This window comes from Pogona vitticeps, chromosome 2 (genome assembly GCF_051106095.1).
Source record: "Pogona vitticeps strain Pit_001003342236 chromosome 2, PviZW2.1, whole genome shotgun sequence".
In the NCBI taxonomy this organism is placed as follows: Eukaryota; Metazoa; Chordata; class Lepidosauria; order Squamata; family Agamidae; genus Pogona; species Pogona vitticeps.
The window spans coordinates 181477809-181606944 of NC_135784.1; the positions used below are offsets into that span (position 1 = coordinate 181477809).

Consider the following 129136-nt stretch of genomic DNA (forward strand, 5'->3'; position numbering starts at 1 on the left):
CTGGGAGAAAGGGCACGTGCCTGTAAATCCAGACATGCAGCCCTCCTGCTCCTGCAAGCAGAAAAGGAGCACAAAAGGAAGAAGGCTTCTTATTAGAAGGTTTTCCTCTAGTGGTTTTCTATTTAAAGGCAGCTGTTTGTTTTTTCCAACATGGCAGAACGTCCAACTGGACAGCATCAGAAGGGAGGAGATGGAACAGGATAGCAACCACCATTGGTGCAGGCCAGACTGTGTGGCTTCTCATACACGCACAACATATTTGTGCGTGTATAAGTTTCCATTTAAGCCAGTCGTTACAAAAAAACACGATTTTAAAAGTTGGTGCCTGAATTGCCATGCCTTCCTCCTTTCTGCATTCTCGAGTTGCCTCCATCTACATAAAAAGTGTAGTGTCAGAGACATTAGTAACCCTGGGTTGATGCAGGATTCCCTCAGATTACGTATTTACAGTTTCAATTATTTATTTATTAAAATATTCATGTTATATTAGATGTTTTCCCAATACATATGCATACAGTCTAATCACACCTAACATCCCACAATAACCATCCCAGGATTTACAAAGCATATGAAAAGAAATGCCTACAGCTTTCTATTCAGTTGATGTGTCAAATCCAAAATTTGCCCTTCATGTAAATTGTTATTGAAAAGTTCAAGCAGGAGCTTGGGCATCCAGCTATGACACAGTGAATTATTTCTTTAGATTCATGACAGGCCTTGTATTACACCACTTACACCTTGTATCATAATTATTTTCTGATGGTACCTAGTGCAAATAACTTGGTCTTGAATTACACATACAAATCTCACAGTTTTAGCCTGAATATGCCACAGGTTTAAGCCACAGGTTTCATTGTTGCTTATCAGCATTATTATCCAGATGGTAACAGGTTTGCTGTTCATGTAATGGTTTCTAAAGTCATGCAGCCCTGCTTTTAGACTTTTTAAAAAGAAGATTTGTTCTTACATGCAATTTATAATGCAATCAGTCTTTTATTGTTTTCTGCTATCATCTGATGAAGTGGAATCATGCTCCCATGAAATCTGAGTATTTGACCCATCAGAGATCCTTGAGAGTGACAAGCCCATGTCTTCAGGCAACTGTGTCTTTTTGCTGCCAGAACTAAAGTTCCATCTCATAATGTTTCTGCCTTTTCCCACTTCTGCAATTTTGTACATCTCATTCTTGTACATTCCAAAACAAAAACCAGGGTAAAATTGATGAGGACTGATTACTTGTGGATCTGGATAAACATTTGAGGAAGCCTGAAATCACTTCTCCTATGTTGTTGGTAGTTTTAACAATAATGAGAAGGACATACAAACTACCTTTTTCCATGGTGAGAAAAGGGGATCATTGACTTATTTTTTTAAAACACATTGTTACATTTAAACTTATTAAAACTAAAAACAGTAAGCATTAAGTTGAGTACAATCATCCTGAAAATATATTTTACCAATATTTAATACATAAATAAAATGTATGTTATAAATTTTATTCCTGTTAATATTTCTTTGTTTCTAAAGATCCCTGAAACAGTAAGAACTAGAAACACAAAATTAGGTATGGATGTTACTGAAGGTCTACTAAAATTACCTCTGAAATAACTGGTTGGGTTACCTATCAGCTGGCCATGCTGGCTGGGGCTTTCTAGGAGTAGTCCTGTAACTCAGGGCCGGGCCGGGTCAAGCCACAGAGACAGACCTCGCACCCCACCCAGGCACACACTCACCCCTGCGCGCACCGCACCATTGTCTGAGCATGCACATAAGCACGCTCACACAAGCACTGTGCTGGTGCCTGTGCATGCGCACAAGTACACGTGCACCTGCACAAGTGCCACACCACTATTTGCGCATGTACACATGCTCGTTTGCGCATGAGCACCGGAGGGGTGCCCCGCCTTCCCCAGCCGGTCCGCAGGGTGAAAAAGATTGGGGACCCCTGCTGTAACTGAAATGGTCCAGGTAGAAACATAAAATTTTGTACGGAGACTACTGATTTTTCAAATTACCAAATAAGTTCTGTGTCCACTGGCCATGATGGTGGAAGTGTATTCAGGTAGTTAGAATCCTCTTACCAAAATACCTTTGGAATTCTGGGGGTTGTAGCTATGTTATCCAAACATTAAGAGCTAGAGGACAGGTTACTCACCTATTATTGTAGTTCTTTGAGTGGTCTTCCATTTATTCACACATATAGGTTGTGTGCCTGTGTGAACACCAACTCAGAAAGTTCCAGAGCCTCTAATTTAGATACATTTCCCACAGGCTCTACTGCAGATATGCAGCCCTCTTCCCTCAGTCCCAACCTGTCCTCCGCAAGACCATATGTAGTAAGACAGGAAGACAAGTAGGGAGGACGATGGGTTGCGTGAATACATGGAAGACCACTCAAAGAGCTACAATTACAGGTAACCTTTGTCATTGGGGTCTCCATGTATTCACACAAATGGGTGACTGGCAAGCTATGAACATTTGGAGGTGGTGGTGTTAAGCAAAAGAAGAAGACAAAATAGCCTTCCCAAAGGAGGCATCCTTTTGAGTTCTTAGGTCTAACCAATAATGTTTTATAAACGTCAGTGGTTTAGACCATGTAGATCAGTGGTGTCGAACTGTGGCCCTCCAGATGTTCTTGGCCTTCAACTCCCAGAAATCCTGGCCAGCAGAGGTGGTGGTGAAGGCTTCTGGGAGTTGAAGTCCAAGAACATCTGGAGGGCCACAGTTCGACACCACTGATGTAGATGCTTTACAAGTCTCCTGGATGTCAACTCCTCTCATGAATACAATGAAAGAGAAAATAACTCTAGTGGAATGACATTTAATGACATGTGGCAAGGGCATTTTTGCAATCTCATAGGCTAACTTTATTGTTTCCACTACCCATTTAGAAAAACGTTCAGAAGAGACTGGTTGCCCTTTCTTTGGACCACTGTAACATATAAACAACTTAGTGGTCTTCCTAAATTCTCTGATCCCGTATAAATAAAAGAGAGAGAGAAAGGCAACTAGGGAAAGAAAATAATAACTGAGGTAAGGTTCTTTTTACAAATATTTGCTTAGAAATGAAGTTCATGAGCAGCCTGATAGTGTTGTTGCCATGGCAAATAAGAAAGGTCTGAGGGCAGCGGGTTACACATGTGCAGTAAAGGAAGTGAGAAAAGCATTTAAATTAGAGGCTCTGGAACTTTCTAAGTTGGTGTTCGCACAGATGCAGGACCCATCTGTGTGAATACATGGAGATCACAACAAAGAACATGAAATTTTGCACTGATACTGCTGCAAGTTAATGTAATAGGATAGGCAGGGCTTGAAAAATGCACTTGTGTACTTGTCTGTGACAAGTGAAAAATGCTGCTCGACAAGTCACAGCTCCCTCCCTGCCCGCCTCCTTCCCCTCCACCTGTTTCTCTCTCTCTAATCCTGCAGTCCTCCCCTCCCATTGCAAAAGGAAAACTGCCCTCTTCTCCCAAGAAGAGAGTTCGAGCAGCACATAGAGATATAGCTCTGCAGGAGAATGTAGAGCAGTTCCATGCTGGAGAATATGGAGATTCCCTGCTCCCAATTTCAACCAAATGAGGACACATCCTGGGATGGGATGGAACTGGCTCTTTAAGAGGCTGGGCACTTTTGCTTTCAGTTTTATTTTTGCTGGAGACATTCAAAAGAAAGGCACTCAAAATACAGTACAAGCTTCATGAGCCCACAGGCACATAGGTGATAAAGCAACCCAAATCTGAGGGTATAAATCAGTGATTCCCAATCCCAATAAATTGCAAGGCTATAGTCCGATCATGCTGACTGGTGAGACATTTTAAAATTTTTCAAGCCCTGAGGATAGGTTACATCTTGATTGTCCCCTCAATCAAGGGAGGGATTATTCAAATTGTAATCCAAAGTGACATTTCTTGGATGACTCTGGGAGTTATCCCAATTTGCAAGACAGGCCAGGGAATTCTGGTAGACCAGAGAAGGCTATTTCTGTCCCATAAATACTGGAGTGTGGAAGAAAAAGAGTGAAGGCAGGACTCTGAAGAGGAATAAACCCCTGGGGTCAGGGTAGGATTCAGAGGTTTCTTATTGTGGTACATCTGAAGGAGTTCCAGGATGGAGAAAAAGAGACCCATGTGAAATAAATAATGGGGCAGGGAGGCGATGCAACAGGAGAGAGAGGGTAACTAATTCCTCCTTGAAGGTAACATCTGCAGGGGAGAAGATAATAATTGCATTCTGTAGTCTATTGAATAAGAACCTGGAAGTCAATTTTGGATGCTGCAGCACAGTATCTTTCTTTAGAGCTGCCATGACCACATCCAGGGTGGGGGTGAGGGCTGACGACATCCAACTGCTGGAACAAAAACTAGTATATATCCACCTAGATAAACGGGGTACTAAAGCGTAAAGTCCAAGCAAATTTGGGAGACCCGTCTGCAGATTTATGCTTTTTAGATTACAGCTTTCAGAATTCCCCAGGCAGCCTATCTTTAACGGGACAGTGTACTGCAAACTCTTTGACAGTCAGTTTGTGTGTCTTGGGGCTGATCTTTGGCATTGAACCAACTGGGTTAGATATGGTTCAAATTAATTCTTACACATAGGCTGATTTTTGGCAGACCATTCGGCCGAATGAAGTGAAGTCCTGCCTGCAGCTTCCCACCATTTCTCTATCTCATCGGTAACCTAATAGTTCTGGGGAAAATACAAGTGATCAGTTCCAGAGTCTCTGGCATCTCCCAAGCTGGATAAATTTGTATGACAATCAGAAAAACCAGAACCACCTGCTTTTGTTTACAAAGTGCCTCTCATTACATAAGCAGGGTTTCCCCACAAAGGAGTGCTAGGCTTTCTGGGGGACATGGAAGGCCTGGGGAGATTTTACAGAAAATTGCAGCTGCCTGACTTTACTCCAACACCACGAATCCGAGGAGAGTGCTATATTTCACTTGGGGGAAGGACTAAAGTACCATAATTGAAGAAATGGGAGAAACTAAAAATATTCCAAGCAAGTATCCCAAGAAAGCGGTGCCAGGAACTGGTTTGCAAGAGATGAAGAGGCCCTGTATTTGATGGTTTCCCAAGTTCCATATAGATTTTCTCCCCAGACTGAAAATCAAAATGCCTTCTTTCAGGTTTTGCTTCCATCAGGAAGACATTGAATGTAACATTTTGAGTTTTTTGTCCCATTCTTTTGCCTTACATTGCATCCACCACTGGAACGCAGCTGCCCAATCTTCTCTGAAATTGAATCCAGCCTCAGATTGAAAGAAATTCTGCATCTTTGAATTAAAGGCAAAGAACAGTTTTACTAGAGTGTATGCATGCAGCCCTGCTGCATCAGACCAGGGACCCCTTAACCAGAAGCAGGTAACCATGGCACCTACAAGAAGAGCAGGAAGGTCTCAGTTTTCGCTCCTCTCCACCCAGTGGAGCATCAAGAATAAGCACCTTAAAAAAAACTGAAATGTCATGGCTAATAGTGATAGACCTGTCCTCCATAAACTCATTAAACTCCTCTTAAAGCAGCCTGTGGGTGCAATCATAATCAACTTGTGGCAGCAAATTCCGCAAGACAATTGCATGCTAGCTTTTTTTAAATGCTTCTGTCTCTCTGGAATCTGCTAGCCATCAATTTCACTAAGTGACCTTTTGTCCTAATGTTACAAAAAAGGAGGGAGAAATGTCTGCTGGACATCCTGTTTGTAGTTGCAGTTGCACTGATTCCCAAAGATTATTTAGAAAAATGAGGGTATAACAAAAAGACTAGCGTGGCTACCTCTCTGAAAAGGAATAGGTTCCCATCCCCACTGACCCAATTCCTGGCTTAAGGAATAATCTCGGGACACTCTGCGGCTCTGCAAAGAGTGGGTTGAAGCTATCGCAAGAACTGAAGCCAAGCCATTAATCTCACTGCCCAGATGTCCCCTGCTAAAGCAGCCAGTCCTCTCGTTTCGACAATGCTTCCTGTGAGGCCATGACAGTGCCTTGTGCTTGGCAGGGGGGGGAGAGCTGGCAAGCCCTAGTCTTGAGACTAGAGAGACTGAGGGGAAAGGGCAGGCCTGCCAGGGAGTGTCAGTTTCTCTTCCAAGGGCAGAGAAAGGCTAGTGACAGAAGGCTGGATGCCAAATTTCAATCCATGTTAATTGGCTGCCTGGGACTGCGGTTGATGGAGCTATTCCCAGAGAGCTCTTTGAAGCCTTCCTGGAAGTGGCTAGCTTGGGAACAAAAAAGAAAAAAGGAAAGGGGAAAAAATGCAACTGGCAATATTTGTGTCGCTAGCCTTGTTAGCAGTGTATTGATCCATTACTTTTAAATCAGGGATTTCAGTACTTGAATTTATAGCCCTTATGAAGGACTGGCAGAAGAAGAGAGGCGAGCCTCAGCCATGGGCCAAGTGCCCCTGCCATCCCAAGCACACTGTTGGGTATACAATGCAACCCTTCCCTGATATTTCCGGACAGAGAAGTGTTTTCATAAGGGCAGCTGTGAACTCAACGGGGTCTCCTGGGCAGCAGGCAGGGCGTTTTACGCGGGCCCGGGGTCAGTCTATTTTATTTATTCTTCCTCACCGAGTCACACGTGCTCCTGGTCATTCGAGGGAGAGCGAGCGGGCTTTCCAGGGGCCGTTCTCGCTGTCAGGGGGAGTCAACCGGAGAACGCCCTTTATGGGGTTCGACCCCCGAAGGGGCGGGGAGGTGGCGTGCGGGGATCGGTGGTCTGGAGGGAGGAAAGAAAAGGCCATTTTTTTGGGGGGGGTTACCTATTTGGGGATGTCTGTGTGGGCGCGCTGGGGAGCGGGAAAGGGAGGGGAACGCTTGAGGAGGCGAGGAGACCTTCCGTCGCTTTGGGGGAAGGCAACCCGGAGCAGGCAGGGCGCAGCTGGTCTGCCCTTGGAAGAGTCGGGCCGTCTGGCGTCCCACCAGCCGGCCGGCCTCCCGGGGCGGAGGGAACATTATGCAATCACGCCCGCCCGCTCCTTCCCGCCTTTGATCGCGTGGAAAACAAGGCGCAAGAGACACAACATTGATCTCTCCCTCGCACGCCCCCCCCACCTCCCCCGCTCTTCCCATTTCCCCGCCGAAGTAGCAAAGACGGCGGCAAGTCCGTTCTGGTTGCTTTGGGGAGGGGGGGAAGAAGGGGGAGGGATTTTCCCAAGCGCTCTCTGGGCACCTGGGGGGGGAGCTTCGCTAGGGGCAAAAACAACAAAAAGAGGGGAAAGGAAAGCGGCCGAGCGGGGAGGGGTGCCGCCGCCCTCGACTCCCCCCCCTCCGCCCCGCTCTCCCGTCGGTCTGGCTCCCCTTCGCGGTCCTGGACACCCTCCACCCGCGGACCGGCGGCTCCAGCCCAGCAGCGGCGATGGTGAGCAGCGGCGGGCGAGCGAGCCTGGGCGAGCGGCGTCTTTTCCCGAGCCCGGCGGCGGAGCCCGTTGCCCGGCGCAGGACGGAGCCCGCCGGTAGGGGGCGGCGCGGGAGCCTCCGGGAAGGCGCTGAGCGCCGCGTCCCTTGGGGCTCCCGGGGCCACGCCGAGGGGCTGAGCGGGCGAGGAAGGGGGGAGGACGCCGCCGGGGAGGGGGGTAGTCCGCAGGCGGGCCACCCAGGTCGGAGGCGAGGGTGGGAAGGGCACCAGGGCGCTTTGAAGGCGGCTGAGTGCCGTCCCGTAGCGGACCCGTTACCCCCTTCTTCCCGAGATCAGGAGGATGGATTCCCCTCCCAGGCACGCTCCCTTCAACGTTAGGCTTGCTAAAGTGAGGACAGACCCTGTCGGGGGCAGTTCCGTCGGAAACCAGGATTAAAGGATGCCGAGTGTAAAGCGCGAACCTGCGGAGGTGCGCGGATAGACTGGAAACCAGCTGTCCCCACCGCGCTCCTGTGCTTTTTGCCTGGCCCGGCAGCGCAGGCAGAAATTTGACAGGTGCCTCCAGCTGCTTCTCTGGGCCGGAGAGGAGGTGGGTCGGTGGAACGACCTTCTCCTGCCGAGTCGCAGGCTGGCATGCAGAAGTTGAGCGGTGATGCCGTTCCCACCACGAGGTTGCCGTGGCGATCCTTTCTGCGTCCCTCCCGTCTTTTTTTGTTTGTTTGTTTGTTTGTTTTGTCTTTTGTCCCCTTAGCACGAAAAAGGCGGGATAGCGGCCGGGTGTCTTGACCTGGGAAGCCCTGGGAGCACCGCGGGCGGATTGCGGGGAGAGGCAGAAACAGAGTCCCGACGATTACTTTGCTTTTCCGAAACAGAGAATGTAAAACGAGCAAAAGAAAAGTGGTGATTCTAGAGCTAAAGGCCCCAGGAGACCGTCTGGCCTCTGTTTCTCGGACTTGGCGAATCCTTGCCAAGGGAGAGATTGTTTCAGGCAAAGTCCTTGGAGAAAGCTTGCTTCTTCCCCGAAGTGGGCCATCAGATAGAGGGCTGTGGCTGCCTCAGGCCACTGCTTTTGTTTTATTTTGATCCGTTTTTTTTGTGTGTTTTTTTTTTGAAGACATCAAACTGTGGTTCTTTTTTTAATTGCTATTTTTTATTCTTTGAAATATCTGTATACTTACTGTTTTTTCAGATTTTAAATATTGTCCTTTAATGATGTAAGACACCTTGGGCACTTTTTAAAGGGGGTAAAATATTTTAAATACATATTTATTGGATAGGCTCCAGATTGCAGTAATGACTACCTGAAGTCCCTTTTATTTCAAGGCAACTACTGGAAGCATGATTTCCCCAGCAACCAATACAGTGGCCAGCATATTACTGCTGATTTACACTAGCAGAAGGGAAATCATGCAATTCTTGGCGGCAAATTGCCACCCCTTAATGAGGTGCTGGTTGTGTCCTCCTGTGTGTGTTCTGGCTGTGCAACTGGCTGTGTGCCTAGAAATACATCCACCACCTCATTAACGAGCACCAACATGCTGCCAAGATTTATGTGATTTCCCTTCAGCAAGCACTGATCAGCAGTAGGATTCTGGCTGTTGTATTTTTAATTCCAGAGAGGAGAAAAGGTGCTTGTAGGCTTTCTTACCTGAGGTGCCAGGACAATTTGATTGGCCTCTGGTACTGTGCACCTTGAGGTGGGCTAGGCATTATTGCTTGACCTCTGGCAGCAAAATGTCCTAGGCTATTCTGTTAGCAATTAGGAAGGAACCAGTACATTCTTGTGGCTATCCGGAGTCTTTTTAAAAAAAAGTTGCCATATTCAGCCCAGAGGAGAGGATTGTGAAGCAAGGATGATCTGAGATTGTTTGCTACATCCTGCTTGATCTGAGATTTGACAAACCAGGATTCTTCCAGTGTAACTGAGGCCTGTTTGTTTCTTTGGGTTGCTTGCTTGCGCTGTCAGCCTGTGGTGAACATCACGGATAGGGTGGGTGTTGCTTTTGGACTCGAGAAAAGCTACCTGGTGTGCTGGCCGGGGTGGGGTGGGGGCTTCTGAAACCCAACCCCCTTAACTTTCTGACTCACTGGGGGGGGGGGAGCAGTGAGCGCTCAAGACAGCACCACCACCAGGGTAGATTCTTTGCTCTCTGAATTAGAAGGAAAGGTTGTCATTTAGGATTTTCCTCACCAGGCACCCTGAGCCAGTCCTGAGCAAAGCATGCTAAGATGGAGATAGGGACAGAGGTATCTAGGCAACCCCATGTTGGAAGCATTTCTTTGAATGTTTGCATCCATTGACTTATTTTCCCCTTCTCCCCCCCACCCATACATACACAGTACCACATCCTATCTGCCGCACCTTTTGGGTTTCTGCCTGAAGCCCAGCTTTGTATAGCTTGTTTGCAACCTCTGTCCCACCCACCAACTCCCAAGCAATGCCAGGCCAATAAAGGAATTGGCTCACACAGCCTATTGATGAGCAGCCCTCCGCTCCCTGGGCAACGCTAGTTGGCAACCTTTTACGAGGCCACACAGGCAACGGTCTCTGCATACTGCATAAACATTTGGATACAGGCTGACCTCTGTTTTGTTTTTCCTCACCCCCTGATGCCTCCCCAAATCTTTCTTTTGCTTCGCACTGCCTACAAGGGACAACCCATCCCTTCTTCCTTTCAGCCCCTCCCGCCCATCAGTGAAGCATTTCAGTACTGTTAAGGGGCTCTGTTTACCTTCCCAGTGGAGCTGATTTGTGGAGGGGAGCGAGAAGGGGAGGCTTCCTGCCCTACCTGGTGATGCAGACAGTTGAAGTATTGAGAGCAAAGCACACGCTGGGGGTGGCACAGAACCCCTATTGACCAGGCTCTGACGGCTGCCTCCCTGCAGCTGCGCATTGGCCGTCTTCTACTACTCCTGCTCGCCAGCCTTCCTTATGGATTCCTTCTCAAGAACCACGAGGATGATGACTTGTCTCTGGCAACGCCACAGCCCGTGGGAGACACCCCTGCCCGGAATGTGTCTGGCTGCCCATCCAATTGCACCTGCCCAGCAGAGGAAACGGTGGACTGCGGCGGTCTCGACTTACATGTTTTCCCCGGTAATCTCTCCGCAGGCATCCAGCATCTGTCACTGCAGGTGAGGAAGAAGAGAGGATGGACCGAGGGCTTGTCCCATCTGGGCGGGAGAGCCAGAGGAGAGCAGACCTGAAGGCAGGCAAGCCCTTTGCAGGGTGTTGCCTGTATTACCCCCTACCCCCAAATAACTTCTGATCCTTTGAGGCATCTTAAGAAGTGGTTCAGGGCTCTCCAAAGCAGTAGCCCTCTTCCGTTTGTTGTAGTGAAGGCATCAGAGAATCTTGTGGCACCCTAAGATTGCTGGACAGCTGGACCGCTTGATGGTTTAGGTATCTAGCAGTGGAGGTAGAGGTTGGGAGTTCGATTCCCCACTGTGCCTCCTTGACAGGACCTAGACCTGATGGTCCATAGGGTCCCTTTCCAGCTCCGCCATTCTAAGATCACATATTGAAGTTAACAAAGTTTATTTGGCATAAACGTTCAAGGATTGCAGCCCACGTCTTCAGACATTTTAGCATTTCTAAAGTTTTCCACTTTTCACCCCCAGTCCGTTGCATCTTTCTTTTTTATATTCTGCTGCTTCCATCACGGTCCTGTTGTAATTGTAGCTGTGTGCCATCCAGTTCCTTCTGACTTGCAGCAATGCTATGGTATCTGAGAGTTTTAAAAAATGGTTTTAAGATTGGCACCCCACACGGAGTTTCCATGGCTGAATGGGGATGTCAATCCAGGTCTCCCAAGCCTTGTCTGCCAGTTTGTCCACTCCACCCACACTTGTTCTTTCTGTACAGCTTGGGTCCACAAGCTCAAGGGCCACCTCTTCCCAATAGACATAGGGCTTTTTGGCTCTTAAGATCATCGGGGAGGCCTTCCTCTTCAGTCCCATTGTCAGTGCAGGAACGTTCGCTGTGGGCCAGAGAGAGGGCCTTCTCTGTGACTGCTCCCAGGTTATGGGAGGCTCTCCCTTGGGAGGTTAGCTTGGACCCTCCCTTTAATCCTTCCACCGACAGCTGAAGACCCACTTCTTCAAGCAGACTTATAACAATTATAACTGAGTCCCTGAATGCTGGGGTTTGTTTTTTTAAGTTAAGCTTGTTTTTAGAGTTTTCAATGTTTTTAATCATTTTTATTGTTTTCTGTTTATGTTTAATTTTGTTTCAATGTATATTTTACTGTGTTTTTAATTCTTTTTCTTTAACATTGTGACCGCCTTGCGTCCCCTTATTGAGAGCATGCCATCCATCCATCCATCCATCCATCCATCCATCCATCCATCCATCCATCCATCCATCCATCCATCCATCCATCCATACATACATACATACATACATACATACATACATACATACATTATGGCTGCTTTTAATACTACTTACCTTTCTGTAAAAGTTTGTATGTCAGCCTTCGATTCTGTGTTAGGAGTCAATTTAATAGGGAACAAAATACATATGTAAGTGTTGGTTTTTCTTCTGCAGAATAACCAGTTGCGTGAGCTGCCATACAATGAATTGTCTCGACTGTCCAGACTGAGAACCCTGAATCTCCACAACAACCACATCACCTCAGAGGGTGAGCAGAACCCAGGAAGCAGGCTATGCCCTGGCATTTGGAAGGTGTGCCAGCCCCTCCCTCCCTGACCCCCGCATTCACATGGGTTGGCCTAAGTTTCCTTGAATCTTTATGGGCAGATGACTGGGTGGAGGAGAAAGAAGCTAAGATCAGCTTTTGGGCTTTTGCTCACCCTGCTTGTACCGAATAAAAAGGGATGAATTCCTCAAATGACAATAGATGAACCTTCACTGCAGTTTGGAAGGAGTCCTTCTTGCTCCACATTAAACACCAGTTCATTGTCCAACCACTTTTTCACATACGGTCTTGGTCTTTGTCACTTGACTATTCAGGTGAGGGTCTCTTTCAATAACCACAGGAATAAATGTATTTTCTTCAATAATCTTCCCTTATTTTCTCCCTCCTCCCTCACTGCCACTAACCTTTAGTGGCCCCTATGTGTATCTGTTTCACCCTTCACTTACAACACCCCTCACATAGCCAACCCTACAGTATGCAGTTTTAGTAAAATAACAGTGTCCAAAGGATGTCTCTTATTCCTAGGTTTTACATTCATTGAGCACAATTCTTCACTCTCTTTCTATTGCTCCCTCAAATTCCTGGTTCTTTCATTAAAAGACATCTTCCACTGCAATCTCTCTGCCCCCAGATTTCTCCAAAAACCTAACCAACACTCCACTCCCCTAGTTTATCCCAGCCAGTCAGAGCAGTCTTTACCAACATGCCATGATCCTCATTACACCCTCTCTCACCATATCCTTAGCGAACCAATGCATTTCAAAGCCGTTCCACGGGTACATAATATATTTAAACATACCCAAGCATCACACTCCTCACCTCCGGTTCAGAAGTGCATTTGACTGAGCAGGAGACTGCAAGCCATCTGTGGCTGCTTCTTTGGCATTGGGAAGAAGGGATTAGTGGTAGATAGAAGCTCTGCATGTGGGGCAGGAAAGGGGGCCAAACAAGGGGCTTGGCAAGAATCCTCCAAAGCAGATTTTGTTCTGTAATGTATTCCATTTTAAAGGTCTCCCAGATGAAGCCTTTGAGTCTCTGCAGTCACTTCAGTACATCTACCTGGCAAACAACAAGGTGAGTGTGTTTAAGGTTGCAAAGAAGAGGCTGGGCTGGCTTTTCTTTGTTTTCAGAGGCTTTGAAAAGCAAATCACTGGACCAATTAAATTTTGACAGGGGTGGGGGGGCAGCTGTATTGTCCCGGCAGTGCAGGCAAAAAAGCAGTTCCCATCAGCCCCAGCCAGCCCAGGCAATGGTCCGGGAATGTGGAAGTTGCAGTACAGTGTGCCGTCTGGTGTCGGAAGGCGTTTAGAAGATGTTCCTTACTTAATAACTGATTCCTCCTATTCCCAGGAAAAGACAATAGATATCTTTACATCATTTAATTATCAAAACACATTCAGGGTCAACTATATATTTAAACCAAGGGATGGGAAACAAGGGACCTTTCAGATGTCATTGGGACAACCATTTCCATGGCATTCGTCGGGTTGATGGGAGTTGCATCCAACAAGAGCTAGAGGGCCATAAGCTGTCCACCTGGCTCAAGGCAGAGATGGGCCCTCCAGGTTTAGTTGAATTTCAAATCCCAGAAGCTCCAGCCAGCCTGGCTAGTGGTAAGGGATTCTGGGAAATGTAGTCTAAGACACCTCTAGCGCCAAAGGTTCACCACCTTGCCTTAAAAGGGAGGTCATTCCATTACTTCAAGTTATGCTTCTAAACAAATGGGGCTTATAGTTCACAGTTATTGTTGATACAGAACTGAGGGGGCAAGGCAGTCATTTTGCTTCAATTAATATAATAAGGCATTTGTAGCACAGGCACTATAGTAATTGAGACACGGGTAGGTGTGCAGAAGGTATTTTTTTCTGTTCAGAATAATTCCCAATCCACTGTATAAAGCCAGTGATATCTGTGCTGGCCCCTCACAGTGGTGAAAAACTGGCAAGGGATGACTCAAAGTTAAACAGGATGCCTGGCTTCATTTTGTATAGTTTTTTTTTCCTATTGACAATATCTGGAGAGCACCAATGTGTATCAGATTTATACAGGAAGAGGGTTTAATCAGATTAGTAATAGTTAAAGCATGACCAATCTGTTTGAAGTGATCTTAAATAAACATGTAAGAAGTGTATGAAATGTATAGAGAAGAACTGTGATCACTCAAAATATGAGTAACAGATGAGAAATACATTACATTTTTTCTTTTCATCCTTTCTCCATGGAGCACAGGGTGTCATCCCTAAAAGCTCCCTTCCCACCATCTCAGTTGTATGATCTCAACAGCCACCCTGAGAGGTGAAAACAGAGGATGAATCAGAGAATGGAAAAGTTACATTTACATCAGATTTTTGAATCAGAGGATGAAAAACTACATTTTTGGACCACAACTCATTGAAGCTCACATTAGCATGTGATTATGGTTATGGGATTCTGAAAAATGCTGCCTAAAAAAGTAACTTTCCCAGACTCTACTCTTGCCAGTTTCACATTCTCAGCTTTTCCTTGCTAATTTAACATAGAGTTAAGCTAGGCAACAAATTAAGGTTGCCTTCTGCAAACACCAATATAGGGAGATTTGGCTGTGTCCCCCTTCTGCCAGTCCAAGCATTGTTGAAGACCACGAAGAGGCATCAGAGCTCATGGCTGCTCCAGCTTTTCTTCAACTTGGCTTGCTCTACATTGGAAGATTGGCCCCAGGTTTTTAATGTTAGGTATGGAAGTCTCCTATGTTCAGATAAAGTAGGGTTGTACAACATTTCAGCTTCCTTGTTAGTTTGGGAATAGCTTAACCAGCTGTTTTTGGATTGTACCACTTCAGACTCCAGGCAAGGGTTCCCTTGGTGGAAGAAGACTCAACCACACTCTCCCCCCCAAACCAAAAACAAAACTTTCTATTAAAAAGTGGGCATATTATTGAAGTGGGAGTGAGCCCAGCCTTCTCTTTATATGCTGGTTTTCTAGGTATAGGATTTTGTTCGTTTTGTGTTTGTTGGTTGGTAAGGAGCATTCCATTTTGTGAATCCGGTACCTATAATTTGAGGTGGCATCAGAGTAACAGATTTGTTGCTTTGTCTGCTTTATGAAATGACTATTCTGTTATTATGTTTCTATTTCTAAATAGAAGATGTAGGGATAGCTGTGTTGGCCATCAGAAAAATTCTGAAATTTGTGTTGTGGTAATAATTTTAGTAAGTCATTCAAAATGATACATGTAACCTTTAAACCTTTTTACATTTCTTCATCAGGCACACGGCTTTAAAATCAATTCCTCTCCATCTTTCCTTCCTTGCCTACGTCTAGTAACCTCATAACGGATGTTTGCTTTTAAAAAGTATTAGCACAGTACATATTGTGGAAGCTTTCTGTATGGATAATGAGTGGCATTGTATAATTCAGCCACTAGATGGTATTGAACGTGGTTGTTTCCCAGGATGATCAGGAGCAGAAGCAGCTGTCCTATATTGAATCACGCCATTGATTCATCTAATGATAATAATTGTGTGTCATCAAGTCAATTTGGTGACTCTTGCCAGGGTTTCCAAGATACAAGTTACTCAGAAGTGGTTTACCATTGCCTTCTTCCCTGGGATGGTGGAGCTTGCCCAAGGCTACATGGGATGGCACTATTCTATTCTATTCTATTCTATTCTATTCTATTCTATTCTATTCTATTCTATTCTATTCTATTCTATTTATTTATTTATTTATTTATTTATTTATTTATTTATTTATTTAATATCCCGCCTATCTAATCAATTAAGACCACTCTAGGCGGCTACACCTAGGAGGCACAGTGGGGAATCAAACTCCCAACCAATACCAACTAGCAGCAGCTCTCTAAGATTTCAGATGGAATTCTTTTGCTAGCCCTGCCTGGAGATCTCCTGGTGTACTCCCATCTAGGTGTTAACCAGGCTCGACCCTGCTGAGCTCGTTCAAGATGGTATGGCACCAATTAGGCATTCTCTTCTGTTGCTGTTGTGCAGAGACACAATGGAATCCTTGTTTAGCTTCCTGCCTGCTGGGTCCAATTGATTTTCAGTGATACTTTTTCTAAATCTAGAGTTTGGTATTCTACCCTGTACAGAGGTTTACCATGAAAGCTATGGCCCACTCAGGTTCAATTAGCATAGTCACTTTTCTTGTTCATATTCAAGCAGAAGTTAGCAGAAAGCAGGCTGGTACGTAGGTATTGGAAGATCTCTGGACCCTTTCCGGCTACAAAGATTTTCAGCTTTCAGTTGCTGAACAAAAGTAACCACAAACTGACACACAAACTTTTTCTCCAAATTATACTGCTGAAATGAAGGTGAAGAGAAGCTTAGAGTAACCAGGAGTGGGGTTTTTTGGACAGAAGAATTTTGAGCTCCATTCAGCCCAGGTACTTAAAATAACTTCCAAATCCCAGAGTTCACATTCTTTAATTCAAAGTGTATGTTGTTGTTTTTGTTGCCCCAGGGATCTCACCATTATATTTTCACACACACATACACACACACACACACGAGCCTACCAGCTTGTAGTCTGCAGACCCATGAACTAAAGTATAATAGAATAATGAAAACCAGCTTCTAAAGACAACTTTTTTAAAACTCACAGTAAGTGCCCTTAAAATACACAGTTATGCATTTTCACCTTAAATCTAGCCCAGAGTGGGCAAATAGACTATATTGTCCACTTCCACAGGAAACCACGTTCCACCTGATGCATCCCAAAATGGCTTGCCAGTCCTTGTGCTGTAACATATTTGACAGCTTTTGTTTCTGAACAGAGAGGGAAAACTGAGGACAGCTTGACACTTCCTGTGTGGTTCTCCTTTCAGCTGACGGTGGCGCCACAGTTCCTCCCCAGCACCCTGCGCATTGTGGACCTTGCTGCCAACCGCCTGAGTCACATCTACCCACTCACCTTTGGGCAAAAGCCTGGCCTCAGGTAAGGCCAGAACAGAGGATGAATCCCCTCTGCAGATTTTCTGTGACAGCAAGTATGCTCGGAGGGCAGGGACCTGATCAGGGAGGAAAAGGCATTTTCCTCCCTTACCAGGGAAGGATACCAGCCCTGGGGACACCAGTTGGAATAAAGGATGTTCATTACTAGCTTTATTACAGAGGCCAGGATCACTGTTCTGGAGATAGAGGGAGAGAGACAGTCCACTTCCTACAAGGCCTCCAGCCTAAATTCATGTGGCAAGGAGGGGAGAAACCCTCCTTGTCACATGAAGAGTACTGTCCTCTGAAGATGCCGGCCACAGAGACTGCCGAAACTTTAGGAAAAACAACCTTCATAACACGGCCAAAGAGCCCAAAAAACTCACAACAACCAAAGAAGAAACCATTTGGAGCTGGTTTAGAGATACTGTGCTGGTGACTTTGCACTCCTAATTGATCCTCTGCCTCCCTCCTCCCTCTGCACAGGTCTGTTTATATGCACAACAACCTGGTGAACAACACAGGCCTACCCTTTGATGCCTTCAATGGCTCTGATGCTGTCACCACCCTCATCTTCTCCAGCAACCGGCTTACCTACGTGCCCCAGAATTTGCCCCGTGCCATCTTCCGCCTCCACCTACAGGTTGGCAACTGAGATTCTCCATCTGGATGGTAGAGAAACATGTTGCAAAAATGTAAAAAGCCCATAGGCCTGCAGTAAACTGGACAGCTGTAAAGCAATTAAATAAAGGCCAGGAGACTTTGTCTTTAGGAAAAAACAAAACAAAACAAAAAAACAAAAAAAAATCTATGACAAGTGGGCAACCTGTGTTCCCTCAGGTGGTGCTAGACTGTGAATCCCAGCAGTTCAAGCCAGTAGTATAGTCAGTTATGAGAGCTGATGGCCATTATACTATAACAACACCTGGGAGGGTCACAAGGTGCCCACCCTGGCGTAAATAACAGAATACAGCCAGGCAGGGACAACAGGAAGGCTGGGAACCTACATCAGAGGCTTTAGATCCAATTTTCAAAAGTTCTGTGGTAAATCCAATTTTCAAAAGTTCTGCAAGCTGGACAACTAGAATGTATTTACAAAGGCACTAAAGTGTATTTTAACTGAAAAGTTTTCATTTCTATTGGGGCCGTGCCATTTGGATTTTTTCGGGGTGGGGGAGTTGCAGTCCAAGAACACCTGAGTTTTCTGAGGTTGGGAAAAGCATGGTCTAGCATGCTGTTAAGCTCCACATTCCTACCAAGATTCCTCTGGCCTTAAACTACCCTGTTTCCCTGAAAATAAGACCTAATCTGAAAATAAGCCCTAGTATGATTTTTCAGGATGCTCATAATATAAGCCCTACCCCCAAAATAAGCCCCAGTTAAGTGAAACCCCGCCCTCCACCATTGGGCAGCTACCAGAAGAAGACGGCATGACTGTATTTGAATAAATGTAGATTGTTGTAACTAAAAAAATTAAAACATCCCCTGAAAATAAGCTCTAATGTGATTTTTGGAGCAAAAATTAATATAAGACCCTGTCATATCTTCGGGGAAACACAGTAGTTCTGGCCTCACCAGAATGTGACGCCTAAGTTGACAAGTTAATGGGAAGACTAATGGCCCCCTCCACTTTCTAGACTGGAGGGGAGCAAGACTGGAGAGGCTCGCCCTTGACCGTAAGGCTCCACTTTGCAGAATAACCACATCTCCCGTATCCCCAAAGGAGCCTTGAGCAGCCAGTGGCGCCTCCGAGAGCTCTACCTGCAGAGCAATAACCTGACCAACGATGGCCTTGATTCCTCCACCTTCAGGTAACTACAGGGAAAGGTGGGGCTCTCCTGGGGGGGGCTGGATCTGGGGGCCAGAGCTCAACAGGGGTTCATACGGACTGGGGGGGGAGAGAGTTAAAAGATCCCCCCCAAAACCCAGGATCTTGCTTCAGCAGCTTCCCTAATGGGCAGCGTTTGCCTCTCCACAGCAGACTGAAGAACCTGGAGTATCTGGATCTTTCTAACAATAACTTGACACAAGTGCCAGGTGGCCTCCCTGCGAATATTGTCATCCTACACCTGGGCCGAAACCACCTGAACACGTTGCCCTCTGAACGCCTGAGCCGCGTGCGGAGCCTGCAATACCTCCTCCTTCAGGGGAACACCTTGACCGCCACAGGGGTGCATCCCGAGGCCTTCTCCCGCCTGCGCTCCCTGCACACCCTCCACTTGTACAACAACCGCCTGGAACGCGTCCCGCCTGGACTCCCGCGGAGGGTCCGCTCCCTGATGCTGCTCCACAACCAGATTGCACAGATAGGGCTGCATGACTTTGCAGCCACCTACGCCTTGGTTGAGCTCAACCTCAGTTACAACCGGCTTTACAGTGCCCACATCCATCGCCTGGCCTTCCGCAAACTGAAGCGCCTGGAGATCCTGGACCTCTCGGGCAACCAGCTCACCCTTGTGCCCGCGGGGCTGCCCTCCAGCCTTCAGGTCCTCAATCTGCAGAAGAACCAGCTCAACTCCCTTTCTCCAGAACTGCTGGTCAACCTCACCGTGCTTAAGGAGCTGCACCTGGCGCACAACCGCCTGCGGATCAGCAGCATTTCCCCTGGCACTTGGCAGGAGTTGCACGGACTGAAGGTGAGGTTGAGGGAGGGCTAACAGGCTCCTTCCTTTGCATATTCGGCAAGCAGGTAACAAGGTGGGGAGAGAACAGAACGTAGAAACCATAACTCCCAGTGGACCTCCTGGCTTGGGGGTTTTGGGAAATGTAGTTCAAAAGGAATGTGTCTATGAAGTAGGCTGCCATCTACAAAAGCCTTCACCATATAAAACCTCTGGGTCTTTTATGGTGCCACAACACGGTTGCTGCAATTTGAAAAAGCAGTTTTTTCAAGCTCCAGGAAGAGAACACTAGAGTGAACTTGCTCCCACGGTGTGGGTGTGACAGAAAGGGTCCCATTCCTAAACTGGGAATGGAGGGAATATCCAGTGGAAACCAAGATTCATCTTACAGTACTTAAAAATGCCACTTGAATGTGTATTTTCTCACTCCCTTGATATTAGCCTTGCTCAAGTGAGAAAAGGTACATGTTTCAGTGTAAAATGCCATTGCAGCTGGAGATTAGTACCTCTCATGGGTCTAAACCAGTGGTGTCGAACTGTGGCCCTCCAGATGTTCTTGGACTTCAACTCCCAGAAGCCTTCACCACCACCTCTGCTGGCCAGGATTTCTGGGAGTTGAAGGCCAAGAACATCTGGAGGGCCACAGTTCGACACCACTGGTCTAAACCTATGTTATGAAAGGACATAGCCTACCAAATTGTTTTTCTGCACTGGCTCTTTTCTTGCTAAAGTCATGCCAGGCAGGCTCATTTCAGTGGGACTGTGGAGGGACAGCCTGATGGATGTCCTATTGTCATTATACTTCTGCCCCCTACCACTTCAGGGGCAGCCTCTGCCTAACCTGTCATGCCCAAATCTGGAAACCGAGGCAGCTGCCCCCTTCTTCTCAAATGTCTTCTGGGATTTGCTTTCCCAGCTCCTGGATCTGAGCTACAACGAGCTGTCCTACGTTCCACCAGATCTGCCGGAATCTCTAGAAAATCTCTACCTACAGCACAACAGGATTGTGGTCATTATGGCTGAAGCCTTCCTCACGACACCCAACATCCAAGTCATCACACTCAGGTGATGGAGGGCATAAGGGGCTGCACCTGGAGGTGGGGCAGATGCTATGATGTGCTCATAGAGGAGGTGGGGTTACAGGCAACCTGTGTGCATTGGGTTTTCCCTCTTCAAAAGACCTGTGAATGGATCTTATTGCTGTTGCCTGTATTTTAAAGATGAAATGTAGCAAATGCTACCCCAGTGCTCTTTGCAATAGGATTTTCTGGGCTTTGCACTTAAAAAAATTAGAGATCTGCCTGGAAGCAGTCCAGAATTTGCACCTAGAAACAACCAACGCTAGTTCTTGCATACATTACAAATACGAATGGAAGCAATTATTATTTTAACGACAAGGATGAGCCACCAAGCCAATTCTGACTTACAGTGACTTTCCCCAGGGTTTTCAAGGTACAGAGTGTGCCGGAGTGGTTTGCCCAACCTTTATTTTGGACAGGAGGTGCCTTGGGACTCTGCAGCAGGCGGGCTCTTCTCCCAGTGGCAAAATGGGGGACTGAACTTCTGACCCCTGGCTCGACAGCTAGCTATTTCAATTCATTAAGCTATCCGGACAGCAGTTACATTTTAGTTTACATCATTTATTCTGCAAGTTTGTGCCATTTATTCTATTCTAGTTTTATTATTCTCGAGAAGGGCCAAGACCTTATTATACAAGGCACTAAAACTCATCATCTGACCTGTGACAATCTGACTGCTTTTCCTAGGGAATTTACAGGAAGCAAAAGATAATTCATTTGAGGATACATACAGGAATATCACTATAATTACTGAACGCACATATTTGGTTTCTCCAGCCCATCTCAGGTAGCTTGACACAAGACACAAAGCTCTTCCATTTAAGGGCCAAACCACACGGGGAGCTCCTGTTTATGTAAATTGTACCCCAATTTGTTTTTTTGTTTTACAAACTGAAGTTGCCAAGCCTGTGAACTAAAGTGGCAGAGAAATTTAGGGGAAGGGATAGTGGCACTTCTTATCACCTTCTGCTTTTTCCTATTCAAGAACATATATATTTCAAGCATGTTTTATTATCCTCTGTCAGGTAATGTCCAAGTGGATGGCAATACATCCCACCTCTAATCTTCTGCCTCCATCTACGTGTAAGTCCTTGACCCATGGATTTGTCACTGCAATGTGTGTGTTTAGTCGTTTAGTCGTGTCCGACTCTTCGTGACCCCATGGACCAGAGCACGCCAGGCCCTCCTGTCTTCTACTGCCTCCCGGAGTTGTGTCAGGTTCATGTTGGTTGCTTCGCAGACACTGTCCAGCCATCTCATCCTCGGTCGTCCCCTTCTCCTCTTGCCATCACACCTTCCTAACATCAAGGTTTTTTCCAAGGACTCTTTTCTTCTCATGAGATGGCCAAAGTACTGGAGCCTCAGCTTCAGGATCTGTCCTTCAAGTGAGCATTCAGGGTTGATTTCCTTTAGAACTGATAGGTTTGTTCTCCTTGCAGTCCAGGGGATTCTCAAGAGCCTCCTCCAGCACCACAATTCAAAGGCATCAATTCTTCGGCGGTCTGCTTTCTTTATGGTCCAGCTCTCACTTCCATACATCATGACAGGAAAAACCATAGCTTTGACTATTCGGACTTTTGTTGGCAAGGTGATGTCTCTGCTTTTCAAGATGCTGTCAAGATTTGTCATCGCTTTCCTCCCAAGAAGAAGGCGCCTTTTAATTTCAGGGCTGCTGTCTCCATCTGCAGTGATCATGGAGCCCAGGAAGATAAAATTTGACACTGCCTCCATATCTTCCCCTTCTATTTCCCAGGAGGTGATGGGACCAGTGGCCATGATCTTAGTTTTTTTGATGTTGAGTTTCAGACCGTTTTTTGCACTCTCCTCTTTCACTCTCATTACAAGGTTCTTTAATTCCTCCTCACTTTCTGCCATCAGAGTGGTATCATCTGCATATCGGAGGTTGTTGATATTTCTTCCGGCAATCTTAATTCCGGCTTGGGTTTCTTCCAGTCCAGCCTTCCGCATGATGTATTCTGCATATAAGTTAAATAAGCAGGGGGACAATATACAGCCTTGTCGTACTCCTTTCCCAATTTTGAACCACTCAGTTGTTCCATGACCAGTTCTAACTGTTGCTTCCTGTCCCACATATAGGTTTCTCAGGAGACAGATAAAGTGGTCAGGCACTCCCATTTCTTTAAGAACTTGCCATAGTTTGCTGTGGTCCACACAGTCAAAGGCTTTCGCATAGTCAATGAAGCAGAAGTAGATATTTTTCTGGAACTCTCTGGCTTTCTCCATAATCCAGTGCAAGTTAGCAATTTGGTCTCGAGTTCCTCTGCCTCTTCGGAATCCAGCTTGTACTTCTGGGAGTTCTCGGTCCACATACTGCTGAAGCCTACCTTGGAGGATTTTGAGCATAACCTTGCTAGCATGCGAAATGAGTGCAATTGTACGGTAGTTGGAGCATTCTTTGGCACTGCCTTTCTTTGGGATTGGGATGTAGACTGATCTTTTCCAATCCTCTGGCCACTGTTGAGTTTTCCAAACTTGCTGGCATATTGAATGTAGCACCTTAACAGCATCATCTTTCAAGATTTTAAATAGTTCAACTGGAATGCCATCACCTCCACTGGCCTTGTTGTTAGCCAGGCTTTCTAAGGCCCACTTGACTTCACTCTCCAGGATGTCTGGCTCAAGGTCAGCAACTACATTGTCTGGGTTGTCCGGGATATCCAAATCTTTCTGATATAATTCCTCTGTGTATTCTTGCCACCTCGTCTTGACGTCTTCTGCTTCTGTTAGGTCCTTCCCATTTTTGTCTTTTATCATGTTCATCTTTGCGCAAAATGTTCCTCTAATATGTCCAATTTTCCTGAACAGATCTCTGGTCTTTCCTTTTCTGTTATCTTCCTCTATTTCTTTGCATTGTTCATTTAAGAAGGCCCTCTTGTCTCTCCTTGCTATTCTTTGGAAGTCTGCATTCAAGTTTCTGTAACTTTCCCTATCTCCCTTGCATTTTGCTTCCCTTCTCCTCTCTGCTGTTTCTAAGGCCTCGTTGGACAGCCACTTTGCTTTCTTGCATTTCCTTTTCTTTGGGATGGTTTTCGTTGCTGCCTCCTGGACAATGTTACGAGCCTCTATCCAGAGTTCTTCAGGCACTCTGTCCAACAAATCGAGTTCCTTAAATCTGTTCTTTACTTCCACTGTGTATTCATAAGGGATTTGGTTTAGATTATACCTGAGTGGCCCAGTGGTTTTTCCTAATCTCTTCAGTCTAAGCTTGAATTTTGCTATGAGAAGCTGATGATCAGAACCGCAGTCAGCTCCAGGTCTTGTTTTTGCTGACTGTATAGAGCTTCTCCATCTTTGGCTGCAGAGAATATAATCAATCTGATTTCGATGTTGTCACTGCAAAATGGGGCTTATTCTTAAGTCACGACCAAACCAAAACCAAGCTGTTCAACCAAATTTTCAGAACTGCATTTTCAGATCCACTAAGCTATAATCTAGTTTGGGAATCTACACAGAACAAGATCAATATCCAACAAGTATATACACATTTCAATGAATGGCCAACATTTGGTAAATGTTAACATTCACATGTGAATGTGGCAATTTTTGCAAGAAGTTGTGAAAAACATGGCTCTTCCATCAGGCTGTCCCTGAGCATTAAGTTTTTGAGATCTCAGCCTCCCTTTTGCCATCCTTTTTACCACCCTTTCATTATTTTTACCATCTTCATAGCCATCTGTTTTAATTTATCCTGCTGGTTATCATATTCATTTGAGTGTATGTATCATTTTATCTTTCTCATGTTTTGATATTGTGTTGTTTATCTTGTTGTTAGCCACCCAGAGTGGCCTGGTTGCCAGAGGGTGCAGGGTATAAATCCAATAAATAAAATTTTTTTAAAAAATTCCTGTCTCAAATCTGCGAGGTGCATGAGGAAAAAAAAAAACCCTCAGACACCTCTCAGATTTCAGACAGGAAAAAAAAATTCACAGAACTTTTGTTACCATACATGGCAAAATTCCTGGGTGTATTGACCCAGCCACAGAGTCAGACAATACAGTTTCACCAAGAAAACTGTGGAGGAAATGATACACATACCAAAAAGCTACTCCACTAAGGAAGAATTTTTTTATGACAGCATTTACTTCTGTCCTACTATCGTAGCACCATTGAGTGTCCTAACCTATGGCATTCTGGCATGGTTTGGGAGTAGCTCTATAGCGGACAAAAAAGCTCTACAGAGAACCATTAAAATTGCCCAGAATATCATTGGGCTCCAGCTACCAACCCTGGATGACATCTTCTCATCCCGCTGTCTGAGAAAGTCACACAGCATCCTGAGAGACTCTTCCCATCCTGCTTATAACTTTTTTGAACTGTTACCATCTGGCAGAAGATATAGAACAATTAAGACTCGGACCACACATTTTCTAAATAGTTTTTATCCCAGAGCTATAATTGCAATTAATAATGAGCTTAAAGACCACCAGTACTGAATAATTAGTTGGACTGTGTTACTTGGCCTGCGGTGTAGATGTTTGTATTTTTAGTGGGGGACTTTTAGTGGGTGGGGAGTGTTTGGGGAATTTTATGTGTGTGCATGTGTCTGGTCTCTGGGTGTCTGTGAATTTCATTGTATGGGTATACTGTGTAGATACTTACAATGACAATTTAAAAAATTATTATTAAATTATTAAGAATGGTCAAATAGTGGTTGAAATCCTGTTGCTTAGCATAATGAAATTAAGCCACATAAGAGTAGGCCCACTGGATCACTACGGATTTAGTGGGCAATTCCTTTAAGTAACGAAACCCTTACTGGCTTAAGTTCTATTGATTCAAATGGGTCTAACTCTAGTTGTGACTTTACACTAAAGTAGGTCACACCTAGACTAGACCCATTTGAATCAATGGAACTTGCAGAGGAGTTGACCCCGCACATCCCCACAGATTCAGTGGGTCTACTCTAGTGCAAATTACTATGCTAAACAATAGGATTCCAGCCAGGGAATTATTGTTTAGCTGACCTTCTAACTTGGAGATGACAGCTGTGGAAGGAAACCCATAAAATAATACCAGCAGTAAAAAGCACCAGCAGCTACCTCTGTCTGTAAGGAGATATAACATTGGGGATACTAGAAACCAGGATACCTAAACTGCTGGTAAAGTTAAACAAAGTGGCATGAAATTATAAATGTGATCCGAAAATGATTCCCAAGATGTTAAATACATAAGAACTGTTTGAGGAGGATCAATGCATGAATAGTCTACCTTTTTTTATATATAAAAAAGGGTCTTCAGCTATAACCAGATCTTGAATGTTTTGAAGGGCAAAGATTTCTCTGCAACTTTTTCTCTGCAACTTACCTTTGAACTCATAAGCAAGTTCAAACATATTTATGAGTAATATGGCCTTTCTCATCAGATTACTCATAAACATGCTCAATCTCACCCATAAACTCAAACATAGGTTGCAGAAAAAAAATAATGACACATCTTAGAAATCTTCTCCCTACAACAACTGTATTTTCAATATCACTAAAGATAGTCTACAATTTCTAAACTCTCTTTGAAAGTCAGAGACCGTCTGGTTCCAGAGTTCGATCAATCAGAAGGTAAGTAAATATTTGAGGATTTTTGTAAAAAAAAATAACCAAAATTATATAACTGGTGGTGGTAACAATCATTCAAGATTGTGTTAATTCAAGAGTGTCTTCATTTGGAAAACCACCTATAGAGCTTGACTTGATCATAGGTTTGGTTGGGTAGCCCCTGGGGGGGGGGGTCAGGCATTCTATTTCCCATTGAGGCTCCCAGCAGAAGAATCAGATCATACCGCCCAGACCCAGAACACTCCCCCCCAGAAGAAGGAAATGGTTAGCCACTTTGGAGGGAACCAGGGAAGAGGTCACTGTAAGTTGGAATCAATTTGTCAGCATATTATCATCACTGCTATTAATAAGTCATAATTTTCTCATACAAGACCGAATGTGTCATGTTGTTTTAAACTTACTAACGTTGCTTTGTACTATATTACTATTTCTTTTTAGCAAGAAAACATTAAAAAAAAAAAAAACCTGAGCCTACGGCAGTTCTACCCAAATGAAGAGTATATTATGCTCAAACTCTGATAGAGAAGTTTGCTCTCTTTTCAAAGCAGCATTTGATTTCAGGAAGACCTGAATATGCCAAATTTTTGCCCTGCTTAGCTCCTGCTGGTAAAAAAGTAGAAAGTCTGTTTTGAGAGAACTCTGAACTAAGGCATTATTTGCTAGGTCATCAATCTGGGCACTGACCAAATAAAAATGTTATTGCACTAAGATAAAACTAGCTAAGAAGTCCCCTAGGTGGCCAGGAGAGATTCTAAGGCTATGCCATCCAACAAACACTTTATTCTTAAGTAAATCCTCCCTAAGGATTATTTCCTAATAAATATGCAGAGAACTGTGTTGTGATATAATCAAGTTTCTGATTCTTTTGAACTACACCCATCACCTGGAGCGGCATCAAAGGTTCAGGACTTCAGTAAAAATAATTTTTTTTAAAAAGTAGACGACTCAGATGTCTGCAGATCGGCAGTTGCCCCATTTTACAAACAAATTGCTCTTTGTTTTCCAGAGCCAACCGTTTATTGGCAGCCAATGTGTCCGAAGCAGCCTTTGCAGACCTGAAATGGCTAGAAGTAGTGGATACAACAGGGAATCCGGAGCCCATCAACATCTCTCTGCTGCAAGCGAGACGCTGGATCCCCACTCAGACGGGCACCTAGGGAAGCAGCCCGGAGAAGGTGAAGCTTTGGAACCTTTAGGTTTCCACAAAGCAAATCATTCTAGTTCCCAGCATTTGTGAATGTCACAAGGTCAAGGCCAGACACCATAGCCAGCCCAAGGCATTTTGCTACCTGAGCAGGGCAGCAGACGGAAATCCTGACAGGCTTAAGTCCCACGAGCATTTCTCTTCCTCTCTGCTAGGCAGGCAACTAACAATGGGCTGCCATTTCATGACTTAAAATCTGCCCCATGCTAGGGCTGGCCTCAGTGATGACCTTGAAGTGGCTTTTGGACTCCAGCCGTTGGGACAGATTACCAAACGGAGCCCCTTCCAAACTCACTTTCCCACACAAAAAGAGACTTCATATATTTGGACAAATCTGTTACCAGTGCCGACATTGGGAAGTGTTTCGGGGTACCTTAATGATCTCTCTGTGGGAAACACCCTCTATTCCCTATCACAAACCATTCTTTACTACTCTAAAGCAGAGATGGGAAATCTCTTGAGGTCCAGAGGCTTCACATGTCCATCCTTAGATGTGCTGGGGGGGGGGGGGAGAACCACATATTCTCTGGTGTGTCACCCTCTCCCCACCACTTGTTCTTACAAAAATATGAAAAAGCTCCCATACACCTTCCACTAGCCAAATGTTTTTGAAAACATTAAAAATAGGGGGTGCTAGGAGGCCCCCTAAAAACATGTCAAATTCCTCCTCTGTAAATAAAAGGGATTTTTTTGTGCTAATAATTTTTAAAATAGGGGTGTGGCTGTTCTGTGGGACGTGAGAGATGGCAGGAGGCGGGTCTATCTGCAAAATAGGGTGAGGTTTGGAAGGCCTGCCGTTGTGGCACATGTGGGATCGTTGCTGCTAGAAAGATCCTCATTCTCTGTCCCAGATTCTTGCTTCTCTTCTCAATGCAATCTGACTGGGAATCATCTCATTCTTGCGCTGTTCTTCTCCCGGCACGTTAATTATCTGAAAGCCACATGATGTTTTCCAGCATCTCCCGAAGCATTCCAGTGGTAACTGAAGAAAGACGTCAGGGGGGTTAAGGGGATAGTTTTGAAAACTGGGAACTAGAGTTCAAAGATCTCTACTGATCTTGCTGCACTTCTGGTAACTCAGGAGGGGGGGACAATCTACTAGCGGACAATAGGCAGAATGAATGGTTGCAGTGGGAGGCAGGGAGACTATAGTTTTCTCCCTCAGTATTACAGAAAATACGGGTTTATCAATGGGGCCTCTGAGCTAGCCTTTTAAAAACATCTCAGGGGTTCACCATATCATTTTGCAGTCTGAAGCGGCTGCTTCAGCAAAAACATCTCTAGTCACGAAAGGGCAGAAAGCCACCACTATTGTTTTTTGGCAGTCTGGCTGCCAGGGAAGGGGGGGGGGAAGTATCAGATTTTCTGCCTTACGCACCAGAATAGCTTGGCTGACAAAGCATGTTGAGGTGGTGGCACACTGTTATTTGCTGCTGGGCCCAGGCAGCAAAATGGACTGGATCAGCCCAATCTTTCTCACTCAACGTGACTCAAGTCCACATTCCTTTGCTACCCCTTATTTAGGGATCCTATACCACTGCCTCAGAGAAAGGCAGACCCTGGGAAAGTGACCATGACATTCTGGGAGCTCTAGTCCAGAAAAGCTAACTTTTCTGATGTTCTAGATCAGGGGTCTCCAAACTTTTTACAGAGGACCACACTCCTGCCCCCGCACTCTCCCCCACATGCATGCGCACACACGCCTGCACTCTAGCCTGCACACACACACACACACCTCCCCCCGCATGGATTCCCCTCTCCACATGCATCCCTGCCCCCCCGCATGCCCACAGGCGGATGCCTGCACCACCGCCTCTCCGCCTTGCTCCTCCATGTATGCACACATGAGCTGAAGGCAACGGGACAAACAAAATGGCAACGCACACACCGAATGTGACCTGCGGGCCGTAGTTTGGAGACCCCCTGCTCTAGATGTAGGAAAGGATATATTTATGAGCCACACCTAAACCACCACAGCAAGACCTCTGGATACCAGGGAACCAAATAGACTTACTCTGGGAGCCTCTCCTGTGCTTGTGCCACATCCCAGTTTTTAGCAATATCAGGCCATGCTGATTGAGCTTCTTTCTTCTCCCTCAGATCATCCTCCTAGGCTTGCTCTGCAACCAAACCACTTCCCTTGGGCTTCTCAACCAAGATGGCCCCCGCCTGCCAGTCAGCCAAGATTGTTCCCTGCCGGCAGCTTTCTGAGGGATTTGACCAGCTCCTGAGTCTGCTCTCCCAGCTGCACGATGCAGACCCACTAGAGCATGCTCTATCTGCTTTCCAAGGGAATAAGTCTCACCTGAAAGCTTCCAGCAGGAAAGAGACAAGATATTCAGAACTGTTTTTTTTTAAAAAGAAAACTGCTTCAGTTATCGTTGCTACCGGACTGTCATCTCCAGCTGATTTGTGCCGAGTCTGGGCTTTGCCAACTGTATTAATGGAACCGAAGTGTCCAGAGGGACAGTGAAGGCGACTTACATGCAGCTATCCACCGCTTTCCTCATCTACCAAGGACATGGAGCACCTAGCAGAACCCTTGAACACCGTTCAGACACCCACAATCCTCCTAGAGTAGGTCTGGTAACGAGAATTACTGCCTAACCTATTAAAAAAAAGGGAACTTTGCTACTACTGTCCCTTAGAAGAAATGCTGTACGTATTTGTTTCCTGTGTGTCAAGCCACATGGTTCATCTATTCACAGCATCTGTTCCCCTGTACATCAGTGTTCTTCCTGTCAAGACAATACAAGCCTCAGATTGCTAGCAGTGACCAAGAGGGACACAAACCTGGATTTCTGTTGGTGCTTAAACTACCTCCAGGAATTAAGTCCTCCACCACCACCACTACCCACACACTTTGTACTGGCCTGGAAATCAGACAGCAGGAGTTTCTGGGACAGATGTTAATGTTAACCCGCAAACATGCTAGCAGAGAAAATCATTTTTAAAAAAGTTTCAAGCGTTTCCTCAATGTTTTGCCAAGAGCTGGTTTCCAAACAGGACTGATATTCTGCGGAAAAGGGCTCAAATTAGAAACTTTCATCATTAGCACTAAACTATTAAAACCTCACCACCACACACAAACAAAACCCAGTATAATCATTTGTAAAGGGTTTGTTCAGGGTTTTAAAATATATTTTGATCCATTCCTTTTTTTAAAAAAAAGTCTATTTTTTTAAAAAATATGAGATTTAGGAATGAATTCGGACAGAAACTCTGGTAAGACCTGTACTCTTCAGACACTATGTGGAACCAGCTAGCACAAAGGGGGAAAAGGATCAAATGCTCCGTCTAGACGAGCCCCCAGTTTCTTTACAAGAGAGAAGATGGAATGAATGGAGCCTAAGGTGCTCACAGTCACACAGAGCTACTGTGAAGTCTTTGAATGTTGCAGTTAGACAAAGGTTGGAATGGATGTCAGACGCCATGTTAAGAGATGAGAGACTAAATTTAAGCTCACTGCAAAAGCGTGGTTTTCTATGCAGAAATACCAGACACCTCACCTTAGCTAAAAACCATCAGGCTCACAAGAGGAGCAAGGAAGAAAAATCCAGACCATGACAGATTGCAGCAACACCAAAGAACTATTCTTCTGGACCAGTAATTACTCCTTAATGCATCAAACCAGTGCCTTCTGACAGTTCCTGCCTTATTTGTGAGTGTTAGGAGAAGATACACACTTCAACAAAGATCAGAAGGATTACTTGCAAGATTCTGCAGGAATGACATCTTGAGTCGACCCATGAACACAAAGCCAAACAGAAGGAGGTTTAACAACAAGCTTTTTTATTCGGGGTACAAGAATCAATATGTGTCTTTCTTTTAGCCAACCCCCATTATATATTTGTCACCCTAAAGATAAAATAAAGCCATAACACAAGTCAGATTCACAGCCTATGCTTTTAATAATTGGCTTTCAAGGCCTCTGGCTGAGCAACAACCTAGGAGGCAGGCACTTGTACAGAAATATGATTTCCCGAAAAACCCAAGAGAGGATTGTGAAAATAGCCAGGGAAGACAGGCAGTGCAGAACATGTTTCCCTTTTATCATCTCACTATCGAGAGACGAGGAGAAATTCAATTTTGGTTTCGAAAGGTACATCGGTGGGGACAGGGAAAATAGTCCCGGATCTGACCCACATTTAATCCATCCTGAGCAACAGCAACAACCCTGAGTTAATTTCTTACATTTAAAAATGCCAACTATAGGAAACAGGATTTCAATTAAGAGGATCTCCTTTCCAGCTGCCAGAAGGGAACCCGTTTCTGCAAGCCAACCCTTATAACAAACCCATAGGCTAAAGCAGAGATGGTCAATATACATGCCCGGCAGGAAGCCCCCAAAATTTCTGTAAGTGCTGATCCCCTTGTCAACATGTAATTCAGTGGTAGCCGACATAAACACATGTTTCCAGTGCATAACAAAGGTACTCTCTGTCTCCATCCATCTTGTGTCAAAGTGAAAGTAGGGGTGCTGAGTTCCCAACATGATGTCAAGTTTTGACCATAGGATGGCATGGAGTGGGCCCCAAACCTAGCAAAGTTACCCACCTCTGGATTACAGCACCACGCTTTCCCTGGAAAATAAACTGAGCAAAGAAAATAAACTGAGCAGCACATCACAGAAGGACAAACAGTTGACGGAGCTGAGAGACTTCCATTAACACAGGCATCTGATATTAATCCAGAAGCCAGATTCTTCCAAGAATTGGCAAGCAAGACTTTCACAGACACTGACCATGCATAAGCAATGAGCTCCTTAGCTCTCAGAGGAAGAAACATAAATAAGGTCAAATAAGCAGAGCCCAGAAAGGCATGTGCAAAGTGCCTGGTGCAAAGGATGAGAAGGGTAAAAGGAGTGTAAGAGGACTCATGAGCTCAATGCATACTACGGGCTGAGGGCTATAGTAGTGTTTTTAAAGGAGGTGAGTTCCTCAATAAGTCATCTCAGCTGGTATTTCCCACCTTTGGGTGCAAGACAACAATATACTAGGCCTGTCTACAGTACAAGTTAAAACAACTGTGGATCTGTTAAGCCAACAAAGCCATGGAAAAGGAATTTAGGGAACTATAGTTTCATCATGGGAGTAGGTATCCTCAGCATCCTGGCAAAACTATATAGGGGATAACCCACTGGAACTAAAACAGTTTCAAACTGGTTTAATTTGTAATGTGGACACCCCCAGTCCTTGAGCTTGATGAGCAGAGAAAGGGGTTCCCTTCTTTGTTCACCAATGCCCAGCAGCCTGGCTCAGCTGAGAAATAATCAAGCGGTTCATTAAGATCTCAGAGGAGGCCAGGCTTGGACAGAAGCTCAAGGCAAGGTGATTGTCCCAATCAGATTGTCTCTTCACCTGGCAAAATCTCATGGCTTGCCATAATGTTGAGGAACAATGGGGACCTCCACTCATTAGGTATACTGAAGGCTACAAAGAGCCCTCTGTCCAGAAGAGAGCCACCCTGCAGAACTCCTAGTTCATCAGCAAACAGTCACCCCACCCAGCCTGCTCTCCCCACCCTTCTCTACCAACAAAGAGGAGAAGAAAGCGCATGAGCAGGCAGCAGCTTGGCAGAGCGATTCTGGAGTTTCCTGGCACCTTCATCCACTTCTTCCTTCATTTGCGGAACTTCTGCAGCTGGAAGACAAAACAGGCAGCCTGCTCAGTGCTTCTATCACTGCTGGGCTTTCCAAATTGAAGGGAGACATAAGAATGGGTTTCTTCTGCACCTGCCAGAACATTGTGGGACCTTTTAGAGGTGGCAGGAGTCCCACCCACCAGACTCGGCATGTAAGCCTCAGTTTCCCTCAGTCTCATGTCCACTGCAAGATAGGCAAGAAAGGTAGAGGAAGTGGAAGGATTGAATGAGCTCAGAGATTACAAGTGGAAGAACCACAGTTATAGGCAAGCGCAAGCAACCTTGTTCTACTCTTTTTGGTCTTCATGACTCAAACTAATGGCTCATGGATGGAGGATGGATGGAGGATACCACTGGAGCAAGAAGGACAACAGGGCTCAAGATGCATTTCCTTTACATCTCACATGTAAGCTAACTGTGTCAGAGACAGCTGAGTCCATATAGTCATGGGATCCTCTGAAACAGGCTATCAATATAGCTGCAGACAAGACTCAATGACTACACCTAGACAGTGAACATCTGAAAATTCTCAAGTTGAGTCTGTGCAAGTTCCATGTACTCAGGGTTTTCCCCCTCAAACAGAGGGGGGAAACCCTGAGTACATGCTCGAGGCCTGATTCTCCAGGCTAAGAAAGGTATAGTAAGAGCAACCATATGGTCTCTTGTGTAGTCTTTGATTGTCAAGAGAACTGGTAAATTGGGAGCTTTCGAAACTGCTGAGCTGACACCAGCAGGAGGGGTGCCAACCACACTTGCCTGCACCACCAAGGTCACAACCGGGACGCCACTGCCATTGTCTTGTCCTCTCTACATGATCACTTTGAGTATAAGAGGAAATGGGGAGGAGAATGGGCCAATGAGCCAGAGAAACTAAGGGGAGACATATTACTGTGTGATACACAACATAGCAACCCATGTTGAGTAAGACAGTTTGCATGGAAGACCTCTGACAGTAAAGTGCATGCCCAGTGTTAAGATGGAGGATTTTAACCATGCATGTCTCCAAATTGTTATTACACCAGCTGGTGTTTTAGCAGCACAATCTGCAGAGTGGCAAGCAGTGGTGATTTGCTGACCAGATAACTTACTTCGCTCTGTTTGGAAAATGAGGCCTATATTTCTTTGATCTTTTGGCAGGTTGTTAAGAAGAGGGATAGCCTTTTCCCTCCTAATAGGTTTCCACATAGGTTTCAAAACTGAACATCTTGAACAGCGCAGCAAGTGAACAAAATATGTTTCCCCAATGCATCTACTTTTCTGCCTTCTTTCTCAGTTGGTACAGAATGAAGTTTGCTTGTAGATTTCCCTGGGCTGCCTCCACTGTAACTGAGTTGGAGCAGGGTATTTCAAGGCTCGCCGGCTAGCTCAGTGAGTTTTAGAATTTTAGGATGGGCAACCACTGAAACTGAGGGGATTGGTGCTGACCTTGCACCTGTCTGACCTCAGACAGCTGGTGTCAAAAAGACTGATACTGCAGTATCATGGAAAGCGCTGACAAAACAGCAACAGGCTGAAGGAGGAGGTTGAGATGCTCTGAAAAGAGTCAAGGAGGGAGGTGGTCATTTACCAATTGCAATGGGTTTAAAAGGCTAGTGCCTGGCCACAAAAAGAAAACTGCTTCTTCCCAAATCAAAGCCCTGAATCTGGTATCTTGGTTCTTTCTACTCCGTTGGCAAAACGGAACAGGGAATGACAGACACAGTGCTACGGGTTAGTGTTCCACCAAAACCCACAAGTGTAACTTAGAAGGTTTTCAAAGCCTCTGCATTGGGTGCTAAAGATTCCAGTAATGTGAGTCACACGGAGCACAAAGAAGAAGTGGCGAATTATTTCAGTTGAAACATTTATGGACTGCCTTCCCAACAGGTATCTAGGGTTGCTCACATAAAAATAAAATTAAAAATATCATTCCATCGTTGACAAAAAAAGTTTAGGAAGATGGCAAATCTCAAAGACGCATTAAAACCATCAATCTAATTAAAATTTAAAAGTCTGGACAAATTAAGTGTTAATTCTTGTCTGGCACCATAATGTAAGTGTGGAGGTCTCTCTAGAGTTGAGCTCACAGAAGACTCCTAGACCTTAGTATACAGCATATAAATAGGGGGACATTACATGGAGGTAGGCAGCTCTTGAAGTAATCTGGTCCTAAGGGCTGATAGGCTTTAAAGATCAAAACAAGCATGTGGCATTCAGCCCAGAAACAGATTAATGCCTTTCTCAGGACGCAGGCAGATGAGCTGCACATTTGAGGTTCAGCAATTCATGTCAAAATGCAGATGCTCACTGTGACTGTCTTTGCAACCATGTCCTTTGGAGAAATAACGAAAGCACAAGTAGCTGTGCTGAACTACATGTTTTTTTTTAAAGCAATGTATTTATTATACTGTAGGACTCAGCAACAGTGATCCTCCAGACTTTTTTTTTTGCCTACAAGACCCATCATCCTAATAACCATCATAGCAAATAGTGGAAGATTATGGAAGCTACAGTAAAAGATTATGTGGCCCTTTGGATGTCCAGTAACATCCGAAGGGCCATAACTCCCCATCTCCATCATATAAAGTACATGAATACACATGTATACATACATCATCTCAGGATGTATCTGGAGCTTCTTTTCTTTGAACTGTGGAAAAGTAATTTATCTCAGAGTCAAATAATTAGTTTCTCTAGACAGGACCACCCTATGCTACTGTGAGCATTGGGACTAAGGTCAAAGGAACAGGAGAACCCAGGCAAAGTGGCCTCCTTGTCCCTGCTGACCAAACAATCCTAGTCCCTTTGGTCTGGTGATTTTTGGCTCAGCTACATCCTTGAGATTAGAAAACTGGGCAACATACTGAACAACAATAATCTCTGTGCCTACAGAGGGAGATCTTAAGACAATGGAAGGGGGTGAAGGCAGCCTGCCTTAAGAGGCCAAGGAGAGAAGCTGGAAAGGTTCACCTTCATGCCACAGTCCCTTGGGGTCAAGTGGCACTGCCAGGCATCCTTCAAGGAAACGCTCATCCCCTACCCACCAAAGGGCAGAGAAGACAGAGAAAGACAGGGGCGACCTCAGGGAAAGTTCCTTTGGTGGCCAAGCATGGCTCAATCAACCTGCAGAAACAACGAAGAGCTGCAGAAACAGGCAGGTGTCCTTCAAGAAGCGCTTACCTCACACTCAACTAGATTGCGCTTGTAAAGGGCATCCTTCGCTGCTTCCTGCCAAATTAAAACAACAACAACAATGATGATGAAATACAACAAGTAGCAAATAAATAGGGGGAATCCAACTGTACTGGTCTGGGTGTAAGCTGCTTCCATCATTGGCCATTCTTTCAAGTCAGGAGGTATCAGGGCAGCCAATTTGCAACCATGGGGCTCAAGGGCTTTTAAAAAAGAGATCACTTTCCCCACTCAATGAGGAGGAGAGGTTTCAGCACCATACCCGCTTTCCTTCGCTGCCAAGCCGCCGTGCCGCTTCTGTGTACCATTGCTGGTACCGTTCCAGCTGTGTCAGATACTCTGTGGAGTGAAGACAAGGAACAGCTGTAGGGTCAAGGGGCTTCTCCTCTTCACCCCATTGGCAGTGTTTGTTACCATCCCACTGTAATGGAGGGAGGAAGCACAGGGAATGAAGTCTTCCTGTACAGGGATTTCATGATTGGGCACTCCCATCTAAGTACCTTTCTTGACTGCAGGGCCTCCATGCTGGAGTTGAGACTTCTGCCACTGGATCATCTGTATGATGTTCTGGTGCTGCTCTAACAGGTCACTTGGAGGTCGCTGGCCAGCCTGCTTGTATGCCAGCATCTGCCACCAAAAGAAAGAGGTTTGTATATTCCCAAAGGCAAGGACAAGATAGCAGAGAACTCCCCAGGTGGAAGCAGCAGACCTTTGGGGTCCTCGTTTTTCTTATTAACATAAAAGGGTAGTTTATTGTGGGGGTGTGTGGACTAAAATAGTTTAAACAAGGTGCACAGAAAGAGGATCTGGATCTGTTGATAGAGGGCTTTGTGATCTGCAATGCATTGCAAGAGTTCCTGACTTCCCAAATGTTTACAGCAGCAACAAGATAACTTCCCTCCCCACCCTAAATTATGCTTCCAAAATGAAGAATGCTCAGGACACCAAGGCTCAGTTTTGTGTGTCAGTACTCGGAGGTGCATTTAGTTATGTGGCTCAGAAAAAAAAACACCTGGAATTTGGATGTACTGAATTTTGTACATGCGTCTTGTATAGCATGTGAAGTTGTGTGTTGTCTTGTCACTAGAGGATACACGTGAGGCTATATCTCTTGCAAATCTTCTGCTGGTGGATACTGAGAATTTGAATAAGAAAATAAATATATAAATTGGGTCCCACTAGCTTCAAATTGGTGGTTTCCTAGCCTAAAGACAGCAACATTCAATGGCTTAGTGCCTTGTCTTTTGTTGCTACCGACATGAAGCAGGAATACCAAGTGGGGCAAAGACTTAGGTATGTTAGAAGACTCCTGTGTTTCAGATCAATATGACATCAGCCACATATACATTTCCTGAGATATTATTCTGTCCAAAGTTAGAGTGTCTTGTTTTTGCAAATGACCACAGCAATGGCAAATTCTTGGCACTCAGAAGCACTTCACCCAACGCATGATGCTTTTCTTTCCTGGAGAGTTTGGCCTAGAACATTTCAGTTTACCATTGACCCCTAATGTAAATTTAATTTAAACCAGTGGTTCTCAACCTTGGTTACTCAGGTGTTTTTGAACTGCAACTCCCAGAAACCCCAGCCAGCACAGCTGGTGGTGAAGGCTTCTGGGAGTTGCAGTCCAAAAACACCTAAATAAACCAAGGTTAAGAACCACTGATTTAAACCACAGCCCTTATATGCATAATCATGTTGTGACAGGGTGAGACTTCCTCTCAATTTCCAATGTATAAGCCCCTTCTTAAGGTCCCTGTCAAACCATAAAGAGACAATTTGCAGGATTCAGTTTTGCTGCTTCAGTTTCTATTGCCTCACTTTTTCTGGGATCAAGAAACACACCACGGATGCTCCAGAACCTCTTTGATAACTTGACTTCCCTCAATTGCTCCCTTTGTTGTCGACTGCATGGCAGAAGAATTGGTTTGCAAGCATTTGAGATGGGGGTCTGCCTTTTAGCTCCTGTTACACGAAAGCCCCAAGCACACTGAGTAAACCATAAACATAATAACCGGTGCTGCCACCACCAAGATCTCCGTCACTTACCTTCTTCTCCAACCTCTCCTGGTCAAAAGTTAACACGTTGAAGCTGTGCAGTGTGCAGACAGTTTTACTGCAGGGAAAAGAAAATGCAGCAGGATTAATCTCAAGGAGGGCAGGCAAACAACATACAGAATAAAAGAACAGATAACATGTATCCTCTACTTTTTGTGGGGAAACACACACCAAACATTCTGGAGACGCAGTGATCTAGAGAGTAACACAACCAATCCATTGGAGCCATTGCCTGAACAAATTGGCACCTGAACAAATGAGCCAAGATAGTTTCACACACGCTTCTTGCCCAGTCCTGCTGCTTATGTCTCTCTCAACATGGGAGACAGAAGGTTTCTGCTACCATGTAGTACAGAACTTGTCTGGGAAGGAGCAATGTAACGGATCTTAGGAAAGTCAAGAGACTATTGGACACCCTTTGGAGGAATCACTTTAAGCCATGTGTGTTGCATTTCACACCCTAGCGGAGGACTGGGGAACCTATGGCTCTCTAGAGGCTGAGAGAGTCCAGTTCATGTCAGGATGAGGGTGATGGGAGCGACAACTAATCAACACCTGAAGGGCCACATGTTCCTCAGCCATGCCTTAACCACCAGCACCCTTTTTTCTTTTGGGATGTCCCTCTTGATGCTCCAGCTGGTTTTTCATGGCTTTCTAACAGGCAGTCTAGGGTCCAAGCGCAGCCCTTTCTTCTCAGCCCAGAGGCCAGTCCCAGCCTCTCCCATTCAGGACCAAATTCTGGGCAGAGGGAACACTGCTGTGCTTCTTAAAATTCTGCCCAGCACTTTCTCCATCTTTTTGCTTACTAGAAATGTAAGCCTGTATCGGACCGATATTCCAGGCAGCTGAATTCTTTATTGGTTGAAGCTATTCAGACAACCCAGATGTTCATAAAGGGGTGATAAATCTCACACACACACCCCTTTGTGGCTCATCCCCCAACCACTTGCAGTGCAAAGGGGCCCTCCCTCTGTGCCCCCCCACCTGTCACTGAGAAGGCCTGGTTCTTACCTCTCAGGACTTCACAGCCACAGGGCTAGATGCAGACGATGCCTAACTGAGAAAATGCCAGACTATACAAAACAACAAACCAGCCGGTTTATTTGGGGCATCCTAAACTGTTAGCACAGAGGAGCCAAAACACCACCACTGGGATATTCAGCTTCACACTGCCCTAGAGTTGAGAGCTGTGCAAGCACACAGTCCTCTCCCACGCTACTTAGTGGGCAGAGATGGGCTTGGGGAGGGGGGAATTGCTTCAGACACCAGAAGGTGTGAGATAGCCTCTGGGTTATTCATTCCATATGAAGTTGTTCCTCCTCTTAGGAATTCAAATATTTTGCCCTCCTGACACTCAACGCTACAACCTTGTCCCCATACATGCATCCAGAGCTCCCTGCCCCCCCTCCCAACTAGTCGTCCTACATGCTGTACTTGTCCAGAGCAGGCAGGAGCAAGGGAGCCTCCGGGGCCTGAGAGAAGGAAGTCCACTCAGAGTTGGCTTGGCTAGAGCAGTGAGCAGATGGAAGTTCTGGAAGGAAATGGGAAGAGACCGTCAACAGCCACTGTAGAGCAAAAGGGCTGGACGCATGCTTCTAGACATTCCTTCCATCTTGTTCTCTTGTATGTTTGCAAAGGGAGTTGGGGAAAGGGAACCTTTTGGACTACGACTCCCAGCCTCCCCTACTCAGCACGGCCACTGCATCTCCTTAAAACAAGACCCCTGCATCGAGGTAAGAGCTGGTAGGATTTGGGAGAAAAGATATCAGACCAGCCTAGAAGACTTGTTTGTGGACTCTGGGGCACAAGATGCTGGATGGGCCACTGGTCTGATCCTGCTACGCTTTTCCTTTTGTTCTGCCTCAGCTTTGACCCCTTGTGTGGCTCCAAGCAAGCCTCTTGCCATACAGTCTCAGTCCCCTGTGGAGAAATGGCAACCAGAAGGGGAACGAGGCTCTGAGGTCTGAAGGCATCAAGCTTTCCCTATTCGGTCAACCAACTCTAGAATGTCCACCATTCGTACCGGCTGCTCGTGGCCACCAAAGAGCTAATGCAGCCATGAGGTATCTCAGTGGCACCAGAAGTACCTATTAGAAGAGATCCACAAGATGCAGCCCTGCCACAGTCATTCCTCTCCTGGGCAATTTGTTTGTTTTACATCCACGCAGAAACACATCACCTCACTAGATGAGGATGGTGCTGTGTGCTTGGTCACCATGACTGAAAACTTGTCAATGGGACTTTTCTTGAGAGCTTCCTTTCAGAAAGCCAGGGGAACACCATGTATCACCAAACAGTCAGGAGGCCACAGATAAGGAAAGAGAGGGATCTGATCTATGGGGAGCAACCCACCAGGAATGCCTCCTGCAAAACGTTTCATGTTGTGTCTTTCACGCCTCTCACCCCTTGCTTTACTCAGGCATTTATACCACTCCTATTAGAGGCAGCCTATAAATAAACAGTACTCCAACGGGATTTATACAGGATTTCCTGCTGGACTATGCACCCCCTATTTTTACGTAGACTCCACCTTTTCCCTCAAGGCAGCTTACAGTGTTAAAACAAACAATATAAAAACTGGAACAGCAGCCTCACCCTCCCCACCCTTTCAGACACCCAATTACTGAGCAAAAGCCATCTGAAGAGAAAAGTGCCTGCCTGCCTGCCTGCAGAAGGACAGCAAAGAGGGGCCGGCCAGGCCAGCCTGGAAACCAACGCTCTCATGGCTTTGCAAAAAGACGCCTGTGAGGGTGGTGGGGTGGAGAGAAAGACCACCCCTTCTTGATTTTAAAGACCAGGCAAGGCCGTAAAGGGAGATGTGGTCTTTCAAGTAGCTCGGACCTAAGTCACTGAAGGATTTACAAATCAAAACCAACACCCTGAATTGTGCCCAGAAAAGGACCGGCAACCAGCAGAACTGTTCCGATAGGGAGGTTATGTCCCCCCAATTAACAATCTCTGGCTGCAGCCTTTTGGACCGCTGAAGTTTCCGAATGCCTTCCAAAGGCAGCCCCAGATACAGCGTGTTACACGAAGCCAACCAAGATGTAACCTTGGCAAATTGTCCCACTTCTCCTGCCCTTCATGGCAGCCAAAAGCTCCCCTATCCTACAGCTTCTTCAGCCGAGGCCCTAGATCTTATGTTCACCTTACTGTGCTGAGGGTGATGTCAGAAAGGAGAAAGAACAGAGTGGCAAGAATAGGATTAGTCCCTTCCCCATTGATCTCCTGCGTGTGGAACTCCAACCTAAAAGTTCCCCCAAAAAGCCACAGAGATACATACACACCTACTGCCCACGTCCTTCCTTGGAGGTGTTGGTGCCTTGGGTTTAGGAAGTGCCACCTACGTGAAGAAAGCATAAGTTGTTAAGTCTCTGGGACTGAAGTGCTCTCACTTCCACTTAGATATGCCAAGGTATAGCCCACGGGCATCAACCCTGCCAGGACAGCCAAGGGTGCACCTTAGGGCTACATATGGTACATGTCACATAATTATGCGACAGAGCAGAAAAACCACAGTACTGCTCAGTTACTCATTCATTTTAAAAGGGGAAAGGAGGAACGTATTTCTAGTTCTAACAGGTTGTGTAGGCACACTCATGGCACAGGACTCATTCAGCATGGGCTTTTCAGGGACTGAAGCCAAGATCTGAAGAGAAAGGAGAGCTCTTGTTAGTCCTCAAGGTGCCGTACGTCTACCCTTCTGTAGTCACACCTGAAACTGAGTGAAACCGACTGTGATGAAATCTCAACCATCAAAAAACAAGTTTTCGGCATCCTGTGGAACTTTTTGCCCCTTGGCAGGGCCAACAGAATCAGAAAATATTTCACTCAGAACAGTAAACCTGTTGCCGAGTCAATAAAGGAAGATAAACACAGACATCTGACATATTTGTACGTAATCCACATTGTACTGGCACAGAAGTATAACATTGTCTTAAAGCATATTATATGCACAAGCCTGGGTACAGTGGCCAAACACCTGTTCAGCGCCAGTGATATTTAATATAAACTAATTGCAAGCTTCCTACCCCACCCTTCCAGGTTCTGAGGCTCCCCTAAGGGCTTCCTTTTGCCTCAGGACAGGGAGGAAGTCTTTAATAGTCAAACATCACTGCCAGATCACCACTGGTGGCTCTGAGCCTGCTGACAGTGATCCAAGTGGCGATTGCTGGCTGTTAAAGGCTCCCTACACCTCCAGCCCGAGGCTCCCAAAGGCTTTCCCAGGGCAAGAGGGGGTCCTTAGGAGGCTCAGAACTTGAAATGAGAGGACAGGAGGCAGCTTTCGATTAATTGAAATAAAATATTACTAGCACGGGATGGTGACTTCATCTGGCCTGCACTGCTTAACTTTGCACAAGAGATTTTTGCATCATATATACCTTTATGCCACACTACCCCTGCCCTCTTGGAAAGAAATCCAGCCTCACGAAGTCTTTGAAACCAGGAGGAACACTGGTTCTTAGCTAGGCTTCCGGGCCTGCTTCTTTTCCAAAGAAACTGGCGTGAAGTCTGGCCTCTGGCAGCACAAATGATACCCACTTCAGAAAGAGACACAGGAGCATGGAAGCCAACGGAGAGGAGGAAATTAGTATCCTCTAGATCAGGGTCCCCAACCTTGGCCTCCAGATGTTCTTAGACTTCAACTCCCAGAAATCCTGGCCAGCAGAGGTGGTGGTGAAGGTTTCTGGGAGTTGTAGTCCAAGAACATCTGGAGGCCCAAGGTTGGGGACCACTGATCTACATGACTATTAACTTTACAGATTCTATAAACACTTAGTAGTTCCAGCAGAATCCCAAGGCCATCGTTCTACACAGAGCCATGCTCACAAAAGCTTAGAGGGAGCACCAAGTTCAGTGAAAATGCCTCTCTCTCTCTCTCTCTCACTCTCTCTCTCTCTCTCACACACACACACACACACACACAAACACACACACACACACACACACACACACACACAGAGAACCACAGGGTTCCTACCGGAGGCACAGTTAGGGGGTCAATAACCAGCCACTTCTCTGTGGTCGTTTCCAGTTGCTGGGAAGTCAGGGGCTCTCGAAGGCGGACAATCACTTCCAATTTGCCTCCTGTAGGCCGCCGACCATCCAACAGCTAGGCAGGTGAGAGGGAGGTGGTTATAAACAGGGAATGGGTCAAATTTCTAAGCTGCATTTCATGCCTCAAACGCTGGATCAGCCCACTCAACCCACCCTATGGGTCTACAACACTGTGCATCACAGAAGAGTTCAGCCTATCTATCCTTCCACCCCCCAAAGTTGATGAAAGACTGTCCAGATCATGACCTGAAGCCCAGAGACCCTGCCCTCTCCACTTCCATTGGGGACAAGGACTGAGCAAAAGCTAGACCTACTTAAGGTCACCAGCGCAGGCCCATTCGACACTTACAATCAGGGACAGGCTGCTTTTCCAAACAATAGCATGAAGTGGCATACAGTTGTATCAGTTCAGTAACAAGGTTTGGAATCACAAAGACACCTTTATTGCTACTTTAGTTATGATCATGGAAGGCACCTTTTGGCTGCAACAAATTAATACAGCCACCTTCACCTCCGGAATTCAAAACCATATAACCTAAACCCAATATAAAGAAAGAACGAGAAGAGCAGAAGCAAAAGTCAGGGGCAGTTCACTTTCTAAATTGGGCTTGGCTAATGAAAAACTGCCTCGGCCAGTTAGAAGGAAACAACTTACAAAGGAGCGCCAGGCCCTTCCTTCATCCTGGGGAAAATATTTCATGGGGCCAAGGTGTCACAACAGATAGGGACCCACCCTGTGGCCTCTCAGATTTGACTAAGGCAAAGCCGAACTCCTTTCGATCACACGAAGCAGCGAAGAAACCTAAATGGCCATAGGCCCTTGACACAGCATCCATGGCCCAAGACCTTTAATGGACTGTTGCTATTCCTTCAGAGAGCCTTACAAAGGCACTGCCAGAACTTTGTTCAATTCCACGGAGCCCTCTCCCACCCCCCGCCACCCTCTTCAGTCCAGCTAGAAAGAGAAGCTCTCCAGATCTGAAAAGTCAGAACAAGGCCTACCTCCAAGATCTCCCGAATTTCGCAAGCTGTCTCCAGTGCCTCCAGCTTCAACTGCGCCACTCCCACTACTCGGTCAGTTTTGAACAGTCCCCTAAGGAGAAATGGCAGTAGGTATTAAAACAATGGCCTCACATGAAGTCCCATAGTTCGTTCCAGTCCTACTCCTGCCTTTCACTAAAATGATGACTGTTTTTTTTTAATTACACTATTTCATAGGCTTGATGTAGAAAAGCTATACCAATGTCCATACAAGCTGGGGGGGGGCAGGAGCATTCTATTTCTATCTTGGTTAGGTCCTGCATGGATGAAGATTTGGGCCACCAGTTGCTTTGCTCGGGGGGGGGGTTGTCACACTTCTCCCATCCCAGGTTTAGAGTAACACAACCTTTTCCCCCTCTCTTTGTGGCTAAGAGGTCTCTCCTTTCGCAGGGAACAGAAAAGGAGCTGGTGCCAAGATCTGGTTGCTCTTCAGAACCTGATGGTGACCAGTTTCCCCAGAGTTGCTCCCTGTCCTCCACTGGCAGATCTCTTCACCAGCTGAGTGGAAGTGGTCCCCAACTCTTGCCTCCTCAACAGACTCAGCACAGGGGGACTGAACCCTGTCCTTTGCTGTAGGTAGCACGAGGAAGTGTGTCTGAACAGGCCCACAGTCTTCGACCAGGGTCGATGCAAAAGGTGACAGGCTGTTTTCTCCAAGGAGAGGGGTTCCTAAAAGACTCTCCTAACCTGTCCTCAGTGCACATTCACTTTAAGAAACAGGCATTTCTGATTTAACCGCTCAGCAATTCTGTGTAGGAATTGGGCACTCTCTGGTTAATGGCACCAGATGATATGGTATGCTGTTTCCCTTTTAAGGCAAATGCTTAGATTACCTTTGAACAGCCAGTCTCTGGCTAATATCTATTAACTGAAGATAGCGGGTGGCCAAATAGGAATCTGAGAAACCTTCCCCACAAGCCTTGCGCCACTGGCACACAGATGTATCCCACTGGCTCCAGAGATGTATCTTGCTCACCCTTTATGGACAACCTCAAACTTGATGCCTTTTGTCTGGATGGCTCGCTTAAGCCCACGGTGGCCCCGATTAATAAAGAGCTTGAACTTCTCCTGGAATTCTGCCAGATGAAGAGAGCAAAACCAGAAGGTCAAATGGAGCAAGATGTATATCAGCAGCAATCATCAGTCCTGAATGGCTTTGATGGACTGGGCAGATTTGGAAAAGTTACTTTTTTGAGCATCAACTCCCAGATCCCTCCAGCCACCACAAGACGGTGGTTATGCATTAAGTATAGAGAGAAAATCACAGAATCATAGAAAAGTGAAGTTGGAAGGGACCTACAAGGCCATCAAGTCCAACCCCCTGCTTCAGCGGTCCTCAACGTTTTTGGAGGCGCAGACCGGCTGGGGGGAGCAAGAGCCATGTGCGGGGGGGGAGGGGGCACCCTCGCACTTAAGCAGTAGGTGTGCCACTCCTGTGGAGGCGTGACACACCCACAGCATGAACATGACATTCGTGAGATCCGTATCCATGGCCCAGTTCTGGCAAGCCCTTGGACCGGCACTGGGCTGTGGACCAGGGGTTGATGACCTATGCCCTGCTCAATGCAGGAATACAATCAAAGCATATCTGCCAGATGATTATCTAAGTTTTTCTTGAATGCCTCCAGCACTGGAGCACTCACCAACTCCCGAGGTAACTGATTCCATTGTCGTACTGCTCTAACAGTTAGGAGGTTTTTCCTGATATTCAACCAAAATCTGGATTCCTTTAACTTGAGCCCATTGTTGCATGTCCTGCACTCTGGGATAATTGAGAACAGATCCTGCCCCTCCTCTCTATGACAGCCTTTCAAATATTTGAAAAGTGCTGTCACCCCCTCAGTCTTCTTTTCTCAAGGCTAAACAAGCCCAGTTTTTTCAGCCTTTCATCATAAGGCTTGGTTTCCAGCTCCCTGACTATCCTTGTCGCCCTCCTCTGAACTTGTTCCAATTTGTTAGCATCCTTCTTGAAGTGTGGTGTCCAGAACTGGAAACAATACTCAAGGTGAGGCGTAACCAGTGCTGAATAGAGGGGGACTAGCACCTTGCGGGATTTGGAAACTATCCTTCTATTTAAAGCACCCATAACTGGAAAAAAAAGAGGTTACTTACCTGTAACTTTGGTTCTTTGAGTGGTACTCTGTGAATTCACACTAATGGGTTAATCTGCGCTTGCGCAGAAGGCCTCGGAACATTCTAGAGCTTAAAGTAACACTTTTGGCTCCGCCCCCCCAGGACCTCATGGTCCGCCCGCCCTAACAGCCATTCAGTTCCCCAAATTCCGCTGCTGCTCTAAAGGCGAGACAGCCGTGACGGAAAGTGGGGAGGACGGGCGGGCCGTGTGAATTCACAGAGTACCACTCGAAGAACCAAAGTTACAGGTAAGTAACCTCTTTTTCTTCTTCGTGGACTCTGTGAAATCACACTAATGGGTGACTAGCAAGCTTACCTCTGGAAGGAGGAGGGAAACGTCACGGCAGCACAGCCGACAGGACAGCCCGACCAAACCTCGCATCCTCCTTGGCTCGCAGGTCGAGTCTGTAATGGGATGCAAACGTGGAAGGCGTGGACCACGTGGCGGCTTTACAAACGTCCTGTAGTGGGACTCCACGGAGAAAGGCTGTGGAGGCCGCAACAGCCCGAGTAGAATGGGCGTGAACAGATGCCGGTAGAGGCTTCTTAGCCAGTTCATAGGCCAGACGGATGACCTGAACTATCCATCTGGATACAGTTTGCGGAGACACTTCCCGACCCCTATGGGGTTGCTGGTAAGAGACAAACAGGCGCTTGGAGAGACGGAACGAGGAAGTCCTTTGAACATAGAAGGCTAACGCCCGACGAACGTCGAGTAGATGGAGAGATTTCTCAACCGGAGAAGAAGGTTGGGGAAAAAAAGTTGGCAGGACTATAGGCTGCTTGACATGAAAATCCGTGGTGACTTTGGGCAGAAAGGACACGTCAGGGTACAAGACCACCTTGTCTCGGAAAAATTGCAAGAAAGGTGGGTCGGTCCTCAGGGCAGCCAATTCAGAGGCCCTTCTGGCCGATGTAATAGCCACCAAGAAAACCACTTTAAGGGTAAGGAGGCGTTCCGAAACCGTAGCAAGTGGCTCAAATGGTGGTTTTGAGAGACAGTTTAAGACCGTATGGAGGGACCACTGAGGAATAGGATTGATTGTAGGTGGACGAAGGCGTGCAACCCCTCGAAGAAATCATTTTATCTTCGCGTGTCTGAATAACAGAGCACTGTCCGTCTCTGGTGGTTGATGGGCTATGATGGCGGAAAGGTACACCTTCAGGGTGGAATGAGACAGGTTCATCTGGAAAAGGTAAGCCAGAAACTGTAAAACAGTATGGAGCGTAGTGGGCGACGCGGGCAGTTGACGAGAAGTGGTGAACTTCAGGAAAGCCTTCCACTTGCTCCCGTACAGGGTGTCAGTGGACGGTTTACGGCAATGGGAGAGGACGTGGGCTACCGTGGGACTATCCTCCAGGCGGTGAGGTGGAGTGACTGCACGTCCGGGTGGTAAGTTGTCCCTTCGTTCTGGGTCAGCAGATGCGGAAGGTAAGGTAGCCTGACGTACTCCGTCGCTCTCGAGATGAGCCTCGCGAACCACGGTTGGCGTGGCCAAAACGGAGCAATCAGAATGGTATTCGCATTGTCGTCGCAAATCTTCACCAGTGTTCTCAGTAGGAGAGGAAACGGTGGAAACATGTAGAGAAGGCGGTTGCTCCACGCCACCATCAGAGCATCGCCGTGCGAATTCGGGCCGTGACCGCCTCTGGAGAAGAAGATGGGGCATTTGGTGTTGAGGTGAGTGGCGAAGACATCCACCATGGGGGTTCCCCATCGCTCGCAGAGTGTTAGGAACACCTCCTGATCTAGCACCCATTCGTGCATGGTAACAGCAGTCCTGCTGAGCCGATCCGCAAGTATGTTGTCGTGAGTGGAAATGTATACAGCGGATGGAAAGACATGATGTTGGAGACACCACTCCCATAGCTGGACAGCAAGATACAGGAGCGAGAAAGAGTGGGTACCGCCCTGTTTGTTGACATACGCGACAGCCGTCGTGTTGTCCGAAACAACCTGAAGGGCTGTGCCCCTGATAATGGGCAGAAACGCCCGGCAGGCCTTGAAGATGGCGAGAAGTTCTCGATTGTTGATGTGGAGAGCAAGCTCCTTTGGAGACCATCGGTCGTGGACTTGCAGACCGCAACAATGGGCACCCCAGCCGATGTCGCTGGCATCCGTCGTGATGCGAGTTCGTAGGGCAATGGGAGCAAAAGGGCGTCCCATAAACAGATTGCCCGGGTTGAGCCACCACTTCAGCTGCTCCGACAACTCCTTGGACACCAAGAGTCTCTTTTTGGGGAAGTCCCAAAGGGGATTGAAGAGTGACAGGAGCCACACTTGCAGTGAACGAAGTTTCAGTCTCGCATGAGGGATGACCGAAGTGGTGGAGGCCATAAGGCCCAACAGCCTCTGAGCAGTGTGAGCGGTGACATGATGGAGAGGGCGGAATGTCTTGATGAGGACAGCCATCTTCCGCGCTCTCTCTAAAGGCAGGAATGCCCGGCCGGTCCGAGCGTCGAGAGTGGCGCCTATGTAGGAGGCAACAGGCGAGGGGACAAGGACAGACTTCTTGTAGTTTACCTGCAGTCCGAGAGTCTTGAGGAGGCGGAGTACGGTAAGTGTGTGACGCTCCGCCTGAAGCCTGGAGTGTGCAACCAGAAGCCAGTCGTCTATGTATGGAAAGACGGCTATGACCCGGGTTCTCAGGAAAGCTGCCACCGGGGCCATACACTTCGTAAAGACTCTGGGCGCGGTGGAAAGTCCAAAAGGCAGAGCGGAGAATTCGTAGCATCTTGACCCCAGCGAGAAACGCAAGAAGCGACGATGGTCGTGCCTTATATTTATGTGGAAATAGGCGTCGCTGAGGTCTATGACGACGAACCAGTCGCCCTGTCGCAAGAGGGGCAGAATCCTCTCCAAGGTTACCATCCGGAAACGGCGATAGACAATGAATTTGTTGAGGCGCCTGAGGTCCAAAATAGGACGGAAAGAGTCGTCCCTCTTTGTCACCAGAAAATATCTGGAGAAAAAACCAGGATTGGCAGGATTTGGAAACACCCTGGTTATTGCATGCTTTCGTAACAAGGTGGTGACTTCTTGCTTTAGAGGGTCGGATGGGGGGGGGTAAGAACTAGACGGGGGGGGAGGTGTCTCCAAAAATTCTATCGCGTAACCGCGAGCGATGATAGAAAGGACCCACTTGTCTGAAGTAATGATAAGCCAACTGGAGAGGAAGGGAGACAAGCGGGTGGCGCAGGAAGGAGAGGAAATGGCTGTAGAGCAGTCAAAGGCCCTGCTTGTTCTTGCGGTCGACCTTTTTGAAGGGAGCACATGTCTTGTGTCGTTGGTCATGTCTAGTGGTGTAGCCGGAAGAGGGGGAATACCTCTGTTTGTAGGGGTAGGATCTCCCTGGCTGTATAGCCGGGGAGAAGGATGGACGCTTCCATGAGTAGCGTTGTTTGTAGAACGGTTGAGCAGCATAGGATCTGGCAGCCTTTTTCGCTTCATGGAGACCCTTCAGGATCTCGTCCGTCTTGGGATCAAAAAGACCCGAGCCGTCAAAGGGGAGGTCAAGGATACGGGCCTTGGAGTCTTCAGGAATGGCAGCAGACTTAAGCCACGCCTGCCTCCTCATGGCAACACCCGTCATTAGATTACGGGATGCAGCATCCAAAATATGACGAACCGTGACCCGTTCCTGACGAATGAGTTGTGATGCCTCCTGATGAAGAGAGAGACCTCTAGGTTGCAGCTCATCAGGTGCAGCTTGTAAGGACGGTAAAGCCAAGTCCCATAAGTGTTGATGGTAAGCCGCCATAGCGGCGACATAGTTAGCAGCTCTCACGATTAGAGATGAGAAGGCATATGAACGCCGACCAAATATGTCCATTTTCCTCCCATCCTTGTTATTGGGGGATGCGGCTGATGCAGGCCGAAACTTAGACTGGGCGACGTCCACAATAAGGGAATTGGGGGCGGGATGTTTCACAAGGAAGTCCAGTTCAGATCCCTGAATCCGGTATAGGTTCTCAACCCGTCTGGACATTTGAGGGGTAGAACAAGGTTTGTCCCAAGGTTGTTTTAGGGTTCGCAGTAGCGAAGGGATGAACGCTAGACGCATGGGTAAGTTCTGATCCTCATCTATATCGCCGTATACCTTGTCGGGGACCGTTTCAGGCGGTCATTCGACAGGAAGTTCCAAAGCGGAGGCTATTCTGTGTATTAGTTGAGAATAGCTAGGAAAATCGGCCGCAGGAGAAACCGGGTTCTTGTCAATGATGGCAGAGTCCGGAGTGTTATCATTAGGAGCCGATGCGTCCGAAAATGAGCACTTGGAGGAGGAGTCGTCGGGATGATCAGAAGGGAGGGACGGGGGGAATGGGAGTTCCGGCATGGGAAAAACGGGGGCCGGTATCGATTTGCCTCTTCGTTTAGAGCGTTTCTTGCCCCTCGGTCCGGTATCGGTACCGTGTCCGGTACCGTGTCCTGTACCGTGCCCGGTATCGGGATCAGTATCGGTATCGAGGAGATCCAATTGAAAAGAGTCAGAGTCAGAGGAAACGTGGCATCGTTTCTTCTTGTGCGGTTTCGCCGGTACCGAATCGCGATGACGCTTCGGTTTAGGCGGCACCGCGTCGGTACCGAGTGGCGCGGTACCGACTCCGGTATCGGTGGTGGCACAACGTGGGATACCGGTCGGTATCGGATCTGGAGGCGGTACACAGCCATCGGCAGTGGTCCGTTGCTCTGTCTTCCGTAGGGAGGAAGGTCCTCCCGGTACCGATCGGGACCCTTTCGCTCCGATATCGTGAAGGGTCGGTACCGAGTGGACGTGTCGGCGTTTACCCCTGTCGGTATCGCGGGGTGACGGTACCGACAGTACCGAAGAATCGGAGGAGACCGATGAGGAGGACGAGGAGTCGGATGAGGAACTCCGCACAGCGAGGCTGTATAGAAGCTGCGGGTCATAGAGCTTTTGCATCTGCTTCCGCCATTTTCTTAAATAGCCCTTGGAAAGTTTGAGCGGAGCGGTTTTGTCCTCCGTAGCCTCATGCCTCTTAGGCTTCTTGGGGCGAGAATGTCGAGCCCCGCGGGGGGAGACCTTCGGTCCCGAGGGGCTCGGAGACCGGGAATCTCCAGAGGCTGTTTCCAAATGCTTTGTCTTGGCTCTCTTCTTCCTAGGGGATGGGAAGAAAGGTATGTCCGGCGTATCGGTCGGCGGTGGCAAGGATGGTGGAGAGGAATCTGCCGACGATGCCTGGGACGGAATCTCAATAGGAGATTGCGGAGTAAGAGCAGGCAGGGAGGGCGACGGTTGGAGTTGAGGAGTGGCCGCAGGAGACGGCGGGGGAGGAATGGCGGCCGTGGCCTGACTCTTAGGAGGCTTGGGTTTTTTAGAAGCCTTCTTGGTAGACGTAGTTGGCTTGCCATTAGCCCTAGTTTTAGGGCCAGGTGCAGGAGCTGAATCTGCAGGCGCAGAGGACGCCGCCATAGCAGGTGCGGTGAGGGATTTTTCCCAGAGCGCTGCCCGAAGACGTTGCTCTCTAAGTCTCAGGCCTTGCCGGGTAAAACGTTCACAGTGGCGACAAGTCTGGGGGATATGTGACTCCCCAAGACAAAATAAACAATAACGATGGCCGTCTGTAGAAGGGATCTTTTTAGAACAGGCGGCACAGCTTTTAAAAGTAACTTTAGGTGAAGAGGGTGCCTTGGAGGCCATAAAAGAAAAAAGGCGGGAAAGAAACAGTCCAAGAAACAAGGGGGAAAAAGGGGTAGGGGAGTGAGGGAAAACCCTCAGACACAGTCCAAAAACTCCCCTAATAATAAGATGAAGTAAAGTACTTCCCTTGGGCATGAAAAGCGGAGCCAAATCTCAGGAATCTTCCAGATCTTTCCAATATTTCACGGAGCTCTAGCTAGGAGACCTAACTGCAGCAGCGGAAAAAATGGAACTGAATGGCTGTTAGGGCGGGCGGACCATGAGGTCCTGGGGGGGCGGAGCCAAAAGTGTTACTTTAAGCTCTAGAATGTTCCGAGGCCTTCTGCGCAAGCGCAGATTAACCCATTAGTGTGATTTCACAGAGTCCACGAAGAAGAAACAAAGGATTCACAAAACCAGTACATTAAAAGATTAAATACAACCAACAAGTGTCAACAATATAGTACAGAAATGCATAAATAGGTTCAGTACATATAGCACCAAAGGAACCTGTGTCATATCAACAGTAAATTGATGGGATTTCCATAGTTATTCCTATTCCGGGGTTCTTCTTCAGCATCTAATAATTACAAACTGTAGAATAGACCCTATAAAGACCACTGGGTTTTCTATTCATACCACATATGGTACCGGAAGTCTGACAAATTAAGATATCTGTGTGAAGACTGCACACACCCATCCCCACTGGTAGTCTAAATACCCTGGGTGTATCCTCTGTGACATTATGACGCCCTCTGTTTACTAACCATTACGTACACCGGACGTCACCTTTTGTCCCTGCCCACAGCACCTATTTTCATGTTTTTGCTCTGGGGAGTCCTCTTTCCTGCTCATTGGTTTTTAGGCCTGGCTCTTAAGAAGGAGATTGTGCAGCAGTCACAGCATGCCTTATGCCAGGGTTCATGCCCCACAGATGTTCCCTGGATTATCTGGAGGCTAGCATAGGGCCAAGGCTTGTAACACCTGCTGTGCTGGACCATGTCTCCCAGAATCCCACTGACCACATGGGCTGGGCACTCCGGGACTTCCAGTTCAAGCACCCTGTTACCTTCCCAAGCATGGCTCTGAACCTAACAGCATATTTCCCTCCTTTGCTTTCACGTCTTCTGTACTGAATTCAAATCTGTATCTTCAGCTTTCTGAAGATAAAGATTTGAATAGTCATAAAAGCATCTTCCACACAGGGACAGCCTGGTGTCCTTGTGGTACGTCTTCTATGCTTCCCCAGCAGCAAGTGAAGATGGCACTCTTCCGCTCCTCACGTCATGACCTTTCCTTCTTCACTGCTTCCAGTGAAAGCCACATCTGAATACTGGCAACTACATCTCCTTCCACTACGGCACAGACAGTTAAGTGGATGAGAGACAGAAGGAAGGCCGAGAAAGACCTTCACTTCCTCTGAGATAACATAATTCTATCCATTCTATCCACTTCCTATCATTATCAGATGCTCTCTCTAGGATTCCTCCCTCTATTCCAGGACTGGAGCTGTTCCTGCTAAATTACATGGCATTAAATGTATGCAAGCATGAGTTATTTTTTTAAGTCACAGCAGAGGCCAGGAAGAGGAAAATGTTTAACCTTTTTCTCCCCAGTCATGTTCTAGATAAAATTCACTCTCATATACACTGCTATTAGAGAGGGAAAATGGTTTTCACTGGGATTACATCAGGAGAAGGAAAGGTTAAATATCCCCCCCTATGCACTGTAATCCAAACCTGTGACACCACAATTTTTTTTATAAAGCCTAACATGTTCCCAGACCCGACCTATTTCCAACCCCTTAGTGCAGTGGTCCCCAACCTTGGGCCTGCAGATGTTCTTGGACTACAACTCCCAGAAGCCTTCACCACCACCTCTCCTGGCCAGGATTTCTGGGAGTTGAAGTCCAAGAACATCTGGAGGCCCAAGGTTGGGGACCACTGCCTTAGTGTCTCCCATCATTCAGCTCAGGATTGGGGAAGGGAAATTAAAGCTCCTTCTCTGTCAAATAGCCAAAGGCATACATGTGGGCATTTACCAGGAGCGTTTGAATTTTTGATCACGGCGGTCTTGTCTTTTTGAGCTTCCTCCTACAAACACAGGAACATGAAAGAGGAATTAATACTTCAAGTTGAGACTTGTATTATGCAGTCCCTCTGCCTCGTTCACCAAATGTTATGGGGAGGAGATGGTCCAGACAACACTGCCTCTCGTTGTAACCCTCTTGTGCTGTCTCACTGCTTTTATTATCTTTTTTTTAAATTGAACCTGAAAATCCTTTAAGGACAGAAAGACAGCATAGCTGTGCAATGCCTCTTTTGAATGGTAGAGGGAGCAGCTGTCTTCCTGACAACACTCATGGGAAGTAGACATCTTTGACTGCTGACCAAAGTGTCTCAAAGAAGTATCATCATCATTCCCAGCTTCTCACACACACTACACTTTCATCTACACATATATGACTTTTGGTGACAGTAAATAGTTCTCTTTCAATGCATATAAATGGGAGGCACCAAGGAGGCCCTGCTCTCATTGTTTTCAAACAACAACATCAACATGTTGACTGAAGTCTTGTTGCTTAGTGTAAGAACATTCTTAACTTTCAGCCCATTTCTAGCCAGCAAACAAAGTTTCAGCCCTTTTCTCAGCATGCTCCAAAGGCAACCTGCCTGGAAAGTTTGGGCCTGGAGAATAGCCCTCTTCTATGCTCAGAGCATGCCCAGCCAACGGCTAAAATGGTGGGTGGTGATGGCTGTCGTTCAGGGAAAAAGGAAGACATGCAGCTGTTGCCTGGGTGAGAGTTAGGGGAGAGCAGGGAGACCTTTGGTCTGGCTGTCTTTTTTTGCATGTCTTCCTAATGGCCTTTGATTGTTTTGTGCCTCATCCACCCCCCACTGTTTATGTTTTGCTAATATTTCTTTCAGGAGTGTTTTATTTAGGTGCCCTTTTGGAGCTGGGTCCTCCAAGCGTTTTGTGAAATAGGCACATGATTCTAGTATTTGGGTCACAGACTTGACTTTTACCTCCTGCACATTTTCTTCATAAAATTTCAGTCTGCCTTCTGAAAAAAATGGGCGTTTTTGTCATCCTATATGAAGGACAGATCCTGAAACTGAGGCTCCAATACTTTGACCATCTCACGAGAGGAACCTCTGGAAAAGACCTTGATGTTGGGAAAGTGTGAAGGCAAGAGGAGAAGGGGATGTCAGAGGGTGAGATGGTTGGACAGTGTCATCGGAGCTACCAACATGAATCTGACCAAACTCCGTGAGGCAGTGGAAGACAGGAGGGCCTGGCATGCTCTGGTCCATGGGGTCACCAAAAGTTGGACACGACTAAACAACGATGATAAAGGCAAATGTACAGTTTGGTATTTGGGATCAAAATGCAAACTCTTGCTTGGACTCTGCTATTTGGGGGAAATTACTTAATCCTTTGATGAATGAATAGACAGGTCTCTGGGGTAGGTATCTGAGCTGGTGCCTCTGCCACTTTTTCAAAATATGTTCGCTTTCTTGTATCGTTTATTTATTTAAAAAAATTAATACCCTACTTTTCTGCTGAGGAGGACCCAATATTGGCTTACAGTATTGATATCACATTCCCAATGTGTCCATGGGCCCAGAAAAGATTGGGGATGCCCAGGGAAATTTCTAGCTGGTAGCTTTAATGATTAAAATGAAGCTGCTGTGACTTACTGCGTTGGGGTAGGGGAACTCAAAGCGTACAAAAGCATCAAGGTCACTAGGAGACATGCCTGAAAGATAAGAAAACAGAAACATGCCAACTAAGAGTCAGGAAACCTTTTAGACTTAAATCAACTGGCTCTGAAACAGCAAGAGAAAGCTGGTTTTGTACAAGCACATCCACTGTTGTAACTGTGGCATGCGCTGACCTCCAGCTGCAAACGTTACTGGCTGTCATGTGATGCTGAAGCCTCCAACCAGAACTCTGCTCAGATTGGCTTTGTGCCCCCAACTCTTCTAAAGCCTGCAAAAATCAACTCTTCCCCTCAGAAAGTCTGATGGACAGAAACACCATCACAAACCACTGTCGCCTCTGTTCTCCTGTGGAAGTGTCAGCAGCAAATTCCCTGGAGACGGCCTTAAAGTGAAAGCTGTTTAATGCAAACCACCTTTGGAACCAGTCCTTGCTTGGGTGAAAAAGAAGTCAGGAGAAAAGAATGCACTTCAGAAACTCAGGGATTCTCTTCCAAATCACAAAGAAGCCACAAAGAAGAGAGGAACAGATAGAATTCTGCAAATTGGGGGTGAGCAGGAAGGGACTGATAAGACAGTAGAGGGAGGGATCTCCTCCACAGCACTCCTATTCCAATTCCCGGGAAGTAACTGTTTTGGAGCTCGGAAACACTTGAGAAGCACACTTTATCCCTTCTTTTGGTGATCTGCCCAAACAAAAGCCATGGTAAAAATCTCGGGGAAAGTCCACTCTAGGCGGCCAGCTTCAAAGCACTTAGGAACGGCTGAGGACACGAAAAAAGGGCGCTCCTCTTTCACATATTATTCTTACCTGAGCTCATTGGGTAGGAGAATGTATGAACTGTGTATCAACGGAGGAACCAGCCCTTTCTTGTTTGTGTGGCAGTGGCAGCTACAGCAGCTAATCCTTGACCGCTCTATAAATGGACTTTCTCTCTATCTGCCTCCCAACACAAAAGCCTCACAGGCTCTCTGCTACTGCAATAACACATCTCTTTCTCCATCTCCCTTTCCAGGAACATTCTTTTCCAGACTGCAGACACACAAACAAAAGCAACTCTCAGTTACCAGCGACTTATTGACTTTGGACCACACTTGCAAAGGATTTGTACAGGAATCAGTAACAAACTGAAGGCTCTGGCAGGATTTCTACCTGTTACTGCAGTGACTGACAAGGAAGAGAGCTGCGCCAGCTAGATTCAAGTCACATCTTTAGGAGTCTGACTGCCCTCTTCTATTGTTGCCAACTGACTTGAGTTTTCATTTGGAAAAGCAATCAGGATGTAAACTAAATAAATCATGCAATGTAAATTTGTCAACTTAGCTACCCTTAAGGAGTACAGGGTTAAAACCCCGGGCTCAGGTTGTCTAACCCCCGAGAATAATCCCTTTCTTCTCATCCTCCAAATAAAAGATGGCATAACAATGCTTTGGTTTAACATTTTACTTGGAGCCTATGGCTTTTGCTCTCTACCATAACACACCGGGAGGCAATCAATAAAATTGCAGAATAGGACTGACAAAGAGAAGGAGGAAGAGGAGTAAAAGACATGTAGCATTTTACAGATAAGACAGATGGAAGAGATTTTACTGAAACATGGTGTGGGGGTAGCAAGAAAGGTGATGATGAGAAGGATCTAATTGAGTGGTGGAGAAATTATTTTTTTGCAGAAAAAAAACGAGAAATGCCTTCCTGGATCAAACCAAATGTTCCTCTAGTCCAGAATGTTGGCTCCAAGGGGATTTAGTCATATTTCACTAGGAAATGCACGAGGAGGAGGGTGAGACGACAACTCCCTTCCTCCCTGCTCTGTCCTGTGCCCTTAACTCTTCAGAGGTATACAGCCTTGAACACACATATTCCCCTGATATCAAGGTCGTTGAACCTTTCTCTCCTCCAGACTTGAACTACAATTACCATAATCCTTGACCACTGACCATGCTTGATGGGGCTGATGGAAGCTGAAAGTCTAAACATCTTGAAGGAATAAAAATCCCTTTCCCTGAATTACACAATTTATTTGTCAAGATAAATTCTACAAGCAAAGTGAAACACTAAACCAGTCTCTTGCAGCCCATGTAGGATCCAAATGTGTTCAACTACAACTCCCATCATTCCCATAGGTCATACCAACCGGAGACAGTGAAAATCTAGCATAAGAGAGAACATCAGGTTGGGGGAAACAGAATTAAAATCTTTCTTCTCGTACAGTAACAACTACTGATGGCTTTGGAATCTCATCACAGCAAACCCTCTTCCGCTCTCCCCCAGGTTCTGCCCCTACAGGATCACAATGATCACAATGAGCATAGATCCTTCGTTTGCAGAAACGGAAACCACAGCATATTCTTTCTACCTGGGGGAGCAGGCAGGTTGACACCTCGCACTATAGAAAGGACCATGTCGTTACTATTCAGTTCTGGAAAGATCCTAAAAGAAAAGAAAAGGGTGTGTGAGCGAGAAATCAGTGCCTGTGAAACAAAACCAACCCATGTCACAAGATAATTATCTGATGCAGCCACCAGATGCTGAAAGGTAGACCAGAGGGCTTGAGCTGCTCCATAACACGGGCAGGTGATATCTGGGAGCCTACTGACAGTTCTAAAGAGTCAAGGACATTTGTTCAGAGACATTCAGAACAGTGCATGCAAAGCCCAAAGAGAAATAGGAGACACGCAATCTCTCTCACACCCATGAGTTTGCACGCTCAGTTTGAAAACAGTGTTCATTTTCCTGCAAGTCAAGCTGTACACAATGCATTTCAGGGTAATCTGCCCTGAGTCTCCTTCCACCCACACACTGACAGTCCACCTCCACCAGCTGACCCACACCATTCTCGAAAGGACATTCTTAGGCAGAAATTGCCATTTTCCCCCCATAAAGATTTTTTTTTCCTGGCTGAGAGGGAGAGGGGTTCCTAGACCACAAAAATGGCAGAAGGGTGGGAGGTGGGTGCAATATGGCCATGAGAGTCTCACCTTCACCCTAGACTATGCCAAGCATGGCGTGCTTTCATCAACGATGTGGCTGCTGGCTCAAGCCGAATGCAACCTGAGCTGCTCTTCCTCTGTGCAGCAGGCACCATGAACCTTTGAAAGATATTTTCCTAAACCTTTGTTTGGATTCTTTTTTTATAAACACCACTTTGCCTTAATTTGGATTTTTGAACTTCTTGGGATGGTGGCAGCAAGGCAAGCAAGGAAAGGAGGCATGGCTTCTAATTACTGTGAATCGGAAAGAAATCACTGCCCCCCGCCCCCCCCCGTGAAGCCTGACACACCTTCTTCTGAGCAATGACTAGGAAAGAGGACAGAATAACCATTTGGCCCTTTAAAGAGGGAGAAAAATGGCAAGCTGATGCCTCACTCACTTGACCACGTTGAACGTCCGCTGCTCGTAATGATATTTGGGCAGTGGAAATCCCTTGGCATGAGCTTGTTTTAGGATTTCCATATTCTTTTTACACTCTTCGGCCATCTTCTCGAACCTGGAGAGGAAAACAGACACCTAGTTTATAGGCTGATGCAGGAGCTTCCGGGGAGTTCAACGTCATGCCCAGGAAGGTAACATGTTATTAAGCAGCTGCCAGTTTACACAACTCCCCCCCCCCCCGCACATCTTGGATGTGGATTATGTGATCTCCTTTGCAACAGCCTTGATCACTTTTCAAACTCACAGGGTACAGATTAGATTAAACCCACAAATGTCAGGGGGCCTGGATGATGATGAATTGGGCAAAGTGAATCAAGATAACTGAGGCCAAGCATGTGGGGGCTCCAGCCCCCACTGCAGGAGAACTGTGGGAGTACACATCAGACAGAGAGAGAATAGGAGGAGACCAGCCCAGTGAAGCAGCCCATAATAATAATAAAAAAAATTTGGATGTCTTTCCCTGGGGGGGGGTAATGGGCAAAGGATGGCGGCAGAGCAGGCAAGGAAGGATCTGTGGCTCTAGCTCTCACGCAAGGCAGACTTGGTTTTGTTGTAAAAAGGCAGGGGGACCACAGAGTCATAGGCAACCCAGAAAGAGCCACTTTGGGGCTGCTGATACAGCCGGGAAAGGAGAATTCCATTGCCAGCACAAAGGAGGATGCCTTTCTTTCCTTCACACAAAAAGGCCAACTAGCTTGAATGGTGTGGAGGGTGAAGACAACACTCTCAACAAGCTGACATATCCAGAGGTCACTTCTGCGCGGGGGAATGACCAGCTAGGAGCTGATTCTCCCTACCGCCCCGGATGGTAAAAACTTTTAAAATGCATTTATTCTTCTAGATAACTGGTTCTTTTTGTATAAATCCTTGAAGGGAAAGATAAGGAACCTGTAGAGTTAATTAAACTCTCTAAGGACTGTGTTGTTTTAAAACTGGAAATTACTTTCACTTTTCAGTCTGATAAATTTTGGAATTTTTTTCTAACTGGCTCCTAATGAAAAGCCTGTAACAACAACGATTATTCTTAATTAGACCTCTCTATGTCAAGGAGGAGGGATAAATCTGCCAAAGCCGCCTCAGACTGCAGTTTGGAAAGATTAACGAGGGTGCCAACTGGAAAAGATAAGGAGATAGCAATGGAGGAGCTCACAAGGCTCGTAAGGGATATTTCTTCTAAAATGACTCAAGGCCTTGATAAAACAGAGAGATGAGCAAAGTCTATTGAAATGAGTATTAATAAACTTCGGGATCAAATTTCAGGGGTTTCATCGGAGCTCAAAGATGTTAAAAGCAAAATTAGAGACCGATACAGTTCAATCAGATCGAGAAAAAGTATCTTCCTTGGATGAACAAATCAGTGAAACTAATAAAAAGCTGATTTACATGGAGGATAACCTCAGAAGGTCTAATATTAAAATAATAAATTTCCAATTGCAACACGGACAAGATCTCAAAAAAGAGGTTATAGAAATTAATTTGGGAAAATTACAAGGTAGAAATTAAAATAGAGGATTGGATAAAAATGTGGAGGATGAGAGTTTTAAGGTTAATGTCGATAAGAATAAAGGAATTTTTAAAAAAACTGTTTAAGATGGTATTTGACTCCTGTAAAATTGAATATAATAAATTCAGCATACCCCAAAGCTTGTTGGAAATGTGATGAGGAAATTGGTATGTATTATCATATGTGGTGGGATTGCAAACTGGTTAAGAAATTTTGGAAACTAATTTTTAAGGAAATATGTGATATTTGGTAAATATATCAAATTTAATGCTAAAATTGCTTTAATGTCAATTTTTGACAACGTAGATTTGGATTATTACTCGAAGGAATTGATCAACAATTTTATGACAAGTGCTAGAATATTAATACCTAGGTTTTGGAAAGACAAAAATTATATTAAATTAGAAGATTGGTATAATGAAGTACGGGACATTGCATTAAATGATAAATTGACTACTGAACCTAAGAAAGAGGGGAAATAAGTTCTAATATTTTTTATGCTATTTGGGGTAGATTTGTTGAATTTGTATTAGTGGAAGGAAAGGGGAAAGCCTCTAAATAACAATCTATACCATTCTGGAAAGGAAATCCACAATAAAAATTGTTCAATGGGGTCCCGTGGGTATGGGGTGCACGTTAGAATGCAGTTTAAAACAGCACTATTATTTGTATTTTTTGTTGTAATTGTTTTTGTTTTTAAATTATTTTTTTTAAAAAGCCGACATATCCAAGATAGACTTCCTCATACTAAGCCCAGCTAAAACAGCCAGCCCTCACCCTCACCTCCCTCAGCAGCTATCATCATCACAAACTGAAACTGGACCTCACAATTTTATAAACTTCTAGCTCAGCATGCTCTGGATCAGTAGAGTTATAAGGTAGGGAGGAGGGAACTTGGCTGGGGCTAATGTAGTGGAAATAACCCAGTTTTGTCTGTAAAAGGCAGTCAATGAAGAATTGAGAATGCAAGTTCTAAACAGATTCCTGATTAAGCAACAATCTCAAAAAACAGTATCGAAGAGTTAACAGCAAACAGAGAATGTATTGTTAGAAAGCAGCAAAAACTGGAAGCCCACCAACTATAACTAACAGGTGGCTTAGTTTAATGTCTACAAACAAGTTTATGATATTTTGAGAGCAAAGTCAGAAAAACATAACATTCCATATAAAATGGCAACTTCTGTGTCATTGCTGGTTACGGATTTCATTAGAAGTGGCAAAATCAAATCATTCTATGAACTATGTAACAGAGTAAGTGTACAAACAGCAGGTGGTGAAGGCTTCTGGGAGTTCTGGGAGTTGCAGTCCAAAACTCCTGAGTAACCCAAGGTTAAGAACCAGTGACCTAGACTCCTCCATAATAAAAATGCCCCCTCAATTATCAGATCCAGTTTCTTCATTTCACTCAGAGAAACAGGAAGCAACCTTACTATTGTGCCAAACCACAGGATTATTGAAATCAGTCCCGGCCGCATCATTGATAACCCACCAGACATCCAGACAAAAGTCTTTCCCAACCCTAACAGGGATTCAATAGGGATCCTGGGCTTGCAAATTCTGTGCTTTGGTTAGTACCATTAATTTTCCCAAGGACTTCCAAGTTTGCTTTTTCTCTTGAAAAAAAAATCTCATCACTATCTTTCATCTTCCTCTTTCACATTTTGCTATCATTTGTTTGTGGAATCCATTTTTTTTTTTGTTTGGGTTCTTCAAACCCAAAGAAACATATATAACTACCTGTTTCCTCGAGAGGACAAAGAAAAAGGCCATATGTAGTAGAGTCAAGGGAAAAGGTGTCATTGTGAAGGCATTTCTGACAACACAGCCCATATGCAGTGGTGCAAAGGGCCATTCGGAGGAGAAGCCTCTTTGCCATATTATGGACACACTTACTTAGTCGTTTCTGCAATGTTCCCTAAATGGGTGAATTGCTTGGAGTAATTCATGCACATCTGCAACAGAAAAAAAGAAGCCAGGTGAGGAGGAGGAGACAGTCATGTGATAGACCTGGCTCACTCCCAGAGGTCATGGATCTTCCTAGAGTCAAACTCTTACACGAGTAGCAGCCCTTATATAGCCAGAGAATGCAATCTCTCTTCTCAGGGAACCCAGAAACCATCTTCATTTTCCTTGATGTGACTCACCCCACGTGCTCACCTTTGATACAATGCCAAAGTTATTGTAGGGATCTCCCAATGGACCAGGTTAGTGCCTCACTCTATTCAAACTTTCTTCTGCCTTTCCAAAAATGAACACATTGGAGGAAATGTAGACCTATACAGGTAGCCAGGGTGCACTTTTTACACACCATAATCAGGAAAACTCCAGAAGTTACAGGTGCAAATGGACTAGAATAAATTCCAAATATTCAACTGCCATGAGGTTTGTTCAACCTGATGTGGAGTCCATTGGCATTCAGACATGCACACAACCTACAGATGTTCTATATGGAACAAAAAATTGCATTTCTCCCCTTCTTCTTGCCTGTCAAAGAGTAAGACATTTCCTTGCATTCTCAATGACAGTTCTTGCATTTGAAAAGATGATTTTTGGAAATTGCACGCAACTGTGGTAGCTGGTGCTCTGGTGAATGAACCCTTAAAAAGAAGAACTGCTGGATGAGCTGTTGGCGTCTTTTTGGATCAGCCAATTCATCTTTGCCGACTTCCTCAGTGTAAGTGGACACACACATGCTTTGCTTCACAACAGAAAACATGGTTTTGTTATTGCAAAAACATTACAGCTGTATTTCCCAATATGTCATGTCAACATGTCAAGACAACCTATCTTATCAAGAAGTAATTGTGAGCAATTTTCACATCCACAGGATGTACTCCAACCACCACTGACCAGCCACCATCTCACCCAGCAGGCGAGGAAAGAGAAGGCACAAAGGCTCTTTTGATACTGCACACCGAGACTCAAGCCATCACTCTAGGCAATTTCAACCTGAACAATGAGGAAAACTCTCTGTCCAGTTAAAGGACTGCCTTCATCTCCTTCAAAACATGCCCCTGTGCGCTGAGCTCCTGTTTGGACTTTCTTTGCACCTACTCCCTTCTGCTGGTTTAAAAGCCCCAGAATCATGACTACGCTAAAGAAACCATTCCTGACCCACAGTTTACTTGTTGTTCCCAGTCACAAGCTCTCTGATATCTTCTGGAAATCCAAAGACACACAGAGGCAAAAGCCAAGTTCATGTTTCTGATCCACCTGCTCCATATAAAAGAGAGGCTGGTGCTGTGTCTCATTATATCAAAAAAGATTATGTGGGTGAGGGGAAGCAACTCCTACTCACACTCTATTGCCTCAGCACTTTTTAATTACTGACCAGCTCTTACCAGAAATTAAATGGGTGGGAAACAAATGCCTGAAGCATCAGAATGTGGGGACAGTTTTGCTATCTACACCACACACCTCTTTTGATGCCGTTTTCTCACACACACAATATTTTAAGTATAAACTGGAGAGTCACCTTGGCTGCTGACAGGGGAGCAGAGTTGATCCATCCTATGATCTCTGTTGGGACTTCAGCTAACCCAGCCTCCTGTTTCTAATAGGGGCCAGCCAAACGCTTTCAGGAAACTTACCAGCCTGGCAGAAAGGCTGCAGACCTGCTCTGGGTTTTTGGGAGGTTTTTTGTTGTTGTTGTTTGCTTGCTTTTTCCTCTTTAAGATCTGATAAGCATTCCCCTACTTTCACCAAAGAGGTGCTTGCAAAGAAGAAAAAACAGAGCAAAGCTATCATACTTCATCTCCTACCTTCACAAGTTTCCTCCAGAGGAACACCTTCCGAATACAAAGGCTCTGGAGAGCAATAACGGGTACGCAACTCAGGAATCTGCTGCATGAAACTAGACTCTGCTTTACTCTCCTATGGACCTGGTGCAGTGGGTACAATCCTGACCAGCAGACCTAGAACTGAGGCATGTTTTGTCTGTTTGGTGGCAAAATGTTCAGATTTGTAAGAGCAACATCAAGTCCTGCCCCCACTGCTTGGGCCCACCTTGTGATCTTTCACCAAACCCACTGCGGGAATGTAGGGCAGGAAGCTTTCCACCTTAATGAACTTGCCTCCTAGTCCCTCCCAAAAAAAGACCATGGCTGGCCACATCCCTGTTTAATATGCCAAAAGGTCAGCTTTCCCTCCAAGAGTCCCACTAATTTGCTTTGGCAGGTGTGGCTGCAATATTTTCAGAACTTCTTAGTGCTCTACTACCTCATGCTGTTGCCTCATCATCTTCACCAGCTCAGTGTACTGGGCAGCTGTCTCTGAGGAGATGTTGGTTCCTCGGCGCTGCACGAGGGTGAAGTCCTCCTTATTCACAGGGGCCTGCGGCACCTGTAGAGAGACGGGGGTGGAGAGGGAAAGGATCCAAATTAGCTGCTCCCAGAAAAAGACATACATCATCTGCTTGCCTCCATCCACAAATGCGGGAGTCGCCACAGAAGGAGTGAAGAGAGCACCAGTCATAGGCTGTACTGCATTTAAAGATCACAGCATTTGGCTACTTTAATAATTACATAAAGGATGCCTACAACAAGGCATGTACAATTATTTTAAAACTGAACAGTAATATGATACAAATGGTCTAATACACAGCCCAAACAAAACAAAACAAAAACAAATATAAAAGCCAAAAATGATAGATGGAATCCTGTTGGTTAATTTATGCCAGTGTAAATATAGCAGTGTAAATCAGAGTGGTAAATTGCCACTAATTAATGAGTCACCACTGGTACTTTCTCTGTGCACCAGTCACATGACTCAGCACAATGGCCGCTATGATTTACTCCACTGCACTTACATTCGTGGATCATAGCAAATATTCAACAGCCTTGTAGGCCAAACAGAGAAAAAGGAAGTCTTAGATTAGTGACAGAAAGAAATCATCCTTGTTTCAAATTATTATTATTTTTAGTGGGGGGAAGATTTACATAACTAGACGTCAAGACCCAGAACCAAGAAGGCCTTCTTTCTAGCAGCTTTTCTCTGAGGTTCAGAATAAATCAGGCCCTCAATTACTATAAAACTTCTGGGAAAATTCAGCCCTGGAACATGTGAATTTACAAAGAAGAAGGTCCTATTCTAAACTGAGCAGATCGGCTCAGGTGAGTATGAAGCCATCAACAGATTTCCCAGAGGACTGGGACTCACACAGATCAGATTGCTGTCACATTCTGCCATGGCTTGAGGATAACCTCAAATCTGCCACAAAGTAAGGATGCCTCTGGTTAGGGTTCCCTCTGCTCTGAGAAGATCGTTCTAAGCAACCAAAGCACCGACGCAGGTTCACATTGCAAGCTAGTTTCCAGTTAAATGTGTATGGAGGTCTGCAGAGAAAGAGAGAGGAAGAGGATATCTTACCTTAGTTATGTCAACTGGGAGCCCATTCTGCGATGCTTCAATCATGGGGTCCAGACCTTTAGCTTGGCGCAAGAACAGCTTAGCGCCCTCAATATCGTTTTGTTGCTTTGCACGGAGTGCAGCCTGCATCAGCTGCTTCTTCCGGTTTTCCAGGAAGGCCAGCTGCTGCTGAGCTATGAGAAGAAACATAAGGACAGAGGAGCTCCATCGTAGCTGTTCTAGTCTCATGGAAACAGAAGAACACAAGCATTTCACATGCTTGAAGGATACAAAGCACACACTTTGGTGTGTTTACTAGGGGGCAAGTGCACATGCACATACGTGAAACAGTCACTTTCTATGAGTCTGTTGGCAGCACAAAAGAACATTTGCTCAGGAGACAAGGCTCACTACAGAGTCTGCATTAGTCTTAGAACTAAGAAATTATTATCATTATTAATCCTTGCCAGATGTTGTGACCGACACATCAACACTTTTGTACCTCGTTTCCAAAAGCTGCCAGTACTAAATACAGTCGTGCTACAGCCCTCAAGAACTGGTATCTCCCCTTTTAAAACCAGCACCTGGTTCTCTTTGCCTGGGAGGTCTATAAACCTTTGTAGTACTCCTGGGGGAGTCAGTCACCTTTATCAGGTTCTGACAACCAGAAGTGGATGAGAATGGGTGCTAAACTACCTCAAGGAAGGCCCCAAATGGCCCAGGGATTCTAGCATAAAGAACTAGTGTACTAGCCACGTGGATCCCGCAACTGCTAAAAGGGATAACACAAGGGACCAATGCCTTTCCATGTGCTTGTGTGCTGGATGCTGGAGAGAGAGAGAGAGAGAGAAAGTGGGGGACCAGTTTCCATCAGAAAAGAACCTTAATTTGCTTCTCTCAAGAGAATGAGCAAGGCATCTGTAAAACCTGGCTTGGTTTACAGATTAAGAACTCTTGCATGAGCTAGACAATGTTGTTCTGCTCAGTGAGAGCGAGAGTAGGTGAGAAAGTGTGGTGGGAGAAGGCAAGAGAGAGAAAGAGAAACAGACAAACCAACTCTGAAATTTATCTGCTGTTGTGGCTGTTCCACCTGCTGAGATACAAGACCTGATGACTGAATCTGCTTATTCAACTCGCTCATCCCTCCCTCCTCCTTTCCCTGCCTTTCCTCACACTACACTCACAGTCACAAAAGCAGCCAGGGAACAACAACAACAACAAAGCAGAAGTACCTCTTGTGCTGACCTTTGCAGCACTTTTAGCAGCTGCCGCTGACTTTGGAGCGGCAGGGGCCACAGCTCGTGAGCCTGGCTGGTGTGGCAGGTTGGGTTGGAGTGCGTTGACCGGTTTGGATGGTGTTGGGGAGGGTTCAGGCTGGGGGAGAAAAAAGCAGGCAAACCATCTACAAAAAAGTAAAACCAGGAAAGGGCTGCATGGTCCCCAGAACAAGAACAAATGCAAGAACAGGTGGTCACCTCTATTGGAGCATTTAAGGGAGGGGGATCAAAAAGAAAAGAAAAAAAGCAAGCTTTCAGTAATAACTCTTTTTCTTCAGGCTGTGCATCAAGTTCTTGTGGTTAGTTCCAAAATTATATGCTTTTATTAAGTCTCGTGGCCATTGTTGGGGCCAGATTTAGATGGAAAGAGCTGCATGTAGTCTGGAAGAGGCCTGAGGGGAGAGGTGTGGCTTCAAACCCCTCCTTAGCCAGTATTTGGGAATTCATCACTATACACTGTTTTGTTGTTTTGTTTTGTTTTCTGTTTTATTTTCTTAATGGTCCAATAAAGGTCTCACCTGTTCCTGCATTTGTATCTATGAAAGTATTTCTGGATGGAGTACGAACACAATCAACCAGCTGTTCTCTACTTTTGGCTAGTGCTCTGCCTCAACGCCCAGTCATCCGTGATGGGGGAATCCTTTACTTAATGGACTCTTTTTTTTCAGATACAAGCACAGGTGGCAACAAGATCAAAATCTATGACACCCTGTGTGTGTATGGTTGTGTTGTTTTTTTAAATATATAGTAGCTATGCCTGGAGAGCCAGGTGAAGCTGGTTAAAATAAATTTTTAAACAAAAGCAATAAACAGTGCTATTAGATTCTTCACACAGAGTAGAAACACCAATTTGTCTCAACAGCCTCGGTTGCTAGCTACTCCTGACTTACCCTCCATTCCAGAAACTATTCTGCCATTCCCTTTAAGAGACTATTTGTCATGATAGATGGATGTATTTACCCCTCTCCATTATCGGACACCTGGCCAGCTCATGGTAAGTTGCATGTTTTTCCACCAACGCTTTTAAGATCTTACAAACATACGTACCTTATTTGTCTCTTCAGCACCTTCCTCCTCCTCGTTGGCCAGTTTCATGGCTGTTTCGAGGATCCCAGATAAGCTTTGATCTGCAGGTGAAGATTCCATTCCTTGAATGGGAGGGAAACCTGCCAAAAGATAACATTAAATCTAAAAAAGGTCGAACTGGTTTTCTTTTTCTTATGTTTCCTGGATTAGCATTTTAGCCCATCAGTTCATCCACTCCCTAGATGAATTCATGGCTCAGTCAGTCTCATGGCATCTTTCAGGCAGAGGTACAGGTAAAATGCATGTGCAAACAGAACAAAAGGACAGAATTTGATAAGAAGTCAGCCAGCTTTCTGGGGAATGGCAGGATTTTGTAGCGCTTCTAACTACAATTATGGATTTGAAACTGTGGGCAATGCCCACCCAGCTCCCTGAAGCCAGCCACAATGTTGAACAAAATTTCATGTGGCCAGAGGAGGACCTACAGTTGCTCCCTCCACCCTCACAAACCAGCAAAAATACAGTCACCGCAGGCAGCTGACGTGGGCTGTACAGAGTCTAGAAATGATTCCCCCCTCCAAAAAAAAAAAGACAGGCAGGCAGGCAGGCAGACACCGGAAGTGCTCAGCCTGTCCATTTCAAATCTAAATGTACATGTTTTGTAGGCTTAGGAGACCCTCCTTAAAACAAAAAACAGCCACGCCTAGAGACATCAAGAAGTATAAAATGTTATTTTCAGGGTTTTTTTTAAATGTGTATATGTGTGGTTGAACTGGGGAACTGCACATGATCTACATTACAGGCTATACTTTGCCCACTCCTGTCCTCGAAGAATCACCTGTTTAAATTGTTATTTTGTGTTGACCTCATATGGTGCTACCACAAGATGTCAGCAATGACCACCTGCCTTACCACCTCCCTGTCCAGCAAGAGGGTGCTTACATAGAGCAATGTCACTGGTTGATTGGGGCTATTACTTTATGCTATGTGAAATACTATAATCCTGGATTTCCTGATTGACCAGATCCCTTATTACAATGTTCAGCTTCAAGGGCGTATAAAAATATTTATAATCACTTTTCATTCACATAGAAGAACAAGTGACACTTCTAACCACCGTGTTTCCCCGAAAATAAGACAGGGTCTTATATTAATTTTTGTTCCAAAAATGCATTAGAACTTATTTTCAGGGGATGTTTTATTTTTTTCATGTACAACAATCTACATTTATTCAAATAGAGTCCTATCATCTTCTTCTGGTTGCTGCACAAGGGTGGAGGGTGGGGTTTCACTTAACTGGGGCTTTTTGCGGGGGGGTATTATGAGCATCCTGAAAAACCATACTAGGGCTCATTTTCAGGGAAACAGGGTAGTGTCCAGTGGGAACTGAAGTCTGGTCTGCACCTGTAGAAAAGTACGATGTGCCAATACTGACTGAACCATTCCAGCCTGCAGGTGGGAGAAATCACAATATCCAGTATCTTCAATAAGGAGAGCAGCAATGTAGTAGCACGTTTGTTCCTTTTTAACCGCAGGCACCGTGTTCTTTGGAGGAGCTGTCAGAAGGAGCACTGCCTGCCTGCAAGCCTAAAGTGGAACATCCTGCTTTACTACCGTCCTGAAAGTTAGTACAGTATCTCCTTTCAGCTGCCTATGTAGAGCAGACGGCGGCATACATCTCAACACACTCCCCAGAATCCTCTGTAACAGGCAGGGTTTTGGTGGTAAAGAGAGAAAAGGAGCCAGATGTGCCTGAAGGCAGAATGTTAGGAAACCTTTTTCCTAATTACAGATAATGGGAGTGGTGGTGGCATTGATGTGGGGGTGCCATTCCCAAGGTTGCTAAGCCACATGGGTGTTCTAGTGAGGGAAAACTCGCCTAGCATCCTGTGGCTGCTTCTGAGGGAAGGAGCTGCCATCATTCTCCCTCCTTCTCATTATCATATAAAGCTTGGCATAGAAGCCTTTCCTTAGGCCAATAAGAGGGCTTGGTTAATTGCCTTTCTCCAGACCAACCCTAATGTGACCATTGTCCTATCTGGACCCTGTCTACTATCTGTAATGCTGTCACTACCTGGAAGCTTGTTGGGGGGAACTCAAAACAACCCTGCTCCAAACAATCAGAATAAATGTGAAGAATAACATACCTGGGGGAACAGGTAGGTCAGCAAACTCAACAGGTTTCCCTGCCTTGTGAGCTCTGATGGCATCTTGATATTGCTGGTATTTGGATAAAGAAAAGAAAAGAAGGTAATTTGATAATATGGTCCCTATAAAACACTTTTTAGTAAGAATCCCACTTTTACGGGATTCAGCACTGCTAAAAAAAGGTGTGTGTGTAAAAGCAACTCCGGGAGGCAGTGGAAGACAGGAGGGCCTGGCGTGCTCTGGTCCATGGAGTCACGAAGAGTCGGACACGACTAAACGACGACGATACATAATCAGGAACTTTATTAAAGCAAGCCCATTTAATTATTATAATTATCTGTTTGTACAAGACTTCACAGGACATAGTAAGCCTGCAAGGTGCCATTTGAAGTTTAATACCTTCATCTTTAACTCAATTTTTAAAGAGAGCTTTACTTACTAGAAACAACTCTCCACTTGCTCTGCAACCTATTGAGAAAGTTTAACCCACAGATGGTATTATGACAGAACTTGGAAGCGGTGTGGCCTACAGCCAGTGTTCTTAAACTCAGCTAGTTCTTAAAACTAAGTTAGAAAGAAGTATTTTGGCCCACCCTGCTTTTGCTTCACCAGACAATGTGAACAATGTGCCAATCTCATATCAGGAAAGAGTTTTCTGCCTCACAGTGCTCTCTAAAGATAGGAAAACAGGTTATAGCACAGAGTAGCCTTAAATCCACCCTGCTGAAGTACTGCAATCCTCTGACTAATTCCTTTCAGTATACAGGTGTGGATTTTTAAAATGTAAAAATCTGTCAGTTTTCCTCAAGAAGCATCTGTTCCGAGGAACACAATATCCTTCTGGCAATTCAGGCTAAAAAGACCCTTCCAAGAACTCAGCGGGAGGCTTATCTCTCCTTCCACGAAGAAGCATCACAAACGGGAAGGGTGGAAAGACATAGGAGAATCTATGGCTGTCGTGAGGGTAGTTAATGAGACGTTGTCAGGGACAAATACTTCTCTGAAGAGGCGAACATTACACACTCAACATCAATGTTCAAAAATAAATTTCAAAACCTGGATATTAAATTTAACAACAGCATTACAACAGCTTCTGTGAACAATATCTAATGAAATGAAAACCATGATAAAGGATTTCAGGACACAACAGTCTTATGAGTCTAATCTATCATGCCTCTCCATCACAGGGAAGCGAAAGGAAATCAGAACACATCCCAGCAATTTTAAATCCAGTCACACAGGGGCAAAAGTGAAAAAGATAGCTGGGCTCGTTCTTCTCAAACTATATCCTAATATCTACAGTACATATAATTCAAAAAGAGAAGCTAAGCAGTGAATGAACAGACAACAAAGACTTTCGACTTCCAAATGGGACACCGACCTTCACAATCCGTTCGTGCATTCTGGCCTTCCGGTCATCTCCCTTGCTCTTGGCCTGTGCAGCTGCTGCCTTGTACCGGTCCATCCTCTGCTGCAGGGCCTCCATCATGTCTCGAGGCGGAGGGGGCACATCTGGAAACAAAGGACCCATCACAATTCATACTTGGAGCATGATGCCTTAGAAGGAACCTGGAAACATCAGCAGGAAGGGGGTGGGGGTGGGGATGGCCTATCTTGAACAAGTACGATACTTTTGCCCGCATCCTCCCTTTAATATTGCAGGCAGTCACATGGACAAGTATTACTTATATTCCTGAGGTGGCAAGCCACGGCTTGGGCTGTGCTATTTCACACTGCCGGTTGGGGCTCATGTCTGTGAACGTGTTTTCTTAAGGGAAAAAAACCCTGAAAACTAGATGGCAGGGAGAACGCTACTTCTTCCCAGTATTCTACACAAGAAGCCCAGTTTTGATTTGGGTACCTTTCGATCAAGAAGCCCCCCCCCCAGCCCATTGCTCCTCTTCCTAGCAGTTTTGGCTCATGACAGGGTATTTGTGTAACATCACCCTAAGTAATCACGTGCTGTCAACTCAATTCCAACTTATGGCAACGGCTTTTAGGATTTCCTAGGAAGAGAAGTTGATTATCATTCCCTTCTTCTGGGGATGCCCTGGGACAGTGTGCAGCTTGCTCAAGGCCACACAGGCTGGCTCTACTCGTAGGAAGCACTGTGGGGAATCAAACTCCCAACCTCTGGCTCTGCAGCCAGACGCCTAAACCATTAAAAGGAGATGTAATTGACCAACCCACACTTTCCCATACCCCCCCTCTCCCATACAGATCAGTTGGTGGTGCTGTTCTTTTGTGACCGCCAGTTTCTAACATCTGATCCCCCTTTTTGGTAATTTTATAACACATACTTCTTACACATGAGGATTACGTTTTTATGCTGTATGCTCCTCTGAGTTGACTTGTAAAAAATATGAAGATTCTATGCATGTATGCGTTTGTGAGCAATTAATCTGGGTTTACAGCCGAATCCGAGTTTACTAACTCAAGCAAGAAGGCTTTTAGGCCCAGACTTGATCCCAAAGAGAAGTTTCTTTCTATCAGAAAGTCAGCAAAGCATGGAAGAGAAGGGATGGAGCAGCACACATGCGCTCACACGAGACAGCTGAGAATGCTATCAACTTATCGGCAGGGTCCTGTGCCCCTGGTGCAGTAACCTCAGAGCACAAGGCAAAAGAAAGAGAGCATCCTTCTGGCCTCCTACCTCCTGGGCTTGGGACAGTCGGTGCCGGAGGGGTCACAGCCTGTGAAGGAGGAGGTGTGGCTGTCGACGCAGGGGGCTGTTGCGCACTGGAGGACAACATCTCCTTGGACAACTGATCTGTGGGCAACAGACAACTGGGCTGAAGGTCCGTTCACAAGAGACTGGCCAATCTTTCTCTATTAAAACCTGCTCCCCCCCCATCAATTTGAAAATGTCAAGGGGGACACCTACAATTTTCGACACACACTCCCTATTAAGACCCATGACATGATTAGGCCACATTTTCAGTCTGCTGTTCCTCTGTTCCAACTGCAGTGGCCCTGGGCAGTTGTCACTGGCTTTCCTGGGTGGGGATGAGGGGAGCTGTAGCCTAATGCCTGTGGAGGGCACCAGGTTGGGTAGTTGAGCCAAACTGTTATAATCTAGATGAATGCCAACATGTCTTCACCTTTCATGCTGGCCTTGTGAGTAGGATGGCATAAGATTGTGGCAGCACAACCTTAACCCCCAAAAATATTGTCCTCTTGAATTAAATAAAACATACTCCTGTTAAAGTGCACACATGACTACAGTCTTAAGATCTTCAGAAGGCTCCCTGAAGACAGGCAAGAGCAACTGCAGAGGAAAGATCCTCCTGATGTTGGACTACAACTACCATCAACCTGAGCCAACACTATCAATAACGAGGGACCATGGGAACTGCAGCCCAGCATCTAGAGGGTGCCACACTCCCCACCCCTGCCTCTGTCAGCTTCCTCTCCTACGTGATTATGGGTTATCTTGAACAGAACCAACTGTGACTCAGCAACTGTTCCAGACTTAGGGTTCTATATATGTACTCTAAGGACATAATTGAAAACCTCTATCGCTTTTTGAGTAGAAATAGGACTGGGGTACGCCATCTCAGCTCAGTGATTCCCTATTGAAATACTGAACAACAGACCAGATCCCCACTTCCAGAATCATGGCAATACATTTTGCCTTTTTTTGTGCATAAGTTCAATCCAACCTACTATTTTTGCAAAGTTGCGCATATATTCTGTGGTTTACTCACTGGCAAGACCCTAGGCATATGCAGCCAAGTTCCCATTCTCACCTGGAGGTGGAGGCAGACTGCTGAGATCAACAGTCTCTCCTTTACCCACAGAGATCAAAACAGGATCAAACGTCTGAAAAAAGTTAAAATGATTGTTAGCTCGCTCTTCTCTAACATTTCAGCTAAGAGTCCTAAGATGTTTTAAGCAAGACGCAGCTTTTCCTTACCAGAAACAGCAGAAGCCCCTGAGGCCCCAGGACAGTACTGAGATTTCAAGACAGATGGCATTACGGAAAAGGATTTTCCTTCAACTATTCTATAACACTTGTAATTTGGCATCAGTTGATTGTTCTTGCCACTTTGCCTCCTATTACAGTCTGCCCCGCATTACGATTACCCCGCATTACGACAAATCTGCTTCACGACGTTTTTGCGATTGCTTTTGCGATCGCAAAACGATCGTCTAAATAGGGTTTTTTTGCTTTGCGATGATCGGTTCCCTGCTTTGGGAACCGATTCTTTGCAAAACGATTTTTTTAACAGCTGATTGGCGGTTTCAAAATGGCCACCGGGTAATTAAAATGGCTCCCCGCTGTGTTTAGGGACTGATTCCTTACTATACAGGCACCGAAAATGGCTGCCGTATGGAGGATCTTCGCTGGACTGTGAGTTTTTAGCCCATTGGAACGCATTGAACGGTTTTTAATGCATTTCAATTGGCTTTTTATTTTCGCTTTATGACGTTTTCGCTTAACAGCAATTTTCCTGGAACGGATTATCGCCATTAAGCGAGGCACCACTGTATAAGTTTAACTGCCAGCTTTTGTATGAAGTGGACTGTGACGTTTTTCGATATTTCTACTACTAGCTCTGAAAGGCGCTCCAACTAAAGGCAATGGAGAGTTCAGTGTCTGCCACTCTGTTGAACAACGACATATTTTCAAACCCTCTTACATTTCTCGTTTAAACTGTTGCGTGCTGTTAATCACTGAAACCTGGCTGAACCCCACTATTCCAAACACTGTTATTGATATGGAAGGTTTTTTATTACATCGTTTGGACAGAGACAGGAATGTGGGGAAGTGCAGAGGAGGAGGATTGTGCGTGTTTGTTAGAGAGAGCTGGTGCACAAACTCAGAGATTATAACACGTCATAGCTCTTTGGAGCTGGAATATCTGTCTGTTAAATGCAGACCTTTTTACCTTCCACGGGAATTCAGCGTTGTTATTATTCTTGTTGTTTATATTCCGCCGGATGCAAATGCGGATTTGGCGCTGGGTCATCTGGGCGATGAAATTGGCAACTTGCAAAATAAATTTCCGGATGCTGTATACATTATTGCAGGAGACTTCAATCATGTAGATCTACGTGCAGTCCTCCCCAAATTCCATCAACATGTAAGGTGTGCTACTAGGGGGCTGAACACCTTAGATAAGGTCTACACGAATATTGCAAATGGATACAGGATATTACAATTGCCACACTTGGGCCAGTCTGACCATATGTCCCTGTTTTTAGCTCCAGAGTATATTCCTCTGAGAAAACAGTCAGGGCCAGTAGTCAAGACAGTGAAAAGCTGGCCGGAGGGAGCAATGGAGCAGTTAAAGGACTGTTTTGAACAAACAAATTGGGAAATTTTTGACCATCCTGATCTGGAAGAACATACAGCTGCAGTGTTAGGGTATATGGCACACTGTATTGACACGGTCACAGTGGATAAACGTATCCGGGTTTATCCCAATCAAAAACCTTGGATGACCGGGAAGGTTAGACGCCTGTTGTATGCTAGAAATAAGGCTTTTAAGTCTGGGGATGATCTAGACTACAGTGCAGCAAGAACGAATTTGAGGAGAGGCATTAAGCAAGCTAAGGCCGAATACAAGAGGAGAATTGAAGACTGCTTTCTCAGCAATAACATGAGGCAAGTTTGGCAGGGGGTTCAACAACTAACAAACTACAAAGCAAAAAAGGTTTCCTCAGGCGGAGGTGTGGAGGTGGCTGAGGAGTTGAACAACTTTTTTGCTCGATTCGAGATCGATCAAACTGAAACTGTTCGTTTGCCATCATTTACTCAGCAGAGTCCCCCCTTCATTGTGAATGAGCAGGATGTGAGACAGACTATGAAAGTGGTTAACTCCAGAAAAGCAGCTGGACCCGACTTAATTCCTGGTCGGGTGGTAAAAGACTGTGCTGATCAGCTAGCCGGGATATGGACTGTAATTTTTAATAGATCCCTGACACTATGCGCAGTTCCCGTCTGTCTCAAGGCTTCCGTCATCGTTCCACTGCCTAAAAAGTTGCCTACAAACAGTCCGAATGACTACAGGCCGGTGGCACTAACTTCAATCTTAATGAAGTGCTTTGAGCAGTTAGTTCGGAAATATATTATCTCCTGCCTTCCTGATCCCTTTGATGGGCTTCAGTTTGCTTATAAAGAAAATAGATCAACCGAGGATGCGATCAATACTGTGCTTTATATGGCTTTATCCCACTTGGAAACACAAGGGAATTATGTAAGAATGCTGTTCGCGGACTTTAGCTCTGCTTTTAACACCATTATACCCCACAGATTAATAGACAAACTTAAAGATCTTGATTTTCCAGATTCTATCTGTCTGTGGATTTTGGATTTTTTAACAAATCGTCCACAAAGGGTTAAACTGAATGACTACATCTCTACTGACAAGATACTCAGCACTGGCACTCCACAAGGCTGTGTCCTTAGTCCACTACTGTTCTCCATTTATTCATCGGATTGCACCAATAACCATCCCAGTAATAGGATTATCAAATTTGCAGACGATACTACACTAGTAGGACTTATCTCTGGGGATGATGAGTCTGCGTATCGGGACGAGGTATTACAGCTATCCCGCTGGTGCAAAAAAAACAATCTTTTATTTAACATCCAAAAAACCAAGGAATTCATAGTGGACTATAGGAAAAAAAGAGCAGACATTCAGCCACTGTATATAGATGGAGTTTGTGTGGAACAGGTGGTTGAATGTAAGTTTCTTGGGACTATCATAACAAATGACCTGACTTGGAATGCAAACACCGCTGCGTTAATCAGGAAGGCACAACAACGGTTGTATTTTCTAAGGATTCTTAGAAAGCAACAATTGACTGAGAGTTTGTTAATCACCTTCTATCGGAGTTCGATTGAGAGCATATTATCCTACTGTCTCTGTGTATGGTTCACGAGCTGCACAGTGGCAGAGAAAAAGGCAATTCAAAGGGTGATTAAGACGGCCCAAAACATCATTGGCTGTTCACTCCCCTCTTTGGAAGAATTGTATAAGAACAGATGTAAGAGGAAGATATCTAACATACTGAAAGACTCCTCTCATCCGGGATATCAGCTCTTTAAACTATTACCATCAGGAAGGAGATTCAGGGTATTGAAAGCAAGGACAAGCAGATTCAAGAACAGTTTTTACCCAAGTGCAGTATTGAGTTTAAATGTGGGGCCATAGGTTTTTGGTGGATTTTAATTGCTGAGAGAAAACGGGGTATCTATATTTGGATGGTGAAAGTTGTGTATATTTTAACTTTTTTTTGTAGTGTTGTCCAGTTTTACCTTGGGGAAGAGCACCTCATTTTGTTGCACCCACTTGTGAGCGCAATGACAAATAAATTTCTTATGTCTTATGTCTTAAATATAAGTTAAATAAATAAATTAATCCGACATTCCTTGAGGTAAAACCCGAGACTACCACACCTTAAGCTGACACCTCAAGTTTGTGGTCCTTTTTTCTCTTGCTGCAGGACCACACCTACCTTGGCTACACGGTAATATTTAGTCGCCATTTCAATGTTGCCTTCTTGCTTAGCACGCAGGGCCGCCAGCTTGTATGCCCGCTGTCTCGCTTGCAGAACTGCCTCAGTATTGGAGATTCGGGGAGCTGAAGAGAAGCAGAGAAGACAATCACGATTTTGCACCTCCCCATCAAAGAGATCTGGGATCCCAGGAGATGTTCGAAATCCTTTCCCTCCCATGTAAATAGAAGGCCATCATAGTATATCACAAACTGTTTCTGAATGCCTCCTTCCATTTCAAAAACAATTTGCCATAAGGAGATGTGGTTGGAGGAACACAGTGAACCATAAAGTTCAAATGTTCTTTGGATCTCTGCCCTTAGGTCTGAGATGCTGATTTCTCAAGCAGAGGATTCAAGATAAAACCAAGCCTGATAGGATGGATTTTGGTTGGTTTTCAATCTATTTATTTATTTAACTTATATTTAAATGAGAAATGTAAGAGGGTTTGAAAATGTGTCGTTGTTCAACAGAGTTGACTTCTTTACAGAGTCTACTCTGCTAAGAAGTCGCCAGGCACAATAATAATGCATATTCACAGTCTAAACTGGAATAGGCACAATAATACCATATAATCATTAAACCCAAAGATATGTCTGTAATTGATCGTATAACAATAGCATGGTTTGTTGCAATTATTCATGTACTCTGAAATGCTTTGTTAACAGATTTTTTTCACATAGCTCATTAAGAAGGAACTTTTTCCAAAAATGCTAGGCGTTACAAATAACTCAGGCACTTTGAGTTTTGAATATTCTTTTTAGCTCAAGTGTGTGGTGTTTTGAATTACAGTTCTCCTCAACTCTAGCCAGCATCATTAATACCAAGGGATGGTGGCAGTTTTAGTCCAGTAGGCATATTCTTAGGGAAGGCTGCTCTATTCAGTACACTGTCTGTCTCAGCGGATATAGGCAACCTTAGCCTTCCGGATGTTTTCAGCCCATCATCCCCCATCAGTGACTATGGTGCCTACGACTGGTGAGAGCTGCAGTCCAACAGCATCTGGGGAGCCGCAGATTTAACTTTGACGGCCGAGCAAGTCACATTCCCAATTCTCAACCAACCCACTTCTTTAGATCTTTTGGAGCTGTCCTTTTGAGTTCAGTACTCACCCAAAGGAGAAGAAGACGGTGAAGGAGGTGATTCGTCTGGCGGTGCCTCTGGGGACGCAACGGGAACAGGAGGGGCTGGAGAAGTCTTTGGCTTCGGAAGTACTGGCGGTGGTTGTTTGGGGGGCAGATCGGAGACAGGTGGTGATTTAGAAGGTGGTTGCTCAGGAGCTTCAGAAGGTGACTCTGGGGGAAGGTGGTTGAACAGAGGGGCATTTTCTTCAGGTGTGGAGGCCTCTGACGGAGAGGCAGCCTCCAAAGGAGAGGCCTGCTGGGAAGGCCTGCTCTTCCCGGTTGCTACCGGTGGTGGAATGTCACCGTCATCAATCTTTTTGCCCTTCTTTACAGAAGTCAACAAATTTTCCAGAGTCTGGAAAACAGGGAGAAGAAGCTTTATATGGTAAAAGCACATTTCAAAACCTTAACACAAGCTGATCTATGGTATATGCCTCTAAAGTAAACCTGCAGTGAGATTTGTGGGATTCACATCCTTCAACTATACAGAGAAGTTTCTCCTCATTTTTTATTAGATGCATCAATATTACCCCTTTCCTATGAGAAGCTGAAGGTGTTTGTACATGACTCTTCTCCTTGCTGAGTCATCACAACAATCCTGTGAGGTAGGTCAAGCTGAGGGAGAATAACTGACCCACAGTCACCCAGGGAGTTCATGGCTCAGTGACGACTTCGACCTCAAGCCTCCCAAGTCCCAGTGAAAGATGCTGATCACTCTACCCTGCAGGTGTTCTGTTTCCCTCAGAGATATTACTGGGATGACATAGTGTGCAGCCAGCTAGAAAGAGCGCCCAGCCCTCTGCCACATGCTGAGCACGTCTCCAATTAGAAGTAAGAACAATACATGTGAGGGAGAATCCCACTGTTATCTCCCACGAGGGAACAGACATTATATCACAGTTCTCCAGCAGGCTGCTAGCGGTTTTCTTCTGAACAGGAAAAGTAAGCAGTACATGGATGAATTTTTCCATTTCAGAGGTGAAGCTTCCCCAGAGCCTGTGCAGGCAAGACTAAGCCTGTGAACTAAAGGTTAACCCCCCAGTGTACAGGATCCCCCTCTCCTCCACTGTATCCACATAATAACCCTGTAAGGTAGGCCAGAGAGCATGAGGATGACTGGCCCAAGCTTATTCAATGAGCTTGATAACTGAATGAAGAACTAAACCTGCACGTGTCCGGTCATCCTCCAACTGTTTAACTAGGAGTGGCTCGTAAGCCAATATTTCAGAGGAGGGTGACCTCCCTGCAACACTCACAAGCTTCCTAGGAGCCTATCTGCCACATTGTAGGAGCTCTTACATATCACAATTGAAGATAAATGCACATGAAATAGAAATTTAGCCAGGCCATGCAAGGCTAGTCTACATTTTAAAATCTTGACCAGGACATTCGGATCCCCTGCGACCCCACCACCAAGCCAGTACTATCTGCGGGGCCAGGTACACACGAGGCCCACTGTGCTCTGAAGGGGGAAACAGTGATTAAGGTGCTGAACGGAGGATCTCAAAGGCCTGCTCCTGCAATCAGGGCATCCCAGTGCTTCTCAAAAGGAAGGCTTCAGAAAGCCCATTCCCATTGATCTGTAAAGCAGGTTTCTAATCATATTTAATAATGCATCTGATGGCCACCTCCTTAGAAAATGATGCCCCAGTGCCGATGTCACAGCTTACCTTGAGGCCCCTTTCATAGCGGCGCACTTTGGAGCTTTCCCCAGCTTGCTTTGCGTTAGCCACGGCGGTTTTGTACATGGCCAGTCGTTCTTCCAAGAGGGATTCCATCGCGCTGGAACCAGCTGAGCCATCCTTTGTCTGGGGAAGCACAGAACAGGCTCCTCTTTGGTGAAAATATAAAAGACTGCCCCAGCTTCTGCTCTGCAGAGGATTGTCTTGGCTAAAATGCATATCTGAGCCCTGGCCCAACAGTTCAAGATGCAGAACAGGAAACTGCCTACTTTCCTCTGATCGATGGATAGAGTACACACACATACAGACATGAAACAGCTGAAAAGGTTAACTCCAACTATCTATGTTCCTGCAGCTGTTTCTGAGTAGGACTAGCCAATAAAGTGATTGGTTGGAGTTGGGACTGTTTCAGAAAAGTAAAAGGAATCATATTCACAAACAAAACCAGAAACCACAACGAAAGCTCTGCTTTTCTGCTATCACTATCATACTAATTATGAACCTCCTTTACCTGGGCACTATGCACATTACTGCATGGGCAGGAATGACATACTTGGGACTCTCTCAATTACTGTATAAATGCTAACCAATTATAAATGTTAATCATTCACGTTTACATCAAAAGTGGGACACCTCTTGCAGCCGAGATCAATTTCAGAAAAACTCCTGGAGCCTACATGAGAAGGAGTCAATAGCAAGGGCTCAAGAGCAAGAGAGGTGACCAATATTAACAGAATATTTTTACTTAAAAGATTTTACAGCTGGTACTTAAGCCTTGAGATAAGCTTTTAAACCTTTCAGATGCAAAAGAAGCATACAATGGCTGGGAACCCACCAAATAATGGCTAAATGGGGCAGATGGTTGGCCATCTAGGGAGTCTTAGGACTGAGACCGGATGATTCAGCCCCAAGAGCTGAGGTTCTCCATCCCAGATATTTTCAAGCAACAGCTCATGCTATCTTTGATCGCTGGCCATGACGGCTGAGCTTGGTGGAAATTAAGTATTAAAGTGCATCGAACAAGCCATAGGTTGCACATCCCTCATCAAGGATGAGTTCATGACCAAGGCAAAACTTGAACTGCTGCCTTCTCAAGTCACAGTTTCCACTCTTAGCCAACAGATCGCTTTCAGTTTCTATGTTATGTACCGACAGCGCTCAAACAAGAAAAGCTTTTTAATATTAACTACCTTCTGCTCTCCGGCATTGCGACTTAGGGCTAGTGACACATTTGCAAGATGCAAGGGATCACATAGGTATAGGTCATGGGGATGATAAAGAAAACTCCTTCCCACCCAACACTAAGATCCACTGCAACCGGTGTGTGTGTGTGAGAGAGAGAGAGTGGTCACCAAGAAGTCAAGGGCAAGGAAGCCATGCTGTACCTTTGCAGCATCAAGTACCGGGACATCTTTCACCTCCACATCCTCCTCAAGTACTTCGTGAAGTTCAGCCTATGCAGGCAGAAACAATGTATATACATATTTTAATGTTCATGCTTTAAATCTATGCCACAGAGCATGGTTATTTTCTATTCTCTGTCCATTTCAAGCTTCTCTCCTATACTGGACTGGCCTCTCCTGCACTTATAATCCCAATCCAAACCAAAACAGCTCGTACACTTCTACAAGGGAAGTGCCTTTTCCTCTTACTCATATATAGAGGATTTCTACCAATCCCCTCCATCAGCATCGAGAAGCTTCCTGCTCTCTTGTTACTGCATTCTCTTCTGCTAGAAAACTTTCTTCCTTTGGAAAATGCCTTTCCCAGATCAGGGCTTGGAAAAATTAGTGGCCATACTGTGGCTGGGGGAATCTGGGAGCTATCATTTAAAAACTTAGTATTTCCAACAGTCCCACCACTGCCACTGATCCATCCCTTCTTTACCCCTCTGCACCATCATCAGTCTCCAAACTTCTATCTCACGCCCCAGTCTCATACCAAGTATAAGCCTTTGGGGCAAAGACTGCATCACATCTTGTGCTCCATACAGCACCGAAGCACATTGTGGCTGCTAAATAAATTTCATTGGAGGAGAATACGGTCATGAATGCTACCAGAGGTGTGTAAGGGTTGTTGGGTTTTTTTTACCAGCAGTTCATCATCATCTTCCAAATCATCTTCTTCCTCCCCATCCTCTTCATCAGAATCCTTCATGCAGAAAGCAGCCATTCTCTCAATAGCTTCCATTGGCAAAGGAGCTGGAGAGAAGAGGCAATCCAGAGGGTATTGTCAGGTCTCACAAAAACAGCTCCAGATCACTCTAAAGCAGTGGTACCCAACTATTTTGATACTGTGGACCAGTTGGGGAGGAACGGGGTCTGTGCGCAGGGGAAGGGGCACCCTCACATGCATAGGGACTACACTCACTCGTGCAGATGTGTGGGCACTCACATGCATGCGTGAAGGGGCTGCGCTCGCTCACGCAGACGTGCAAGCACTCGCGCACAGGTGCAAAGGTGCTCGCACAGCATACGCACACACTTGCACAGCATGTGCTAAGGATGCTTGCGGGGGGCACGCGCTCACTCATGTGCATGCACAAAGGGGCTGTGCAGGTGGGCGTGCGGTGGGAGAGCATGTGGGCCCCCCGGAAGATCTGTCTCCACGGCCCGGTCTGGTCAAGGCCACGGACCGGGGGTTGGGGATCCCTGCTCTAATGGGACCCCAAGATATAGGGTCAAGATATGGCAACATATGATCACACTTGGCAAAAAAAAGGAATATCTGAATCATAAAAATTACATGGGACCAAGAACAGTTCTTTGAATGGGTTTGTGTCTCCAAAGACGTATATTTGTTAACAAAAGCCCTGTTTTCTAACTCTGACTGAAGTTACTTCAAACTTGGAACTTTTTTTAACCCCAGCGTAATATAACATTGCATGTTTTTTAGAACACCTATTAAAATATCCAAGATTCCTTGCAAGTACTTCTCTACATGACGGTCACCCTTTTAGAGCACCAATCCTAATAACTATTCCTTCGGAACTTTTTGTGGATAAAGTGAAACCCTTACTGGTCTTTGAAAGTGCACACTTTCAGAACTGGGGATTATTCACCTTCCACTGCCTTAACACAAATCTGTTCCAATTACCTTTGATAACTAAAATTAACAGCCAATCTTCTTTACTTGTTTGGAAAATGAAGCAAGTGACTGGGCGAGACAGCTACAAAGATCTTTGGGCCAGTAGAAGTCCATCCCCATTTCATTCCACAAGTCTTTTAAATCATTTTCCTAAGCAATAACCAGCCACACAAAAGCCTAGAAGCTACTTACTTTTTCCATTTGGTTTTTTTCTCATGTCTGGTTGGCCTCCAACAAGGGCCAGGAGCTCAGCCTCTAATTCATGATCATCTTCCCCATCATTGACCATCATACCATCAGGAGACAAATCCACCAACAAGCCAATCTAGAGGGAACAAGATAAAACTCATTTATCAAAAACTGCTACTGATTTCTTCATGAACATTTTTAGCTCTTGTTTTATACATGCTATTGTGATGCCAAACTTAATGTACCATGTGTGTTCTTAGGAAATGTATTGCCTATTGGGAAGCAAACTGTCAATCAGAAATCACCGCCCAGATTTAGAACTTGTAATTACAGATGCAAATGTGATCCTGAAGCTTCAGGAGGGGCTTCTCCCATATGTGGTTCTTTCCATAGTCTGTTCAACATCTCACATCCTTGATTCCATGTCTTCAACAAAGCAAAGAAGGGTTGATAGATGTCCAATTGGTGGTGATGCTGATTATCTGAAATGCCTAAGAAGAACTCCGGGCACCACTTCTAGATACTTTCATGCACTAACCCCAAACTTCTTTCCTAAACAAGGGCTTGAGACTCAGCTGATTTACCTCATTAGAAAAAAAGATCAACTGTGCTGCTGATTCACTTGCATTCTGTACTATTCCTTTTGGGAGGTGTTACTATTTCATTTGCTGCTTTGCCACTGATGTACTTCACTGAATGTTTTATTGTTTCGGAGTCTGTTTACCGGAAACCACTTTTAAAAATCCATGATGTTATCAAGATTTCATTTCATTTTTATCCACTTCATTTGAAGCACCGAAGTTTCCCACAACAGGATTCACCCAAACAAGCCCTTGTGACCCTGATTTCCAAAACTTTAAATCATCGCTTTCTTGGATTACAGCTCCCAGAATTTCCCAACCAATGTGGCAAACTTGAGGAATATTCAGAGTCACAGTCCAAAAAATGTAACTGTTCTAAGCTATGGGATGCCCAACCGATAGTCACAGCTTTCAAAGAAGACAGTTGGGGAGAACACTTTTAAGAATGCAAGGTGGCTTACATCAATTCAAAAGACAGTATTTAAACCTAAAAAGAGTAGCTATATAAATACTTAAAAGGGTCAAATAAATACCACACTAAAACACGATAAACAAAAGCAATACCAAAAACATATTCAAAGCAGCAAGGCACAACCATCCATTTAAGAACCCCACTTCAGGCAGGCAGTGCTGAGGGAAAGCTTGCCTGAAAAGGAAGTTCTTTGCCTGCTTGTGGAAAGACAGCAAAGATGGGGCCAGCCTGGACTCTTGTGGGAGGGAGTTCCAGAGTCAGGGAGCAGCGATAGACAAGATCTACTCCCATGTAGTTTACTGAAGCAAGAAAACTACAAACACGGTGAGGTTGAGTCCTTCAGGACTCTTCTCAGGAGTAGGTATAAAGATGTAAAGGGGCAGCTGAGGAAGAAACAAGTGACTATATTGTGCTGAAAAACAGACTGGCAAACCAAGATAAAAATTGCAGATGCAACACAGAAGAAAGGTGTGGGTATGTAATCTTAAGGTCTTTTCCTCCTCACACAGGCAAAATCTCCTTGTTCATTATTTACACTCCAAAACTATCTGAGAAGTACAGAATGTCATGTTTACAGAACACTGGGTACAACTTCCCTTTTTTGTAACTGATACTTACATTCAACAAGGGCAAGCTGATATCCAAATTTTGTGAACCAAGCCCAATAACATTTTAATTCTGCTAGCCAGGAACGCAATACCTTAGGCTTGTTCTCTTCCAGCAGGGCTTGTTTGCTCACCCTCAGAGCTTAGAAACACTACTGCTCTGAACAACTCCCCAAATGGCCAGGATGGCTGATGAATTCTGCGAGTTGTGCTCCAAAAATGTCATATTTCTAAGCTCTGAGCCCCAGATAATTCACCAGAAAACAGCCTTCAGAAATGTCCCCAGGGAATCTCATGCAACACTACACACATGAAGAAAGTTCTGTACCACACCCATAGCTAACAACTACCACCCATCATTATGTGCATGATGGTTTCACTAGTTTCACACACTGGAATATAAAAGGATATACTGCTATTGGCTTACAGTAGTCTATGGAACTTTGCTAGATGTTGCAAAAGCTGTTTTATTAACATCTTAAAGTATTGTGTCAGATTACATATGGCTAAACTGTAGAACACATGCCACAAAGTTCACAATAGCAGGAGGAAGCATTCTTCCTAGATGTAACTAGGATGGCCTCTGCTGGCCATAGCATGTGGTCAGATCTATGCTTGTTTCTCATCTTCAACACTCTATTGCTACCTGCCTCTGAATTCTGCAGACACAATGCATACAAACCACATGTACATGTAAGTACTCTAGAGTCACACTGTCTCATTTTTCAACCTTGAGCATGACATTCTTTACTGCTTTAATCCACTGGTTCTTAATCTTGGGTTACTCAGGAGTTTTGGACTGCAACTCCCAGAAGCCTTCACCACCAGCTGTCCTGACTGGGGTTTCTGGGAGTTGCAGTTCAAAAACATCCGAGTAACAAAGGTTAAGAACCACTGCTTTAATCTACTGAGAACAGCTACAGAGTTGCTATCGAAAGAACATGAATGACTTCTAGAAATTCTGACCCATCATGGAGAATTCTGTCATAGTCCTAAAATTCCAAATTCTAAAAGAGAAACAGAATCACAATACAGTATATATGTGTAGAGTAAGAATCTAGAGAAGAACTGAGTAAGATTTGAGAAAGATTTCCTTCATCGAGTTCATCTAGATGCACCAACTCTCCCTCCCTAGAGCTTGAGATGTTAATTTTCCATGAACAACATAGACTATTGCTTTTCAAAATTTTATTTCAAAGTAAATTTTAACAAGCAGAGTTTTTACATGTTACAGTACAACATATGATTTTAAGACTACAGTTCCAAGAGCTGCAATAATTAACTAGGATGAGAAATTTACCCACAGGATTTAAAATTCTGTCACTCTTCTTCAATCTTCCTACAGGGCTTCCTACAGCAGACATTTTAACCTATAGCTGTAAGCCCGGATGGAAGATATCTGTTTCCTGCACACAGTCAGCATTACTTTACAGCAATCGGGACAGCAACCTTCAGAGGCCTACAGGTTCTTGACCGAAGTCACTGATAAGAGAGAATGTCACATGAGGAAAAAGTAGAAAAGGTGTATCAGAACTCACCTGTCTAGGTGTGCCATTCACATTGCCTTTGCCTCCCCGAGGAGGTGGCGGTGGCAGCTTTTTGTTCCTATTCATTTCTTTTTTAGTCTATTCTCAGTCAGTGCAAAATAGCATCAGTCCAGATGGAGCTGAGGATTTCAATGGGATAAATCAGACTTTGTCTCTGTCTCTCTCATTTCAGTTATCCGCATTATCTCCCTTTCCTGCTGTCTACTACCCAGCCCCCACTTCTTCTCCAAAGCAGCTCCACAGGCCAGGAGGCAGTTTATGAGTTCATACACATACAAAATAAAGACATGTTACCAAATCCAAATCCACCCCACTTCTTTTCCACCATGCTCAAGGGGTTGGCTCTCAGGCTTAGATCTAAGCTAAAAAGGACAGTGATCAATGCTCCCAGATTGCAGTCCAATCTTCCAAAGAAAGGCCTATAATACTAACCTTCTCTTACCGCCGCCAAAAAAAAAAAAAAAAATCCCTTGTAACTCCACTCCCAATTATAATCTTAAAAACAGTATTGGGAATTGCAGTACACAGTGTTTTGAGTCTCCAACCACTTCCGGTGTTATCCTTAACCACAGTCCATAACAAAAAGTGTGCAAACGAGGTCAGCATCATTATATTCCTATTACAGATGAGAAACTGAGGCTTCTCATTAGACGACCTCGCGAGTAGCCCAGGCAACAACACGTCCATCAGGAAAGACCCCCCTGGGTCTCGCCGTGAGCTTTCCATTATCTCCTGTGGGTCCTATTCCTACACAGGACTCCATGCCTGGACTAGGGATGACGCCCCCTGGTTCAAAGCTTTCCCGCGCGAACCTCAATCCCCACCTGATTCTCTCCCCTCCCCCCCCCCTCCGTAACACGAGGCTAATCTTGCCAACGACTTCACAAGGTTTGCTGTACAGGTTGTAAGACCCCTCAGGGCGCCCTTGACTTCGAAGACCCACGTTTTCGGTCTCGCATCCTCCATAGCCCGCCAGTCCCTTCCCTCTGTCGTCCAAGCACTTCTCTAGCCACCTTCTCATCCCACCGCCCCACACAAACAGATGCCCCTCCATCATCACCCCCTTTCTCTCCAATTATAGACACTCACTTCCTTCTTCTCCTTTGGCCGCCGTAAACAACGCTGCCTTGCTTTACGGCTCCGTCGCGCGCGAGAAAGCGAGTCGCCACCGCGTTCCCGTCGACCTCGCTTTACGGCGATCTGTTGCTTCAGCTTTCTATAGAGAGAGCAAAGAGGTCTGTCCCTACATGACGACAGAGGGCGAGATGCTTGAACAGTACAGTGTCATCGAAGCGACCAACATGAACTTGACCCAACTCCGGGAGGCAGTGGAAGACAGGAGGGCCTGGCGTGTGCTCTGGTCCATGGGGTCACGAAGAGTCGGACACGACTAAACGACTAAAACAACAACAACTGTCCCTACATTGTAAACTCTCGTGACAAGAACGTTGAAACTGCCCATCTCGGTGAAATCGAGGGTCGATAATGCTGCTATCCAATGGGGTGTAGTGGATAGAGGGATTGGGGTTCAGGAGGGCAGGGTTTGAATTCCCACTCCGCCATGGAAGCTCCCGGGGTGTGTGGAACTCATAAAGCCCTATTAGGGATAGTATCGGTCGATTCCGAATTGACCGCACATAACAAAAAAAAGTTTGATTTACTCTAAGTTTTACTAAATTAGCCCACAGTTCTTCAGTTATTCAAAATATCACCGGAAGTCAGGGGTTGTGCGACATCTCTATCACAGTTTCTAGTTCTATATATCTCGATCTAGGTTGGGAGGGGCGGGGGAACGTTCTCCGAGAAAGGGAAAGAACCCTTAGAAGGCCGAGTGGGTGGAGCTACGTTTAGAGATGGGCGGGGCCTGTATGTGTGCCGAGTGGGTGGAGCTAAATGAATCCGAAGGGGGCAGAGGCGGGTTGCTGGGTCGATGCGACTCAGCTCGAGCCGGTCTAAGAGCGGGGGGTGGGAGGAGGCGGAGTGACAGGGGCTGGGTTAAAATTGGCGGGAAAAGCCGTTGAGGGGGGGGCGCGACGCTGTTGTAATTTCCTCTTTTAACATATACTAATTTAAGCTTTTTCGAGCCACTTGCAGAGAGCGAGGTGGCGGAACTTGCAATTTGTTTCACCTTAGCGGAAGGTATTAACACAGCTGACCGTTTGCTCTCTCTCCCCTTTACACAACAAAACATTTAATTCTCTCAAGCGAAACCCAAAGAAACAAAACAATTTTTTAAAAAGTCAAAAACATGTGGCGCCTTAAAGATTAACCATTATGTTTTAATGTAAGCTTTCCTGAACATGTCCGTCTGGTCAGATATACTTGCATAGACTAACACGGCTACCTCTTTCAAAACTTATTTCTGTGTAGTAGACCAAGCAGTAAGGAGGGGGGGAAATTACGAGGGTCCGTTTATTCCTTTTACTCCATAGGTGTAAAGCCAAACCGCACGTTAAAGACCATTACACTAATTTATTTTAAATATGTTGACCGCTTTATTTACGTGTCCCGCTTAAGCAAACAAATCTGTCCGGTTATAAAAACTAAATGGGAAACGCTTTCTTTAAAAAACACAGCCGCTCTTGTATGTGAGGATGGGAGATGCCTCTTTCCCTTGACAATCCTCTAAAAGCAAAAAAGGGATACCTAGTATTTCGCCTATAATATGTAAATAATCTGGGATGGTTACAGGATTAGATTTTAGGTATGAAAATGGAGCAGGACTTCTCCAGTGCAGTAGTCCAATTCTGATCCCGTCTTTCCACATACTGCTATCACTAAAGGAAGTTACTACCTACCGTATGTTTTACTTTCTAATAGATCAAGCACTAACCCCAAAACATTTTGCCTGCAAGCATATAGTGAGGAATTTTTCTGAAATATGATAAGTGAAGCTTCCTTCAGAGGAAGTATGCATAGGCTTGGATTGTATATTTAGCAGAGACTAAATCCAACAAGGAGCTTTAAAAATGGTCAACTAGCCCCACTGTTCCTATTTAGAATACACACATTCCACTCCTGCAACAGGTGTGGGTTGTGTGTATTAATTTTTTTTCTTCCTTCCTCTCAAAAAAATTAAAACTTTAGATTTGCTTGAGTGTTACTTTCCCAAAATTCTTTGCAGCTTCATTAAAGGAAGGAATACTCTACTACTGAGGTGGTGAATTTATCATACTACAAATTTTTATAGTTTTAAATTATGTCTCAGAAACGTATATTAACTTTTCCCTCATCATATAATAAAACATTTTACAAAATATACTAAAGCATTATGATTTTATATTAACAATGTTCACCAGACTATTTTGTTTTTAGATTTACCAGACCACCAAGATGAGTAAAAAGAGAAAGGCAAACATTTCAGGTAATACTGTACCATGACTTTTTTTTGTCTACAAATAAGAAATTTTAATCAAACTTTTGCAAGCTCTTTGAATCACTTAAATTCTCCCTTAAATTGCGCAGGTTTGAGCAGTACAGTTTTGGTTATACAGAGATTTTTTTCAATCAGTCAATCAATATTCAAATATTTAAATAAATAAATAAATATTAAATAAACACTGTGCTGCTATTCATCTCCAGGAAGTGGCCTGAGAAAGGTGGCTCTCAGACTTACCAAGGCCCCTTTTGTTCACAATGAAACAGCTCATAGTCCAATTGTGGCGCCCTGGCTAGCTGTCTCCCAACATGGCAGCCCCATTTGACGGCTGAGGAATGTGCTGGGACACTCTGTACAGCTGATACAGTAAACTCATATGTTCTATGTGTGTGTTAATCACCTGTTTATGTTTTGTAGTTATTTTTTGGGGAGTTGTAAGAGTTATACACGGATTTTTAATTACACAGGGATCCAGCATTCCTAACTCCAGTATTGCTGAAGAGAGAAGTGTGCAACATTAATATTTGATTGTAATATATTATTGCAACTGTTCCCCATGTTTAGAGCCAAAGAAAACAGGATGCAAAGGTGTCAGATAAAGACTTTGGAAAAACAGTAAAAACGTTCTGGCTCCAGCTGCTTTGAAATACCAAAGCCCTCCACCACTTTGTTTTGCTTACCCAGTTTTGGAAGTAAAATAAAGTACTGTAGTATGTAAACCATGGTGATTCATGAGAAAAATTCCACAATCCATCATCATGCAGTATCTTTATTAGGATCAACCAACTAGAATTGTGGGTCCATTAAAGTTTAGCTTGACTACAGATTTTTGCATTTTTACCTGCAGCAAATGTGTTTTGGTTTGTGTATATCATACCCTGAAATGTACCTAACTTAGCCAGTCAAGAGCACAGTTCTGCAACAGGGGGAAGAGGAATGTCTACCACCTGAAGACCACCACCTATTTTTTAGGGCTTCTTTCTATGCAACCAGTCAGTAAATTCACCCAATTTGGCTTTCAGTGCCTTTTATCTTGAAATTAATGTTTAGTCCTATTAATGTCAAAACTGCCATGTTTCTTTATTTTTGTTCTCTGCCTATCAAGAAACCTATGTGCTTAGCTTATACTTGGAACAAATTACTCAGTGCTTTAAAAAATGAATGAATCAGCCATTGTATCCACAATCAACAGTTCTGGAAGTTACCTCAAACCTGCATGACACACACCAGAGACAAAGGCATTTGACTGCATCTTTTTCTTAATTCCATTTTATAATTCTGTACTCATTTTCTATGTGTGCTATATGGGGGTGGCTGGCACATTTGAAGGGGGCTACAGACTTGAAACAATTCTTCACACATCATCTTATAAAGTTCATTATGCAAAATCATACAATCCTGATTTGGCCCATATTTATTTCATATTGTGTTTATGGTCGTGGCCAAAAAAGCTTGAAAATGGCTCTCTGACTTTTGTAGGGTTTACTGTCAAATGGGGAAAAGTTCAGATACAACCTCTGTGATGTTGAGAGATTAAGCATTGTAAACAATGTATTCATTTAAAAAAATGTGCTTCACGGTGTTGCAATAGTTATGATTTAATAATTTAATGTGTCAAAATTTTATGCACTTTAGAATCCAATAATTTAATGTAAGTAATTCAGCATACTGAAAGTTGTTAAGATGTGCCTGAAACAGCCCTTTATTCCATTTTGTTTGTTTAATTTTCATACTGCCCATCTGGCCAAAGGCCACTCTGGGCAGTTTACAACACAAACAGAATAATTAAAATATAATGTAACAAAGCAGAAAATAAAAACAATAAAATACAAATAAAAATATGGTCAAAACATACAAAGTACATTTGCAGTTGTGGTTAACAGTTGTGCTACTAACTTTTGCATAAGAAAAACTTCTTTGTGTTTCCCATTCACATTAGATTTTTTTCTTTTAGAACTAGGAGTTTGTTTTAAAGATTTATTTAAATTAGTAGCAATAATTCTGAATGTCTGAACTGCTGGATAGCTCAACCGCTTAGGTCTCTGGCTGTGGAACCAGAAGTTGGGAGTTAAGTTCCCCACCATGTACATTTAAGTCACCAATTTGATTTATCAATACGTTTTGTTTTTCTTTAGAGGAAGGAAACAGAGAGCTCAACATTTCCAAAGCAAAAAAGATCAGTAAGAGGAAAACCCAACTGACAGAAAAGAGTGACCTAAAAATGTCAGCACAAACTGTTCACACCAATAAATGCCTTTCAAAGGTTACTGCAGCAGGGATAAATCAAGAATATAAAGGAAATACTGAAAGAGAACATTTGGCATTGAATCTAGATACAAGGTAATCAAGTTTTTTCCAATCAAATTATATGGAATTTCTGACATGTAATTTGGTGGGTCTAAGAAGTTGGAATGGCAGTTGATGTGAAAAGAGGTCCATTCATATCCCACTTATATCAAAGTAACAAAACTATTGACTCGCTCAGTGAGTCACACCACAGAGGTCAGGAGTTTCGTTTTCCATTGTGTGACCTAGGATCCTGAGAATAAAGAAATGGTAAATGACTTCTGAGTGCTCTATACCTAGTCAAGTTGATTCCATATATCAGAATCAACTTGACAGCATGTTATCGTTATTATTAAAGGCAATATATGCCCCACCTCACGTACAAAAGATGATCTACTGTAGCAAATGGCCAAGATAATGCAATTGAAGTAGCCCAGTTCTAGTCAAAAATATTCTATTTATCTTAACATTTTAAGTTGTTTTTAATTTTACCTATATTTCATATATAACCATAATTTTAAATTGTGCAGAGCTCTGAATTGAATAAAGAAACATTAAATGAGTCTGTTGTTGTTGTTTAGTTAAGTCGTGTTCAACTCTTTGTGACCCCATGGACCAGAGCACACCAGGCCCTCCTGTCTTCCATTTCATGTTGGTAGCTTTGATGACGCTGTCCAACCATCTCCACCTCTGAAGTCCCCTTCTCATCTTGCCTTCACACTTTACTAACATCAGGGGCTTTTCCAGGGAGTCTTTTCTTCTCATGAGATGACCAAAGTATTGGATGAGTCTACTTCAGAGTAAAAGTTCTTCAACCTAGACAAAAGGTTGTTGCCAAAAGAATTACAACACTCATTCCTATTAATCTAAACTGAGGGATGGACACTAGCAGAAATAATATAAGTGGCACAGTCCAAACAGATTGTAGCAACAATCTGTAATTGCTACTTATTCCCTGCTTCCCTTTTAGTACTGAATTATCTAAAATTTCTTTCTAAAATCCTGAAAGAAATTGCCTACAAACGTCAATTAAATAGATTATAGTCAATGAAGCCAAACATTTTCATGCCCCATTAGTTAAAAACAATATTTATCATTTGTCTATTTCTACCCCTTTTCTCTTACAACTTTTCACCTCCAACCCTATGCACATACTGTATTTATTTTAAACAATGAAGACACATTTGATGTATGGAAGCAAGAGCTGGACCATAAAGAAAGCTGACCACCGAAGAATTGCTAATTTTGAATTGTGCTGCTGGAGGAGACTCTTGAGAGTCCCCTGGACTGCAAGGAGAACAAACCTATCCATTCTAAAGGAAATCAACCCTGAGTGCTCACTGGAAGGACAGATCCTGAAGCTGAGGGTCCAATACTTTGGCCCTCTCATGAGAAGAGAAGACTTGCTAAAAAAGACCCTGATGTTGGGAAAGTGTGAGGGCAAGAGGAGAAGGGGATGACAGAGGACAAGATGGTTGCACAGTGTCATTGAAGCTACCAACATGAATTTAACCCAACTCCGGGAGGCAGTGGAAGACAGGAAGGCCTGGCGTGCTCTAATCCATGGGTTCACAAAGAGTCAGACAGGACTAAAGGACTAAACAACAACAATATAAGGTCTTTTCACTTTACAGCTATAATCATTGTTTCCCAAACAAACTTCTTTTCAAAATGCCTTCTGGGCCACAGGACCTATTTACCTCACTCTTAATTGGCCTTAAAGCAGTTTAGAATTATTCATGGCTGTTCTAGCTGTGATAAATTTTTGAAAACAATTCTACATGCACAGGGAAACACAACTACAGGAATACATATTCAAGTAGAGATTGAATGAACTATTCAAAAGCAAAGTTCAGAAGTTTGTCACCTGTGACTCAAAAGTCCTTCACTGATTTTTGTAGATCATCATGAAACAAGCCTTCTGAAATACCTTTAAAAGAATCTCTTGAGAATAACATTGATAAACACAATGTCAATAAAATGGACCTTGGTTTTTTGCAAATTTTTCTCGTGCTGCATGATAATTTACTTCAGGAGAGGCTTGATTAGTATACATTTTGTAAAGTGAGTTATCAGAATTAAGCAATTCTGATTTACTTTCTGAGAACCAGATGGGAATTCCCTACTTTTCCATTTTCCCACGTGAAGAATTCTATTTAAATCAAATAAATCTTCAGCAACTTTGCTTTTTCCATTTATTTATTTATTTATTTCTAAATCTGGTTTCCTCCTAAAACAACTGGTTTTAGTAGAATGAATAAATATGTTCCAGTACAGTGAGATATTTTTTCAACCATTTCAGATCTTCAGTTTAAAAATATGCATGGTGATGGTGGATTCCCAGCATGGTGTAGCGGACAGAGTGATGGACTAGGAATCCAGAAAGCAGGGTTTGAATCCGCACTTTGCCATAGAAACTAATTGGGGGAGCAGAACTCATAAAATCAAATGTCTGACTTACCTTGAAAGCCCCAGGATCGCTGTAAATCATTTTCTGATTTGATGACACAGAACACACACGTGGTGATGGTAATAATGTCAAGAGGAAAAGATGATCAATCCACAAAATCTATGCCCCTCCTCATAAGCAAAGTGCTTTATCAGAAGCTGTAAGGATCTTGCTTTGTGTTTGGGAGTGGTGGAGGAAGTAGGCTAAAGAGTGAAAACCCCAGATGGGAACCTAAGTGATAGTCTCCTACCCACTGAATTTTTGAGAAATTGATTCTGTGGGTATATTTTAGTTGGAACTATTAGTTGGACCAAGGCCCTAGGTTTTTCAGTTAAATTTTTTAGATTTATTTTATAACTTCTTTTTTGAACTTGATTTTCTTAAAACTTTAGCATATCTATATTGCTTTCTCTTGACAGCTCTCTAGAAGATGGTACAAAGGTGTCTCTTCAGAAGAAAGATACTGTTTTTCTGCCTCCATCTCAAGTAAGTGCTGTGAAAAGTAAACATTAACATTAAAAATACATTATTTTAACTAATATATTTAAAAACAACAGAGTATTGTAGAATAGATTAACTAGTTTTATTTTGCATAAACTTTACTGATTGCAGATGCAGACAGTCTGTCAGCTTATGCTAAATACAAGTTAAATGAATCTTTAAGATGCCAAAGACTCTGTTGTTTTTGCTGCAATAGGCTAACATTACAGTGGCACTTCATATTAAACCTCTGACTTTTTTTGGTGAAATGAACTTACACTGCTCAAACAGCTTCTTCCACAGCATTAGAAAATAAATAAATAAATAAATAAATAAATAAATAAATAAATAAATAAATAAATAAATCTATCTATACATATAGATTTTCGTTTTGTATTTTCTTTTCTTGTGTAGACATACCACTTGAACAGATACAAACCTTTATAATCTGTATGATATAAATCTTAGTGGGGGCATAAGATGGAATTCATGTGTGTACCAAAATGGCAAGAATCATCTGATGGACATTATTTTTTTTGGCATAAAGTGACATTCTGCATCCATATAAAACCATACAACCCTGAACATACAGCATCATATTAATTTACTGTACAAACAAGATTATGCGTAAGAGTTTGCAACAAAGGCTTTACTGTATATGGAGTGAGAAGTACTAGATGGCCAAGCTGCATGTATTACAAATATATTTTGATTCCTGAACCATACCAAAGAATTGTAACACTATTTATTGTTGTTTTTATAGATTAGAATAAAGTTTTAACTGTGTGGATCAGTAAGAGCTATGGATAATTCTAAAATAAATAGGTACATCACAGAGTTTCATATGTCTTGATGTGTAACACTGCCAAAACCCTGGACAAGCTGCTACTGTTAACGCAAAGTATGGAGAAGCAAAATAGTTTTCCATATGCAAAGGTGTCAAACAAGAGCAAACTTTATATCCCAATATGTTTAGTCTATATGCAGATTATACAAAAAACTGAATTAAATTGAATTGAAGTGAATGTTAAAGGAAACATTTGTGAATGCCATGGACCAATACGGGGTCTAGATCTAGATCAAATCGAGCCTGAAATTTAACTAGAACAAGAAATTTCACTAGAAGAAGAAATCAATGTTGTACCTTAGATATATTGGTTTTATATTACAGTAATTTTCTATGTAAAAGCATACAGCTAATGTAAATAAAGAATACTCTACATCATGAGAAGGTAAGACTCAGTGGAGAAGATAATAATACTAGGAAAAACTGAAGACAGTAGAAGAACACTTAACATGAGATGGATTAACACAGTAAAAGAAACCACAGCCTTAATCTGCAAGGTCTAAGTAGAGCTGTTAATGACAGGATCTTTTGGAGATCATTTATACGTTTAATTCACCATAAGCTGGGAATGGCATGATGGCACACAACCAAAAAGGTGCTGTGATATTTTGGTTTTTGTTTTGTTTTTGGTGTTGCTGAAACTGGCAGATATTACTATCTTTCTGAACACTGCCTTATGGAAATACAACTCAATGCTTGACTAAATGTTTGACTATATTTTGAGAAAGCAATTTTTTGTTCCTGAAGACACCAGTCTATTTATTTAATTGTTTATTACATTTGTATACCACTCGACTTTGTGCAGAGCACTACTCATAGTGGTTAACAATTAATGTAAAAACAAAATCCTCCAATTCCTAGCAGCCAAAAATAAGGATTCATCAGAATTCTGGCTTATAGTTAATGAGCACAGTCTGTTCACACAGTTTGGTTCCATCTGCTATCCTGACAGACTTCATAAATCAGGAATGGTATGCTGAATGTATCATTTGAGTTGGAGATTCGGGCTTTTGTGTTATGAGTCAAAAATGAGAACCCAGTTTTATTTTACAATTCCTGACTTGTTTGAGAGTAACAGACTAGAGTCCCAAACTCACTCACACTTGCAGGTGGAGCCAAGCAGGAATGAAGAGACCACACACAGCTTATTCACTGTCAGCCTGGGTTGTCCAGAATCTTGTATCCCTTTGTAAACAGGTTTCAGAAAATTTGGATCCATTGGCATAGCATGGAAAGAAACACTGGCAACTGTAGGTCACTGAAACCCACCCCCCCCCCCCCCCGCCGCTGCCTAATTCTGGCAGCAGGAGTATCTCTTGCTTCAGAATCATTCCCAATGACAGAATGGTAGCTGTTGTTCAACTATGTTAACTTTTAAAGCTTTATCTTGTGTTTGCCACATATTAATTTTGGAAAAGTTTTCTTAATTTTATAAGTTGTTGACAGACTGTATAGACTGTGTAGCAATGATGTGGAATCTGGCCTTCAGCCAGAGCTTACGTGTTCTTGGGTCTAATTTCAAAACAGCTTTATACAACTAACCTGCTCTTGATCAGAAGACTACAAAGAGGGAAGGATTCGGAGGGAAGAGATGGGTGTAGCAGGGATAAAGGAGAAATGGTGTAGGAATCAAAGAGACAACAGGCAGTCCAAGTTTGGGTTTTGTCCTTGTCCACTACTGTCTTGAACCCCCACCAACACAAAAATATCACTCTTGGTAAAATGCAACCTTTAGCAGAAAAAAAGGTTACCATTACTTGTCCGTGGAATACTTGTTTATCTCATTGTTGGTTATAGGGAGAAAAGTTGGTACCAGTGTTTAAAAAGCCAACAAAGCCATTGTCTGAAAGATGTGACAGGACTTTTGGGAAAACTACAACAGTCTGGACAGAACAGGTACGAGTGTTGATTACCTCTAATTATTAACCAGTGTTTGTCTATAAGATAATATATGATATGTCATTTAGACGAATGATTTTGTATGAATGGATATGAAAGGAAAAGCTCCAAGATCTGGACTCTGGTTTATTTTGTATCAGTAAGCACAAACATTACGGTAGTTTGTACTTGTTTTGTGCAAATCTTTACTTAGACAATGAACCTGTGCCCTCCACCTTTAACCTCAGATTAAATGCGCTATGGAAATATTTTAAGTGGCTGAGGGTTCTTCTTGGTTAGTTTTATTTGGCTGTTTGATGTTTTTGTTTTTAAGCTCTCTTCAAGACTTTGTGTAAAGGCAGAATACAACTAATTAGTATGACACAGATTAAATAGTTACTCTCGTGGAGAACTATATTATAGTTACTACTTTGTATTGTAATCTAAACAGAAAATATATGTGGGATGTTAGGGAAAGCCAGTGAAGAAACTGGGGTCAGGGAAGACCTGATTTAAAAGTCATGTTGTTTAGTAATGTCATGAAGATGAAGGGTCTGTCCAGACTCAAATGGGTTAATTAGGTGATAGGATGATAGATTTCACTCCAGGCAACCTTTAAGATAATGTTGGGTTGTAAAACTTTATTGCTTTATCAGGTGGGGTCAAGGGTATATTTAAGATATCACCTTTGATTGATAGCTAATGGACAATAAATATTGTGTAAAGTTATAAAAAATAATAGATTGTAGGAAATATTTACACAGCATGTTTAAGTAGTACATTTGAAGTGAGAAGTTGTTTTCTCAAAGATATAATTCAAAAGTAATCTAATATGCCACTTTCTTATGTGCTTAAATGTCATTAGCGTTTGTAAGTTAAATTTTATTTTAAAAAATAGATAATTATAAGAGAAGGAATATAGAACATGGATGAATAAGCTGTCATATTGTGAGCATATTATTTTGGTCTTCCAAAAATATGTTGTGAAATGTAGTAAAATATACTTACATCCTGACTTCCAAAAAATAATTCATAGTTCAGCTTTACAGTAAAGATAAAAATGCAACAGTGCAACAGGAAATACTAACTACTTGTTCAAAAACAGTAAAAAAATACAAACGGAAATATCAGGATTGCAGAGCAGCACAAAAAGCAAACAGTGAAGATAAAACATAGTTGTTGGGACAAAGGGAAAGGCACCAGATAGGAGTAAATAGGTCCCATATAAGCCTCTAAAGAGAAAATTCTGTACTGGGGTGTTATGATTTCTCACCAAGATACTTAGTTACCACCCACCATATTCATGATAGACTCATATTTGCGGATTATACTCTATGGACATAGGTGTTCCTTCAGGTATATGGTCCCAAGCCATAAAAACTTTAAGGATAAGATCAAGCAATTTGAATTGTGTCTGCACATAGACTGAAACTTATTAAAATTATTATCAGTGCCCAGTACCAGTTACTATTCTTTCACTTGTATTTTACACTAACTGCAAATTCCAGAGCTTATTGGCAAGCCTATGCATGCCAGCCAAAGAGTTCCTAGACAGTATTTTACTTAGGCTAAACATAGTAGATACCTGTTCAGAAAGAATTGTAACACACCCATCAAGAAAGGGTTTCAGCTAATATAGCAGTTAAAGCTGGTGCAAAGTATTTTGTGCCATGGAGACAAATTATTTATCCTGCAAGAAAGACTGAAACAGTTCTCAATTGTGAACTTCTTGCTTTATACAGTATATACAGCAGCCCCAACTACAAATTCAAATATGCTACTAAGTACATCGCATAATTCACTGTTTAGTTAGGCCAAAGACAGATGAAATTAAAAACTATTGCTTTGCAGAATGTGATAGCTAATTTCTGAGATAGTGAAATATTTTAAAAGTGGTTTACTATTCCCAACCACAGTGAGTTTCCATGGCTGAATGGGAATTAAGCTAGATCTCCTAAATCCTAGTTTGACACTATCCACCCCACTGTATTAGCTCTGAATAATAAAGGGGAAAATATTGTATAAATTCTTAAATAGATATAAATTGCTATATTTCTTGATTAAATAGAAAGAGTGAAGTGTAGATAAAAATGCTATATAACTGTGGTACTTGTTTGTATTTCACTACTTCTTTTTGGTCAGCATGTAGATAGAAATGTATGTGACATGACAGAAGGTGCAGTTCAGAAGACTGGTGCTTCAGAGGGACCACATCCAACCCCTTTATTGGAGACAAAAGTGGAAGATCCTAAAGATAAAGTAGTCCCTTGTGAGAAACCTAGTGAAAGGCTGAATGTTCAAACGCAAGATCAGATTGGAATTAAAAGGTTGAACAATGATGATCTCGAGGCAGGGTTACTAGATTCCAGTCAAGGACTAGAGAGAGAATCTAATTTACAAACAAACATCTCTGAAAAGAAAACGCCAGAGAAACCTAATTCCTTTTTTTTGTGTACACCAGATAATGAAAGTGTGAATAATCTTGAAAAGAGACAACTTTCTTTAAAGTCATTTATATGTCCAGTTGTTGATCAGAGGAATGTTATATTGGCACAAGAAAGGATAATTGACTCTAGTAAAAACATTCAGAATGAAGAAGAGCATCCGAGTTGTGTGGACATGGGCACAGAACAAAAAGTCATTCAGGCTATCCTAGGAGCAGATGATAGAAAAGAAGCAAATTGTTTACAAAATGGAAGCAGGACAGATGTGGGTTCTGTTGAATGCATGGCCATTGGATCACAAAAACAGAGCAACTTTCTATGTACAAGTAGTGTAGCTAGAGAGGGAAATTTTAATAGCAGGGAAACAAACCAGTTCCTTCCCTACAAAAGTGAGAAGCCTGAGGAAAAAAACATTTACAAAAGCACTGAAATTTTTGAACCTAGAAATAGGAAACACACCTCCATGGCTGGTGAAATAGTAATAGATCAGCACAAGGTGCAGACAGATAGTAAACCTGTAATACAAAGTAGTGGAGACAAAACTGCAGAGCAAAACAGCTCTTGTGGAAGAGAGACATTTGTCGGAAAGGAACACCATGTTGGACAAGATATTTCTGGGAAAGATTTACCAAATCTTCAGTCTGTACAGAATTACCTGGAAAAAGAAATTGATCTTTATGAACAAAATTGTAAACAGATTATTGCAACAAGCAATCAGTTCTTTCCAGAACCTGCTGGGGATATTCAATCTGAGAGCAGAAAAAAATTGATGAAAGAAGTTTCTTGTGCTGAAAAGAGATGGGGGATTAAAGAAACTGAAATGAGAACAACACTGGGGAAAAACACCATTGCCACACTTGATCCCAACATCCCAATCCTGCCAACTCAACAACACAAGGAAAATGGTGAAAATTTGCTGTGTAGTATAAAACAATTAGAATTCAACATATGTGACTTGAGACCCGGTTTGGAAGCAATGTCAGAGAAAAAAATGATTAAACAAACGTTGGCGAACATTCTTATGACAGAAACAAAAACAATACGAAGTGTTTCCTTTTTTACAAATGACAGTTTCAAAGATAGTATAGTAACATGTGAAGAAAATAAGAACAAATTGAAAAGCAGTCTGTCTTCTGAAGACATTCTTCCAGTACTGGTGAGGGTGAGTGATACTACTGAAGAAAGTAAAACTGATTCAGAAGCCCAGAGCACTCTGCTTTCCTCCAAAGCAGACTCTAATTTAAGTGCACCAAGTGTTCTTGACACCGTGGCTCAAATATCAACATCTTACACAGATACACTTGCTCTGGATCTGGAATTTCTGCCTGACAGTGAGCTGCAAGGCATCTCTGAAAGTAATAACCTTGAATGTTCACCACACAAGGTAATTTGATTGCTAATTATAAGTACATTATATAAGGGATGATTCTACTTTTCTATGTGTCATTTCCTGTACAGTAGAGAAGATGGGCTTTAAAACTGTATTTTAATAATTTTGAAGCTACAGTATTTTTCTGCATGAAAACCATCAGTATTTAGGAAATTGGTTTATTAAAAAGATTTATATCTCAGTTTTTGGCTTTAAAGCAGGTTATAATATTTATAAATGCAGTGATTACATTAGTGAAGAGGCACCCATTTTCAGTGGATAATTCTGAACAGTCTTCTCATATTGATATATATTCACTTACATATTGGAAGAGCTGTTTTATCTATCCTTGGCTCACAAATATTTTTCTTCTCTTCAGTATAGCCACTTGCTGTATAGATTCATAAAATTATTTAATTATTTTTTATTTAATTATATTTCAGCACTTGAAGACTATTCAAAATTATCTGGCAACTCATACAGATTAAGTGGATCAGCTGAAGCTGTAGTAATGGAAGCAATAAATCCTACCGTATTTTCATCTCTTTGAATCCTTTGTACCTCTGGGTCCCCTATGGACTAAAAATATTATGCTGCTTATCAGCCTCAGGAAAAAAATGTTTTGGATGTAATATGGAAGGAGCCTCACAACATCTGTGAAGGGTCTGGAAGTTCTAGTCCAGTCCATCTGGAGGGTATCCTGAGCAGCTCAGAATTTTCCCCCTTATTGGCCATGTGTCTGGGGGATTCTGTTTGTAGTAGTTTAAAAAAATCTCCTCTAAGCTCTGGACCAGCAATAACAAGAGATAATAGAATATCCACAGGTGCTATAGATCCTTGTACTGCCCCAATAACTCTGCCATACAAGCCACTTGCCATTAGAGTTTTATGCAGTCTCTGTGAGTATTCTGTTTTAGAACTATATATAAGAAATTTATTGCCTGTTCAGTATAACAAATAATTCCGGGAATTTAAAGATCCTAAACTATGTCCCATTCATCAAAGATACATATCTGAGTCAAGGGTGGGGGAGGAAAAATATATGAGAGTCTCCTGTTTTTCCAAGGCTTGTTTCTTACAAAAAAAAAAAAAGCACAGAAACAAACCTTTGTGAGGTCTGTACCAGACCTCAGACCAGACCAACCAGCTGCAGACAGGACTTCAAATACCCCTCCATATATTAATAAAGGCCTGTATGTTGAGAAACAGCATGTGAGATACAGTAAAAGGCTACGTGACAGCCTAACTTCTTGATACTTTTGTTTTGCATATTTATATACCTTGTGTTAATGGAACTGATCTCTAAGATAAATAATCATGCACCGGCACACACACCTGTCTCTGGGCCACACTTAGGTTTGCTGTGCAGAACCTTCCAGCCCTCACCTTTTCTGGCCCTCTCTTTTCAGTCTTGCTTGCTTCTGTTTAACTCTATTTAACTCTTGGTGGCAGGCAGGACATAACAGATACCTGCTTTCTCTTACTGGATGACATGTTTCAATTCATATCAATCATCTACAGTATTGAACATTCACATTTATATGAAACAGAAATGGGAAATCCTAATAATATGGGGGGGGGGGAATCACCACTTGTCTTTAATTTCCCTCTTCTTCCTCTCTCATTATAAGTGTTTGGTAGCAGAGTGTTTGGGGACGTGGTGGCGCTGCGGGTTAAACCGCAGAAGCCTGTGCTGCAGGGTCAGAAGACCAGCAGTCATAAGATCGAATCCACGTGATGGAGTGAGCGCCCATCGCTTGTCCCAGCTCCCGCCAACCTAGTGATTCGAAAGCATGCAAAATACAAGTAGATAAATAGGGACCACCTCGGTGGGAAGGTAACAGCGTTCCGTGTCTAAGTCGCACTGGCCATGTGACCATGGAAGATTGTCTTCAGACAAAACGCTGGCTCTATGGCTTGGAAACGGGGATGAGCACCGCCCCCTAGAGTCGAACACAACTGGACAAAAATTGTCAAGGGGAACCTTTACCTTTACCTTTTAGCAGAGGAGAAAGGAGTTAGTAGTAGTATTCCTGGCAGTGGTTGGAATAGAAGACAGCATATTATAAAACACATCAAGGTGAAGAGGAGGGGTTTGCTCTCTTGCTTTCCTAAAGCAATTCAATGTAAAATATAGCTAGAATGCAAGTAATTATATCTAAAATCTAAATCCCAGACAACTAATGACTAAGACCTCAACCATAATTACTGTACTAGGATTGTTGCTTTATATTTCTCCTTACTTTTTTCCCTTCCATCTGACATTGCTTCCGAATAATCCACCAAGGATAAAATAGAGCAAGGTGCTGCAGGAGAACAAAGTAGAACCAAAACATCACACCCAAGTATTGGTATAATCCAGTCAAACATTGCAAGGTAGGTGGATTTTCTGGTGTAAGCTTTCTTCTTATTTTGCATTTCAGGTAGGATAAGGAAGACACGGAGAGTGTTGCATGTACAGTATTTGTACACTGTAAAGCATTTTAATTTTTACTTCCATCTTTTTGGAAGGTTTGGAGCAGGTTCCTTTAATTAAAAAACGTAACAGAATGTGACACACTAGGTATAACGTATTCTGTTCTAGATATCTCGTAGGCTCTCAGTCCACAAGAAATAGTAGAGGATACGGAAAACTCATTTCTCTGTGCATTTTTCTCCTGAGAAAATTTGTAGAAAATGTCACATGATTTCTCAAGTATTTGCAGCAATTTGTTCTGGGAAAATGCCAAGTTGTGCAGGATCTTTACAATTTTTACACAGAGCGGCATCTGTTCTGTGCAGAACTTACTGTAATGAGCAGAAGATAAACAAATCTGAAGAATGCAATTTTTCCTGTGCAGTATTCATGGGAATGCATGTTAAGTTGCACAGAGGTTGACTGTTCCCTATGCAGAGTAACAGGAGAAAAATGAGGGGAAAATAAACAAAAAAGAAAGCAAGACAAAAGCTCATATTTACTATAAGCCAGGAAATCATGCAGATACAAGATAAAAGCTTTGTTGGTCAGTCTCAGCATGGCAAGACTCACATCACCTAGAAAGATAAATTTTGTCAGAATTTGTCACATTGCTAGTTTTAGGACAGGATGAAATCACTGGATATTTTAGAGAGGAGGGAATAATTTCCTTTGTGCTGATCATAAGCAAGACAAAATAGGGAGGAGAGAAGGAGGTCCTATCTCTAAGGCTCTGCATGCCATGAAAAAAAGCACTAGGTTGCAGTTATGTTGCAACATTGGTATAGCTAATGTGTTGTTTCTGAAAGATAGCAAAGGATGTAAAATGATGGATTTAGCGATACGAGTTCAAGGGCATCCCATGTTCACTACTTCTGTCAGAACAGTCAGTAATTTCAAGCAGAAATTAATATCAGTTTGATACCAGACATACAAATAGGATGTAATAAGATCTGGTGAATGTTTCTATAAGAATTTGAATTTCATAACACCATTATAACTCCATGTTCAGGGGGTTCTATTGATGATATTTCAATCCATCCCAGACATTTGTTTACTAGCAGAACATGTCTTAGAAACAAGGTATTTAGCATGTGGTCATAAAGTTGCAACAATGAAAAGATGCTCCATACAATCACGTTTTTATTTCTGAAGTTGAAAATCAAGTGATTATCATTATGTAGCCAAAATGGCCCCATCCATGTATAGGAGGGAATTGTTATTGAACTTCTGCTCAAGGTTTGCAGAAGTTCAATAACAAAAAAAACCCTCCCCCCAAAAAAGGTTCAATGAACAGAAGGATGATAAAGGAAACAGGATGAAATCTCATGGAGAGTGCACAGCTGAATGGAAGGACTCTGCATGTCAACTGTTTGTTGCAAGTGTTGCTTGCACAGGTTCATTTGGTTTTGCAGAAAAACCTTTTCACTTTGATTAAAATCGTGTGAATGGCATCATATCTGGTTAATGACCACAATTTTAAGACTTTTTCAAAAAATTAGGAACACATATCACTGTTCTCCTATTATTTCATTTCATTTGTTTTTAAATCAGGGATGAGGTGATTTGTAATCCATCCAGACAAGAAGATGCAACAGATGTGGTTTGTGGCCTGATTAAAGAACTCTCCAATCTCAAGTAAGAACCTGTTTCTGGGTCATAGCCACTGCTTCCCAGCCTGAACTACTCAAATGTGGGAGAACCACTTCCACAACACCCACAGCATTTTGTACCTTCTCCACCAGTCAGATTGTACAGTATAATAATAGACCTTTAAATGCTCATAGGAGGCACTAGTCACTATATATCAATGGCATGACTATGGCGATTTGATAAGGTAATGGTCCGATTGACCACTTTGGATGATATGATGGTGGTTGCTTTTCCTGCATATCACAAAAGACAATACGAATTGAGCATGGGATGCCGAATGCCTTGTATCAAGGGGAGACATAGGCTCAAAGCATATTCTGGTGGGTAAAAGCTGAGGATACAATGTAAAACATTTATGTAGTACAGCTTTATATGAATAACTGTCCAGCCTACCATCCAGTTGAACCAAGGTACATGTACATAAGGCAACATTCACCTTTAAAGCAAGCTTGGGTTATCCATTGTGCATGAAGAGCAAAGGCATCATCAGGTCCAAATGTGTTTTAGGACCTGCAGAATTTGCTGCCCTTTGCTGCAGTATCTGTTTGCTTCATATAAGACAGGTGAAGGAGATTGGCTGCTTCTTTTGCCCTTATCTCAGATGAGTGAATGGAAAATATCCTAAGGAGCTATTTAAAGCTTGGAAAGTTTTTTCAGTAATACAAGCCTAAGTTTGCAGTCACAAAAGATCATGTATGGCACAGGATCTCAAGCTGGTAGATTGGCAACTGTTGGCATAGTACAGTATTTAGGACTGCCCCCGAGCCAGTCAATGCTTGCCTGCCTACCTGTAAAATTGAATGTGAATGCATAGTTTCCTTTCAAGCTACAAAGATCCCATGTTGAAGAAAAAGGCAGCAGCTGAGGTGTATTTGGAAGGATTAGAACTTGCTAGTTTGCTTACACATGAGACTTCCAGTAATCACTAGACTGGGGATGGGGTAGAGTAAGGTCAGAAGAGGCAGAGCAGATCTGGTATGCTCCTTGATTTGGTTTGGTTTTTAAAGGTTTGCTTTCAACATGTAAGGCTATCTCCTATACAGTATTTTTAAATACTTGGTTTGCTGGCAAAAACAAAAAATGATTGTTTTGCTGGTGGATTTAAGCCTGGATTGAGTTGGTTGTGGCATTGGTGCTATTTAAAACAGTCTCCTTTGTACATACATGTACACTATTGTAAGAGCAGTGGCATATAAATTAATAAGTAACTGTATGAAAAAATGAAAAAATACAAAGTTACACTATAGAAACTTTTCTGCCCTGCCCCAAAGCTGAAGGTAGTGAACATGGCCCTACTCCTGCTACCCTATTCTTACATCTCTGTGAGGTGACTCAGGCTGAGAGAATGTGTGATTGGCCTAGTGTAACACGGTGAGTTTTCTGTCAACACTGATATATACTTAGAGCTCCTGAATTCCAATCCAACATTCTCTCCAGTAGAGCACACTGCTTTTGCTGAGAAAGTTCTGTACAATTGATTTCTGAGTAATAAGCCAAAGGTCAACAAACTTTAAATAAACTGAACTAAATACAAGGGATAATCCAATTGGAGAAAGTCAAGAAAAGGAAGAAGAATTGAGGAAACTCCATATAGAATATCTGTGTGTATACACACATGTACGGAATCCAAAGCAAGAAAAAACAGGCATCCTAGCTTTCCCTGTTGCCCTTTCCAGACCATCTCTTGTTTCCTTGGTCTCCTGCTGGGTATTTGACTAGACCAGGCTCTGGTTCCTGTTGAATTAAGTAAAGGATTGTGAGTGTATGTAAATGGATGGATTGATGGATGGATTGGTTGGTGAGGAACTTGCAATAGACACATGCATATGTGGTGTGCATCTATAGATTCCTGGATACTAGGCAGAGGTGCCTGAGCCTCAAAAGATAAACTATAACCTTGGAACCCACAGTTGTCTCATTTATGATTGTCCTGTCAAATGCATCCCCTTCTGCCCTACATCAATATCAAATAAGATACCCACTTGCTAATTTCTCCAATGCTCATTTTCAGAATCGCCCTCCTCAGAATTCTCTTTTTCCATTCTAGCCTGTTTTTCTCACGTACACACATACCACTCAAAATCCTTTGTTTTTCTACTTTCTATCCCTACTAGCAAGTGCTGGGAAGCTCAGGGAAAAGCCAGAGATTGGGAGTTGGATTCTCCACTGTGCCTCCTTGACAGGGGCTGGACTTGATGATCCATAGGGTCCCTTGCAGTTCTAAGATAGTGATGATCATCATCATTATTATCACCCTGCAGGCCTCCATCACTTCTTCCCTTGCTCTTTGCCACTCTCCCAGTCCTGCTTCCCCACTCCTTCCCCACATCAGATTATTCAGACTGGCCCCATCTTTGCTGTCCTTCTACAAGCAGGCAAAGACCGTTCTCTTCAGACAGGCTTCCCCTCAGTGACTGGCTGCCCGAGTGGGATTTTTAAATGGATCGTCATGCATTACTGCTTAAATGTGTTCTAATACTTTTGCTTACCATTTTTCAGAGTGTTGTTTGTTCCTTTTTAATATTTGTATACTTATTATTTTTAGCTTTAACTAATGAATGTAAGCTGCCTTGAGTCCAAGGCAGAGTAAAAAAAATATTTAAAATAAATAAATGATTATGTAATATTTTTAAAAATAAAATATGGTGATGGCTATTAGTGCTAAATTCTAATATTGCTGAAACAAAACTTTAATTGCTGCTGCTGAAAGCTACCTAAAACTGAAGACCTTCCATTTCTGACAAAAATACAACAGAGGAAAGGTCCACTATACTTTGGCAGGGATTTTTTGCCCCTGCTTGAACATGGCGTATGAGTTATTTACTGGGTACATTTTTATCATGCACTTCCTCCAGTGAAATAGACATGATGCTAAATAGAAAAAAAAAAGAATATTCCAAAGTAGAAGAAGGAATAAAAAGAAACAAATCAAAGGAAATTTCACAATTGTAAAGGTAGAAAAAAATGAGTAACCAGATCAAAGTAAAAGAATAGGACACAAGAACACAGTACATTTGAGGAGAAATCACAACCACAGTGCACATCACTCTACATATCAGAGAGGAAATGCCCATACACTACTAGCACATAGATATATACAAACACAATAGAAGGGAATAACAACATGAAAAGTACTAGGATTAAAATAACAATAAAGAAACAAACAAAAAGCATTTAATGGCTCTAGAGGAATAAAAGCATTTGAATGTGTCCAGTTTGGGCAAAAGAAATCAAGACAATAGGAACATAGTTTGGATTGTTACCAATTAAAACACAAATACAAGGAAACACCACACACACACTCGGCAAAGTAAACAATGTGTCTGAGCAGGGTGGATTACTGTGTATATCACTCTTCAGAAAGGTGATGTATCTTGTGATCCCCCCTTCCAAAAACGCACTCCTGCTTACCATAATCTAAATCATCTATTCACCAAAAAAACATGAAAGTACAGTATATGCTAAGGATTATTGGAAGTGGAGTCAATCTGGCAAGAAGATTGTGGGAAATATATATTATGATTATAGCAAATAGGAGAGTACTTTCTGGCGAAGAAATTACATTATTAAATACAAAATCACTCTGTTCCCTGCCAAAGTGTGCAGTTTCAGAGATAAAGATAAGTACTTGGTTTCATCCGTACAAAGATGCAATAATTAGGGTTGCCATAGTGCTATTCTCAGTTAATCATCATTCATCAATGAAAGTACCAAAAGCAATTGTTACTACAGGGCTTTCAAATATTTCCAACATTATCTCATGTGAAGGGCAGGAAACCCTGCAACAGTATCTTAAGAGTTGAAAATGGGGCTAGTCAGATTTGTTATTTTCCACACTCATATGTTGCTCTTAACAAGTATTCATGGAGACAGAATTCCAGTTTGAGAATTGCACATTTTCTGATGTGCTCTAGAGTTAGGGGAGGTAAAAAGATTAACAAAAGTAATTTGTGCAGAAGCCTATGAAACCACACAAAATTAAGTCCCTAGTCTAAGAATTATTAAATGCTTTATTTACACTTAAAAATACAATGGCTGAAATCTTGTTGCCATAGGTTATGCCATATAAACCTGATCGCATCACCATCATTCATGATTTTGTAGAAAAAAGAAATTACTTAGTTCCTCCCTAAGGTTCCTGTGGGATCTCTTTCACTGTGAGAAAGCAGTTAGGATGGCTTAGAAAGAGTCTTTAATTTCCAAAAATTGCTGGTGCTTGCAAAATCATCATAGGGACAATCATTTCAAAGGTTAAAGACTCTAAGTCCATGGCCCTCAATGGCTTTCCCTTGACAAAAGAAATCCCAAAGCTTTGGGACCCCAGGTTCGGGGGGGGGGGGATTGGAATTTTTAATTGCTGAAAAACTACTGCAGTTTATGATGTCATCAGATTTACATAGTGTGTGTTCCACTGGTGGATTTCAGCCATTATATGAATATATTGTGTCATAATATAGAATTAATATTTCTAATGTCTATGCCATAGTGAGATATTTAATAACACTTTTTAAACTCAAACTGTCATCACAGAGGTTTTTTTGAAAGAATATTTTAAAAAATAAATAAAATCTAACTTCTGATGAAATCTGATAATAGATTCTGGATTTGTACTACAGTACAAAACCCTATAAAATACTGCAAAACATTTTGTTATTCCAAAAATCTGAGGTCTGAGGAAGGAGCATGTCAGATAGAAATCCTTTTTTTAATAGCTACCTCTACATTAAAATTATATTCATTTTTAAGCAAGAGACTTACCACAAGCATAACTTAAGCGACTTTTTTCATGTACTGTATCTGTGTTTAGATACTCAAATATAAATTTCTTCATACCAGGTATATAAATATATATATTATAAGCATTCACTTAGTTATTTTCTTTACAGTCGGCTGATCATGAATGTGCACAGAGATCTGGATTCCTTCAACAGATTAAAGTTACGGAGAAACAGGCAGCCTGGGAAGCTTCTGTCTCACAATGTGAGCAATATTACAAATACACGATGTACAGGAGGGAAAAAGAGGGACCTGTAATTTGTTTGCTTTTACATTTGAAAGTGTTTGTTCTGTTCTGGTTCATTATGTTTATTTGCCAAATATTAAGCTGTTACTACAGAATAAAATGTCTTAATCCTAAGTATTTATATACTCATTAAATTACATCTAAGCCACTCCATACCAGGAGATCTCAGTGACGGCTATTATCATTGATGTCTTTTTAAAACAACCTAAAACCAGACATTATAATAATTTAAAATAATCCAGTTAATATTAGAAAACTGTCATTGCAAGTTAATTGTGCCATTTAAATAAGAATCAAGTCTAGTATCTTGACACAACTTTGGATGATTGCTTAAGTCAGTTATCCTCTTTTCCTCTGACTTCACCTCCCTTAACAGGTTATTATACATAATCTCTAAACTACAGTACAGTATTTTGGGGTATGATTGGCTAGGATTTTCTCTGGTAGAAGTGAATTCTGCCATGATATCCCCTGCCATGTAGCAGTCGTTTTTGACCTTTTTGAAAGAATTGCTCCCTTGAGCCAGTTATCATCGCCCCCCCTCCCAGTGGCACAGCAGCAGCAGGAGGTGTGGCAGTGATAAAAATCCAATCAAAACAGTAATGAATAGCAAGCTACAGTGTGCCTCGCTTAACGGGTGCCCCGTTTAACGCTGAATCCATATAGCGACAAATTTTTTGCGATCGTTTTTGCGATCACATTGCGATGTTTCTAATGGGAAAATATCATTTTGCGATGAGCAGTAAGCTGTTTCGCTTACCAATTTTCACATAGCGATGATTTCCCAACAGCTGATTGGCAGTTCCAAAATGGCCGCAGGGTAAAAAAATGGCCGCCCGCTGTGTTTTCGCCTGGATTCCTCGCTTACCGGGCAGCGAAAATGGCAGCCATATGGAGGATTTTCACTTAAAGGTGAGTTTTTTGCCCATAGGGACGCATTAAATGGGTTTTAATGCATTCCTATGCGCTTTTAATTTTCGGATAGCAATGAAATCGCTTTGCAGCAATTTTTGCTGCATGGATTATCATCGCTAAGCGGGGCACCACTGTATCTAAAAATCACACACGGGTAGCTGGTTTACTGAGGGAAGGCTTGTCTGAAGAGAAAGGTTGTTGCCTGGTCACGGAAGGAGAGAAATTAATGGGGCCAGCGTGGCATCCAGTGGCAGGGGGTTCCAGAGGCTGGGATGCAGTTTAAAATGTTTTCAGACAGAAATAAAGGGACACCTTGGTGCCACTCAGTCCTCATACAAAGGGAGTCTAGGGAAGTAGGGACCCTTTCCACAAACTTTAATATTGAAGGAAAGGAGAATTCCTTGCAGGAGGACGAATGGGGGGCAGGGCTACCTGTTGCTTGAAGGCGGCAGGATGATGAGAAATGGGGGGGGAGTGAGGAAAAGGGCCCCCACTTGCTGACATGGGCAGGAAGAGGAGCTGATCCATGCAATCCATGGGATCCATAATGGGGAAGTTGTAGAGGGGGTGTGGGTGATGGGGTGGGGGCAGTGGGACTGGCCCCGATTTCTGGACTTTGGGTTTCTCCCCTTGATCTGGGAAGGTCCTCATTTTCCCAGGAGAGCCATGGGGGCATTGGAAAGGGGAGGGGGCAGAAGTCCAGGGGAAAGCTGCGCACGGAGCAAGAAGAGCCAATGAACACGGTACATGTGAGCGCATGCACACCATTGTTGCAGAACTGAGGTGGGATCTCTTCCTGGCCAACTTTACTGCTGCTCAGGGGGTGGGCAGGAGAGATGAAGACCCTTCTTCCTGGTTTTTCAGGGTCCCACGCTCTCCTCACCAAAGAGCGGTGGATGAAGCAGCATTTGGGGACTCTGATGGGAAGCGGGAGGAGTGAGAATGGATTTGCAAGTCATGCAGGCTTCCACTAAACTTTTATGAGCAGAGGATCTCTCCTGGGTCCTCCACTGGTATCAACGACAATTTTTTTTCTTTTTGCTGGAGAGACATGATAGTGCCAGATGGCAGTGAGGGTTCAGAAGGAAAGCTGTTCTCCCCCCCCCCCCCGTGGCGGCAGGAGGGGGGCAGGTGGCGGTGGTGGGGCAGCAGTGGGAGGAGACAGTGAGAAAGGGACTGGGAACACACAGATTCACACACCCAGCTGGCAAAGCCAGCCTCAGTGCGCATCAAATGCCCGAAGAGGAAAGAATGAAAGAACCAACCAATGAAAGAGGAAGCTCGCCAGCAGGTGATGGCTTGCTTCATCGCCCCACCCACCCCCTTCTGTTTCTTCGCCCCCACGTCACCCCTTTTCATTCTACCACCCCCCCAAAAAAACAAAATCACCCCCTGGGGGGCAATATCACCCAGTTAAGAACCACTGCCATATAGCTATACAGTACTATGTTCAAGCACTTATCTGCAGTTTTTCACTGTTAGACCATAATGTCACTATATGAAGAGAAGCAGAAAAGCACAGTATCCCTTCTAATACCAAGCTTCACTTTATATTATACTGTTTAAAGTGATTTTTATTTCTTTCTTTATAGAACCTGATTTCACTATTTTGTTTACAAATGAGCAAAGTTTTTGAATCGAAATGACTCTTTGCACATAAACAAGAGTGAAAATGTTTAGGCCCTATTGTTACTAGAGCAATAATTTGGCATGTACTTAAAATATTACTCACTGAATTCAACAGGACTTTAAAATCTTAACAGTTATTTTGTTGTTTTTGCTTATTTTATGAAGCCTTTATGTTCTGCAGTCTTCACTAAGATTTTTTTAAATAAAAATTTTACCATAGGATTTAGCTACACATTTTGAGGAAATACATCAACTTGAAAAAGGACAGTAACACATTTAGGTTTTAAAAGAAAACTGCTATATTCATACAGCAAATAAACAATTTTAAATATAACAAATATTATTTAACAAACATAATAAAGAATATCAAACAATAAACAATTTTGAATATAACAAATATTATTTAACAAACATAATAAAGAATATCTAACACAAAAATAATATATTAATAATTAACAGTAAAACGTAAGAACCAACAGAAAATTATATATAAAAAAAGCTTACAAACAAGCATGCATTAAATAACATCAAACAATTATAAACATGAGGGACATGGGACTGATGAAATATCAGCTAAAAGTCTTCTTTTGGGGAAACTTCCTTTACCATAAACTCTGAAACATCTGCAACTAAAAATGAATGTAAGATTGTTCAAGCAAAAAGTGCAGCTAGCTAAAAAGTAGGAATTGCTTGAAATGAGTTGATCGTGCTAACACTGGGAGAACTCATTGCCGGGGTCTAATACTTAATGTGCATCCTGCATAAAATATGTCATCCAGACCTCTCTGTATCTCTTCATGTTTTCTCTGGAGGGTTTATGAGTCGATTTCTGCAGATCAACCAATCAGGTGAGTTATTAAAACTGGAATCTTCCAAGGCTTCAGGAAAAATGCTAAATGTTGTATCACTGTGAATATGAGATGATAAAGAATGAGATGATAATAAAAATACACCCAACTTTATTTTCCATCCCTTTCCTCTTCTACTACCCATTATTACTGCTAGTTTGCTAATAGTTTTAATTCAGGCCTTGTATAAAGAACAAATAGTATGTTAAATGTTTTAGAAGAGGAAGTTGTTTTCATCTTTATAAGCATTACAGGCAAAAATAAAAATAAAAAGAACAAATAAGGCAATAAATGTTGTGGCGCATGGAAGACTGTTATATTTTAATGTGAGCTTTTGTAGATAAAATCCACTTCCTCAGACATAGGAAAGCCAGCATCTCTTATGTCTGAGGAAGTAGACTTCATATGTGAAAAACCAGATTAAAATATATTTGCTCTTTTAATTTTTGTTTTTGCCTGTAATATGCTAAATGAATTTCTCAACCCTATAATTTTATACAAGAAGTTTGGACTTTAATACCTGAGTACGCCATGCAAAATCAGTTCCCGGGACTTTGGAAACTGGTATTTCATAGCTAGAACCTTCATGAACAAGAATTTTTTTTCCTAGTGGAGAAAGATGCAGGTGAGAGTCCCCATCAACATACTGGGCAGTTGTATAGCCTCATCTATTTTTGTGGAAACTTACAGCCTCTTAGACAAAGCCTGAACCAAAACCCACTCCAAAAAAATAGAAAGAAAAGAAGGGCCAGTCTTGGTGCTGTTACAAACATGAGACCTGATTTTCATTTTAGTTAAAACAAAAATAAATGTAAATCAGTTATTTTAGAAGGCAGCCTTCCCCAATTCAATTGCCCATGTCATGGGACTTCCATCACCCAAGCAGACATGTCTATAGACTCTCTAGACAGAAATGCACAGCATGAGTGCTTTTGAAGGGGTTGCTTAGGTACTGCTAAGCAGTGGTGTCGAACTGTGGCCCTCCAGATGTTCTTGGACTTCAACCCCCAGAAGCCTTCACCACCACCTCTGCTGGCCAGGATTTCTGGGATTTGAAGGCCAAGAACATCTGGAGGGCCACAGTTCGACACCACTGTGCTAAAGCAAGACAGGCACTTCAGGCAACTTTGGGGTGTCATGAAAATGCTGCAGATTGTTATTTATTCTTATTGGCCCACCGTATTGTTTTAGTACTGTTGGGAGACAAGAGTGTTTTTTTTTTTTATCTGCTGGCAAAAATAACTTGGTGGCTTAGAGTACTCTTGTGCCTTGATGTCGGGATTGTACACCTCCAACAGCAAAATGTGCTGGGTTAGCCAAAATGTCTGCAATTAACAAATAATAGTCGGGAGTGTGTGGAAATTATTAATTAACCAGTGGCAGGAACATCAGGAGCACATTAAAGACTGACAAGCTTTCCTTGGCATAAGCATTCATGGACTACAGCCCAGGTCCTCACATGCTTGTACTGTATGGGGTTTTACACGAGTAAGAAAAAGGAACAATTTACTATTAGATCAGAAGGATCCCTTCAGATGCTTGTTCTTGATGCTTTTAAACCTATGAGAAAAAACAAGTGAGTTTTTTAAATGGGAGGGGGAATTACCTTCAAAGCCTCAAACATGTTTTAGGATAATATTTGAATACTGTAGCTATGTTAGCCCTTCTCTTAGGTGTCTGATGGGGAGAAGAAGGGTTTGTTGTGGCTTACCTTTCTTTTCTTTCCAGCAGAATTCCTGATGAAGCTGTTGTACACCGAGGTGTAGCCCTTCTTAGTTAAGGGGCAGAATCGTCTCGTGTGAGCCGTGTCTTTGGAAGCTCCACACTGAGGACACGTGTAATTCCTTAGGATCGGGCACTGCACCCTCCCAGCCTCGTCCTTGAGCCGGTGTGAGGTATAAATGTGCCTCGATTCCCCGTTGTGCCTACAGAAAGAGCAGGAGGGCTCTTCGGGGGCCCTCTCCCCCACCACAGCCGGCTGGTGCCAGTCCTGCGGCGGCTGCGGGACCAGGGGCCGCTTGGGGTCGTCGTCGTCCCCTGGACTCGCACATCGCAGCCTTTCCACCAGTTTGGCTAGCTGGAAGTAATCCTTCCAGAGCTGGAAAGCACTAGCGGCGTTCATCCTGCCCAATTCCCACTAGCTAAGTCTTTGCAGGACTCCGGCCACCATGTGCGTTTGTATTCTTCCGCGCCGGCCAATCGCATCCTTTCCAAGCCATAAAGTCTCCTCCCCGCCCCCTTAATAGCCCGGTCGGAGCCAAGAAGTCTCCGTGGCTTGCCTCGGAAAAGAGGGCTGTGCGTAGGTCGGGGGGGGGGGGCTTGGGGGCTAAAAGTAAATGACCTCGCTGGCAAAGTGGAGGCCTGGCTCCATTTAGATAGAGCTCAAAAGACGCAGTCACAAAAAGGAAAGGTTAATCGGTTACATGCGGTCTTCCGGGCTTATTTCCATTTCCTACTGAAATGGTCGATTTAGGCTTTCTAGAAATGTCCAAAGTGAATTCTTACTAAGGATTTTAAAAAAATAATCTGAGATATCCATAAATCTCAAGAAAAATTCATGCAATCTTAAAGACCAGGAACACATTAACCTGAAGGTTTTAGCTACTTGGAGATTGCACTGTTTATATATTGTTTCGTACAGTATTTGATTTTTTTCTTTCTGTTGTTTGCATTTAGTTCTGATAGTCTGTAACAATTATATTTTAAATATATTGCTGGATATTATTAAATACAAACACATACACATTAATGTATTTAATTTGTAAAGTGATGTTTGGTATTTTTAATGTGGTATAAAATATTTTCAAAAGCAAATACACTCATTCATAGATTTGGAACTTTTGTCCTGGTTTTTCACCTAACAATAACACAATATTACTTTTCAAGTACTATTCATTTTCAAAACATTTTGGATCAATCCCTACAAAACAAATCATTTTCGTTTTGGGTTAAGAAGGTGTTATATTTCCTCTCTTTCCTTAAAGACAGTAGCCAAATTCTCTTGCACATCCACATTTTAGCCTTACATCATTTTGCATGATTGTTTAAGCTGCAAGGTGACCCAGTGAGTGTCATAGGTACCTGGGAATTCGAACCCAGGACCCATTACATTACACTGATGTTCAATCAAGAGGAATAATTATCAGTATGAGCAGTAAAATAATGCAAATTGAGGAGCAATAAGACTATATTCAGGTCCAAGTAATGGCTAAAGCAGGATGTATGGCTGCCTTCTCTTACCTGATGCCCTCATGACATTCTGGGTGACAATTTCTATCACACGCAGCCCCAGACTGAAGATTATGAGGGTGCTGTCGAAAACCTCAGGAGGGCAGCTGATAAGGGAAAGCTCATGTGCAATATGGTGCCAGTCATGAACTGGCTACTGCTTGGAACATACACATATTTTCTGAAGAACCCTTCATATACATACATGGGGTTGGTTCCAGACCAACAAACTTTTTCTACTTTTTCTTTTTGCAGATTTAACGTAAAAATATAAATGAAATAAAAATAAAAGCAGAGGTAAATAGAGTAATGTAGTATTCACTATAACCCAGTTATAAATTTACAATATAATTTTGCTGCATACATCTTATATTATACCTATAAGTCACCATAGGCCTTCCATATGCCCAGGTAAATGTCCTCATGAAATTGGCATCTATTCAAGATTTGTTGAAATGAAGCTGGTTTTAATGGATCGCCTGACCATTGTGTAGTGGATGCAGACCAATTAACTTAAATTGAAAATCAATGAGCCTTTAGAGTCACAATTAAATGTTCCCAATGATTTCAATGAGAACTCAGGAGTTTTTCTTTTTTTGTTACCTTGAATTGAGTTTGGGGAGCAGTGTTTGGAACAGCACCTGACATTTCCCAGCCAGTGTGGCTACTCAAAAGGGCACCACAGCTAACCCTGACTCATTAATTACTGTGCTAGAACAACATGGCCATGCTGGCTGAGGGAATCTGCAATTTCCAGTCCAAAAAATTAAACTTTCTACATGTTGTTTGGGAGAAAGGTAGCATAAATTAAAATGTAAACATTGTCCACCAAATAATGGAAAATGGTGGGATAGTGGGTTTCATAAGCCTTATTCACGGGTTGCTGACAATATGGTGGTAGCCTTAGATTAGCATGTGTTAAAAGCTAAAGTTTTTCTGACAACAGGAAGATTCGAGAAAAAGAAACAATGTTAATCTCTTTTAGTACCATTTGTTACCAATCAGACTTGGGGGCTTTACAAAAAGATTCCTCTTCCTCTTTCTTCTCTTACTATCCAAACTAAAGAAGTGTTTGAAAACGGAAAAAGTTTGTTTGGTATTTCTGTAGCCTGTTGGTTGCTTATAATAAAGTTATTGCCAGAGGATCTATTTGTCTCAACTTCCTTGTTTTTGCTGCACCCAACATACATAATAGCATTTCTAAATTCAGTTATTTTTATAATTACGTTTTAATAAAGAATGTGCTTATTACAATTATCAGGTTTACATCAAAACACACAACCAATGCCCCTTTTTAATCAAAATCGTAACCTAGCAGTTATCAATAGGCTTGAATTTTAAAGTAAAGAACAGCGCACCATCCCCCCAACAGAAGATATTTTTACAATTATCACCTCATTCTTTCACTGGCTCCAGTCTACTAGAATCAGAAAATGTTCATCTAACAATATTGGAATTATTCTGTTATTTCACCCGCTCAGAATCATGGATGGGGATGGGTTACGGTTGCCTGATCATAGAACTGACACCAAAGAAAGATGTTCTTGTCATTGTAGGGGATTGGAATGCTAAAGTAGGGAGTCAAGAGATAAAAGGAACAACAGGAAAGTTTGGCCTTGGAGTGAAGAATGAAGCAGGGCAAAGGCTAATAGAGTTTTGTCAAGAGAACAAGCTGGTCATCAAACACTCTTTTCCAACAACCCAAGAGGTGACTCTACACATGGACATCACCAGATGGGCAATACCGAAATCAGATTGATTATATTCTCTACAGCCAAAGATGGAGAAGCTCTATACAGTCAGCAAAAACAAGACTTGGAGCTGATTGTGGCTCTGAGCATCAGCTTCTGTATTATTATTATTATTATTATTATTATTATTATTATTATTATTATTATTATTATTATTATTATTATTATTATTATTATTATTATTATTATTAATAATAATAATAATAATAATAATAATAATAATAATAATAATAATAATAATAATAATAATAATAATAATAATAATTTGATTTGATTTGTATCCCGCCCATCTGGTCTGGTTGACCACTCTTTTAGCAAAATTCAAGCTTAAACTGAAGAAAGTAAGAAAAACCACTGGGCTAGTCAGGTATAATCTAAACCAAATCCCTTATGAATACACAGTGGAAGTGAAGAACAGATTTAAGGAACTCGATTTGGTGGACAGAGTGCCTGAAGAACTATGGATGGAGGCTTGTAACATTGTACAGGAGGCAGCAACAAAAACCATCCCAAAGAAAAGGAAATGCAAGAAAGCAAAGTGACTGTCCAACGAGGCCTTACAAATAGCAGACAAGAGAAGGGAAACAAAATGCAAGGGAGATAGGGAAAGTTACAGAAAATTCAATGCAGACTTTCAAAGAACAGCAAGGAGAGACAAGAGGGCCTTCTTAAATGAACAGTGCAAAGATATAGAGGAGAATAATACTGTAGAAAAGGAAAAACCAGAGATCTGTTCAAGAAAATTGGAGATATTAAAGGAACATTTTGTGCAAAGATGGACATGATAAAGGACAAAAATGGGAGAGACCTAACAGAAAAGCAAAGCAAAAGCAAAGCATGCTGATTATATACCGCCCCATAGTGCTACAAGCACTCTCTGGGTGGTTTACAAGTTAATTATGCAGGCTACACATTGCCCCCCCCCCAGCAAGCTGGGTACTCATTTTACCGACCTTGGAAGGATAGAAGGCTAAGTCTACCTTGAGCCAGCTACCTGGGATTGAACCCCAGGTCATGAGCACAGTTTTGGCTGCAGTACAGAAGTTTAACCTCTGCACCACGAGGCTCAGAAGCAGAAGATATCAAGAAGAGGTGGCAAGAATACACAGAGGAACTAAACCAGAAAGATTTTGATATTCCGGACAACCCAGATAGTGTGGTTGCTGACCTTGAGCCAGACATTCTGGAGAGTGAAGTCAAGTGGGCCTTAGAAAGCATGGCTAACAACAAGGCCAGTGGAGGTGATGGCATTCCAGTTGAACCATTTAAAATCTTAAAATATGATGCTGTTAAGGTGTTACATTTGGAAAATTCAGCAGTGGCCAGAGGACTGGAAAAGTTCACTCTACATCCCAATCTCAAAGAAGGGCAGGGCCAAACAATGCTCCAACTAACATACTATTGCATTAATTTCACACGCTAGCAAGGTTATGCTCAAAATCCTCCAAGGTAGGCTTCAGCAGTATGTGAACCGAGAACTCCCAAAAGTACAAGCTGGATTTTGAAGGGGCATTGGAACTAGAGGCCAAATTGCTAACGTGCGCTGGATTATAGAGAAAGCCAGAGAGTTCCAGAAAAACATCTACTTCTGTTTCATTGTCTATGCAAAACCCTTTGACTGTGTGGACCACAGCAAACTATGGCAAATCCTTAAAGAAATGGGAGTGCCAGACCATCTTATCTATCTCCTGAGAAACCTATATGTGGGACAGGAAGCAACAGTTAGAACTGGATATGGAACAACTGATTGGTTCAAAATTGGGAAAGGAGTAGAGCAAAGTCTGCTGCTTATATACTGCCCCATAGTGCTTCAAGCACTCTCTGGGCAGTTTACAAGTTAATTATGCAGGCTACACATTGCCCCCCCAGCGAGCTGTGTACTCATTTTATCGACCTCAGAAGGATAGAAAGCTGAGTCAACCTTGAGCCGGCTACCTGGGATTGAACCCCAGGTCGTGAGCACAGTTTTGGCTGCATTACAGCGGTTTAACCACTGTGCCATGAGGCTCTATATTGGCTGTATATTATCCCCTGGCTTATTTAACTTATATGCAGAATACATCATGCAAAAGGCCGGACTGGAGGAATCCCAAACCGGAATTAAGATTGCCAGAAGAAATATCAACAACCACCAATATGCAGATGATACCACTCTGATGGCAGAAAGTTAGGAGGAATTAAAGAACTTCTTAATAAGGGTGAAAGAGGAGAGTGCAAAAAACGGTCTGAAACGCAACATTTAAAAAAAACCAAGATCATGGCCACTGGACCCATCACCTCCTGGCAGAGAAGGGGAAGATATGGAGGCAGTGACAGGGTTTACCTTCTTGGGCTCCATGATCACTGAAGATGGTGATAGGAGCCCTGAAATTAAAAGACACCTGCTTCTTGGGAGGAAAGCGATGACAAACCTAGATAGCATCTTAAAAAGCAGAGACATCACCTTGCCGACAAAGGTCCGCATAGTCAAAGCTATGGTTTTTCCAGTAGCAATGTATGGAAGTGAGAGCTGGACCATAAAGAAGGCTGACCACTGAAGAATTGATGCATTTGAATTGTGGTGCTGGAGGAGGCTCTTGAGAATCCCCTGGACTTTAATGAGAATAAACCTATCCATTTTGAAGGAAATCAACCCTGAGTGCTCACTGGAAGGACAGATCCTGAAGCTGAGGCTCCAATACTTTGGCCACCTCATGAGAAGAGAAGACTCACTGGAAAAGACCCTGATGTTAGGAAAGTGTGAAGGCAAGAGGAGAAGGGGACGACAGAGGATGAGATGGTTGGACAATGTCATTGAAGCAACCAACATGAATTTGACCCAACTACGGGAGGCAGTGGAAGATAGGAGGGCCTGGTGTGCTCTGGTCCATGGGGTCACCAAAAGTTGGACACAACTGAACAACAACAAGAGTGATACGCCTTCTTAGATGCACACCTTAACATTGTGAAGGGGTGTGATTATGTCAGAGAAGCTGAGAGTAATTCCATCAGGAGGCCAGACTCCCTTACGAGCCTTGATTCCTCACAGGGTCACCCAAGGTGGAATGGTCACAGCTGAGGCATCAGTCCAAAATGCATTTACCCTCTTCAAGGCAGCTACTGGGCAACAGCACCACTAGCTGAAAGTGACACTGGTGGTGGTGGAGGCAACAACAGTGACACTGAAGCTAACTGTTCTTGGTACTGCGCAGAAGGTGGCAATGCTAAACTCCTGCTGAAGTTTTCTTACCTTTAAAGCCCTATGATGAGACAGTCCAAAATAAAACAAGAGATAATGTTGGAAGATGGAACTCCCAGGTTAGGAAGCACACCATCAGTAACTGGTGAAGAGCAAGGGATAAGCACAAATAACTTTGTTGCTAATGACGAAACTAGATTAAAGCTGAGAGGCCGTCTAGTGGCTGAAATGCACAGAAGTGAAAGGAAAGTCTGGTGCCGGGCAGATACAATTGGAACATGGAATGTGAGAAGTGTGAATTAATAAATAAAATAATAAATAATAAATAAATTTATTGTCATTGTAAGTGTATACATAGTATACACATACAACAAAATTCACAGACACCCAGAGATCAGACCCACATGCACACACATAAAAAATCCCCAAACACTCACCAACCACTAAAAATCCCCCACTAAAAATACAAACATCTACACCTCAGGCTAAGTAATACTGTCCAACTGTTCACTACTGGTGGTCTTTAAGTTCATTATTAAGTGCAATTATAGCTCTGGGATAAAAACTATTCAGAAAATGTGTGGTCCAAGTCTTAATTCTTCTGTATCTTCTGCCAAAATGGTAACAGTTCAAAGAAGTTGTAAGCAGGATGGGAAAAGTCTCTAAGGATGCTGTGTGACTTCCTCAGACAGCGGGATGTGAAGATGTCATCCAGGGTTGATAGCTGGAGCCCGATGATATTCTGGGCAATTTTAATGGTTCTCTGTAGAGCTTTTTTGTCCGCTACAGAGCTACTCCCAAACCATACAAAAATCAAGGTAAAATGGAAACTATAAAGCAAGAAATTGAATGTTTAAAATCCTTGGTGTCAGCGAACTAAAGTGGATTGGAATGGGACTTTTTTTGTCAGACAACTACGAAGTGTTCTACTTTGGAAATGACAAATCCAGAAGAAATGGAGTGGCAACCTATCAAAATAATCATATTTCAGGCCTATGCTCCAACTACAAATATTGAAGATGAAATTGAGAACATTTATGTAACCAAGGAGGAAACTGATCATGTACCAAAACAAGACATGCTTATAATCACAGGTGATTGGAAAAAGAAAGTACAGAAGAAAGCAGAACCAAATTTGTTGGACAGAAACAGGACAGAAATGAAGCTGTTGACTTATAGAGTTATATGAGACCAACAATTTAATTATTGCAAATGCATGATTCCAGCAACCAATAGAGAAATCGGAAATACTATGTAACTGAAAGCAAGAGATAGAGAAGCAGTATTCTTTCTGCCAAAACAAGACCAGGAGCAGACCGTGGTACTGATCATGAACTGTTAATGTCAAGCATTAGAGTAAAGCTCAAGAAGAGCACTAAAAGTACCAAATATAATTTAAGCAACTTTATGGATTATTTTAAATTCTTCAGAAGGAACCAATTTGAATGTGTAAACTCAGATGACCAGAAGAATTGTGGATTGAAACCAGAGGTATTATTAGGGAAGAATGCAAAAAGACAATTCGGGCAGTGAAAAGAAAAGAAAAACCTAAATGGATGACAGAAGAAACACTTAAAATTGTAAAGAACAGGCAAGAAGCACAAATAAAATTTGACAGAAATAGGGTTAGAACCCTGAATGCCTATTTCAGCAACTGTCACATAGAGAAAAAGATAATTATTGTATTAATCAGGACAAGGAAATAAAGGAGAATAACCACTACTACCACCACCACCACCAAAGGGAGGAGGGATATCAACTCAAGAAGATCTAAGAAATCAAAGGGAAATTTAACCCTAGATTAGGAATGCTGAATGACCAACAGGGAAGCACTTTATCTGACCAGCAGAAAATAAAGAGAAGGTGGAAACAGTACAGTATACAAAAGAGACAAAAGGATGACAGACTCCTTTGAAGAGGCATCCTATGATGAAGAATCTGCAGTTCTGTAAAGTGAAAGCTGCCCTGAAAACACCAAGAAGAAATAAATCACTAGGGTACATGGAATATCAACAGAATTATTTCAAACCAGAGAGACTGAATCTTTGAAAATCCTAACAAGAATATGTCAAATATGGAACGCAAAATAATGGCCCACAGACTAGAAAGAGAGGTTACTTATCTGTAACTCTGGTTCTTTGAGTGGTCATCTGTGAATTCAGATTATAGGGTTATTCTACACTTGTATAGAGGTTTTCAGAATATTCTGGAGCTTTAGCACATGTTCTCCAGGACCGCCCCCCTAGTACACGTGGTCCACTCATCCTGCCAATTGCCTCAGTTCCTAAGAACAGTCTGCAGCCATACAAGAGACAGTTGTGACGGATAGAGGGGAGGACAGGCAGGAAGTGTGAATTCACAGATGACCACACCAAGAACCAGACTTACAGGAAAGTAACCTCTCTTTCTTCTTCATGGTCTCTATGAATGCACACTATAGGGTGATTAGCAAGCTGACTTACCAGAGGAGGGACGTCACAGAAGTACTGATGACAAAATGGCTCTGCCAAAAGCTGCATCTGCCCTGGCTCTGACATCAAGGTGGTAGTGAGTAGCAACTGTAGATGGAGTAGACCATGTTGCAGCTTTGCAAATACCTGGATTGCCAACACCTTTCAAAGAGTCCGTGGAAGCAGCAACAGCTCTGGCAGAAGGTGCTGTGAGAGGGGATGGTCAAGGCTTGTGAGCAAGGTTGTAAGCGAGCTGTACAGTCATCATGATCCAGCGGGAAACAGTTTGTGATGAAATAGTGGATCCTCTGTAGGGCTGGTGGGGAGTGAGAGAGAGTCTTTTGGATTTGCAAAAGAAAGAAGTCCCGTAGACATAGAATGCCTGAGCCCAACAAACATCAAGGGAAGGTAAATAATGTTCTAGGTCATTAAGATGCCGATGGAAAAAAGGTAGGTAAAACGATAGGTTGTTTAATGTGAAAACCGGAGACAACTTTAGGCAAGAATGAGACATCTGTATAGACAGTAACCTTTCTAGGATGAAACCAAAGGTGGGTCCGTCACGAAGGGTAGTGAGCTCGCTAGCCCAGCGGGCCAACATCATGGCAACAAGAATGATGATTTTGAGGGAGAGTAGTCTCTTGGAGGTCATCACCAATGATTCAAAGGGAAGTAGAGTGACACTGTAGGACAGCTTGTAGCCACCCTTATGGAGGTAATGGTAGGAGTGATGGCCGAACGTTGGCAAAATCTTTAAGGAATTGCTTGAGAGTGGGATGATGGAATAGTGTGGCAGCATTGGAGTCTTGGTGTGAAATTATGGCAGTTATGTAAACCTTGAGAGCAGACAAAGAAAAGTTACAATGGAAGAGATGAAGCAAAATAGCACATTGAGATGTGATGAGGGCAGATCTGATCACTGATCAAAGACTTTGTTTGGTATTTTTATCAGGTCACCTTAAGGATTGACGGGGGGCATGGTCATGAGTTTTGCAGAGATGGAAAGGATGACGAGGATGACAGTGGATATCTTTGTCTATCAGCTGGTGGTCGGTATTGTTAGTAAGGGTAAGTACTGGCACCACTGGTAGTGTTGAGGAGGGAAGTAAGACTGAGTGTTGTAAGAATGTGTTGTTTTTCTCATTTTTTGTGAAGGCAAGAGGATGAGATAGTCCGATAGTGTCATCGAAGCTATGAACATGAATCTGACCCAGCTCCAGGAGGCAGTGGAAGACAGGAGGGCCCAGCATGCTCTGGTCCATGGGGTCAAAAAGAGTCGGACACGACTTTACGACTAAACAACAACTTATCCCACCATGAAGAGACAGTGTCTCTTGGTTCTCTAGAGATGAAAGGAACAGCCAGTTCTCCTTATATCTCCAGCTTTGTTACTTCTATCATCTTTCCTGTCCCCAACTGTACTTCTCTAATAGATGCAAGTTTCCTTATTTTCTTAGAAAGAAGTGTGGATGTAATTCCTCTATAAAGCACAGATAATTCTGAGTTTCAAAGGGCTGAACTCAGAAGTTCACTTGTCACAGATATTCCGTTTATGGCTGTTGAGAAAAGCTACGGAAATTTTCATATACGTTGTTCATAAGAAAAACAAACTATATGTTTGATAATTTAGAAATAAACAATCAAAGGCAATGAAGAAAAGATCACAAAATATTTAATTATTTTTAATATGGATGCAGAATCTACAGTTTCTGTATTAGACAGCCAGATGCAAGAACTGTGCCCAAATGTTTTTGTTTGTTTCAACTGTGCATAAGTAATGTGCCATAAAATATATGCTAGTGCAATTAGTGGAGGATCTAACCTTCACACCTATTCATGGCACACATAAATGTTGAAACCTAACCAAAGGACAGTCCCCGAGTGGGCTTCTAAGGTGCTCAGAGCCCTTCAGCAAAAGCTCATCAATCTGCCCAGTGTCCAAGAGAACTGGACTTTAATGGGGTCTTCTCTCTGTGAAAAGCACCCAGGGGAGATTTTGATTTGACAGCAGCAAGGGGAAGAAAATGTTCTGCATCCTTACTGCTCTCATTATAGAAGAGGAGCAAAAAGTAAGCTTAAGAACCCACCATAAGAAGAGCTTCTACCTTGCAGTTGTAGCAATACATTCAAGGGATCCGAAGTAATCCCACCGAGTCCAATGGAATGTTCTCCGGGGCCTATGAAGTATTGCAGCTCTAATACATTCTTTCATTCTATTGTAGCTCTCAGCTGCCTTTGTTATGACAAACAGAAGACTAGGGACTCCCTCCCCACGTCAAGAGCTTGAAAAAGTTCCTTTTTGAAGCTTCAGCTGTCCAAATCTCCTAGTTAACATAGTGAGTAGCTATGCTAACAGGACTTAGCAAGTTTTAGTCCAATTCTCTCTGCCAAGCCTTTCCCTACATGAAGTGACATATGGCTGAAAGATGTTAACAATGGTTAATCCCTGTTTTTAAAGCTGAATGAACTTGGCTTCATCTGCCCCTTCATACAGCTCTTAATTCATGAAGTTCTACAGAAAATCCAGGACTATTTTTGAACCAACATGTAATCTGAACAGCAAATGTATGTATTCCATGGGCAAAGACCTCCTGCTTTACCCTTACACAGTTCCATCAAGCAGATGGAAGGAATATCTTGAAATGAGACAGTCTTCATGAATATGCTGATCCGCCGTCCCTTCCAGCCACAGTTGCATTCACTGATCAGTGAGGTTCTCCGCCAACATCATAACCCACCGACAGAATGAATGTTGATTGTGGCTTTCTAGGTTTTAGTTTTGGAAGATGCCATTCCGATGATTGCTATTTCGGGCGTGGGGGGAGTGCCATTGCAGCAAAACCAACAGAAACACACACACACACCCCATGCCTTTTTATACAGCTGACTTAGCTTTTAAGGTATCAGAATATTCTTTGTTGTTTGTGTCCAGAAGACCGGAGAGGCAACACTACATCATTCCACAAAGGTTGAGGCAGAGGGGAGCCTAAAATACCCCAGGATGTAGGAAAGAAGCTAAGACCCAAAGCTGCACAGGGGAACAACATACTGTACCTATGTCATAGCTTGGCAGACCTTTTTTTAAAAAACCCACTGCTCTCAGAATACCTCTACACACCGTGGCAACTTTGTAATTCCTTCTTCAGCCAGTTTGGTTTGTAAATGTATACTCTATAGTAGCAGTCCCCAACCTTTTTAGGACTGCTGACCGGCTGAGGAAGACGCGGCACGCCCCCACCCTCGTGTGCACACATGAAGGAGCGTGCACGCTCTGTTGGGTGCATGCGCGAAAGGGTGGGAGCGCGCATGCGCCGGAGTGCCTGCATGCCCCCACCCCTTCATGCAGGCACTCGAGCGTATGCGTGAAGGGGTGGGGCAGCGCTCACGCGGGCGCTGGCACGCCCATGCGTGCGCAAAGCAGCTGTGGGGGAGGAGTGCATGCAGGGGGAGCGGGAGGTCT

At 43.5% G+C, this 129136-nt stretch overlaps 3 protein-coding genes, 1 long non-coding RNA gene and 1 other non-coding gene across 9 annotated transcripts; 3 read left to right on the forward strand and 2 right to left on the reverse strand.

Moving 5' to 3' along the window:
* Nucleotides 1-7236: 7236 nt before the first annotated feature.
* Nucleotides 7237-31308, forward strand: PODNL1 (podocan like 1). 3 transcript variants are annotated; one of them, XM_072991523.2, is made up of 11 exons: nucleotides 7237-7356; nucleotides 10240-10488; nucleotides 11903-11996; nucleotides 13024-13088; nucleotides 16837-16946; nucleotides 17429-17585; nucleotides 18638-18753; nucleotides 18921-19578; nucleotides 20480-20628; nucleotides 27219-27387; nucleotides 29517-31308. In XM_072991523.2, exons 1-10 carry the CDS (start codon nucleotides 7354-7356, stop codon nucleotides 27367-27369), a joined length of 1752 nt encoding a protein of 583 aa, XP_072847624.2. In that variant the 5' UTR covers nucleotides 7237-7353; the 3' UTR covers nucleotides 27370-27387; nucleotides 29517-31308. The 3 variants fall into 3 exon arrangements, with proteins under 3 accessions (XP_072847624.2, XP_072847626.2, XP_072847627.1); XM_072991525.2 differs by lacking the exon at nucleotides 20480-20628; XM_072991526.2 differs by lacking the exon at nucleotides 7237-7356 and having other exon boundaries at nucleotides 10434-10488; nucleotides 11903-12040.
* CC2D1A (coiled-coil and C2 domain containing 1A) lies at nucleotides 31188-88638 on the reverse strand. 3 transcript variants are annotated; one of them, XM_072991522.2, is made up of 30 exons: nucleotides 88504-88638; nucleotides 87406-87533; nucleotides 84213-84345; nucleotides 83025-83134; nucleotides 82319-82387; nucleotides 80922-81059; nucleotides 79240-79606; nucleotides 78089-78213; nucleotides 74368-74440; nucleotides 73272-73388; nucleotides 72000-72130; nucleotides 70618-70690; nucleotides 68492-68610; nucleotides 67400-67541; nucleotides 66189-66361; nucleotides 65040-65162; nucleotides 62715-62773; nucleotides 59256-59372; nucleotides 58242-58315; nucleotides 55864-55922; nucleotides 54204-54255; nucleotides 45364-45463; nucleotides 44349-44439; nucleotides 43270-43401; nucleotides 41576-41631; nucleotides 38280-38346; nucleotides 36731-36857; nucleotides 36493-36569; nucleotides 36219-36266; nucleotides 31188-33058 (listed from the first exon to the last, which is right to left on the reverse strand). In XM_072991522.2, exons 2-30 carry the CDS (start codon nucleotides 87478-87480, stop codon nucleotides 33038-33040), a joined length of 3048 nt encoding a protein of 1015 aa, XP_072847623.2. In that variant the 5' UTR covers nucleotides 87481-87533; nucleotides 88504-88638; the 3' UTR covers nucleotides 31188-33037. The 3 variants fall into 3 exon arrangements, 2 of the variants coding, with proteins under 2 accessions (XP_072847623.2, XP_072847622.2); XM_072991521.2 differs by having other exon boundaries at nucleotides 88358-88507; XR_013542310.1 differs by having other exon boundaries at nucleotides 31304-33058; nucleotides 38280-39819.
* Nucleotides 88639-90444: 1806 nt separating this feature from the next.
* BRME1 (break repair meiotic recombinase recruitment factor 1) lies at nucleotides 90445-101010 on the forward strand. Its single transcript, XR_013542312.1, has 5 exons — nucleotides 90445-90778; nucleotides 92929-93133; nucleotides 95948-96014; nucleotides 98653-98751; nucleotides 100876-101010. It is a non-coding gene; the product is annotated as a break repair meiotic recombinase recruitment factor 1 (transcript).
* Nucleotides 101011-102423: 1413 nt separating this feature from the next.
* Nucleotides 102424-111680, forward strand: LOC144587123 (uncharacterized). The gene is made up of 4 exons (XR_013542311.1): nucleotides 102424-102561; nucleotides 104834-104922; nucleotides 106556-106639; nucleotides 111541-111680. It is a non-coding gene; the product is annotated as an uncharacterized LOC144587123 (long non-coding RNA).
* Nucleotides 111681-114987: 3307 nt separating this feature from the next.
* NANOS3 (nanos C2HC-type zinc finger 3) lies at nucleotides 114988-117856 on the reverse strand. Its single transcript, XM_020798759.3, has 3 exons — nucleotides 116781-117856; nucleotides 116580-116629; nucleotides 114988-115128 (listed from the first exon to the last, which is right to left on the reverse strand). The coding sequence occupies exons 1-2, from the start codon at nucleotides 117189-117191 to the stop codon at nucleotides 116624-116626; spliced, it is 417 nt and encodes a 138-aa protein (XP_020654418.3). The 5' UTR covers nucleotides 117192-117856; the 3' UTR covers nucleotides 114988-115128; nucleotides 116580-116623.
* Nucleotides 117857-129136: the final 11280 nt, after the last annotated feature.

Coding starts and splice junctions, on each gene's coding strand:
- PODNL1 (XM_072991523.2), top strand. Junction 11,997..13,023: donor CAACCACATCACCTCAGAGG/GTGAGCAGAACC, acceptor TCCATTTTAAAG/GTCTCCCAGATGAAGCCTTT. Junction 16,947..17,428: donor GGGCAAAAGCCTGGCCTCAG/GTAAGGCCAGAA, acceptor CCCTCTGCACAG/GTCTGTTTATATGCACAACA.
- CC2D1A (XM_072991522.2), bottom strand. CDS start 87,480: ATGAATAGGAACAAAAAGCTGCCACCGCCACCTCCTCGGGGAGGCAAA. Junction 83,135..84,212: donor AAAAAAACCAAATGGAAAAA/GTAAGTAGCTTC, acceptor TCTTCTCTCCAG/CTCCTTTGCCAATGGAAGCT. Junction 68,611..70,617: donor TGACCTACCTGTTCCCCCAG/GTATGTTATTCT, acceptor ATCTTTTGGCAG/GTTTCCCTCCCATTCAAGGA.
- NANOS3 (XM_020798759.3), bottom strand. CDS start 117,191: ATGAACGCCGCTAGTGCTTTCCAGCTCTGGAAGGATTACTTCCAGCTA.